The sequence below is a fragment of the Anastrepha ludens genome, chromosome 6 (assembly GCF_028408465.1).
Source record: "Anastrepha ludens isolate Willacy chromosome 6, idAnaLude1.1, whole genome shotgun sequence".
In the NCBI taxonomy this organism is placed as follows: Eukaryota; Metazoa; Arthropoda; class Insecta; order Diptera; family Tephritidae; genus Anastrepha; species Anastrepha ludens.
Genome location: NC_071502.1, coordinates 78,548,034 through 78,692,212, shown reverse-complemented (window position 1 = coordinate 78,692,212; position 144,179 = coordinate 78,548,034). Strand labels below are relative to the sequence as shown.

At 37.2% G+C, this 144,179-nt stretch overlaps 2 protein-coding genes and 1 long non-coding RNA gene across 5 annotated transcripts; 2 read left to right on the top strand and 1 right to left on the bottom strand.

Moving 5' to 3' along the window:
* Positions 1–17,361: 17,361 nt before the first annotated feature.
* On the top strand, positions 17,362–19,266 carry LOC128867125 (neuropeptide Y receptor type 6). Its single transcript, XM_054108225.1, has 3 exons — positions 17,362–17,751; positions 18,327–18,824; positions 19,252–19,266. Exons 1-3 carry the CDS (start codon positions 17,362–17,364, stop codon positions 19,264–19,266), a joined length of 903 nt encoding a protein of 300 aa, XP_053964200.1.
* A 22,073-nt stretch (positions 19,267–41,339) lies between these two features.
* Positions 41,340–107,499, top strand: LOC128865970 (sphingomyelin phosphodiesterase). 3 transcript variants are annotated; one of them, XM_054106418.1, is made up of 7 exons: positions 41,340–41,832; positions 100,078–100,277; positions 100,368–101,616; positions 101,690–101,943; positions 102,002–102,296; positions 105,491–105,676; positions 106,834–107,499. In XM_054106418.1, the coding sequence occupies exons 2-7, from the start codon at positions 100,193–100,195 to the stop codon at positions 106,889–106,891; spliced, it is 2,127 nt and encodes a 708-aa protein (XP_053962393.1). In that variant the 5' UTR covers positions 41,340–41,832; positions 100,078–100,192; the 3' UTR covers positions 106,892–107,499. The 3 variants fall into 3 exon arrangements, with proteins under 3 accessions (XP_053962393.1, XP_053962392.1, XP_053962394.1); XM_054106417.1 differs by lacking the exon at positions 106,834–107,499 and adding an exon at positions 106,476–106,811; XM_054106419.1 differs by lacking the exon at positions 106,834–107,499 and adding an exon at positions 106,040–106,469.
* LOC128865971 (uncharacterized) lies at positions 64,151–89,289 on the bottom strand. Its single transcript, XR_008454909.1, has 3 exons — positions 89,218–89,289; positions 89,039–89,153; positions 64,151–64,263 (listed from the first exon to the last, which is right to left on the bottom strand). It is a non-coding gene; the product is annotated as an uncharacterized LOC128865971 (long non-coding RNA).
* Positions 107,500–144,179: the final 36,680 nt, after the last annotated feature.

Sequence of the window (144,179 nt, the reverse complement as noted above, 5' to 3'; positions counted from 1 at the left end):
GTGTGAGTATACCAGAAAAGGAGCTTAAAAAACCACCCACCAAAAACTGATAACAGATTTTGCAATTATAAAACCAGTAGAAGAACAACAAGGTCCCACAACCGCTTATCCAATAGCGAAAACTATGTTGAAGAAATATCTTCTGATGAAGCTATTGCTCCCCCAAAACGCCCACGTGCAAATATCTTTGAAGACAGTGAAATAGATTAATTACCATAAGAAGTTTAAAGAATAACAATAAAGTTTTTAATAAACCTTTAATTTGTTTTAGTTTGTTTTTAAATTTTTTAATGTGCACATAATTATTTAAATTTTGTTTTTTGAATTTTGAAATATGTATGTACATTTGTATTATTATTCATATCTTGTGTTTTTAATTGTATAAGAAAGTCTGAACTTTAGTATTGAGTTGAAATATATGTGCATCTGTTATTTTGTATGTATTTGATTTAAAAAAAAACCTATTGGAACATAACCCCCAAATTTCTATGAAAACTATGTTTTAGATAACGCGGAATTACATAACGCGCAATTCTTCTGGAACGTAACTATCGCGTTATACGAGGGATACCTGTAGATAAAATTATAGTAGTTTTTCGCGCATTCACAACACAACAACAACTTTCCGTCATTCCGCTAGCATTTCTAAATTAAAGGCGATTGAAGGGGAAGAAATAAATTATTCTAATCACACAACCTTCTATAGATACGCCCAATTGACTTACGAATCGGAGAGCTGCCTGGCCATGGCAAAATAGGCAAATCAAGTTTTGTTTTTTCCACAAATGACGACACATACATATGAAATTTTCATTGCAATTGCAATAGGATAAATTAGATTAGGTAAAAATCTTAGCGATTTTCATTCTCATTTTTATTATACATTATTATGTAAATGAACAATTTTTAAAATCGGGTTGATGGCGCACTACCCTATTAATGGCGCACTACTACTATTTTTGTAGAAATGTATAGCTTATTATTTATCAAAAATTATGAAAATTCAGTTTTTTATAATTTATACAAAAATTAAAAGAAAATCCACAAACTTTTTTTTTAAAGTCCACGGTTTTTAATTCGATTAGAAAGATTCTTCGTATGTAGTTTTATTTTTAAAATTTAGGACAACAAAGTCAAATTTTTTTTTTTATCACATCTTTGCCTGACGGTATTGCACTTTTTCTCACTGCACGCCAGAGCTATGCTTTTATAAAGAAATTATGCATTTTAAAAGAACAATAAAAATGTTGAAATGATATTATTTGTCGCGGGTTGCAAGGACAGTCCATGTGATTAAAAAATTTTCACAACAAACACATATAAATCCACAAAGCCACAGATGCACACATGTGTATGTACTTACAGTTCCTCCCATTTAAAAGCATATTTATGTACGCACTTTCATACTTGTGATCAAAAAATGTTATAATTTTTGATCAATAATTCAAAGTGAGATAGTGAATATTTCAGTTCAAGTGCAGTTTTTCATTCTTAAACACAAACTTATATAGACATTTAAAACCCGAACTCGGAAACTTACACTTTTGACACTCGCAACAAAACACTTTTGTTACCTGTCAAAAATTCACCACACGTCCGAGTTGCATCAAAGCAAACACAACAGCAGCAATATCCGAGTATTTGTTTACGAGCGCAACATCGACTTTTGCAGTAATAACAAAATTCCAATTACCGTCAACTCATTGCGATGGTGTAAAAGATTTGGTGATTAATTCCGTAAATTTTCGCCGGAATCATCAAAACATGCAATTCGAATGTGTTTTAAGCAGTGACGTAGATGGAAATACTTTTGGGGGGATTTCGCACAAATCTAAGTATGCACTTATTGCGATTGATATTTTAAAAAAGTTTTAGTAGTCATATTTGGCACCAATCGGTTGGTATAGTGTAAATGAGACTGGGTGTTGTATTGGTTCTTTCTTACTATGAAAAGTTGCAAAAGTTCTACAAAAACGATTTTATGGTTCATGAGTAAAATAGCTAAAGATATTATATTATGTTTAGAATCCTCGATAGGGTTGGCGGATAGGGAAGGACATGGCTTCTAGTCCAATCCTTGAGTCCACGAACAAATATAGTAGAATGAAATTATGGGATGACCGGTAAAATTGTACAAAGTGACAAGTAAGACTAGTACTCCACCTTTCTCTTGACAACTTCCACTATGCAATTTTTGGCAACTGGCCTCTGGAAGAACGAACGAATTGTAACAATTTCAAGAAAGAAAACAGAGCAACAATATCTTTTATCTTTATTTAACAATGACTGTAACTACGCTACAAATAGGAGGAGAAGCTCGGCCAATTACCCCATTATTATTACTATTATTATTAAGTATTTCGATTTCAAAATAAACAATTCTAATATTTTCATATATTAAATTTTAGCGTTTATTGCATTGTTGACTGTTTTCTGTTTCAAATGCAGAACTCTATGCTAACAAATACAGAACTCTACGAAACAGGTAATGTTACTGATGTAAACATTTGTTACTTAGCTGATAGATATCTCACTCATAGACGCATCCATTCATTATATCTAGTAGTTCAGCCAGGGTAATTTACAGTAACTAGCCGACGGCCCTGGCAGCCAGTGCTTTAGATTTAAGCAGTTATTTATAATTTTTTCTCTTTAAATAAATAAAGTTTACAGTGAACATAATACAATAAACTAAGTTTCTTGTAATATCTCTGATTTATGTATATAGGTATTGAAAAGGTGGAAAAAACCAAGATTAGTAATCAAATTTTGTCCATCATTACAAAGGTCTGAGGCTCGAAATTTGAAGTTTTGAAGAATGTGGCTAGAGGAATTCCCTTTTCTGATGGATTTATCGAAATTGAAGGTTTTATCAGCAAGTTCTTGTATTTCTGGTTACACATATGGAAAAAGTATTTAGTACCAAGGACAATATCAAGCCTGAAACCCCATTCAAAGCGTCGGGTAATTGTTATAAGCCGCTAAGCTATGTACATTGCCGGTTTCACCTTTCTCTACGGAAATTCTTTTCTTAATGTAAGCGGATAAAACTATCCGAAGAAAAACTATCTTAAAATACTAATAGAGGTCAAACTACTGGGATTAGAATTAAATAGGAAATTCATATTTCTTGCGCAATTTTTGATTTCAGGCAGCACTTGTTTGTTTGGCTCATCTGACAAATAACACTGTGCAACAAATTCAGGTTAGCAAAAATTAGGTCCATTCTGAGAGTGGCGGGTGAAAATAGAGGCGAAATTAGAAGACCCGTATCGCGCCGTTTTTTTATGTTAGTTCGAATTTTTTTTTAATCGGCCTTCGAAGTTCGAAATCGGAGCAAAATTGTTTATATGGGTTTTTGGCTATAACTCGTCGACTAATTGATATTTTTTCAATCTGTAAAAGCCAAATTATTGATAGAGACCTGTGCAACAATTACAATTTTTGAAAAAATGATTTCGAAAATTTTTGTGGTACTTATGAAACAATATACCGAAAATCGGCTCCGATTTCGAACTTCGAAGGCCGATTAAAAAAAAATTCGAACTAACATAAAAAAACGGCGCGTTACCGGTCTTCTAATTTCGCCTCTATTTTCACCCGCCACTCTCAGAATGGACCTAATTTTTGCTAACCTGAATTTGTTGCACAGTGTAATGGAAACATGGAAATCTCACCAGACAAAGTCATAAAGAAATCATTAAATTGATGATGACAATAAAAGGTGGCACAAAATTAATCATCCAATCTTCTTTTTGAATAACTTTTTTCTAAATTAAAAAATATTTTTCATCGAAGGAAATCTATATCCTTCTCCATTGCTTGTCTGTTTGTATACCGTAGTTGTCTAGTTTCCAAATATGCAAATATTATAAATTCTTATTAATTATAAGACCCGCAAACGACGGGATGGCATCGCAAAAACAGCGCTAGACAGGAATCCCCAACGAAGCCGTACGTGTGGGAGACCAGCCAACGCACGGAGGCGACAAGTAGCAGCAGGGGTGGACAGAGCAGGCCGTTCCTGGAGTCAAATTATAACTTGTTTATTGACCGCTTACTTATAAGAAATTCTGATAGGGTGATTAATTATGCACCACCGTGTATATTACAAATTCGACCGTCATAGCAGAGTAGGTTTGTGTGCAACTACTACTCGTTGGTCACTGTGGCTCTAAAACATAATGTAATTTTTCTCTTACAGAGGTCGGTTGGCATCGGCATTCAGAAATCTGTTATGCATTATTGACCAAAAATGACATAGTATAAACACTTGGACGACAGTCGAACACTCAGGCACTAAAAAATATCACACTGAACCAGTTGTTTGCTATGTCACTGGCAATTTGAAAATACTTTTGAAGCTGACTATATACAACATTTGCAGACAAGAAAAATTGTCTATAATTACGCCGTCAAGGGTCGTCGTCAATCTGTTTATACGAATACAAAAGAAGATTACGCCCTGAAGCTTGCTCGGACGTCATAAACAAAGCAGTACGAATAGAAGGTATTGAGAAGTGTCTAAGCTCCCTAAAAATGATAAACAAATTTGCGAAAATTTGTGTCAAATTGTTAAATAAACAATAACAGGGGTCTTTGCACCGAGCTGCTTGCTTCGTAATTTGGCTGTTTTACGTATATTTTGTTCTTGAAAATCCATTGAAAGCACCTACAAAAGCGCCAAGTGACGAAGCGCCGCGGTAGCAAACTTGTCATCTCAATCTTGTCTTGGCAAAATAACAATCAGCTGTTTGACAATTAGCATTTGATCATCAGACGCGAAGTTTAAGTTTAAAATATTGTATTAAAAAAGTAAAGCAAAAAGTTAGTTGTTTTTAAAAAAAAAATTGATATTTCAGGGATATTTTCTTCCAGTGGGTGAAGCGAAGCTGATTCGCAAATGGTTCAGCTAGTGCGAAAGAGCTTTATCAAGCTGATAGAAATATTTCAAGAAGGATAGTTTACAGCAAAACACATTGCCGAAGTGCCAAGTATCAAACCGCCAAAGTCACGAAAGTTGTGGGAGTATCCCAAACCAAACTATTTTTGTTGCTGAAAGGACTTGATCGGCGGCAGAAATTAATTTTTTTTTTTTGCCACAGCAATACCAGACGGGAATGAAAAAGAGTTCTTTTATAATGTTATTACAACTCGCTACATTCTTCGTTTCAAAAAACCAAGTTTTTTTATTTAAAAACTCACTTAAGGTAACCGTGCACTTTATAAATACTTAGATCTTACTTTTTTCTAACTTATATTTTGGTGAATGGCATAACATCCACGCAGCTTACTGCCAAATTCAAACAACCTTAACTCATTGTCACATAACCGCCTCACAACCGTCTTCAAGGAAGAGGAGGCATAAAACCACAGGTCTCTCCATTAATAAGGCAGCGTCCACAAATCGAAGGCAAAGCTCCGCCAAACACCATATGCGTATACATAATAGGACTATGAATAAGTTCGTTACGGTTTTACAACAGATGGCGTAACTTGATTATTATTCCATCGATCCACATTTCCAAACATTCATTGGAGAGCTACTGTCGTAAGGCACAAACGTCAGTATAAGTTTTTTATTTGAAGCGTAAACAACAATATTTTTACCACACTTGAAAATGTCGAATTTCGTGCCAAATAATGTGTTTTTGCGGGGAATTCTTCTTCATTATTTTAATATGAAGAAAAAAGCAGCCGAAAGTCATCGTATCTTGGTGGAAGTTTATGGTGAGCATGCTCTATCTGAGCGAACGTGCCAGAAGTGGTTTGCACGCTTTAAAAGTGGTGATTTTGGCTTGGAAGACGAAGAACGCGAGGGTGCGCCGCCAAAGTTCATGGATACCGAATTGGAGGAATTGCTCGATCAAGATCCGGCTCAAACGCAAGAAGAGGTTGCAAAAACTTTGGGAGTTGATCAATCAACCATTTCCAAACGTTTAAAAGCCATGGGAATGATCCGAAAGGTAGGCCATTGGGTGCCGTATGAATTGAAGCCAAGAGACGTTGAACGCCGTTTTATGGCATGCGAACAACTGCTTCAACGGCACAAAAGAAAGGGTTTTTTGCATCGAATTGTGACTGGCGATGAAAAGTGGGTCCATTACGACAATCCAAAACGTCGGGCAACGTATGGATACCCTGGCCATGCTTCAACATCGACGTCGGCGCAGAATATTCATGGCCTGAAGGTTATGCTGTGTATCTGGTGGGACCAGCTGGGTGTTGTGTATTATGAGCTACTGAAACCGAATGAAACGATTACGGGGGATGTCTACCGACGACAATTGATGCGTTTGAGCCGAGCACTGCGAGAAAAACGGCCGCAATACGCCGATAGACACGACAAAGTTATTTTGCAACATGACAATGCTCGGCCACATGTTGCACAAGTGGTCAAAACATACTTAGAAACGCTCAAATGGGATGTCCTACCCCACCCGCCGTATAGTCCAGACCTTGCGCCATCCGATTACTATCTCTTCCGATCGATGCAACATGGCCTGGCTGACCAGCACTTCCGTAATTACGATGAAGTCAAAAAATGGATCGATTCGTGGATTGCGGCAAAACCGACCGAATTTTTCACAAAGGGAATCCGTGAATTGCCAGAAAGATGGGAAAAAGTAGTAGTAAGCGATGGACAATATTTTGAATATTAAATTTGTAACCATTTTACGTCAATAAAGTTTCAAATTTCGAAAAAAAAACCGCACGAACTTATTCATAGTCCTATTATATATCTTTATTAATGTTTTAACAATTTAAACAACCATGTAGAAAATAGCTCACATTTTCGCTATGGCTCAGACTTCCACAAGGGATCATTTCTTTTTATTTTGTACCAAAAATGATTTCTGTTTTTATTGTACATACTAAATCAGTTGCCCCAATTTACTACTATAAATTAAATAAATATATATAAATATAAATTATAACTTGAAATTAATAATTATTCACCTAACAGCCTTACCCTAAAATTAATATGCGACTGAGCCTCTGCCTTTCGAGGCCTGGCAAAATGTTTGATGTGATGAATTAGTGACAGTGATGGCCAGTGATGGCATCAATAACAATTAAAGAGGCCAACTGTAATGACGATGATGATACTAACTGGGTAATTTTGGTTTAGTATGCAGTATAACGGTAACATCACGTAGTCTATTAACTGCTGTACACACTAGCGATCATGTGCAACGGTCAAAAGCCATCAGCTTTGTCTGAGGGTTTGATGCATGTATCTTTTTTTTGATCGGCGTAATAGCTGCTTAAGCGATTTTGGCCGAGTTTAACAAAGCGCGTCAGTCGTTTCTTCCATGCTAATCGGCGCCATTTGGACACACCAAACGAAGGTGTGTTCTTCTCCACTCGATCTGCCCAACGCTGAGGAGGCCATCCTCTTTTTGTGCTATGACCTGCAGGTACAGCATCTAATACTTTCAAAGACGGAGCGCTTGTATCTATACGGACGACATGGCCTAGCCAGGGGAGCCGCTGGATCTTTATTCGCTGCACTATGTAAAGCTCATACAGCTCATTGCTCCATAGACCGCAATCGCCAACGCCCAACGTTTCTGAAATCATCCGAAGAATCTTTCTCTCGAAAACTCGAAAGGCTGCCTCATCGGCTACTACGCATCGTACATTAGAAATATGAGTGTTCACTCACTTCTGTTTCACTAACTATATTAGTTATTGTTTGGATGTAATTTTGGCTATATTCAGTAGACTAATATGCCTGAACACCTGGAATCGATGCTTTTATTGGGGAAGATCAAAAACGGTTAGTGTTTCAAAAACGCGCTTTTTTAATTTGTGTAATCATTTTTTCCAATTTCTTTTTCATAATATCGGTGGTAAATATTTTTTTCTTTCGAAAACTCGGTTTTTATATTCCCAGTTTTACATAATAAATAAATAATAAATATTTTTGATTTCTTCCATATAAGATTGAAATTTTACGGCGCATCAAAAACATGAATGTGCATATTATTTTCCCGGTTTGGTAGCTAAACACCCTCGACTATAAATATTGTATTTAACTGTGAAGAAAAAATTAAATAAAGAAATTAAAAAAAAAAATGTGTATACATACATATGTAAATACAATAGGTCTGTTTATGTAAAAATTATTAAAATTAAAAATAAAAATAAATTAAAATAACAATTTTCAAGTTTCACAAACCGCTGATTAAATTTTTGACGGTAAAAACCACAAAAAGTGAACAAATTTTCAGTTGAGCTACCTCGTAATATATTTAACAAAAAAATAAAGCAAATAAAACGCAAAATAAGGAGTTTAGAATGACATGATTTTTTTTGTCCACAATAGTTTGTTCCATTTCATCATCGCTATCAGAAGAAGAACATTCAATGAGCAATTGTGTTGTTGTGGTAAATACAGCTTTCTTCATATTTTCCTTGCTTCCCTCTATGCATGTACATATGTATATATTATATATACGAATATATTGCCAAATTAGGTAATAACAAATAAGTATAGGCATAAAACTCAAAATATACCTTGGATGCTTTCGATTTGTTTTGCACAAACTACAGCAACGGTGAATGGAGACTGTGGTTAAGAAGTACATACCTCGTATATCATTGGTCGTTTCCTATTTAATACATGACTTCAATAAAACTTTATAAATTTTATCTAACATTACATTTTCCATTTTAAATTAAATTTAGAATTATGACTCAATTCGCAAATTTTTTGGCGCTTTGTGTTTATTTATTTTAAGAAATCGGATTCCGGCGAGCCCGAAAAAACAGTTGGTACGACGAGGAATGTCATGCTGTCGCAGAAAGAAAAGATGCTGCCTGTAGAGCCACGCTGCTATCGGGCGCAACGCGACCAATGTGGGATCGCTACCGAGAGCTAAAAAAGGAAGAGAGATGTATTATCCGAAACAAGAAACGAGAGGCCGAAATACGTGGGTGCGAGGAGCTTGAGATGCTGTCCAACAGGAACAACGCCCGAAAATTCTACCAGAAAGCTCGGCGGCTTACAGAAGGTTTCAAGACCGGGGCGTTTTGCAAGAACAAAGACGAAGATCTGGTGTCTGACATCCAGAGCATACTTCTGGAACACTTCTTGAACCTGCTAAACAGCGATAGCTGGGAAGGATCTCTCCGAGACGTTTGATACCCAACACGGTTTCAGACAGGGTGACTCGCTGTCGTGTAACTTCTTTAACCTGATGTTGGAGAGTATAGTACGAGCCGCAGAACTTAATCGCTCATGCACATTTTTTTATAAGAGCGTACAATTGTTGGCGTATGCCGATGATATTTACATCATCGGCCTCAACAACCGTGCAGTTAGTTCTGCCTTCTTCAGACAGGATAAAGAGGCAAAGCGAATGTGTCTGGTGGTGAACGAGGACAAAACGAAGTACCTGCTGTCATCAAACAAACAGTCAGCGCACTCGCGTATCGACACCCACGTCACTGTTGACAGTTATGATTTCGAGGTTGTAAAAGACTTCGTTTATTTAGGAATCAGCATTAACACCGATAACAATGTCAGCCTTGAAATCCAACGTAGAATCTCTCTTGCCAACAAGTGCTACTTTAGAATAAGTAGGCAATTGAGCAGTAAAGTCCTCTCTCGACGAATAAAACTAACACTCTACAAGGCTCTCATCGTACCCGTCCTAACGTATGGTGCAGAAGCGTGGACGATGACAACATCCGATGAAGCGATGCTTGGAGTGTTTGAGAGTTAGCACGAGAAAGAAACGACTGGCGCGCTTTATTAAACCAGTCGGCCAAAGTCGCGTAAGCGGTTATCGCGCCAATTAAGAAGAGAAAGGAATAACCTTTTTTTTTGAAGCATTCTTTTGGGGTAATTCTCTATGTGCCCAACAACTAAATGGGTTCAGCCAATGTGATTACAATTAGCTTAAATAAGCCTCACAGGTAGTAGAGAATCCTCTTTAAGGACGGCTGTCTAACCTAACCTAATCATGACTTCAGCACAACAGAAGCCTAGACGTTCTACTTCGTTTTTACCAACACTTTAAAAAATTTTGGTTTTTCTACTTTTCACTTCATTGTATTCGTATGCGTAATTTTATTTTCGGCCACGTAAATTTTCGTACTTTCGTTCACAATAATACATACACATGCAGGTAAAGTACTTACTTATATAATAAATCAGTCGCGAGCCTGTCAAAAAATCGATTATAACGCGACGTATTCCAATTGAAGGCAATTGCGCTGATATGGCATTTCGAAAACTCCACTGATAATGTGACGACAGTACTAATGAAAATTACTCGCAAAACGATTGGAGCTGCAACTAAATGGCGCCTAAAACTCTGCAGTGCGATATTTAGGATCTCAGTTAAGTGTTGTCTTTTGGCTGGAGTAGTGCTTGAATATATAGCAAATAGTTTTGTTCGCAGCAACAAATTTCCTCAAAATAATAATCAACTCACTTTCAAACAGAAAAATCTACTTTCATACATAGTACGTGCACGCTAAATTTGCAAACATTACAAAGTTTCGAGGTTAATTGATTGACCCATTTTTTTAATCAAAAGTGTAAAATAGGAAATATATTTACTGAAGAAACTTACCAACAAAATTTACTTATTCCGTGTATATTTATTATAAATGTTCATTTTTTGACTGGAATAATATGTCAGTTAAAATATGAAAATTTTTGGCTTGTGAAATATTATTTTTAGTAATTAATTTGTGCCTTCTTTATACTAAAAGAGGAAGTAAAAATGAATTTGTGTCGAAGTTATTATTAGAAGTTTTTTTTAATTCGTATTATTTACTCAGTCGTACGAGGGTTTCGAATTATATTTCTGGCCTAACAATGGAAAGATGAACATTAGTGGTTGGAAAAGGTTTCATGTTTTTCACAGGGCAATACTGCTGTTTCCGTGGCGCCGCAATTTAATAGCGGATTCTTATGGAACTCGACAAAAGAAAACGAAATGAAGGAGTAAAATTTTTTGATATGTCGCTTAGTTTTCGAGATATTAAATAAAAAATAATAATACAATAATAATAATTTTTTCTCAGTTTCGATAGAATTCGGCGAGATAAGACAAAATATAGGAGTAAAATGTTTCGATATCTCGTTTAGTTTTCGAGATGTGTTTTATCATCGATCGATGTGTTTTATCATCGATTGATGTATTTTATCATCGATTATTGCATTATCTTTCTTTACGATATGGATGGGGAAAAAAGACGACTAGTTTATCATTGTTGTAATGAAGAATAAAAATATTTACCATGAATCCAATGAACAATTCTCAGCTCTTTTGACGCGTGTTAAAACTGTTCTCAGACTTCAATAAAAATCATCTGGCAATGTCTCAGAATGAGATGAGTCTAATTCAAATGTTGCATCAATATCTTCATCATCGTCTTCTTCTACATTAGTTTTCCGGCGAGGCCGTTTTGCTGGGGGAAGCAAAACTTTAACTTCTGGTTGTAATGTAGGAGGATCGATTTCTTTCAAAGTCAATCCATCTTTTAATTCGCCGTCCACAATTCCTGGATACACTTTTTTGATGTCTAAAAGGAATTGCATGATTCGGGAACCTTTATCACCAAATTTGTTTAAAACATTCTTCCTGTACCAATATATGATGAAGAAGTTTTGGTGTTCTACGGCATTTAATACTTTTTTTCAACAATTTGTTTTGGTTCTCCAAATCATTGATCGTATTTGTCTTATCAGATTTGTTCACAAATTCTCCTTTGCTATGGTTTGTCTGCAAATGAACAGTTGAGGAAGAAAACATTTGCTCAATTCTTTGATACTGTTTTGCACTATCTGTACATAGCTTAGAAGTATTGTGATCAACATACTTTTCGAAATACGGCCATAATTCCTTTTTGCTCTTCGCACTTACTTTAAAGAAAATACCAGATTTATCTTCCTTGCAATATAAACCGAGGACATTTATTATCATTTGCTCGGTAATACCAACACGATTGTATTTTCGTTTTGTTAGAAACGTTTCATCAATCTGGGCCGTTTTACCTTCGCCCCCGAGTACAACATCAGTGTGTGATGATATGACTTCAGCTATTTCACGACAATAGCTGATGTAATCGACAATTGTGTGCCAACTGATTTGGGAGTCATCATTCGATTGACGCCAAGACAGTAAGTTCTCGTACACATCACTGATTTTCATCTCGATGACGAAACAAATGATGATTGCGAGGACTTCTCGAAAGAAAATGCGACAGCTAGTACCATGAAAAAAGGTACCAATACTCGGATTTACTATTTACGACATGACTTAGATCCTTTCTTCTTTGAACCTTTTGATGAACATCTCCATATCCAACCAAGTTTCTTTTCAGAGGACATTTCTACGGACGCTGGGAGCCCACAACATGTTGGTGGTGGTGAATTACGTGAAGGTATTAAGGTTATTTCTTCTTCACTGCTAATCAGTTTATGAAAAGATTCAAAGATATTGAAATTCTCTAAGTCAGGGTGTAAAGTGGGGTGTTTACCTGACAAAATTATAAGAAAATTGACGTTGAAAAAATATCGTGTTGACCAATATTGATAACCCCATTTAATGACAGTTTATAGTTTAATTACAATTAATATTTTGCATGACGGTTATAATAAGAAATATTGGCGGTAGTTTCGAAATATTATAAAACACATGAAAATTCGCCTTTTTGATAGTCAGAACTTGAATAGGCGGGAAATTTAAATTTCCAAAATATATAAATATAAAAAAACACATTTTATATTGTATATTTTTGAACTTGTGTAATCTTTCGAAGAATTTTATATTTTTAAATTACTTTTCATATATCAAATCCGAAAAAAATCATTGAAACGAATAAAATTAATTACAGATGTTTCTTTCATTATTATTTTTTTTTTGGGAAAACTTTAGTATAATGTATATCGCTTTGAAAAAAAAGGTTAAAAGGGGGGGATAGAGGGGTGTATCCCCATCTTAAAAGAAACCGAACCTGCCGGAGGCTTATAGTTTTTAAGGGGGTAAGCTAGACCAGCGCAAAAAATGGGCATATTTTATGAATTTATTTTGACTCAACAAAGGAATCAATCGAAAATCTGTGAAATAGGTTTAATAATATAGCTTTCATGGTACAAATACAAAATTTTTCGTCTGAATTAATTTCAAAACGGCCGCTGTCCAGCAGTTCTCCTAAGGCGCCTTTTTTTCTAGTGGGTCCATTGCCGAAGACGTAAACTCCTTAATTTTTGTCCTGGATCAAAAAATAAAATTTGTTTAGTTTCTATATAACAACAGAAAGAGACGTACGTAGGATTTTTTCGATATTTTGTTTTTTCGCGAAATGGTGCACGTTTGAACAAAAAGTTACAATTTTCACTATAAAGAACGGCATAAAATTGTTGATTAAAAAAAAACCTATGTAATATAAATAAAAAATCCTACGTACGTCTCCGGAGAAAGGTATTTCGAATGTATTGTCAAAATTTCGTAAGAATCGGTAAAGATTTGTTCGAGTTATGTCTTCGGCCAGTTTAAAAAAGGTGATTTCGAGAAAAACGCGTTTAAAGTTGTAAGTAGCGTTCGGGGCATACCTGCGAGGCACTGCCGTCGAATGAAAAATTTGGGCATTTAGACATTTTTGCTGGCATCCCTCATTTGGTATATTATTTCTAAGACCCTAAAGCACCTTTTAAGACAAAAAAAAATTTTTCGATTTTTTCAAAATTCTAGACCAGCTTCCCCCCTTAAGTAATTTAATGTTAAAGTTCTCTAATTTAGCGAAAAGTTGGTGTTGCCATACACCTGAAATAAAAACCAAGTTCGTATGCAGGGATGTTCAGTAGAAGGTTCATTGTAAAACTGCAGTATTTTTTGCTGTAATTTTAAGTTAAGAAATAATTTTGAAAATAAAAACATACAACTCATTTAAACTTAAAAACAATGATACTAAGCGTATCACAAAAAATAATAAAGTAATTAAAATTAAATTTAATTAATTAACACAGTATTTTTGCGTAGAACTCCTTTCCGTGTTAAAACCATTGAACCCAAAATTAAAACATCATATGCGTGTATGAAGTAAGGAGGCACAATAACCCCCATCCCCAACTAAACTTAAATACTTTATTTTTGTTCATATTTTTGTTTAATTTGCAGGCATAATAGTTTGCCAAAAATTGCCCAATATACATTATTCTAAATTCCACCCTTTTTTTTATTGAGTTCTAAAAGAATCCGAGTTCTATAAGAATCCGCCATAAGATTGCGGCGTCATGGAAACAGCAGAATCCCCTTTCACAGTATTCTGCATGAAGATCAATACACTTTTGCATTCGTTTCAAACAATTTTCGATACACTTTGTTTTTTTTTTTTACGTGAACTCGTTTTTTAATTGCGTGAGATCCAACATGAACTCCTCTTTTTATCACAAAGTGATCGTACATAATCTTATTGATGCTCCTCATATGAATGTCCAATGATGCCTTAATCTCGCGGTCTGTGACGTGAGAATCTTGTTCAATCCTTCCGCGCACAGCATCAATATTTTCTAGCACATCAAATGATTTTAGACGACCTTCCCAGTATACCAATCTCAATCCTTCCTTGCATTCTGAGCTTGTTAAACCATATCGAAAATTGTGAAAAATAATCGCTCGAAAATGTTCACGTTTCAATTCCATTTTTTTATTGCCGATATGAATTTTCAAAGCCAATGTATGCGTTTATGGTAACATATGGCGTACTTTCTAATGGCAACGTCAGATGCCGCTTGACAACTCTAGAAACCCCAAGTCCAGATATATGAATGGCAACCCTCATAACAATATGTACCGATGTAGTGATAACAAAAAGTCTTAAGGCAACATAAGCTTGAAATATGCAGTTACTACAGTATCAGACAGATGACATGTGACGATAACTTGTAAATTGCACATTATTGCAGAATTTCCAACGTACCATTTACTCTAAAAACACTGAGGAAGAAGTGCATATTATTGAAGGCGTAAGGCCTGGAAGGTACCTGGACGCAGGTACCTGTTCTACCAGCAGACATAAACGAGGCTCCACGCTGAAGGAAATGTCTTTAGGTCCCGGAGTGCAATTTAGCCAAGGCGGAGAATTGTTATATTATTAGTGCGACCGCATTTGATGTTTCTGACAATTTGATTTGAACCTTCTTACCTTCAACTTTTATTGAAATATAATATTTTGTCATTGTTTAGGAGCAGGCAAAAGAAAACTCGCCCTGGCACCGGCTCTGGCACGGACGATGTACCTTCGAAAATTTTATCCAAGTCTATTTATTTATTCAGTCTAAGAAATTACAATCTTACGAAGCACAATTGGCACAAAGCAACTGAAAACTAATTGCATGCGATATTTACAAAAATTAAAATAGGGAACTCGAAAGCGTCAAAAAAGGTTCCTCTGAACCAGAAAAGCCAAGGAGCATTAGATAAATAATTAGTTTGCGCACTTACCCCATACAAAGTTCCGGCGTGGAACCTCCCGAAGCTAGGCAGCAACGAACTACTTCACAAAGACTATGCGAGGTACCTCGGAGTAATACTGGACAGCAAATTGCTGTGGAAGCACAACGTTGAGGAGAGGGTGAAAAAGGCCAGTAATGCGTTGTACGTATGTAAAAGATTGCTGGGCGTTACTTGGGGTCTTTCACCCTCTCTGATGCATTGGTGCTACACATCAGTAGTCAGACCGATATTGCTGTGGAACCTTAGTATGGTGGACTGCGACAAAAAAACTGACATACTTAATGCCGCTAGAAAGGATTCAACGACTCGCTGCTCTGTACATAACAGGAGCGATGAAGACCACTCCAACGGCGGCGCTGGAAATGATACTCATGGCAGAAAACCTGGCAGCGAATTCCGCGAGGAGGCTAATGGCTGCGGGGGTATTCACCTGCAGAACCTTCGGTCACAGCTCAATAGGAAAGTGGAGCTCAGGTGGCACGGACTACATGACTCCGTACTTAAATTGGGAGAGAAGGTTTCGCACTAAAATTGAAAAGGAAGGATGGCTCAAGGGCATGAAGCTGGCCATAGAACCTTTCACATCTATACAGACGGCTCGAAAACTCCAGACGGAGTGGGAGCGGGTATTTACTGCTCAAAACTAGGAATAAGGCAGCCTATCAAGCTGCCTGGAAAATTCCGCCTGGAAAATACTGCTGTGGGGAAGGCCGCGGAGCTAGCCTACACTAGAGCAAGAAAGAACTCTACAATTAATATATACGTGGATAGTCAAGCAGCAATAATAGCAATAAGCTCATATTGTATTAAGTCCAAAAATGTTCGACGGAGCAGGGAGGCCATAGAAAGGCTAGCCGGAAACAATAGGCTGCATATCTACTGGGTACCTGGTCACAAAGGCATTATGGGGAACGAAATAGTAGATGAGATAGCAAAAAGTGCTGTGAGACTACCATTTGAACAAGAGAACGACATACCAAAACCGCTAAACACAATATACAACGAAATGGACGACCACATGAAAAGGCAAGTGGAAGCTAGATGGACTAACCTGACCACATGCGAAACAGCAAAAGTCATGTGTAGAACTAACGACAAAAAACTGACTCAATTCGTACTTACACTCTCGCGAAAGGAATGCAGAAATATCATAGGTATCCTAACAGGTCATTATCTATTGGCTGCACATGCGTACAAGATAGGGATTGCTAACACGGACAAATGCAGAGAGGATGTTGAGGAAACTTTAGAACACCTTCTGTGCGTTTGTCCGGCATTATTAAAAACGCGACTAAGATGCCTGGGAGCCCCACTGTTTGAGGGTCTGGAACTAGACCTCGAACTACTTAGATTCGCCAAAAGTGCTGACATCCTACATGATGTCTACTTCAGGTATTCATAGAGGTCGGTTTCCATCTGGTATCGCTAGGGACCAAAAGGTCTATGCGTGGCTTATTGCCAACCAGGCTAACCTAACCTAATCTACCCCATATAACGGAGTTAAGTAAGGAATAAAACATTCAGGAGTAAGGAACCTTGGGCGAAACGAATTGTGTATTTTCTTTGCTGGCTTCATTCACAGCTGATTCTTTCAAACTCGCCAAGAATACAGAAACGGTACTGGGAATTTCGCCACTTTTATAGTCTATACGTCGTCGTTCTAACAAAAACGGGCAAAGTAAATAAAAGCCTTAGAATAGATCCACGATTCTCAAGATTTAAGGCTTATAAGATCAGAAGAGTGTTAGGATACGAGTTTACTAAATATAAGTTGTCGACATCAATTTTCCACCCATTACAAATATGCAAATTTTAGCAAAATCATTTGTTTAACAGCGAATCATCGATTTCTAAAATTTTCATTGACTAGGAGTAACAAATGGCACTCATTGCGGAAACTCAGAATTTCATCCGGCCTGTGGCTTACCGAACCAGCCTACCATTCAGCGTTAATGGCAGCAGTGGAAGTGATAGTGCTACTCAAGACCACAACAACAACACCACCGAATCGATTTATACAGGAATTTTGAAGAAAGACCTGGTCGTACTCACATACACCGAGCGAATTGCATTAACGATTGTTGTGTCAACTTTGTCTGGGATTTCGCTGTGTGGTAACATTGGCTCGTTGCGTGTGAATTTCCGTAGAAAAATACGCCCCTTCTTCCGTGCTTGTCTCATCTCATTAGCGCTTAGTGATTTGTTTAATACGGTTTTCCTCACAGTGGCGTATTTGAGTAAATTTTCATCGCATTTCGTGCAAATTTGGGTAAGTGAAATTGGTGAGCTCAAAATAAAAATGGATTGCCTCTAAACTAAAGGGTTTTTCAATTGGCGCGGGTCGATTTTGGCGCCCTGTGGCAGCTATTTTGTTTCGGTGACATCTGGCAAATTTTTGTTTATTATTCAGTTGTTTATGCCAAATCATCATGGCAAGTTACACGATTGAACAGCACGTTCAAATGATAAAACTTTATTATCAAAATGAGTGTTCATTAACGCAAACGTTGCGCGCATTGCGCCCATTTTTCGGTAGACGTGGTGGCCCTTCCAATTTCTTATTGCGCATATTGATCCATATGGACCTAGACGACATGTGGTTCCAGCAGGACGGCGCTACGTGCCACACATCAAACGCCACGATTGACATTCTGCATGCATACCCGCCCTTATTGAAAAACCCTTTATAACTAAGATCCGTTAATGCTAAACAATAAATAGAAACTTGACTGCAATATTTAAAAATATTTCAACTATTGCCAAGTATGTTTGTACGCAATAGTAATCACCCATTCAATACTCGCCGCGCTAATCGTATCTCATTTGGCGCCAACTGACTTACAGCTCCTTGGCCCCTGCATGTGTCATTTGGTGCCATTCATCACCACCATCGCTATTTTGGTCAGCTCCATGACACTTGTCGGCATCGCTTTGGATCGTTATTTTGCCGTTATGAAAGCCGTAATTAGTTTTTGGAATCCTGATGCCATTTTCTGTGTGCTCAGCATGCTCATTATTTGGACAGCATCCATTAGTATTTCATACCCAGTGTTTCGCGTTTACGATTTATATCCCATTTACATCCTTACTGTGGAGAATGTGACATCGGCAGCTGGGCAGAGCCCTGTTGCAACAAGCATTGGTATCAACGATAATGGCACATTGGCAAAAGTCATTACAGATTCAGACACAACAATAGCAGCAACAGCAACAGCAACTACAATTGCATCTTTTGCCAAACCAGCTACAAAAACTGCTTGGGAACAACAGGCCATCAATGAAGCGCTGTCATATACGCTGGTGAGCAAGAATGAGCTGGTGATGATGTGCATATCCCAAAAGGTAAGAATAATTTTGAATTGCAAAGCAATGGCTGGTTTGGGGCTGGTGGTGTGGCATTTTTCGGTGATAGGTATGTGATGGTTGATACCGTTGCGCTCGAAATATGCATTTATCTCTTTCACTGTTTGTCCTCATGGCTGAGTTGCAAAGGCAACTGTTATTTTCACAGCAAATTCGATCGATTACTCTAATTCGTATGACTGATGGACACAAAACCGCGCGTCACCAAAAAAATTATCAGCAACGGTGATTTTTGATTTTTACTTACGATGTGTTTATTATGTAGCTTAGGATAGCCAAAAACAAAAAATATTTTTGTTCATTCTACCTCTAAATGTAGTTATTTTTTTCCCTTGACGCCAACACTTTGAATTAATTCTCATGGGGAAAAGTAACTATTCCGTAAATTTGGTATACAATTTTACAGATTGATATTCTTTAATATTCTTCACAAATATTCAAAGAAATTAGAAAAGAAAACGATAAATATATTTTGTCTTTAATTAAAAATGTGTTCTTTTTTTTTAATTTTAGAAGGTTTTCAGGGTAACTTTTTGTTAAATACAGTGAAATTCCTTATAACCGGACACTCACCGTCGCAGTGTTTTTGTCCGGCTATGGGAGATGTCCGCTTATATAAATTGTATTGTACATAGTTTATTTAAGAAATTTTTGGAAGTAAAGAATATTTGCATACTTTAGTATTGCATATAAATACATATATGTACATATATCGATTAAGTACATTGTACAAGTCTTTACATTTCAATACTAGTGTTTTAAAACTAAGCTTCTATACAAAGTTTTAAAATTTTGAATTATACCTTGATCAAGGGGTTGGCTAACTGCCGTTGTATTTGGCGGCAAGAAAATAATTTTTATGTTGGTTAAGTTTAATTCCTTTGATTGAGAAGCCGCGTTATCTAAAAACAAGATAATTTTTCGATTCTGGGCTTTCATTCTTCGATTGAACTGCTGCAGCCATTCACTCATTACTTCTCGAGTCATCCATGCTTTTTTATTAGACTTCCAATCCACTAGCAGTTTTGCGATTGGAACATGTTTAAAAAATCGAGGACGGGCTGCTTTACCTATAACCAAAAGCAGCTCCTTATCTCCAGCCATGTTAGCACAGAACAATATTGTGAGTCTTTCCTTTGATAGTGTACCGCCCACGCATTTTTCGGATTTAAGAGCGAGGGTTTTGTCAGATAAGGCACGAAAAAAAAGCCCACTTTCGTCTGCGTTCTAAATGTCTTGAGGCTTCTAACCGGTCAACAGAGATTGCAGTTTTGTCCTCAACTGTTCGACACCATCCTGGTTTACATCTGCAGCTTCACCAGATACGCATTTGAAAGCAACATTATTCCTTATTCGCCATTTGTTTAACCATCTGATCCATCTAAAGCATTCAAATTAGGTACACCCAGTTTGCCTGCAATTCCATTGCCTTTGCTTTCAAAATGGGACCAGAAATCGGAATGTTTTGACTTCTAGCTTTAGCGAACCAAGTAAAACACATCTTGTCTATTTCAGAGCCGCCTTCCTTAAGAAAGCTTCGCTTTTGATGAACATTAACTCCAGACTCCCATTTAGAACGAATTTTTTCTTTATTTTTATTGATTTCAGCAGCTAGTGTTTTGCCAATATTGAACCTTTCAAAGCAAAAGAAACGTGTACCTACCATTAAATTTTTGGGCTCACTGTACTTTACCTTTTTGCAATTCCACGCGCTGATAATTTATCGTTTTCGAAAACATTAATAATTACCATTTGTTCTTTAAAGAAAGTACCTTCTTTTTCGGCGCCATATTATTACGAACTTTGAACGCAACCATTCGCATGCAACTGACTTAACAAACTGAATGCAAAACTACTCTTAATTTAAAACACAGGGCTTGAATGTGTGCATACATGTTAAAAGGGGAATCACCTATTTCATTTTTATAATGAACAACAGAGCTTGCTTGTGATATTTTTGAATTTTGTCCGTTTATGAGAAATTTTTTTATGAAAATGGTTTGAAATACTTTGTCCGCGTCCGGTTATTAGAGTGTCCGTTTATTAGGATGATATTTGTATGAAAAAATGAATGAAAAACCTGTGTACCCAAAATTTGTCCGGTTATTGGAGCTGTCCGGTTATAAGGACTGCCCGTAATGGGGATTTTCACTGTAATTGTCTTTAAATAATTTTTTTTTCATCTTAGAAAGCTTTCAGGTATAGTGACCCTCTGTTAGTTTATTAGATTTATATTATTTTCTTAAATAAAGCATAGGGTATCACTTTTTGGTCGTTTGAGTTGAGGATATGAAATGAAATCCATCTGTCAAAATAGTGTAGAAAATTTACGGAAATTTACAAAAACAAATACTATAATACAATAAATAAAACCAAAATAAAAAATAGGTGCTTCATTAATTTAGCCATAGAACACATTTACAGGGTAGCACCGCGAAAAAATATGTTTTGGTCAATCTTAAGGGGTTACATGGGTTTCGTCGGGTAAAAAAGGCCTATTTTCAATATTTTTTTTCTATTTAAAAAATTATTTATTTAATTTAAACTTTTTTCTGTCTTATAGATACATATTTAAAGAATAATTTCTGAAATTAAAAAAAAAAAAAATTTAAACTCCTCCATTGTAACGTCATTTCCAGTGACACCTCGAAAAAAAGGTGCGTCCGCGTTGTCAGCATAACTCCTGACAGGCTCATCAAAAATGAAAAAACAGAAATAAGTTTTTAGTTAAGACCATAAACTCGAGCTTGAACGAAGGAAAGAAAAAAAAGTAAAAATTGGAGTTTTGGCAGACATTTTTCCAAAAAAATGAAAATTTCGGTCAAATTTGCTTGACATTTTGCTTTTTTTAAATAGTTGTTAATTGAAAAAAAAAACAAAATCCTTCATTCAAGCACGAGTAAATTGTATTTCGAACACCTGTGTAAAATTTCATCAAGATCGGTTGAGTAGTTTTTGAGAACACCGACTTTGAAAACACAGATCCGAGAAAAACGCGTTTAAAGTTTTGAGTAACAATAAAAGTGGCTTGGAGCGCACACATTCTAAAGGCTGTATGTCCGAATTTATTATTCGGATCGACTTGAAAATTTAGGATAATATTCCTGAGATGTTGCAGAAATTAATAAGCCAAAAAATAAATAAATCGATTTTTTGAACCAACGAAATCCATGTAACCCCTTAATGTAACTCTCACAATTTCTATATGTACATACCTACACCCTGACGTTAATACAATTGTTCTATTTCTAATCCCCTGCATACGCATATATTTTATCGTTTCTACAGCACTCTATCGCCACATACTACTTCATTGTCTTCTGCATCATTTTCCTACCCTCAATAATTGCTTTTGTGTGGATCAATACAATTATTGCCAAGCATTTGTGGAATCGACGTCACACCGCCATCAGCGTTGATAAAGGACAGCGAAAGTATTTTGCGAAATGGGCCGGAAAAATTGGAGAAGTTTATCGAAAATCTGTTAACAAAAAGTGTGCAAAAGAGGCTGAACGACAATGCAGCTTTCCAACCATTTCGGGTAGTGTTGTTACTTTTGAAACACATATTGGAAGATCCAGCCAAAGTGATCCCAGATCTACAAGTGCGGCCAAGCATTCAGACCAAACCAAAAGCAAAAGCAATCGCCAAATCCGCCATATTCGCATGTTAACTATTATTATTATATTAATTTCAACTTTTCTTCTCCTCCGTTTGCCTGCGTGGATCTTAATCATTACGCACATGAATGGCTCTTACCCACAACATTTGAAATATCGGTTGCACTTTAGTTTTGGCATTCTCAATTTAGCCAATTCTATGTTGAATCCTTTCCTCTACACTTACCTTGCAGACACGTTAAAAATTGCCCACATTATTAAGGGAACTGCTCGCAATGTAGTTTTCGAATGCGGGTTACGACTGCGAAAGTAAAATCGCATCATTAAGTGCCCAGCGCCTGCTTAGGGTGGGTGTGATAATGTTGGCGTGCCGTAAAAGCACCACCAAAGCACAACCACACTGTACAACGTCATAGACACAAAAACTATTACACCATGCGACAGTAAAGGTTATCTTTCAGTTGCATGTGAATCTATTGATTTATTTTTTGTGGGTTTCAAAGGCCTAAATTTTCAAAAAATGGTTTTAAATACTTATACTCTCTCTATTACATATATTAAGGTGGGAGCCTGGTTTATGAGGTCTAAAAATTGCATCTCTTTGCGATTTTTTTTAAGGAAAAAATTAATTTGGCACTGCAAAGTTTTTTCTATCTTTTAATGAACATTTAAAAAGTATAAAAAATTTTTGTACTGGTTAAAATAAGTTGAAAAAAAGGTTTAACATAGAAATTAGTAGACCGCTGCAACGCTGGAGTTTCCAACTGGCGTACAAGATACAGTTCGTAATTATTTTCTAAAGCAAAAAATTCAAATGGATTTCTAATTATCATGATTTTTTATTCCAGATGAACTAAGAAAACTGAGAGAAATTCCAAAATTTCAACTTTTTGGAGGTTTTAAAGAAAAAAATGCCTTTCTATAAAAAAAAATTCATTTCAACTTGGTATAAAAATCTTGAAAATTTTTTTTATCTATTTTGTTAGTTCAAATAGAAGAGAATTTAATACTGAAGGGAACAAGCTATGATTCATTTCAAAAGGTTAATGAAATTCATGTAATTCATTAAGAAATCATAAAAATGAAAATTGAGAAAAGAAGATAAAGTTTGTACTATAGCTGTCCGGTCACAGCGTAACTACCTAACGCTCGCCTACCTTTGGCTTTGTATCTACGGAAATATTGAGAATTAGGCTCTGTTCCTTTGTGTGAGTATTTTGAAATATATTAGGAATCGCTTAAAATGAAAAAAAGTTGATTTTTTTGACCTTATAAACCAGGCTCCCCCCCTTAACATGGTTATCAAACGTACGGGAATATATTCAACTATAGAAAAGCAATTTTGGTTTACTTTCCGCCGTGGTAAATATAGTGCAGTGATGTCCTTTAAAAAATGTATCCTTAATTATCAATGATATTTTCTAATGAATTATCATATTTTGAAAAAAAATATACAGTAAAGGTATATATAATATGTACTAATATATACCTCAGCTAGTGTCAACGAAGCAGTTTTATAAAAATGTAAAAAAAAATAGTTCAAGTTTCCTCACTAAAATAAAGTATGCAGTTTTAAAGATCTTTCAAATATTAAATTGGTGAACAAATGAAAAACTGTATGGAGCATTCCTCCACCAAACCTATAGTTTCACGTGCGTATGAATTTTTTCTGGATAACAAGAAAAGTAAATTTGTTTTGCACAGTGTTGTCAATGCCAAAAATATTTGCCTTAATATATTTCTCTAAGAGATAATGCATGATTGTCACTCAAAAAAGTTCATTCGTTGCTCTTTATTTCAATAAATACATATTGTACATACATATATCCAACAGGTACTGCATGGGCATATCGCCTTATCTGGATTCGTTGCGAAAGATAAAAGTATTTATGTCATCAAATGCGTCAAAAATTAATTACAAATTAATAGAAATTAATGTTTAATAACTTTGCCAGCATACGCCGCACTTTACTGTTACAAATAAATATTTAAATAATTGCAGCTGATAATTTCGAAACTTTCTTTGAACAGGTTGATTTTTGAGAGTAGCTGATCGGAGACACAGAATGGCAAAAGTTTTACAAAGCTAAATTAAATGTATACTTAACAGTGTTTCAGTAGTTATCCTAGCATACTTCAGTATTTATATAGGGTTCTAAATTTCTGTACAAATTAGGTTTTTATATCATATAATAACTTCACATTTGTAAACTAGTGCAATGGCTTTATGCAAAATTTAGAATTAATGTTTTCCAGAAAACGGTTGAAAAAAAAGTGCCCTTCTGTAACCCGACTAAAGCCCAAAGTAGAGGTGCTATAACCATAACGCCATAAATTTGCTGATGGCACCAACATACAAGCAACACTGTAATCGATTAGAGGTGAAATGCCAAATTCTGTAGTCTGAATTTTGGTCTTCCGCCGTAACCATAACCAGTTGCATTGTGTTGCATTGTGATTTACTGCATTGGTGTTGTCTTTTCTTTACTTTTTTCATTTCGAAATGCACAAATAAGTGATATATATAAATATATAGGTATATATATAATTGGCGCATACACCCTTTTTGGGTGTTTGGCCGAGCTACTCCTCCTATTTGTGTTGTGCGTCTTGATGTTGTTCCACAAATGGAGGAACCTACAGTTTCAAGCCGACTCCGAACGGCAGATATTTTTATGAGGAGCTTTTTCATGGCAGAAATACACTCGCTTTTAGAAAAATGTTTTTCTTAATTTTGGTGTTTCACCGAGATTCGAACCAATGTTCTCTCTGTGAATTGCGAATGGTAGTGAGGCACCAACCCATTCGGCTACGGCGTATATGTAAATATTAGTTGCTTTTGGCTATGGCGTATGGCTATAATTGATGACATAAATATCGTTATGGTTAATACTGCGGTTAAGGTTATGGCGTTTTTGTGTGGTACCTCTACTTTGAGCTTAAGCTTGTTTATTTCCAACATCTCGCCGCGGGATCACGGTTTCTATCGTCGCTGAGAGGGAAGGCAATTACGCGCCGCTGCAAACGGCTCATCTCTTTCATTGTCTCGGCCACTAAGTCGCATGCCGCATTTCACTTGTCTATCGAGCACAGCATTTTTTTGCCCGAATGTTTCTGGCGAAGGAGCTTCTCCAAAGGCTCTATGGAGCTTTTTATGTATGTACGAGTATGTGCTTACTTTGGTTATGTTGATGCGTTGCCTGCAAATAGTTCTGTGCTGTATACAGGGTTTTGTGGATTAGTGTTATATGTATTTACTGTAGCGGCTATGATAGTATAAAAGTTTGTTGTTGTAATATATAAGATCATTTTCCTTTAAAAGTTTTATCTATACTTTTGTAGTGGTACTACTACTTCACCTTGCTTCGATAAATACATCTTACGCGTTGGTTATGGGCATGGAAATGAAATGTCGAGTAGATTTGATTGGGAAACGGCCAGTTCGTGTGATTTGGCATTCTTGGTACAAATATTGTTTCGAAAAGTATTCAAAAAGTGTTAGAAAAATATTATTTTCCTTAAATTATCTCCGGAATGAGATGATCAGAAATTTCAGCACGGTAAGTAATTCTGTAAGAACAGAGCAGACCACACTATGAAGAGGACTCAAAAGGCACGCTCAATAAAAAAGAAGAAGAGAAAAATTAAGCGTGAAGCTATTTTTTCTTCTCATTGAATTCTCTTTTAAGCTTAACAATGCACTGAGTCCATCTGTTGCACCGGAGCTATTCCCATTACCACCACTTGATGCTTTAGTCCAAGGAGAGGCCTTGAAGGCCATCTGCAAACTGAAACACAATGGGAACTGGTACTGGTAGTGCTGCCAGATGCTCAGTTGTGGTCAAACTCTGAAAATGAGCACAGCAAACACTGTTTTCGCATTTTCACGGATGGCTCCAGGGCCGAGCATGGCTCCGGCTCTGAGGTTTACGTGGAATCCAGCGGTACAAAACTGCACTTTGCTCTTGAAATGCATGCATCTGTATTTCAAGCGGAGATGTATGCTGTTCCAGAAGCGATGAACTTTGCTGTGGAAAACAGATGAAGTGGCAAATCTATATGTGTCTGCAGCGACAGCCAAGCTGCGCTCATGGCCTTAGACAGCCCCGCAACCACATCATGGGTAGTCGAGTCCTGCAAATCCAGGCTGAACTATGTCGTTAGACATAATAGCCTAATGCTAACATGGGTTCCGGGACACGTGGGTATCGTGGGTAACGATAACTCTGTCTCCTCAGCTAGGATGGGCTCTGAGGTCAACTTCCGTGGCTCAGAGCCCGTTTTGCCACTCCCTTCTACAGCCATCAAATCCACGGTTAGCAAATTGGTTACTACAACCTACAAGCGAGCTTGGCTGGCTGAGAGAGGCTGCAGATGGACTAAACTGATGTTACCTGTTATGCCCGACCGACTGTCGCAAGCCCTCTTGTCATTAAGCAGAACAGAACTCCTGATGACGGGCCACTTTCTGTGGGCGAAGCACATGGAAAGGGTGAGCATCTCAGACAGTTTACTCTGCCCGGCTTTTGAAGAGGAGGATGAGACGGTGGACCACTTCCTGTGCGTCTGCCCCGCCTTCACTCGAATCAGGTTTGAGGTCATTGGCACTGATGGGTGAAGAAGCGACCACCTTGGCTCCTTGGTACCACAAGATCTACTCAGATTTCTTCGGAGATCGGGTAGATTTAAAGAAAATTAAAAGGGAATCCAAGTGTAGTACAATGGACTTAATTTATGTCTGAGTGCTGCACAGAAAAAAAAGAACAAAAAAAAGCGTAATGGACTTCTCGCCCGTTCATCAAAAACATTTTTTTCCTATACTTTCAAAATGGGTGTAAATAGTCGACTTCACTTTCTTTTGGTCCACAGATTTTTTCATACGGTTTTTTTTATAGATGTAGATGATCCTTTTTGAGCTCCAGCCCTTTATGAAACCCTTTCGTACTACTACATAAACTTTTTTATCACCTCAAGTTCATGTGCTGAACTTAATTTTCACTTCCGATTCATAAATTCTACGATCAAAAAATTCGCGGAAGAACAACCTGGTGACGCTCTAAGTCAACTGCTTTAAGTTCTGTTCTTTATAGAGATGCCACATTTGTGATTAGCAGTCCTACCAAAATTTTATCGCCATTGCTTAAAATGTGTAAAAGTTATGCCGTTTTGAGTAAATGTACTCCTACAGTTTTAAAAATGGATTTAAAAAGTTAATCAATAACCACAAATTAACCACCAGAGAGCTAGCAGAGGACTTGAGCATTGCTTATGGATTTGTTCAGGACATTGCACTTAATGATTTGGATTTGCGTCGTGTTGCTGCAAAGTTGGTTCTAAATTTCATGCAAAAAAAGGGACATCGTTGATATCGTCAAAGACATAATTTCCTGGAGACGGGAGGTAAGTACGTGGGTTTATGAGTACGACATGCAATCTAGACATAAGGCAAGTGAGTACAGAGCTCCGAATGAACCAATACCAAAAAAACCAGGTCATTTTATGTTAAAAAAGAAAGTGATGCTCACTGTTTTCGTGGACAAAACGGTATTTTGTTGCACACGTTTTTGTGCCCAATAAGTTCTAGTATTTGGGTGTTATAAGACGTTACGAGAAGTAATTCGACCAAAAAGAAAGGATTTGTGGGAAAACAACTCATGCGCTTTGTTCCATGATATCGCACCGTCGCTCTGTCTCATCATTATCCATGAATATTTTTGATCGAGTAAAAAAACAATTCCGGGGAACGCGTCTTAATATCCGAATGGAAGTAATCGAAAAGAAAAATCGAAGATAGTTCTGATGGCTATACCAAAAATACACTTGCAGAAATATTCGAGGAATGTTTTGTACCTAGGCATGGGCCAAACGCTGATCTTAGACATTCCAAGATGATCCTGGAGTATATTTAATACGGTCGTTTCTGATACTTCAACTATTTCTGTGATTTTCTTCTTCTTCAAACCTGCTTCTGCTAATAGTCTTTAATTGATGCCCCCCTTTGTTTATATAGACTGTGCAAATTTTGAATCATTATTCTTCTGCACAAGGATTCCTGTAAATAGGAGACATATTATTTTATTTTTATTTAACTATTTTTAATAAAAAACTAACCTTTTTGCAAAATTAAAAAAAATTATCCATTTTTTCCTTAAAACTTTCGACAGAATTAAAAAAAAATTAGTATAACAAAATGTATGTGTCAAGTGGCTCAAAACTCTCGTGGATTTTTGATAATTTATTTTTGCTGAAGTGTTACGCATTTCCTTCTATACGAATGCCCGAAGCTTTCTTTACGTGAAAGGAAAGTCTAGAAATTTTATAAAAATTCTGACTAAATATAGTAGTTTGAAATTTTGATGAAAATATGTTTTAAACTTGTGCAAACTTTGAAACTTTGAGCTATTTGCTTTTTGTTGAAGAATGAACTTAATTTTTATAAAAAAAAATATAAAAGAATATAAAAAATTAGATAAATATAGGGTGGGCCATGTAAAATTTGCTTTTTGAATCGGCTATAAAAAAAAACTAATCAATATTTTTTCAAACTTTTTTTTTTATTTTGAAGATTGAACATTGTCATTTATGAATAAAAAATATTATCGTTCAAGTGACTGCCACGACTGGCTTTACAGTAGGCCATTCGATCAACCCAATTTTAAACACAGTTTTCGATTGTTGGGCTCCAATTACATGAATGGCAACTTCGGGTTCATGTTTTAAAGCATCAATCGTCTCTGGACGGTTCGCATAGCATTTGTCCTTAACGGCTCGCCACAAAAAATAGTCCAACGGGCTTAAATCACAGCTCCGAGGCGACCAATTGATATCGGAATTCAAAAACGGTAGCCAAAAGTTCGAGTGTAACTTTGGCAGTGTGACAAGTTGCACCGTCCTGTTGAAATCATATGCCGTCCATGTCATCCTCTTAAATTTTTGGAAACAAAAACTCGTTGAGCGTGTAACGATAACGTTCGCCATTTACTGTAACCGCGGAAGAAGAAGAAGACTCACCACTTTGGAAATAGGTTTTCAATATATCCCAATTTCGTTCAAGCGTATAGCGTCTCATTTCGTAAATGTCAAACCTTTAAGTAAATTATGAACTCATTTGACATGCCATTGGTGTTACCATTCTAAAAAAATAGGTGGTTCAAAAAGCAAACGCTATATGGCCCACCCTGTAGAACCAAATTAACGGTCAAAACTAGGCAATATGCATCGCTAATATTACTATGACCGCCGCTGTGTGCATCGGTATACTGGCGCATGCAGCCATTCCCTATTTAGATAAGCTTGTTGTGGACTGAGTTTTAGTGCTGTTCCAGAAGTACAAATGGATATGGAATTGGTTAAAAGTTGGTTCATCCTTTGTAGATCAATTACGAATTGAAAAATTAAAATACTACACATGCATTTGCCCTTATCTATACAGAGGCAAATGGGCACTGTATAAAGAATCCGTGACGATAATTTCCAGATTTGAGGAACATACAACAAATATTGAAATCACATTACACGAAATGTTACTTTTATTCTAGAACCTGACTCAAACGTGTTTATTTTGAAAAATCGTACACATGCATCCTATTTAGCGAAATGGAAAATTTTGGTACATGAGAAAATAAAGAATTTAAGCCTTAAAATTCACATACTTCACTTTCGCCCTGGATTATTCACCAGACACACTTTGCAATAAAAAAAAGAAAACAATGTCAGTTATTTTCATTTATTTAACGTGCACATTTCAGTTAAAGTGAAAAAACCACACACGTGGAGCAATTCATAATAACTTCAAAACTTGCGTTTGTATTAAAAAACAAACCAAAACGTTACAAAAAAATGAGTTTAAGTTTTTGGAATGTGACTTTTGTGTTCGTGTGTAATATAATAAAAACTGTATGGGGCAGTTCAAGGTGAGTTTGCATAAGCTGGTGCTACCAGAACAGCTGATTTCTTTTTCTTCCCTTTGGTAGCTTAAATGTCAAAGTGATTTCTTTTGTTTACATTTTGATGTAATTTCGTGGAGTTTTTGGAAAGTAAACTGCAAATTTTGACATTCATACCCACATTTCGACAAATACAAAATACATTTCATTTTGTTTTTGTATTACTGATAGATTCTTGTATAAATTCGTCTTGGCCCTCCTCAAGTTCATCATTATCACTCTTGGGTGCTATTCGCGTCAAACTTTAGCGAAATTAGTAAAATTTGTTAAATAAAAAGTCCTGACAATAAAGATTTCAATAAAATGGTAAAAATTATAAATTATACATATTATTGAAATTGAAAGTAACGAAAACTCACTAATGAAATGATAAGATTTCTGACCAAAGTGATAGTTTATTTTCTTACATATATGAAATTTTGTTTATTTCCTCATCCGACCTGTCCGACCGAATTCTATCCGACGGCATAACACATATCTGATTATGCTTATTTTACTTTTCTTCCAAGCAATGAAACGTTTTAGGGTTTTTTCCGTTCTGCCTCAAACAAATATAAAAAAACAATCTATGGAGGATGGTTCCATATGTAGAAGTCCACGCACGAAGTGGGGAAAGTTACTGATCGCCATTCACTTCGAAGTGGCCAGGACGATTCTTCTACGTATGGTTCAACGGGAGAGGGCGAAGCATCCCAGACTGGTTGTGCGCTGGGTTTGGGACCCACCACTTTAAAATCGGAGTCGGATTTGTTGTAGGAGAGAGACTTCGTCGCCAAGTACTGTCGTTCACTCCTGTGGAGAAGTGTTTCGCAATAATCCGCATCAAAGCGAGATTTTTGCGCCCACGCCCCAATGGAAGAGAAGGACGATGCGACCAAAGATTGCTTCTATAAGCGCCTGGAACATCAGGGTAGGCAAGGAGAGAATTTTTGGTGCCACAATCGGAAAATTCAGTCTGCACAACGAAACATCCGGTGACGGACAGGGGCTGATCGACTTCGCTGGGGCTCGAAACATGGTAGTGTGCAGCACCACACTCCAGCATAAAAAGATACACCAAGCTATCTGGCTGTCTCCTGATCGAAAAACGCGAAACAAGATAGATGTACGTACGATCCGAGGACCCAACATCCACTCAGATAATTACCTTGTTGCAGCCAAATTGCGCACACGCCTCTGTGCAGCAAAAAACCTACGCAAAGAATGTTCGATATCGAAAAGCTGCAATCACAACATACAGCCAGAAGATTCGCCACTCGACTCTCCCTCCTGCTCTCAGAGAGCACTGCCCAACAAACCGGCATGCACGAACAAAGGAGCAACATTTCTCGTTCCCTATGTACCGCCGCCGAAGAAGAATTAGGATACCGGCGAGCCCGAAAAAACAGTTGGTACGACGAGGAATGTCATGCCGCCGCAGAAAGAAAGGATGCCGCCTATAGAACCACGCTGCAATCGGGCGCAACGCGAGCCATGTGGGATTGCTACAGAGAGTTAAAAAAGGAAGAGAGATGTATTATCGGAAAGAAGAAACGAGAGGCTGAAATACGTAAGTGCGAGGAGCTTGAGATGCTGTCCAACAGGAACAACGACCGAAAATTCTACCAGAAAGTTCGGCGGCTTACAGAAGGTTTTAAGACCGGGGCGTTTTCTTGTAAGAACAAAGACGGCGATCTGGTGACTGACGTACAGAGCAATCTTAAATTATGGAGGGAACACTTCTCGAACCTGTTAAACGGTGACAGCTGCGCATGTCATAGAGAATGTGAAGATCCCGATACCCCAATCGTTGACGACGGAATTGTCGTTCCGTTACCCGACCATGACGAGGTGAGAATAGCAATATCACGGCTAAAAAACAACAAAGCCGCGGGCGCCGACGGACTGCCGGCTGAGCTATTCAAACAGGGCGGCGAGGAGCTGGTAAGGTGCATGCATCAGCTCCTATGCAAAATATGGTCGGATGAAAGCATGCCTGCCGATTGGAATTTAAGTGTGCTCTGCCCAATCCATAAGAAGGGCGATCCTGCAATTTGTGCCAATTACCGCGGGATTAGTCTTCTAAATATCGCCTATAAGGTTCTAGCGAGCGTATTGTGTGAAAGGCCGTCAACCAACTGATTGGACCTTATCAGTGGGGCTTCAGACCTGGCAAGTCTACCATAGACCAAATATTCACAATACGCCTAATCTTGGACAAGACCCATGAAAGGAGAATCAACACACCCTCTTTTCGTCGATTTCAAAGCTGCATTCGACAGTACGGAAAGGAGTTACTTGTATGCCGCGATGTCTGAATTTGGTATCCCCGCAAAACTAATAAGGCTATGCAAGATGACGTTGCTCAACACCAGCAGCGCCGTCAGAATTGGGAAGGACCTCTCCGAGCCGTTTGATACCAAACGAGGTTTCAGACAGGGTGACTCGCTGTCGTGTGACTTCTTTAACCTGATGTTGGAGAGGATCGTACGAGCCGCAGAACTTAATCGCTCAAGCACAATATTTTATAAGAGCGTACAATTGTTGGCGTATGCCGATGATATTGACATCATCGGCCTCAACAACCGCGCAGTTAGTTCTGCCTTCTCCAAACTGGATAAAGAGGCAAAGCGAATGCGTCTGGTGGTGAACGAGGACAAAACGAAGTACCTCCTGTCTTCAAACAAACAGTCGGCGTACTCGCGTATCAGCACCCACGTCACTGTCGACAGTTACAATTTCGAGGATGTAAAAGACTTCGTTTATTTAGGAACCAGCACCGCTCCGGCTTTGAAAGTATTTGTTTCGGTACCAGCTAGTGGTAGCAGAGGAAGAGGAAGGACTCCTCTGCGTTGGAAAGATCAGGTGAAGAAGTACTTGGCTTCATTTGGTGTGTTCAATTGCCGCCGGTTAGCACGAGAAAGAAACGACTGGTGCGCTTTGTTAAACTCGGCCAAAATCGCGTAAGCGGTTATCAGGTCGATTGTGTATTTGCTATTAGATCCACATGCCCGCTATTTAGAGAGATAAGGTCGATTGTGTATTTGCTATTAGATCCACATGCCCGCTATTTAGGAGTGAATTTGGGTCGGTAAAATAAAATGTAATCAAAGTTCCTTCAAACTTATTTTCGATGTTTGATCTGGAAGAAGGGCCGAGCAGATATGATTAAACCTATATTTATCATCTTTCGGAAAACTTTAAAGTTAAAATTGGAACTATATGCAAATAAGGGCAACCCTAATAAGGTATTTGTGCATAAATGCCGATAAAAAACTCATAGAAACAAAACGAATTAGACTCAAAAAATTGTACAGCCAAAATTCCTTTGTTGGCAGCATTTGTTTGCTGCTTGTGCCATTGCCAGTGTTGCAATGTGACATTATCGGCAGTAGAAGCTAACTGCAAACTGTGCGAGTTACCACACGCGAGTACTTACATATATACTATACTATGTACATAAATAAAAGCAAAGAAATGGAGGGAAAGCAAAAACGATTCTGTTTGTGGGAGCAATAGTTCAGCAAGTCACAACAAGTAGAAATAGTTTCAGTTATAAGTAAGCCACGCACAGGACCATGCTTGCGTATGTAGATATATACACTTGCATTATACAAGTGAATATACAAAAGTTGCATGCGATGTTGCGAACATTTGTCACCGGAGTATTACAAAAATATTGGGATATGCAGCCAAGTCATAAATATGTAAATACGTGTGTGTAAGAATTTCGCAAGTGGGGGAACGAAAATAACTTTATTGCCTTAACTGTGTGTCTCATGCACTCTCAACTGCCACTTGTGAGGAAAATATTTTTCAAGTCAATCGCTTCGGCACTTTCTCAAGGGCGTAATTGTACTACTAGCTGATAATAAAGCTACTTGAAGTCTGAAAAGAGGTGGGAAGTTCAATGGGACATTTAAAGCATTTACTGCACCAAAAGAAAAAGTTTTCACATTTGAGAATCGGAAGTTTTTTAACATAATATAGTAATACGAACAGAAAGATATTAGAATTTAAATTTTAGTTACTTGCGTAATATGAATGCTTTGGTGATGTATGGTAAAAATTAATGAAGTGAAGGAATGATGAGTGGTGGATGTTTATAGCTTTTCGAACACAGAAAATTTACTATGATGAAACTAACTTACCTTCGCCCGGGGTTGCTTGGACATATTATATAAAAAATGACGTTTTTTTCTGTCATTAACAGATGTAAAATCGTTGTTTATTCGAACTAATTGTTGAATTTGATACACAAATCAATAATATTTTTCGTTATATTATCTGACGCATAAACAAACAAACCTGATAGTTTTCCAACTCGTGAACACGCAATAAGCCACATAGTTGGTCATGTGAGAAACAAGGATTTTCCTGCTTCAATCTACAAACTTGGAATGATTGCCCTTGCGCTTTTTTGATGGTCATTGCGGGTCGAACGGGAAACCGTAGGCGCTTTAATGCAAATGATCGCTTCAATGCCAATATTCATTAATTTCACACATCATTGATATTATTCATTAATTTTACGCGTTCTTCAGGTTCTTCTTGACTCTCGTTATTTGTCGCAATTCTATTCTGTTTCCGGCGTCCGCCGTAGTCGAAACGGTTGGTGCGTGACTACCATTCGGAATTCACAGAGAGAACGTAGGTTCAAGCCTCGGTGAAAGACCGAAATGAAGAAAAAGTTTTTTCTAATAGCGGTCGCCCCTCGGCAGGCAATGGCAAACCTCCGAGTGTATTTCTGCCATGAAAAAGCTTCTCATAAAAAAATATCTGCCGTTTGGTGGCAGCTTACTCCACAACATCAAGACGCACACCACAAATAGGAGGAGGAGCTCGGCCAAATACGCCAATTATATATAAAGGGTGATTTTTTAAGAGCTATAGGAAAGTTTTTCAAAAAAACACACGTAAAATTCAGAAAAATGCATGCAGTTTTTATTTAAATCGCTAGTACAGTCCATATAATTTAATGTTTGAAGATTATTTCATGCAAATGTTGACCGCGACTGCGCTTCAAATGGTCCATCCGCTTAGTCCAAATTTCGCATACTCTTTCCAATGTTTCGGCCGGTATCTCACATATAAATGCTTTAATGTTGTCTTCCAATGCGTTAATTGAAGCAGGCTTGTCTGAATAGACATGAGTTTTAACATAGCCCCACAAAAAATAATCTAAAGGGGTTATATCGCACGATCTGGGTGGCCAATTGACAGGTCCCGATCGTGAAATAAAATGTTCACCGAACTCGCCTCTCAACAAGTCCATTGTACGCGTGCTGTATGGCATGTGGCACCGTATTGGTGAAACCATGTGTCATGCAAGTCAAGCTCTTGCATTTTGGGCAAAAAAAAGTTGGATATCATTTCACGGTAGCGCTCACCATTCACAGTTACATTACGATTCGCAGCATCTTTGAAGAAGTACGGTCCAATGATACCTCCAGCCCATAAACCACACCGAACTGTGACCTTTTCTGGATTCGTTGGTAGCTCTTGCAATTCTTCTGGCTGATCTTCACTCCAAAACCGACAATTCTGCTTATTTATGTACGTACCCATTGATCCAAAAATGAGCTTCGTCGCTGAACACAATTTTTCGATAAAAAAGTGGATCTTCGGCCAATTTTCAAAGAGCCCATTCACCAAAAATTCCGCGTTGCGGTAAGTCGTTCGGCTTCAATTCTTGCACCAGCTGTATTTTGAAAGGCTTCACACCTAAATCATTTCGCAAAATTTTCCACTTTGTTGAGTAACAGAGTAACAATCATCATACATTAACATTCAATAAATAATATTTTACCTCTCTTGAATAATTTCATTGATGGGTGCCGTTTTTATAAACAGTGTGCACTAAAAACTGAAATTTCAAGTATGAGGCATTATTGCCGATAAATTGCTATACGTTTGGAATACAAATAGTTCAACTGTGGAAATACATACATATATGATATTTTTTAATTTCGTGAATTTATTCGTTTCAGGTTTCTACTTAGATGTGAAAAGAATTAACTTTCATTCCGATAAGACATGTGACATGTCAATTAGAGTCGATTGGAATTAGTAAAGTTGATAAAAACTGATAAGGCATAGCGCCATCTAGCTAGGTAAACTTTCCTAGCACGATACCGAACTTATCATTTCAATTTAAACTAATTTGCTTCAGGCATAGTTAATTCTGTAAGGCTCACACAAACCGATTATATATAAGTACATCTATATTAATTTTTCTTAGCGGGACTTTATGATTTTATGAACATTAAAGCTTATCCTCTCAAATCTGGACAGACGACGATGCCATTAACAACACTGAAAATAAACGAAAGTGAAAGGTCTGTGCTTGTCTTCTCTAGAGATTCTTAATTAATAACCTTTAGCTGAGAATTTTAGGATGGAACAGAGAACGTAATACCTGCCTGAGCGCGCTCTATTCTATTAATCGAAAGTTGGTCGTAAGGTCTCCAAATGATAACAACGAACACTAAGTGAAAACGAACAAAAGAAAAAATTCGGATGCATTGCAATGAATGCAGCCTGGAACCGAATACGATTTTGAAAGAATAAAATTTATGTGACCACTGAAGGAAAATTTCGTATTAAACTTCAAGATCCTTAAACTCTGTTACACTTTGTAGTACATTATTAGAAATGGTGAAATATGTCTTACAAATGTATTGACGCCTCGAAAATGTTAAATGAAAACATTCTTAATATGCAAAGATAGACGTGATCTCATCCAACAACGATGAAGATTGTTCAAGTCGAGTTGAAACTTCTGAGTATTCACTGAGCCCTCAACAAATGAGAAAATTTTCAAATCATCTGCGAAGAGGAAGAAATTAGAAAAAGTAAAACATTTCCTTGTCATTGCTAAAAATGATGAAAAAAGTGGCCCTAAGATGCTCCCTTGGGCGACACCTGAAGTAACAACAAAGTGGTTCGATAAAACTTCTTCAATTTTTATCACGCAGCGTCTGTCCATCAAATATGACTTAAGGTGGAGTGAAAACCCGAGCAAACCAACTTGTTTACTAAAATCGTATGCGCCACTTTGTCAAATGCCGTAGAGAAATAAATGTAAACGCAATCACTTGGAGTCCCTTAGAAAACGATGGCATACAAAATTCGCTAAAATGTGCAAGATTAGTAGCTGTAAAACGGCCATTTACAAATTAAATTAATTAAAGATTTAAAATAAATTTTGTCCTTTACAATGCAATCAATTTAGAGGTGATTGATAGTTTGGAAATCGGCTTATAATTACGAACATCATTTTTTCTTCCTCTTTTAAAGAATATGTGATGATTATAAATTTATATTAAACATTTTTGTGCCAAACCTTGTCAAATGCTTTTTCTGTGTCCAAATAAATGCCAACACAAAATTTCTTTGCGTCTAGCTCATTTAATATTTTATGTGATACTCGGTATATTTCTTGTATTGTCGAGTGTTTTTGTCTGAAACCAAATTGATGGTCAGGGATCACTTTGTGTTGGTTAATAATTGGTCTTATTCTCACAATGAGCAGCTTTTCGAATATCTTACTCATAGTAGGAAGTAGGCTAATTGGTCTATACTCGTATGATGATGCTATTGCTGCATCCTTGTCAGGTTTGGGAATATCAATTATCTCCGCCAAAATTGGTTATTTATTTTTCTTCACAAGAACTTTGGTTATTTGGTTATAATATATTTCTAAAATGGTTACTTTTTGGCGAAATTTTAATATATAAAAATTCTTAATTGAAATTGTGTGACTACATAAAAATATGGCATTTTCATTTCACCCTTTGACAACATTAAAAATTTGGTATCTAATGGTAGGCAGAAGTGAATGGCAAATGCCTTTGAGTCCGAAACGAAATTGACCGCTGCAAATGGATAAGTGCAAAACCAAATTTTTAGGTATTACAAATTTTAATACTAACTGTTAAAAAATCATTTAGTGGAGAATGGGTTAAATTTTGAATTTTGAAACAATATTTCGTTTTTTAATTTCATAATATACAAATAATTCTACTCACCAGTTCAGATTTCGAGCAAAGCACTCAAGTGCATACGATCACAAACTGATAGAAGAACCAATCGAAAAAGAAGAAGGTGTGATCTTCCATATTTCTCGATGTTTCCCAGACTTTCGACAAAGTATGGCATGACGGACTACTCCATAAGCTTAAAATTTTGCTTCCAAGGGAGATTTCGGACATATTTACTTCGTATCTAAACAACAGATATTTCAGGATCAAGTGCGATAGCTTTTATTCAAGGAGATAAAAGCAAAGTTGGATGCTGTCTATGCGAACGCTTCGTCATCTATGACCACAGTTAGATATTGGTTCAACGAACTTAAACGTGGGCGAACAACCGTTTTTGATAAGGAGCGACCAGGACCGGAAAGGTCATAACGACGATTTTTTGGGATTCGAACGGCATCATCTTCATGGATTTTTTAGAAAAAGTAAGAACGATCACTTGGTAATACTACAGTGAGTTATTGGGGCACTTTCACAAAAATTCAAGGAAACACGGCCGCATTTGGCGAAAAAGAAGGTGCTGTTTCACCACGATAACGCACTAACAAATTGCATGAATTGCAGGCACGCAAATTCCTTACTCCAATACTGCGAAGTACTTAGGAATGACGCTTGGTGCCAAACTCTGTTGGAAAAGGTACGTTAAAATAAAACATGTGGAATCAAACATCAAAATGAAAAAATTTAACTAGCTTACTGGAAAAAATTCGCCTCTTTCCTTGTAAAACAAACCTTTAATTTATAGCCAAGTATATAACCAGTGTGGGCTTATGGCATACAGCTGTGGGGCTGTGCCACACAAACTCCTCTTAAAAAAATTCAACAACTTCAAACCAAGTTCATAAAAAGCGCAGTAAACGCACCATGGCATGTGAGGAATTCTGATTTACATCGTGACCTCAAGATGTCATCAGTATCAGACGTTGTGAAACAATCGCTGCAGCTCATACCGAAAGGCTCGAAAACTATACCAATCTGGGGGAAAAAAACAAATGATCTTGTTCGAGAAATTCTAACGACTGGCAAACAAATGTAAATTTCTGTCAGCTGTCTTCCAGTTATATATGGATTTCATGAAAATACTGTCGCATTTAATAGAAAATTATTACTTGATAGTGTAAATTAGATGTAATAGAATGGAATGTATTTAAGGAAACATTTCAATAAAAAATAAATTAAAAATTAAAATGAATTGTTTGTAATAATCTTGTATTTAACAATTTTTTTTTTTTATTTTTTAGCCGACGACTTATTCAGCTTGAATTTGTTTTACAAAATGCATGAAATAATATATAATAAAATTCTGTGACAAATTTTAGAATGCATACGGCGAGAACAAATTCGCAGAAAAAAGTTCTGTTATTTTTGCGTTGTTCGCGTTGTCTACTCATAAATTATACTCGTTTTCATGGCAAATTTTGCTTGTTTACCGCACGATCAATCGTTTCTCACAAACGTGTCAAGTGACAGGCAGAAAAAGAAGTGGTCGTCCTCGCGTGGTTCGAACCAGTGCAGCCGTAAAAGCCGCTCGAGAAAGAATTTGCAGAAATCCCCTTAGAAAAATCGTTGCTAAAACTTCTAAAGATGCAAAAAATGTTATAACAAGGGTTCAACGTGGCCACCATCCAGCATCCGTACTGGATTGGTGGGTGTTAATTGGAATGGATTGCCTTGTAGAGGCGTTACATCTCTTCATTTCTGCGTAAAAGGGGTTAAGACCGGTGCAATAGTGTACCCGGAGTATGTCTTAAAAGGCGTGGTGAAGCAGTTGAGCAGTACTCTCTTCAATGGAGAACGTTAAATCTTCCATCATGATTCCACTCCAGCCCATAAGGCAAAAACCACCCTCTGGGGTGGCTAGAAAACAATATTCCTGGGTTCATAGCCACAGAAGATTGGCTATCTGGAAGCCCAGATCTGAATCTATTGGACTACAGTTTGTGGCCAGAGAACATGGCCTCACAGAAATTTGGGGATAATCGTTGGTTTGAGCAGCGAACCGTGCGTGCTGCAATAGCTGAATGACCTTGTTTGAAGGCTCGTGCAAAAGCAAATGGCGATCATTTCGAATGAAAAATAATTTTTTTTTAATATTTACGTGATTAAATAAGACAAATTTCATTAAAAACGTACTCTAATTTCATATCTATCATTGCCTTAACTTGTAACAGAACTTATGGTAGGACTAAGTATAATCGATATATAAACAATCAGACATAGACAAAAAGATAATTTACAAATTTATGTGAAAAAATATCTCGTATTATATTATAATTTGCACAAAATTTCTTTACCAAAACTACAGTTGCGCCTATCAAAATAAAAATAAGAACAAAAAAACAAGTAACGAACATAAAACGTAAACACCGAATTTTTATTATTAATATTATGACGTACATATAGATATATCGATGAAATTTAACTATTTAATTAAAATACTTCGCTTTCAGAAACAATGCGAATAAAAAAATTTATTTCTATCAACACACATTGAACAGGTGGTACCACTAAAGCAAAAACAACAAAATCAATGTATTATTTTTTTTTTCTTCTGGTCCCTATAATGTCAAAATCTACAATCAAAGGTTTTCAGCTTAAAATAAATTAAAAAAATTCATATAATTATTATCTAAATTGATAATTTAGAGTGATCGGAAAAGTGCAGATCAGCTGCATATTTTAAAATATTCAACTGACTTCCATGTTGTTCGCCCTGTACTAAGCTCAGTGATCTTTCAACTGTTAACCGAACAAAATACGTATCAAACTTAAATCACCCTCATGTAAAGCTCCATCATAAGCTAGAGTCGAAGCTCCAAGTTAAATCTCTACAAAGCTCCCTATTCACTTCTAGCAGCTCAATTGTGTTCCTTGGGTCTTCTACTCGTTCGCAAGAGTGCAAAACGCGTCAAACAGATTTGGTCAGTTGAGTGCGGTACTTTGTAGCAAGCGGACGTGTTTACAGTGGACGGTGGCAGTGGATTTGGACGGGTAGAGACAGCCAGACGTATTTGTTGCCGAGTGCGAGCGTGTAAATTGATACGTTTTGTCTGCTCTCGTGCGAATATATGTAGGAATGAGGAAATAAATTCAGATAACAAAAGAGAAAATCCAATACAAGTGACAATTATTTGAGGTGTTTTGCATAAAATTGTCTTAGAATACAATAACAAAGGCTAGCATAAAGTCTCAAAGAAAGAAATAGTGATTTAAGCAAGTGAGATAATCAAAGTGAAAAGGCACTGGAAAAAATACACAAGAATATAGAAAGTGACCTTTGATGGCGTGTTTATTTGGAAGCGACGGCAATTTCTGAAAGCGAAATTCGAGCCACGGTGCAGTCGACCAAATAGTGGATTCTCCTTTAATGAGCCGAAAATAAACGCAGCTAATCAAATGCAAGGTAAAGTTTTGATAAAAACAACTTGCACGCATGCGCAGTTCGCCATGTCATGCAACACTCGTACCATACAAATTTCAAGCAACTTTTTAAAGTGGCCAAATGCGAAAGAAATGCAAAAGCATCTACAAAATCAAATACAGTAATATTTGCAGCTTTCGCATACGATTCGGTGAATAAATAGTAAAAACTACGAGCTGCATTTGAATCGGCGTGCTTCGTTAATTCCTTTGCAAAACTTACATTTACTTTGAATTTGGCTATTCGGTGATTTTTTAATGTTTTTATTTGTTATTGTCTAGACTAAATGTCCTTGCGCCGCTAACGTGCCTATCTTTCACTTTTACCTGTTGGTTGTCGTGACATGTAAATAGTTGTGGTTTCACCCGCTCAGCAGCACTAATAGTCGACCAGCTGTTCACCACTAAATATATGTATCACTTATTAGACTGCAGTGTTGCCAATGCTGCGAATTTTGATATTGAATTAAATTGAAAAATACTCGTACTTGTGCTGTGCTTTGCTGTTGTTGAGCTTCAATGTGACAAAATTGTCATAAATTATTGTATCGTAAAGTGAAATGTGAAGAGAAGACGCGAACGAAACTGGTAAACAGAAAAAGAAATCGCATTCTTTGGCGTCTACTTAATTGTCTGTCGGGGCTAGCAAACAGCTCGCGATAGTCGATTGCTTAACATAACTTGCACAAGTGTGGGTCTCCGGCGCTTTGTGCTTTTCGTTTCGTTTACCGTTTTATGTTTTGCCTTCTGTTTTTCACACTGTTAATTTTGTTCCATAAGATTTCTTCGCGTTAAATTATATTTTTTGTACCATTATTGCACGAATACGCCAGTTACTTATTTACGTATCATTCATTTGTAAAAGAACGTGTGTGGAATTAATAATTGTCAATGGACATTGAAGCTTTTTCTGCATTGCCGTGTTTTCTTTGCCTTAGTTGTCATAGTTGTTAAGTTTTGTATTGGCCCAATTTGTAAATTCAAATGAATGGCGGTTGAGATTCTATAATACGTACATATGTATATAAACCATAAATTTGAATACCTTCTTGCCTATGCCATTTAATGATAGGAATAGGAAAATATATTTTTAGAATCGCGCTGAACAATTTTTGAAACTTAAATTTGCGTTTTTTTTTTTTTTTTTTCATTTATCCTAAGATGCAATAAGTCAGAAATATGTCAAAACAGAAAATGGGTACTGCAACTTACATAGGTATGTATACACATTAGGCCGGGTCGATTTGTGGGGAGGCAAAAAAATCGCCCATTGCTCTGTGAAAACCATATTCTAGGGAACAAAATAAGAAACTTTGCCGAAGGAACCATAGTACCTCTAAAACGAATTCTGATGTCCCCCAATTAGAGTCGAACTTTTTAGTTTCTTTTCTCATGTAAAGGCCAAAAATGGTGATATTTTGAAATGATTGTATGGGGAACCCCCAGGGAAGTTCCAGGGGGTGTGCCACTGGCATGGGTGGATCGGCCGTCCAAAGTTAGTGGGGTTCGGTCATACATTTGGACTCGATTGGAGCACTCTAAATGGGTCAAAGTGGGATTTTTCGTTCGACCCAAATTGGGGGACATCAGAACTCGTTTTAGAGGTATGGTTCCTTCGGCAAAGTTTCTTATTTTGATCCCTAGAATACGATTTTCACAGAGCAATGAGCGATTTTTAGATCGACCCGCCCTAATACACATTAACCCTGTGGTCATTTTATAGATTAGCATTTATGCCAGAACTCATTTATTACATATTATTCATGATTATATTTAGGTAACTTTAGGCAATTAATATAACAAAAAAAAAATTAAAACATATAAATCGAATCTATAACAAAAAGCAAATTATTAATAATTTTGAAGTGTGTGATATTTTTGAAAGAATTAAAGGATTGCTAAAATGTTCTCATCACATTCATCAAAATCACTACTTTCTTCAAAACTGTCGCTATCACTTTCGTAAAATATATTCTCTATTTCTGCCATCAGGGCGCTGTGTACCTAAAATTAGGTTCACCATAACTCTGTTGCAGCTGAACAAGAATGAGCATGAACAAATAAACAAGAATGAACCTGTTAACTATTGCATTTCAATGACGTATGAGAACGTCATGCATTCATTTGACCAAATCCGCTATCAAATGTACCCTAAGTGTTAAGAATAGTTTTTCCAATGCTCACATGTTCCGTTTTTGACTTATTTCTGGCATTTATGTTGAATTTTGTGCTTTGATGCATTAAGAGACTTATAGCAGAATTTTCTGGAAAATATTTTTATTGTACATTTTAAATCGCTATCTTCCTCTGTTATGAGTATTTTGTGTCCTCTCCCACAAAATAGGCAGAAAGACCGATGAATTGAATAGTTAGAGGGTTAAAATATTCCACAACGCGCTATTTTCCCAATGAACTGGTGAACACAACACATACATACATAACACATGGCCTAAAAAATCCCGGGCCTAACAAAGAAGACATACTTTTTTTGTTCAAAATTAGCTTAACTCATCAACGTACTTTCCATCAAGGACAGCGCAGTCATTCCAGCACCGCTCTAACATTTCAATACGACTTTAGTGGAACAATTTATCTTTTGCCTCAAAATAGGATTCAGTTTAAGCGACAACCTTTTCATTCTCTGTTTTCATTCTGTTTAGGTGCAGTACCCGCTGGGAACTGGGAACCAAATCTGGCGAATACGGTGGAAGTGGGAGCAATTCAAGTTCAATTCATGTAGTTTTGCCATTGTTTTGAATGACTTCTGACACGGTGTGTTGTCTTGATGAAACAAAGCAGTGAGCGAACGCGTCACCCACTTTGAACGGAGCTTTCTCATAGTCAAATGCTTTTGCAATATAAAGCCAACGTCCCTTAGAAAGCTTTACGATGTCAGCTAACTCACGCAACTTCACCTTTCGACCATTCAAAACGGTTTTGTGGATTTTTTTTATGTTTTCTGGTATTACCGCCTCATTTTTGACGTCCTCTGCGTTGTGAATCATCGGTGTCTCTACGTTTGAAGTCAGCAGACCATCGTTTTATTGTTGTTTCTTATGGAGCGGAGTCTCCATAACACTTTTCAAGCCATTGCTTCGACTGAACGGTATTTCTCGCCATCAAGGAACAGTTTAATAAAACGCGAAGTTCTTTGTGATCCATTGTTTTGAAAATAACAAAAGTTGCGTCACTCTTAGCACAATAACTCACGAACTATTGAATAGAATATCATGAAAATTTAGCTAATGCCATTTTAAGATTAGTACTAACTGAAAAAGAGGTGAATTCAATAAGACTAGTGCCATTTATGTGTTAGGAATAATATCTAATATTTAAGGATCACATGCCGATTTACCATAATAAATTGCAAATGGGTGAAAAATTTTAACACCCTCCTGAATTAAATTAACTTTCTAATCGCCGAGACACTAATCCTCCATACTAGAATCCATTGCTTTAACCCTGTTATTCTTTTACTAGTGTCATACTATACACTATAATTATCGCATCTCGACAGGCAATAGCAAACCTCTGAGGGCACTTTTGCATTGAAAATGCTTCTCAAATAAAACTGTCTGCCATTCAGAGGTGGCAAAACGCTGTAGGTCCTCCATTTGTGGAGCAACGCACATCACACATTGAAGGAAGAGCTCGCCTAAACAGTTAGTAGTAGATGTTACGTCAATTATATACATACATATATATATATATTTATAATCAAATTGTGAAAAACTAAAATTTGTACTTACACATACTTAAGGCCCACTGTTTTTGTAAACTATGCTAGTTTTTTGTTAACACAAACATTTTAATTAACATCTCTGAACGAGGTTTTAGCCGTAATTAAAATGCGATTACCCGTGGAAGAACAATATGTGGAAGATCTAAATTTTAGCTTAGAAATAAGTAGCTTTAAACTAAATTTGCTTAAATTTGTTTAGCTAATGCTTAGTCTGCAAGAGCAATCGGAGCAATCAATAAATAAATAAATAAAATGAAAGATTTCATAAATAAGTACACCTTCTATAGTCTGTCCACATTACATAGATTCCCTTGAGTTCAAGTAAATTTCAATATTTCGTCTGATAATTTTAGTCCTACTACTTCTTTCAAACCATCAACAAAGTTTCGTCAGATCTCTTGTGCTGATCCCTTATGCCAAATTATATTAGTGCGCCTATGTACTATAGTTGATATACGACTACAACTTTTACTTTTCACTTCTGAATATCCATAGTACAAACAAATATGTTAGCTCATTCCGGTGCCCGGTGGCAGGTGTGACAATCCAATTTACATGTCAAGGTATAATTTCTGAATTGCAATACGAAATGCTTTAAACGATCATTGTTTGCTGTGTACCAAAATAGTTTCATAAAATATTTAATTCGATTGAGTTAAAACAATATTAGTCATGTGTGGTACTGGTGTGGCGGGTTCGCAACATTGATTCGTAACAGCATTTTTCTGCTAATTATGTCTTTCACTTATTGTTTCAAAATAATTTATTGTATGCTGGAATGATTTATGGTGATTTTGCACACCTACATGCATACATATACTTGTATGTATATCTATATTGGTAATTGTTGTTTTTATATTTAAAATTCAACCGTGATTGGTATGATCAGTCATAGTAAAGTTGAGTAAGCACGAAAAAATAATCAGTTTTATTCTATTGAACGGACTTTTCAGACGAGATCCGGATAGCCATTTTTCTATGATGGTTATATGGTATAGTATATGGTTATAACATCGAAACCAAAGCCCAATCATCCCGATGGAAGAGTCGAGGAGCCAAAAGTCGATAGCAGAAAACGCCGAACACAAACATGATGTATTGCTAAAACCGTGAACAAATCTTTGAGACGACTGAACCAACATATGAGTAAAAAATAATAATAATCAAAAGTCGAATGTACGTAGCCCGCCTTATTTTTTGAACACGCGTATGGCGTAATTTAAAAAACCATAATGCAAATGGAAAATTTAAGTCTGAAGTGAATTTGCCCTGAAATCCTTAATTACTATTTTACTAGCGCCTGCAAAAGCAGCAATAATTCTCCAGCTCTAAATTTTATTAGCACTTTCGTTTAAATTAGAGTTCAGGATATCGGAATCAGAAGTTTTGATATCTGTAAGGGTATCAAGTCGAATTCCATTGGAGACGATGGATATTTGTGAAGCTTGTGCTATCATTTCAAGCACTCTAACCAATATTATGAAGCACTGCTTCACAACTTCATGTTTTCAAATAGAGTGGAAAAGGGCTATCATCATCTCTGTAACCAAAAAGAGCTATGCTACAAGTTCTAGTGATTATAGCTCTGTAAGCATTTCACCAGCCTTTCCAAAGTTGTGCGAGTCGCTGATGGAAAAGCAAATGCCATCATTTATCCAGGAATATAATTTATTTTCCCCATCGCAGTTTGGATTTAGACCTAAGTATAGCTGCTCTACGGATATGATAAAAATTACTTGATAATATAAGGCTGCAGTTGGACAACGGTGATCCATCTTTTCTTTGCCATCGGGATTTCTCTAAGGCGATTGATTTGGTAAATATTATCTTTGTTCCAAAAAGCTTAAGCACTTTTTTGGGTTTTCTGATGATTCTGCCAATCTTATGATCAGCTTTAGTGCACAAAATTCATTTTATGCATACATACATTTGGAAACTTCTTCGTATGTTAAGTTATTTTATTGTTAATGGAACACAGTTTGTTTCGAATTAGGATAAATACAGAGCTCTTATTGCACTCTATGATAAAGTCGAATTTTACACATCACTGCAAATGAATATCTGGCAGACACTGATGTAATGGTGACAGTGCAAAGGGAAGTAAATTTATATACTAGCACAAAAAAATCACATTAAGATTTCTACTTCAGTTTTTTTTATCTAAAATCGAAGACTGATGCCATAGACCAGCCAATATGCAGGGAAATAAGCCCAGTAGCGTATCCAAGGCTATTTGTATCCGCACCATATTTCCTTATTTCAAGATAACCTGCAATAACTGTAAACTGTTAAGAAATATTCCTTTTTACCTTCACTATTGAAAACACGGGTGAAACACCAAAATTAAGAAAACCATTTTTCTAATAGCGGTCGTCCCTCGGCAGCCAATGTCAAACCTCCGATTGTATTTCTGCCATGAAAAAGCTCCTCATAAAAATATTTGCCGTTCGGAGTCGGCTTGAAACTGTAGTCCCTCCATTTGTGGAAGAACATCAAGATGCATATCTCAAATAGGAGGAGGAAGTGCATCCGTCATCGTTCAGGAAGGCCGTTGAGGCCGCAGATCATTTAGCGCTACCCAGGGTGCACCACGCGGAGGCGATCTGCCCTACACCCCGTATAAAAGGAGACTATGCCGAAAAATTAGTCAAGGAGACTATATCGAAAAATAAAAAGGTTTATCCCAAATAATTAAGTAGGTTTTATTTTCGCACAGACTATTCAAACGACCCCCGTACATTAACAGATATGCACGTTTGAAAAACGGAACTATATACGCAAATATGTACATTAACGTGCCAGGGAATCTTTTCGCTCAACCTGATTTTGAACTGAATTAAGAAAATAACAATTTAATTCCAATCTCCCAATGTTATTACTGTCGTCGTTTGCAAATGATTAAGCATCACAATAGCATTTGCTGTGATTGACTATGTCCAAACATACATATGTACATACATACCTACATACAAACGTGCCAGTAAATCAATCTAATGAGTCAAGCTAAGTTGTTGCTTACAAAAAATATTTTACTTATCACAACTGATAAGAAGATCATCCAGTCAGCAAAGCAAATATGTACATTGTATGCAAATACGTTGTAAAAAATCGCTTCATGTAGGGTAAATCAAGCAAACATAATTAAAAGATTATTTTTTTTAGATTCTTGAACATACATACTCTGCAAAGAAATTGTCTTTCGAATCATTATTTCAACATTCTCTCCATGTTCTTATTTTTTTCCCCCCATCAAGTCACAGAACAGCCTTATGGTCATTTGCTTCTACTTCATTTGATGGGGTGTGTACGGTTCATTGTATGGGGTGTGTACGGTTGTGAATAAAGACTACAGTACTGTCAGAAAATTAATTGCAACTGTGAAATAGGTAGGTGGGAAAAGGGTGCAAACAAAAATCGTTATACAACGAAAATGCCATTTGTGGGACTATAAAGTACAGAGTATATTGGATTAAATTCGAATATGATGAAAAGCTGTTTGGGTGCGTATAAGGGGGGACTAACGGCTTTTGTATATACTTACGAATCTACTGCCGCAGAAACAGTAGTCTCCATTACATAAACTTCATAAAGAATTAAAAATTAAGTTTCGAAAATCGTGGAATTGTTCATATATAAGATCGATAACCCAGGATTGGCATCACTAGAATGTACCGAGCAACGAACACTTCTTCTTAATTGGCGCGATAACCGCTTATGCGATTTTGGCCGAGTTTAACAAAGCACGCCAGTCGTTTTTTTCTCGTGCTAACTGAGGCCAGTTGGACACACCAAGTGATGCGAAGTCTTCTTCACCTGATCTTTTCAACGCGAAGGTGGCCTTCCTCTGCTACCACCAGCTGGTACCATTGACCCAATGTGCAAAGACCAAAAAATCTTCCACAAAATCTTTCTCTACGGCACGCCTCATCGGATGTTGTCATCGTTCACGCTTCTGCGCCATATTTAGGGACGGGCATGATGGGAGTCTTGTAGAGTGTTGTTTTCGTTAGTCGAGAGTGGACTTCACTACTCAATTGCCTACTTAGTGCAAAGTAGCATTTATTGGCAAGAGAGATTCTACATTGGATTTCAACGCTGGCATTGTTATCGGTGTTGATGCTGGTTCCTAAATATACGAAGTCTTTTGCAACCTCGAAACCATAACTGTCAACAGTGACGTGGGTGCCGATATGCGAGTGCGCCGACTCATTGTTTGATGACAGGACGTACTTCGTTTTTGCTTCTTTATCCAGTTTGGAGAAGGCAGAACTAACAGCGCGGTTGTTAAGGCTGATGATGTCAATATCATCGGCATGCGCCAACAATTGTACGCTCTTATAAAATGTTGTGCATGAGCGATTAAGTTCTGCGGCTCGTACCATCCTCTCCAACATCAGGTTAAAGAAGTCATACGACAGCGAGTCACCCTATCTGAAACCTCGTTTGGTATCAAACGGCTCGGAGAGGTCCTTCTCAATTCTGACGCCGCTGCTCGTATTGAACAACGTCACCTTGCATAGCAGTATTAGTTTTGCGGGGATACCAAATTCAAACATCGCGACATACAGGTAACTCCTTACCGTACTGTCGAATGCAGCTTTGAAATCATCGAAAAGAGGGCGTGTGTCGATTCTCCTTTCATGGGTCTTTTCCAAGATTTGGTGTATTGTAAATATTTGGTCGATGGTAGACTTTCCAGGTCTAAAGCCACACTGATAAGGTCCAATCAGTTGGTTGACGGTTGGCTTCAGCCTTCCACACAATACACTAGCTAGAACCTTATAGGCGATATTTAGAGGACTAATCCCGCGGTAATTGGCACAGATTGCAGGATTGTCCTTCTTATGGATTGGAGCAACGAATACTACCGATTACGTATTGTGGCTGGTCTAATGAATTGTAAATCATCACAGGTATTTGGTGAATTTTATGATAGTTTAGATAGAGTTTCGACAATCTAGAACTGGGGCTTTAGAATAATTTAATATTTATTATAAATATGGAAAACCATTTTTATTATAAATAAAATAAATTCATGTGTTTTTAGCAAATCAACATTCGGCCCATTAATTTGCAATACGTAACTTGTACTACTAGTGAAATTGCACACCTAAACCTACAACAAGAATGCACTATTTTCAATGTTGTTTTGATAATATATATAATAACTTTAATACTTCAGTTTATGGCGTAAGATAATTACGGCCCTTTCGAATGCGTGCATAAAAATACCGCCTTGAAACGCTTCACCTACTTTTCACTCATTTTTGTTTGGTTGCGTTTACAGGAAAGTTTCGCACGACACTAACCTGAGTTAGCACTGGAGTCGTAGTCCTTGAGTGAGAGTATTATGCAGCAAAGAGCAGAACGAAATATATCTTGAAGTTAAGGGGAAAAACCGGTTCTTTTCTTCTAACACATACTGTATATACTAGATATTTGCACAAATAAACAGGATTTTCATTAATATTGAGAACTACAATACGATAAATGTGAAAATACGAATTTTGCTATACAATTTTGCTATTCAAATAGATTTAAAAAAGTAAGAAATTTTAGCTTGGCGAGTTTTTGCTTTTATTTCAATATCTGGGAGTTGTATTCGAAGATCAGTAACCAATTCAACACCTTCGAGATAGTTGTGATATAAAGGAAAACTTTTACCTTTCTTATAGCTAAATAACACTCTTTATACGAAGTTAACTTGTCAATCTCAAATTATGGTTCATCTTCAGATGAGTTGGCCAGCGATTCTTGAGAAACAATTACGATTTTATTTGAAAAATGTATAAATTATGCAATTATTAATCTGTGAAATACCCAAATAATATCATAATATCTCGATTCGGACTCCTTTTTACTGGAGGAACAGTCTCCAACGTCAATCGTTAGCAAAGCTCTGCAACACACTCCCATTACGCTCCTTACAACGCTTTTGTCCGAAAAATTCGAATTTTTTCACTTTGAGCTTTATTTAAATTTTACTCACTTAATAAAAGAAAATGGAATTAGCTGCGATTTTCAATGTTATTTATTAAATACTAAATTTATTTATTATTTATTAGTACTAAATAACTTACATGTTTAAACAATATTGTTCGCCTCTTAAAACCAAGTGAATGATTATTGTGAAAATGGCCACTATTTGCGCCCGCAATTTACATATGTTGCCGACAAGGGTATTTATGGTTGATAATAGGTCCCTCCATCCATTTGTGGAACAACATCAAGACGCACACCACAAATAGGAGGAGGAGCTCGGCCAAACACCTAACAGAAGTGTACGCGCCAATTATTTATTTTTTTTTTTTAATAAGGCACAAATCAGATGATAAAACAACTGGTGATTCGCCTTGGAACGTGCGATGCGCTAACTGCTGTTTATAAGATAGGGGCGATCTCCTGTTCATGACGAGAAAGTCTTCGGCCTTTTTAAAACAACGAAATTTTTAAGTAAGAATGAAGAATTGGAAATATATGTGTATTCTGGTTTTAATATTACATGGTAATAATTAAATATGTTGTTCTTGGAATTTTTCGCTATTATTTAAAATGCAGAGAAGAAAGATCAAGTCATAAAATGTTTACACTCCATCCTAATGTACATACATAGTTGACCATGGAAACAGCTAGAACGTTTGTTCTACAAGAGTAGCAAGTTACTGGCAAGCGTTTTCACATATTGCTAGATTTGTTTTTGATGCAGTCGATGTTTATTTGGAAGTTTGACTTCTTTTTATAGCCATTTTTGTTATAGTTGTTTTGCATAAATGCAAATAAGAAACAATTATTAATGAATACTTGCGTACTTTGCTCAGCGTAATATAGCAGGCGAAGCTGTCACCGCTGTTACGAATGTGAATTTTTCTAGCATCGTCTTTATCCAAGAATGTTATGCAGGATATAAATTTATATATATAGATAATTGGCGCGTACACCCTTTTTGGGTGTTTGGCCGAGCACCTCCTCCTATTTGTGGTATGCGTCTTGATGTTGTTCTATAAATGGAGGGACCTACAGTTTCAAGCCGACTCCGATCGGCAGATATTTTTTATGAAGAGCTTTTTCATGGCAGAAATACACTCGGAGGTTTGCCATTGCCTGTCGAGTGGCGACCGCTATTAGAAAAATCTTATTCTTAAATTTGGTGTTTCCCCAAGATTCGAACCTACGTTCTCTCTGTGAATTCCGAATGGTAGTCAGGCACCAACCCATTCGGCTACGGCGGCCGAATATAAATTTACCCAGACTTATTTGGATTTTTAAGAGTAATTTTGCTCTGATGTAATTTTAGATGCACTGTGAGAGAAAACTAAGGACAACGTGTGAAAATTGCGAACTTTTGTAAAGCAAACAGATTAAAAGTTAGCTTTTGTCAATGTAGCCACTTTTTAAATAACACCTGGTTCTATATAGCCTTACCACGTTAAGCGCACCATTCTGTATTCTCTCAACCGTGATATTTATTCGCCAAATTAGAAGTGTTGAAAATACAATGAAAGTAATTATTGAATTTAGATTAGTCACAATACACACACGTACAAAACGAGGTGTGTTCAAAAAGTATCGAGAATTTTGTGTTTTTCAAAAATTATTTATTAATTCATTAATATCTATTTTGTCCCCTTCAAATTAATCCCCATGAGATATTATGCACTTGTGCCAACGTTTTTTCCAATCTTCGAAGCACTTCAAAAATAATTTTTTTTTTATCTTGTTCAGCTCCTCCTTCGATGCCGACTTTATCTCGTCAATCGTAGCTTAGCCTCGACCTTTCATGGGTCTCTTCAGTTTCGGGAACAAGAAAAAGTCACAGGGGGCCAGATCTGGGGAATACGGTGGCTGCGGCATCATTAGTGTGTTGTTTTTGGCCAAAAAGTCGCGCGTTATCGTGATGCAAGAGCCAATTTTTGTTCTTCCAAAAATCCGGGCGTTTAACTTGCAGGTATTATTCCTTAGTGATCGTTTTTTCCTGTGCCAAGAACTCATGATGTACAACGCCCCTGCAATCGAAGAAAACGGTAAGCAAAACTTTTATATTCGACCGAACTTGGCGCGCTTTTTTGGTCTTGACTGAGATGACTGAGCTTTGGTTTCCACGTCATTACCATAAACCCACGTCACCAGTTAAGACCCTCTGGAGCAAATTTGGGTCGTCGCGGACATGCGATGTTGCTTTTGGTTGAAATTGAGCAGTTTTGGTACGAATTTTGCGGCGACCCGTCTCATTCCCAAACCATTGAAAAAATTCGAATGGCACGAGCCTATCGATATGTCTAGGTCCTCAGTAACTTCTCTAACGGTGATTCGATGATTGCGCAATACCATTTTCTTCACTTCATTAATTTTTTCGTCTGTTGAAGTGCTCGGGCGTCTGGCACGCTTTTCGTCGTTCACATCTTCTCGACCTTCTGAGAACATTTTGTGGCACCGATAAACGTTGCTTGGTCCACAGGAGCTTCTCCGTATGACACAGTCAACATTCGGAATGCATCCGCGCACTTAATCTCGTTTTTCACACAAAATTTGATATAGGTTCTTGATCTATTTTTTTGAATAGGTAAAAATCGAAGACGAGCAAGCAAAGCAGCTGTCAGCAATTAACTGTACATTCAAAATGGCCGAACTCGTCGGCATGAGTGAAAGACATGAGTACCAACATATTGCCACAAAAAAATCGAAATTCGAATATACGTAACCCGCGAAAATTCAAAATTTGCGGTACTTTTTGAACACACCTCTTATGGATAAACGAATAGACAATAGATTTTTTGAGTAATTTGTTTAAAATAACTTTTCAATGGTCTAGAACCCAGATAAGCTACGTGTAAAATTATTCTAATGAACTAAGCAAAAGTAAAAGGATCCGGTTATGCAATCCAGTAGCATAAATTGGACAAAAGTGAGAGCAAATATTGAGTGGTTACCGAGAAAAATAGATTTTCAAAATTTTGATTTTTTTTTTGTACGAGTATTTTTTTCTTCGAATTGTAACTAAGTAAAATTTAAATTTTTTTCAATTACGAAATGTTTTACTTTTTTAATTATTCTCAGTTGAAAGCTTGATTTTTTTCTTTTATTGATTTTTAAAAGCATTCTTACACCACTTTGCGGTGTAATGGATCAACGTACAATTGTTAGAACTTAGTTGCTTCTCTGAATTGTTAGTTCAATAATTATCGGCCTAAGAAAAAAGAAAATGCATTTTTCATTACTACTTTTTCCGTGCTTTCCGGTGTAATTTTTTTTCCTCAAACTTTACTGTCTTTGAATAATTAAATTTATAGAGTTTTAAAAAGTAAAATTTGCTATTTTATGGTCAAATAAGAATGTGTATATAACCTTGATTTTGTCATACCATTAACAAAATCCATTCGACTTCAGCTCATTATTAAAATTTAAAAATTTAGTGTAGTTTTGGAGGTATAGAACTTTTTTCAAAGATCACATAAAAAATCTATGAATCGTTTTCAATATTTTTCCTTATTAGCTTCCAGCGTCATACAAAAACCATCCGATCAAATTTTTGTATAAAGCCTTAAATGTTAGCTTCCAAATCGTTAATCTTAATTTGTTTATCGGAAAAGACCTGCATTATGAAGTATTTTTAGGAAAAGTACAATTCATAGGCCACCTGCTGCAGATTTGATTTAATTTCCAGTATACAAACAACACCCAACCCTGACTTTGTCAATAGGTAAAAGCCTCGTGACGATTGTCGGCAATTTTGCTACTCCACGCACCCATTATCCAAAAATGGATTTGACTGTAGCGCTATAAAAATAGTCCATTATCTTTTAAGGTTTAACAATTCCAATTTCTGTTGACCAGTGAACCCGATTTGCTCCATATTCATTAATTTACATAATTACATATTCACTCAAAGAAATTTTTTGTTTTTGTCTTTGATTAATGCACAATTTATGTAAATACCTATGGCATTCAATAGATATTTATACGCCTAGGTAAATAATTACATACATATATACACGTATAAAGGGTACTTTTAGAGAAACTTAAGCACAGGAGCTTAAATGAAAATAAAACACAGATACATTTTTTTAATACCCACGGAATCGGCTCTATTTGTCAAATAATTGTATGGCATTAATGTTTGAATAATATTTTGAGCATTTGGTAATCTGGAGGACCAATTCTCACACGTTTTTCGCAGTATACATCAAATACTAACTTCCGAGTACTCAATGATTTGAACAATGAAACAAACAATTTGCTTCAATACTCGTGTAACAATAAGTAAACTGAAAATATTTTGAAATTTGTTATGTGAAATATCTTTGATTCTTTTTATCCATTAAACATTTTAGCTTACTAAGATATATGTAGCGCAAGACAGATGGAGGTCTGTCTCATCGTGTGCCATTTCAAAAGCACTGTGGCCTCAATACGACATAAACAGAACGCTTAAGGTGATGGGAACCCCCCGCCATTCAATTTCCAAACTCATCGCGGTGATCACTGGCCACTGGGTGATCGGCACTCACGCGGAGAAGCTTGGAATTCCGTACAACCCCCAATTGCAGAAGCTGTGGGGATCCTACAGAGAAAGAGACTGTGGTACACTTTCTCTGCAGATGTCCGGCTTTGGCGGCTAGGCGCTTGAGATTCCTCAGCGTTCCCTTTGGGGATGACTTGACGAAATTCTCCAGCCTAGATCCCTTTTCTCTCCTCCGCTACATCAACAACACTGGATGGCTGTAGACGGTCTTATCTCCTCCATTAATCCTTTCACAGGTAGTGGCCCACTCTATGGTATCAAAACGGCACGTAAGTGCTACTTGTAGCATACCTGGGGTACTCTTGCCATCTTACCTACCTACCTAAGATATATGTTTGTAATTAAAAACAATTTTTTTGGGGAAAACTTTTTTTCATAATTTTTTATTCGAGGGGTAATGGTTTTCATTCTATCAAACTAAAATAAATATAGAGAAATGTTAATGTAATTTTAAATTTAAATATTTATCCAGTTTACTTCTTAAATGTACACAAATAAATCTATTTTCAGAAAAATGTAGGTTAATGTCTAAAATATCTATCTCACTTAACATTTAATCGCTCAAATGTTGCTCCGTGGGGGTCAATTCATGACGAATCGCCAAGTCCACTAAAACATCTAAAAGCATTCAAATCGGCTGCCACTAAAAACAATTTTGCAAATTTTAATTTATAGTAACCGCCTCTAAGAAAGCACCCTTTATATGTATGTACCCATTTATTTACCGTTTTGTACACTTTTGGCATTGTCACAGATTCTAATTTAAAACCCAGTAGCTTGCATTTCATCTTTTGTTTATAGGTACAAGTCTGAATAGAAGCACTGAAACATATACATACGCACATTCATATGGTAGTTCGCAAACTATTATTTAGACATACTAACAAGCCCATACATCAATTGAATTGAGGAATTTTTCAAAGGTATTTGAAACAATGCGCCTGAACTCGTTGCTATCTTTATGGCCAAGGAAGGTCTAGAGTTTTTTTTTTTCAAATGGTGCTTATTAAGAGCTCAGCTAGTTTAGATGTAATTTAAGTAACTTAACTTAACTTAACATTTAACCCAAGCTGTTATACTTAAGGAACTCTATGTTAGCGGTTAGTTAATACTTAACTTTGAGAGAAGCGGCCTTGCCCTACCTTCGATTGTATAATTCTTCAAATAGAAATTTTCCTTTAAATAATTTATTTGATGTCCAACTGTTGAACAGATGTAACAAACAGGTGAAAAAATGTGATGATAAAAATAAATAATTGCCTTGTTGAGTAATCGATTCCAATTTCATAAGTTAAATTAAATTTAGTTAAGTTAAGATAAGTTTAGTTGAATGGGGTCTGACCTAACCGAAGTAGTATTTAAATCTACTATTTCTATTAATTCAATCATATTGACAAATAAGGAATTCTTATAAAAATGATTCAGTTTAATAAAGATCGAACAAGTTATGGTATTGTAGATACTCGTACACAAATATGTGATCTCTAATTTTCATAGCAAGATTTTGCAGTACATCCTTATGATTTAACTTTTTTTTTGCCTGATGAGGCAGTTTAAATTGCCTGATGCATCATCAAAGCTCCGGTTGCAGCAATGCTATGCCCAGAGAGTAAAAAATTCCACCTCGCATTACTTCAGAGTAACGTTCCATCTTCCTTCCTGCCTTCGTCCAGGTCCTGCCTTTTCATCAGGAGAATTTTTCCCGCGAAATCACTGATGATCTCCCACGTTTCCTCGCTGCTTAGCATCTTGTCGATTACATTTTCAGGGGTTATATGACCAACTGGATTCTCTAACGTTCGAAGTTCTTGTTCCGAACGTATGCATTGGAAGAATTTGTGCTCAGCGTAATCTTCGGTAGCATCCCCGTATATGCCTGTGGGGTGTTCACTTTTCCGAATTTTGAACAGGTATTTCTGAAAATATCCGTTCCCCGAAAACATTTGGTTGTATAAAAATTGGCCTCACCAAAGTTCCTGCTGTATCATGTGGCGACGTCTTTTATTAGCCTAGCCGCCCATCTGCCGCGTGTTTCGTTAATATAGCGGTCTTGCCATAGCCTTAGAGTTCCATCCCTTATTTCGGGCACTGCAGTTTTGTTTCTTTCATTCCCTTCTTCTTTAATGCCCATATCTTTTTCCTCTCAAAAGCTTGTAGTCTATCGGTATTGAACCGCTGGCCCTGATACTAGGCGATAGGTGGGCACAACTCTCGTTGCAACAATGTAAGAGCTAAGAGCGTATAAGGGAACGGAGAGCGTGATAGCCATCATTATTTCCCGCTTCGTTTGGGTTGGACCCCCTATGTTTACCATCATCTACTGAGTAGGGATGCCATCTTAGCGGCTTTCTGTTATGCTAGGGTACTTTAAAACCTTTTTTGTGGTTAGCGTATTTGAGCATATTTGCATGCTAACTTCTAACGGGCTGTGCTTTTTAGTTAAAAGTATTAGCTCCATTTTCTCAATGACTAATTTGAGGCCACGTGAATCTAGCCATATTTGTGTTCGTATCATTACTTGGTTAAGTTTTCCACGATGGCAGTAGTCATCTGTGTATCCGATTAGAAAGGTACTATGGGGCACTTCTATATTGAGTATCTCGTCATAACTAATGTTCCACAAGTCGGACCGATAATTGATCCTTGTGCCGTTCCGGATGTGACGTATATACAACGAGAACCCTCTGCGCTTTGATAAACGAGTTTGCGGTCTCGTAAGTAATTCCGCATTATGCTCTATAGGTATGCCGGAATTTTGAACCGGAAAGCGTTCCTTACATCTAAAGTAGCAAGGAGGACTATGCTTCTGGATTGAATACTGCCCTGTTGAGCTGTTCCTTCACTGAGTTTGGACTACCCTTATTGTAGACTGTCCTGGTAACCCTGTATGTTTTTCTTTTACCTAGAAATCAGCTATACAACATATTATTAAAATTCTCTTGCTTTATTAAACTGACATCGCCAAACAGCTGATTTTATGATTTTATTTGCAGGTGAAAAAGGATGCAACAGCAGGCATACATATACGAATATAATTTATTCCTTTTTTCATTTGAATATCCATTAATTTGATAATGCGATAATGACGAATTTATAATATTCCATTTTAAACTACTAACGTAACCAAGTAAAGCAAGATTCAGAGGTAGAACAGGTCGAATGGCATTAGAATACAATCGATTTATTTAAAGAGGCCTGTTCATGCCAAATCAATATTCTATAAGACCATGGCAATAAAAATAGTTTATCCAAATCTAAACGCTTTCATGAGGAAATAAATATCAACCACTATTTCAGATTTGGTTCATTGAAAAAATAAAATTTGTCTACTTCCGTGATTACCTGATTAATTATTGAGCCGATTAATTATAAATAAAACTGTAAAGTATTAATTAAAGTGATGAAAGATTAATTCATTTCTTATATTGGATTTACTCGGGAATTGAATATTTATACGGCTCATTGATGGTGAATATTGACACATACATACTTACGAGTTAATGTACAGGCTATTCGCTGCCGTTCAACTTGGCATTTGCTCTCGAATGTTTTACTGTTACTTTATTGTGCGTGTGCGCGACTATGCGCAAAGGTGAATGTGCTCATAAAATAAAAATCTCGCATTTTCTTATCAACTCATTTTCTTCGTAACTTACAAAATGTATACAAACGTTCATATGTATGAAAATAGTTTTTGCGTAAGTTTTTCTTTGTACAGTCCAAATTTATTTGTGGTCAGAGAATGGAATTTATGAATATTTTTATAATGGCTTATCAATTTTAAATACAAAGTTTTTTTTTCTTTAATAGATATTTCTAATGGGTCTATGCGTCACTACCTTTCGGTAGCGTCCGATATCGAAACTCACTATGGCCATGAAACACCAAAGCATAAAAAAGTTGTTTCTAAAAGCGGCCACCCCTCGAGAAGCAATGGCAAACTTTCGATTTATTTCTGCCATGGGAAAACTGTTCTACTGGTGGAAAACACCACAAATTGGAGAAGAGCTTGGCCAAATAACTAATATATACATATGCTTGTATTTTTTTGAATTGGTATTTGAAGTTCTTTTCTGTGTGACTGTTTTGAATTTATATATATTTGAAATACAGGCACAACTCTACACTTTATGCGATTTTTATTAAAAAACCGGAACTTCCGTGTAACATTATCTGCAACTCTGCGATAGTTTCGGCAAAAGTTTATACATTTTAACCACTTGGAATCCAAAACTATAAAAATGTGAAAAAAATTAATTATTTTGTAATTTGAGGGGTGCCTTTTATATTTCGGGATTTGGCAACCCTGGTGTTGCAATCTGGCAACTGACAGCTGTATTGCAAAGTTTGACATAGTTTGGCTTTTACGTACTCAGAACGTTTTGAAATACCAGCGCTATTTGTGTCCAAAAATGGAATTAAATCGTGAACATTTTCGCGCGATTATTTTTTACAACTTTCGACGTGGATTAACTCAGCAACATTGCATGGATAAACTTAATTCATTTTTTGGCGATGAAGCTCCATCAAGGACCAGTGCTTATCGATGGTATGGTGAATTCAATCGTGGTCGTAGTTCACTCCAAGACGAATTTCGTGAAGGTCGTCCAAAATCAGTTGTTGTTCCGAAAACCATTGATGCTGTGCGCGAACTGATATTGCAAGATCGTAATCTGACCTATCGTGAGATTGAGACAATCTTAGGCATTAGTGGGACCAGCATACATTCAATATTGCATAAAGATTTGACTGTCAAAAAAATTTGTTCGCGTTGGATCCCACACAATTTGTCAATCGCTCAAAAAAAGGCTCGTGTCGATTGGTCGAAGGAAATGCTCAAAAAATACGATCGCGGGGCTTCGAAACACGTCTACGACATCGTGGCAGGTAATGAATCATGGATTTACGCGTATGAGCCCGAAAGTAAACAGCAGTCGACTGTATGGGTGTTTCAAGATGAGCCAAATCCAACAAAAGTTGTTCGCGCACGAAGCACTTCCAAGCAAATGGTCGCCTGTTTTTTCGGAAAAACTGGACATGTCGCAACCGTACCACTAGAACAACGCAGAACAGTAAATTCTGAGTGGTACTTGTACACAACCATTTGTTTGCCAGTTGTCTTCCAAGAAATTAGGAAAACCAATCGCCAAAGACGGATCACTCTTCACCAGGACAATGCGAGCTCTCACACATCGGCTCAAACAACTGCATTTTTGAGCACCCAAAACATTGAATTAATGGGTCATCCGCCGTGTAGTCCTGACTTGGCACCGAATGACTTCTTTTTATTCCCGTACGTAAAAAACAAACTGAGAGGTCAACGTTTTTCGACACCTGAAGAAGCGGTTGCGGTATTTAGAATGCATGTTTTGGAGGTACCTCATTCAGAGTGGCAAAAGTGCTTCGACAATTGGTTCAAACGCATGCAAAAGTGTATAGATCTTCATGGAGAATATTTTGAAAAACAGTAAAGTGAGTTTCGATGATTAAAATTTGTTTTTGTTCTCTAATCCAGACATATAAAAGGCACCCCTCGTATAACTCATATTTTGGTGTGGCATTACCGTCAAAATGAGTTAAAACATCAAATGTGATGAGGATTATAAAGCTTTAAAACAATGATTTTATTTAGTGTAACATAATAATACACCACACAAAATATTATCACAATACACATTGCACATTCACATTTAATTGCGCATTCTCAAACTTGCGCCTATTGGCGATCTGCATACTAATTCTACCAATAGTGTGTCACAGAAATGCTAATTTTGTATAAAGTAACTAAAATATTTTATTACATTAAAAAAAAGAATTACTTAGAAGTTTTCTTGAGGGATTTTTTAAGGTTTGTTACAGAAGTGTTACACGGGTCTACCAAGTATTAAAATTAAACCCACTATAAGTTCTTTGTACAATTCGTTCAACTGCCATTATTATATTACCTTTTAAAAAGATCCACCCTTCCAAGGCATTTAATGGCAAATAGATAGCAATACTAAAAATACTCATTTTTAGAAGTCGTTTTTATTTTTTAGCATAACTATGCATATTTTAGCTAATTTTCGCAAAATTAGCACCTTCTCAGATCATGTTTGTATAATTTCTACATAATACCTTCCAATTGCCTTTCACTTGAGTACACCACCCGCCATTTTTTGTGGCACCTTTTTTTTCAACGAATTTTTTGCTTCTTTCCCACATTTAGAAATGCACGGAGCACAAACATAGCGTGCGCGTGTCTCGCTATATCTCCACATAATACCAAAATTCTTTCAACGCTTATCGCACCAAAAACTTTCATTTTCATTTCGTGTTATTTTTCCACTTAATCATGGTCTTGGTAATTACTTTCCTATGTAAATTTCATAACTTTACTATGATTTACGGCAACATCCGATGTAATATACAAAAGCTAATAAAAATTCTCCTTGTGTAATCGGACACCAATTTGTTACATTCAATAGCCACAACAACGACTTGTCTGAGTCTGGCTTAACGCTTAACACCAACATGAAAACTTCATTTTCTTCTTCGCCTCTCCGCCACCATCTGCGCTCTGTTGTTGCTTTTATAGCACTAAGTAGCCTAGTGGCTTTATCACTGTCTGCTGTGACTCCAGTCAGTTATATTTAGTATTTCATACCATTAAATACATTTAGCACATTTTCCCTTTTCATTGCCTATTCCCGCCCTTTTTCCTCTTCGATTTTTTCATTTCCATCTTTGATTCAAATTATCTGTAAGTAACTGAAAGAAAGAGTTGAGAAACATACTCTCCGATAAAGCGACTTTTTGGTATGTATGTGAGTGTTGTTGCTGTTTGTGTTATCGTAAATTATGAACACGTTGCCAGTGACGCACCGCATAAAGCGAAGGTGAAAGTGTATCCATACGAGCGAGTCTCTTTTTTGCTGTTCGATTGTGAGTTTGAATGGCATTTTTGATTATTTTTTTTACACGTTATCAATTAAGTGAATTTGTGCTAAAATATGATTAAAATTTATGAAAATACTGTTATTGTGGAGAATACTTCGAACCGGAGGCTTCATGCGCTAATAGTTGAAATGAAATTTAATGTTTTATTATATCATATTTTGGAAGCAAAGTCAATGGAGCTGACGAACAAAAATCATACTTCATAAGTCTCTCACCACACTCACCCTATTGTAGGTCGCAGCAGCTTGGACGCTGGCGCAAAAAATGAGGCGACCCTTGGATTATCCGAAAGTAAGATGCGGTCGAGAACTTGAACTTTATTATGTTAAATTGATCAACTTTCGCGATTTTTTATAGACCTTCTACAAAGTTTGAAACTTTGGCTTTGATATTTGTTGTAAAATAAGCTATATTTTTAGAGAAAAATATGTAAATTAAAAAAAAGAAATGAAATAAATGTAGTCAGAAACTATTCAAAATATAGCGATTCTATTATTTTGCCCGCAAGTGTATGTATGTAATTTCCAAATGTTTTCACTAGTCTTAAGTCTTTATTAAATACTCATTTTTTCATTAAAAGCACAACATACATTTTTGTCTTTACACTACTTTAAAAAAATACAGGATAGGGGCGAAATAAATTTACATACAGAATTTTAATACTCGTACACAGAATCCTTACCCAAAATCTTTTTACAATTTATTTCACATTTTTTCCCGAACAAAAATAATATTTTTCAAAAGAATATTGTAATGCAGAAATTAAGGGCGCTTCCCATTATAAAAAAATTACATTTTCTAACATCAACTTGAAGTACTTGCACGCAAGTTAGTTGACCTATCTAGAACCTTGTTTAGTTTCGAATAGCGCTGAAGCGCCTTTCACATATTTGATATTACGAAGTCTTATAGCGCGCGCGTAATGGCGCTAACATCGTAATTACATTTCTTATGAATGGGGTAAAACATTGTTAGTTTTTCCAGATGTACCTATTGCTTTTTATTATTGGCTTCACTCTAGTAATGAGAACTTAGTTCATTAAATAGCTCAGAAGAACTAAAAGCCGCCCGTACGAGTAAGGTTTTCGATTTGTAAGTATCAGCAATTTAACGGCGCTTGTAACGGTCTTGTGTGATAGAATTTCTGTGAGATGTAAATCCAAATCCAGGCGAAAAGGGCGTTCGTCATCTGCTTTCACCATATCCTTGTCTTTCTGGAAATAAAGTTTGTTTATAAATTGGATTAAATTGACCACTAATTGTTAACAAACGCGAATATATGTATGTAAATGTGTGTAACCAAAGTATATGAACCAATTTTATGAAAATAAAATTTTTTTTTCCAGCTGAAAACATTGCATGAGGCACTTATGAAGAAAGAATAAGTTAAGTGAGCATTTGTTGCTCAGTGGCATGCCTCACTGATGAAAAGAAAGTTTCAATGGCGGCCACAATAAACAGCGCACCCTTCTTTAATTTTTGTTTGTTTTACAAACAATTTGGTTGGAAGAGATAAGAAATACAACAATTGTAATATACGAACTGCAACGTGCTTTTGGTATGAGGAAACAATAAAAATGCGAATAATATACGTTTTTTTCGAATTAAGAAAACAAAAAAATAAAGTAATTCGTTGAAATGTATGAGTGCAACATCTGATTCAACCACTTCTCGTTGCTGCAGTAACAGTTAAAATGGCAAGAATGACAATACGTGTCGTTTTTGTTGAACATTTTTAAATTTGCTTCGTTAAGCTTCGAATTTCTTTTATCGTTTTTCGGTTTTTGTCTTTTACATTTTTATTGCTAAACTAAACCGAAAGTTACACGCCTCAAAAATTATTTTATATAGGTCATTTCCGAATGTTGTACAGGGGGACTCTGTTGGGTGTAAAAAGTTTAATTGGAAATAAAAAATTGCAGAAACTATACTTTTTAATATTTGCAACAGCAAAATCATAGAAAAAGTTGTTTCTAATAGCGGTTGCTCCTCGACAGGCAATGCAAGCCACCGAGTGTATTTCTGCCATGAAAAAGCTCCTTATAAGAAAGGAAATTAAGAAGCTTGACGTTTGGAGTGGCTTAAAATTGTAGGTCTCTCCATTTGTGAAACAACATCAAGACGCACACCACAAATAGGAGGAGGAGCTCGGTCAAACACCTAACAGAAGTGTACACACCAATTATTATTATTATGTTTTTTTTTTAATATTTGTTATTGGAAAACTAAGCGGATAGCCTCCAGTCCCTTCTGAAGTCTCCCCATGAGAAGTGGTCAAGGAATCCATCTGTTTTTCACTCAATAATGTACCAACTTCCTAGCATACTTATTTGACAATATTTCTTCAAGAAAAAACCTGACTCCAAAATGAAATGTTTGGAATTTGCGGAGGTGTTTCGTGTGGCTGAAATTGTCCGATTATGGCTATCGCTTTGAAACACAATGTATTTGCATAGCAGTGTACCGGACAGTTATTTATTATTGTAGATTTACGTCACCATTGACTACTGAAATGCCTTGGTCATTAACGCATTTTTTTTTATAAAATCCCCACCTTAAAATCCATAACGTTGCTATCAATCAATGCTGATGGTGGACTGGTTTTGAATTCTTACAATTATTGCTTTTGAATTGAATGGATGGTGGATAGATAAACTCAATAATAAATTTATTAGAGCACAACAATAATTTCTCTCTTAATTCTCATTCAGTATTCGAGTGAAATAGGAGACCTTTATGAATAACAACGTAGAGAGAACTTTATGAATAGTAAAATTGCATTAGTGATCAATTTACAAATTAATGAATACCGCGACAAAAACAAAAACGTAGAACTAGCCAGAAATGTGAAAGAACTAGCCAGAAATTGGAAAGAAGAAAATATTTTTTTTTTTTCAAGAAGAAAATAAATGTATAAATTATATAGTTTTCTAGTAACATCAATCAGACCAATAATTTTTTATAGTAAACTGGCTGGTGCCCGCGGGAAGTGGAAAATGAAATAAAATTAAATACTAAATGTTTTTAGGAAGGAAAACAATTTTTGTTTTTAATTCCCACTTTTTTACTTTTAAAGCGTGCAGGTACTAAAATTTATTCAAGTGTTTCTCTGTACGCAATAACTCTTGATTTATAATTGGAAAGCTAAATGTATACGTCTAAATCGATTGAGCTACTTGGGAACAGCCAACATGAAACCTCTGCTCTTTCAAAACCCAGGAGGTTTTAAATTTCTAAAATTAATTGTGGTTTTCGTCTAAAGCAGCTTCGGGAATTTACATAACAAGGCATTTCCAATGCTTTTTGAGTTAAAAATTAATTGGCAACGCCATTTAAATTGCGTATTTTAATTCATTTATACTATTACTTACTCTTTTCGCCTGAAACGCCATACTCGAATAATGTTAATTAAGGACTTGTTCATTCTTTTCAACACATTTTGCTCAAACCTCAATAACTTTCTTATTAATATGCATTTTTCTGTATATATTATTTAATATTTTGTAATCAATTCATTAATTTCCAAAGAAATAGATGGCAACACCAATAAAAACCAAAATACGTTTTCATTGAAGCTGGTTTCGTATAATAACTTTATCTTAATATTCCACTGAGAAATGTGGCAACGCCAGCAAACAAATTTTTTCTCAAAAACATTTGCCTTGACACCCATTGTGTAATACTTATGACTATATTTTAATAAACTACTTAGTTTTTTAATGAAAAAAAAGGGCGGCAACGGCCATCTGAAATGTTTACCCATTAAACCCATCTACTAGGCATGGACTTTCCAAAGGCGCAAATGTTATGATCAGGGCAGTTCTTCAATGATAATCTTTAGAAGAAATTTCCTAGATAGAGATCTAAGTGGGACTGATATGACGTCAGTACTTTTTTCTCTTAACTAGAAGGTCTGCCGTATTCGGTTACATTCATATCTATATTCATTTAAGGTAGAAAAGTAATAGTGCCTCTCTTAAACATATATTTATATTTTATACTTCATGCCTAAGCTCGAATATTAACTTACAAAATTACAACCCACATGGAGTTTTTTGTATATAAAGAGTTTGACAAATTTACTATGTACCTTAGTTGTATAGGACTTAAGAAATTATTTATTTGCGCATTTTCGGATAGCTTGGGAATAACAAAAAAGATGTGCAAAAAATCTCGCCAAACGTAGTGGGGAAACCCATTTAGTTTGGACTTAAAGCACAAGAATTGGACAAAAACTTGGTGTATGGCTTTATCACCTAATATCACTTAAATTAATGATTTAGTACAAACAATTTGATATAAAAAAAGAAACCAGCAAGTTTCTTTCATACAGACCTACAAGTGTCCGTTCCTGGCTCTTAAGAGATCAAGGTAAAGTTTTAAAAACTAATTTCTTTTAATAGCTTGAATATCACTTAGTACTTTTGAGGCCTTAGTATCGATACTTTTGAAAATCGGGTGCTGCCGATTACTTTGAGCATCGATTAGTTAATACTTTCTGCATTGATTCTACTCAATACTAATTTTTAGTATCTTTTTGGTATTTAGTCGGCAGTGCGTATCGAACACTAGATCTACTGCCGCACTAAAACGCACTCGGCTACGCCCACCGCTGAGCGGAGAAGTATTGATATTTTAAACATACCAAGTTATTTTGAGAAATATTATCTCGGCTCTAAAGTTAATTTTAATTTCATATCCAAGTCTCAGGAGACCATCAGTATAATCAAGCCAATTATTTATGTTAAAACTTTGCTAAAAATGTGTCCAAGCTTCAGTTGGGCACAAAAAATGCAGTCCAGGTCAATTTAACTAGCTAAATTAAAAATATACAACCTGTTTTCATATTGTTTTTCCACAGGCATTGTTTAAGCGCCGCGTTGTTATGTCAACAAAACATTAATTGTTCATGTAATAGTACTTAAAATACATACAAACATATGTACGTATGCGATACGATGCACAAATAGTAAGTTTCTGGGTCTTTCTATAAACTTCAGCTCTTCGTGCAAATTTTATAAGTGTATTTATTGCCTCCAACCGGCGGAGCTAGTTAGTTGGTGGCACAGTAGCATTTGCAGCGACAACGCCAACATTATATCGAGTGAATTTCGGTGAAAGAAATAGCCGTCATAAACGTCAGGCACACAACGAAAACGAAGTGAGCATTTTTTCTTCGCTTTGGAATACCATAAGCTCTGCAATTTTTTTGTGGCCAAAGTGTATGCCTGATTCATTGTACTTTACCACGGAACTTTTTACAATATATTTTTAAGTGAATACAAGCATACCTGTGTTCGTACCTACATTCATATAGTAAATACCAGCCAACTTATGGTCATGTATTAATATACATAGTAGAATTGCTATTGAATTAAATTATGTGGAAAGTTTTACATTCCCTGATGTATGGATTATTAAGGTTGTACATTTGTAAAGGAGCTTAGTGAAAAAGCTTTATATGATTTCCTTTGAACAAAAAACAAAACACACCAATGATTTTTATACAATGTGAATCAAAATCGATACAATTAAGTCTTTAATATAACTCATTTAAATGGCCTCCACGGTTCCTATTGTAGGAGCGCATCTGATGAACCCAATTTTTGAGCACTTTTCCCACTAGATGAGGTCGTTTGTTCTCAATAGCGCGTTGAATATTGGCTTTCAAAGCGTGAAGAGTGCCTGGTTTATTCTGAGACCAAATTGACTTAAAATAGTCCCATAAAAAGTGACCGAATTCTGATATATCACCACCTCTCAGATACCGTTCACAAGTCACAATTTCTGGCCGAATGGCCAAGCTCTTTCCTCGTTAATTCGATTATTTCACGTGGTAGGTGGCAACTTGCCTTCTTCAAACCTGCCAAGTTTTCTTACAGACAGTCCCAATTATTTGGAACGTCTTGGAATTCCAGTCTTCATCAGTACCTGCCTGAACAGCAACAATATTATCATAACTTCGGATCACTGTCTTATTAACACTTAAAAATTATGCAAAGAAAACGTACGCTTGAAATTTTACTTTATTTTACTTCGACTATGATGCTATTCACCAGAAAATACAAGCCTCCACCTTTTAAGCTTCCTAGACTTAACAACCAGTGTCTTACACTTTCATCGGAAGTCAAGTATCTTGGTGTAAAATGTGACGCGAAGCTCCACTGGAAGTTGCACATAGAAAATCGAGTTAAGAAGGCCAATATAGCCTTCTATGCCTGTAAATCTATGTTCGGCAAAAAATGGGGTCTCAAGCCACGTGTCGTACTTTGGATATACAACTTAGTGGTTCTGCCAATTTTGACATACGGTTGCCTAGTTTGGTGGGTAGCTCTTCAGAAGGGCTACAACACCACTAAATTAGAGAGAGTGCAGAGAGCTGCATGTGTGGGCATCACTGGTGCCTGTAGAACATGTCCCACCGCTGCGCTCAACGTTATTCCCCACTTAATTCCAGTGGATCTGCAGGTTAAATCCATTGCTGCCCAGAGTGCTATTAGGCTGAAGGAGATTGACCTTTGGAGACAACTTCCTGTAGGACATAGTAGCATCTTGAAGCAGATCTCCCCTTCCTTCTCTGATATTCACACCGATCTCTCCATCCGCAAACTGTGCTTTGAGGGCTGTGCTAGGGCTATCTTTCCGAGCAGGCAAGATTGACTGATTATTCGGTTTTCAAAAACGGTAGCCAAAAGTCCGAGTGTAACTTTGGCACCATCCTGTTGAAACCAAATGTCGTCCATGTCATCCTCTTCAATTTTTGGAAACAACTCGTTGAGAATGGCACGGTAACGCTCGCCATTTACTGTAACAGCGGTTCCTCGCTCATTTTCGAAAAAAAATGGCCCGATGATGCCGCCAGACCAAAAACCGCACCAAACAGTGACTCGTTGTGGATGCATTTGCTTCTCTACAGTAACGTGTGGATTTTCTGAGCCCCAAATCCGACAATTTTGTACGAGCACATTATTTCGTATGTCTGTAGGCAAAATTGCTCTGTAAATAAGGTTTTTAAAATTTCGATTCCAAAGCCAACTTTCGTATACAAAAAAACTTATGGCTCACCAAAATTTCATCATAATCGGATAAACGATTTAGGAGTGCATATAGGACAAACAGATTTTAATTGTTTTACACTTGCGCTCACATAATTACTCATGTTAATATAATATATTTAAATATTCGTAAAAATTTCATGCTAGATTTTCCCTAACTTTTTTGTTTTTAATAAATAACAAAAAACATATGAATAAAAGCTTTGAGTTTTGTATCAAATTCAAAATATTTAACAAATTACAAAAAGTTTTCGTAAAAATTTAAAAAAAACTTTTCTTCCATCACAAATTTTTCTGATGCGCGCATAACATTTAAAAAAGTCTTTCAAACCCACTTGCTTTGCGTTGTTTGCAAACCCACAAATGATATCAGAAAAATCGATTCCGTGTTAGACACCTGTTAAGTTGTACTTAAGTACCGTAAATTAAAAAAATAGTAGTTAGCTGCTTAACTATGGTTAATTAGCTAAATTAATTAGCTAAACATCGGCGACATTTGGTTCCAACGCGCTTAACATTGATTTATTGGACTGATCGAATGGACCATACCGCTCGTTGCAACAACATTTCAGTTTGAGTTCTCAAGCCTTAATAGAACAACCTACATTTATCAGACGATTTTTTACATTTAAATCTTAAATTTCTTCTGCAAATATTAGTTTTAATAACATCGAAAATTATTTTCGTACATAAATATATTTATTAAATATTACTTGAAAGATTTTATATTTCTACAAAAATAAAAATATTTTTTTAAGTAGTTTTGAGGGATTTAGGATATGTAGGGGAGAATGGGGAATTGTGAGACATAGAGAGTTGTGAGACATTGTTACCGTTCGGCATTATTCATTTGTTTACATTCGATTTTAAGTGTCAACAAGTGTTCTCGATGCGATCTCACTTTTCAGCTAGCATTGGTCATATTTACACGCATTCGACGCGTCTCTCCAGTTACTGTGTTTTGGAACTTCTCTGTAAGTTTTTTTCATCATTTGCTTTGCGATACATTCGATCAGTTGTTGAAGCAAATTGCAAATGTTAATATATAGAAGTTATTAATTGTCCTATTAGCTTTGAATTTACACATTCACTTGGGTATGAACGTTCGATGTGTTTATGACTACGCGGCCATTTATAAAAAACCGATTTGGGGAGTTGTGAGACACCGTTTTTTTCGACGTTTTAACGCATCTTTCATAAGTACCTCGCAATATTCATGCATTGTTTGTACATATATCATAAATTTTTGGTTAAATTTGAGTTTTTATTGTTTTAAGTTAAGCAGAAACAACTCTATTCATTGCAATGTATGCGATCGAGCTGTGTACCTAAAGTGTGCCAATTTACGAACTGGTTATTATACATGTTCTCACTGCGAATCATCAGATTGATGGCATTGAATTTTTTATACACTTCTTTATAACAATTGTCTTTTCTTTTTTATTTTTCATCTTAATAAAGAACTAACAACTAAAATAAGTCATTTTTATTGATTTAAACCATGGTGTCTCACAACTCCCCACATTTTTGTATTTTGTATTATATTTTATATTATTATATACAATTTTAATTTTAAGGAAAATTGTAGTTTTGTTAAATAGGCCATACCAATAGCTTCCAGTATTCATTGACTAAAGATTCCATCGTTGACATATGCAGAATATTAAGATTTTGAGTAATACGGGTCCAAAAACAAAACCCGTCTCACAACTCCCCATTCTCCCTTATATAAAAGAATTACAAACAATAATTTCATAGAAAATAATTTTTTATTAATAACCATAATATTACAATACCCGGCATCCGTTGCTATGCCTCATTGAATAAAATCAAAACAACCAATCAGAAAAATATCAAGCAAAATTATTTTTATTAATTTTCTATCTCAAACCGTTTTTGAACTTTGCATTTTGGGTCATAGTTGAACAGCTTATGCGGATCATGAAGTTTAGAGTGTGCTATAAATAGTGGAAAATAGGAAAAACGAAGATTTTTTAGATTAAATTAAAGCAAATATTCGATTACACTGGTCGACAAAAAATGATTTTTTTTCTGATTCAAGCATCGGACCCGGCCTATCTTATAGATTTTTCATCGCTGAATACGAATCTGACCTTAAAAAGTTTGCATCACGTCAAGATTTTGAAAAAAATTAGTTCAAAAAGTCAAAAAACGTGTTTTTGACCATTTTTGACCAAATGTAGTGGATGAACCTGAGGTGATGGAAGTTTCTACCTAGCCTTAAACTGAAGCCTGAACCTTCAGTTATAAGATCCAAATCGAAAATACCCTGAATCAATTGTAAATTTTGATGTAGCACAATTTTTTTAACTGCTCGCGCACGATTTTCATAGGTGCAGCCATGCAGGCTAGTTAGCCTTATCATAGTGGTGCGCTGACTTGTACCTTTTACCTATCATGTTTTTAGTTATTGGGTTTGCTTAGCACGATTCGGAAGTTGTAATTTCAAAATTGAGAGTGGTGGCGCGGCCTGGGGGCTGTGGGAAGGGACTTCCATCATAAAAACATGTCTATAACCTTCATTGGGTGAAAATATGAATGTATACAAATTTTTACGTCGTTTGTTGTTGTCGTTTCGTAGTGATGCGCGGACAACGTACAGACATTCACCTTTATAGTAGATATAGAAGATTTAAGCCGCTTTAATTTGAAATAATCAATTAATTTATTTGATCGGTTAACCGATACCCTAGATACCTTCCATATTTTTGCCCAGATATTCATGATCTACCTTTATTTCTTTAATCCAAAACCGTTATTTGCCGATATCTCGAAAAGAATATGACAGAAAAAAAGTGAATTTTCGAACTCAGGGACTCAATTTACATAGGAGTTGGATGGTCTGATTGTTGGGTTTTTTTTTGGCTGTAAACTAGCGTAGACGAAAGGGTCGCCAATCAACTATTTGATTTAGCTGCCTCCGTTAAACTTACCAGGAATCAAAACAATTCCATTTTCTTATTTACAAATTTTGTTTACACTGGTAAGTACGCTAATCTACCAACAAAAACTAGTCCAGCCAACAAGAAGTAAGTATGTCGCTTCTCGTAAATAAAAACACCTCCCGTTAAATTACACGTATGCTTGTTCTTGTGATTGTATTGATTTCCCTGACACTCCCACCTGCCGCATCGAGAGCAAAAGCTAAACTACAATAACAAAACACAGTGCCTCTAGCACGTTTCAGCTGCAGTAACAGCCCACATGACACACACCCCCGCCTCTGTCGCTACTGCATCAACTGTTTATAACTACATACAAATACAATGCTTAAGTACGAGTACTGTGCCGCTGGCATTGCTGCCAATTACGTTTATTCGATTAAATGCAGCTCAGAAGATATTGGCGTTGTTATTGTTCAGCGTGAACTGACTTTGTATAAACAGACACAATTGACAATATTGTAATGGCAACCAGCGGTGCAATTTGCTAGTGCGCAAAATAACAACAACGAAAAACAACATGTCGGCGGCAATAGCAGCAGCCACGATATACAACGACAACAATTGCAATAATTAGATTTAAATTAAAGCCATCCGCAATTTGCAATTCTCTCAGAGCTGGGCTGATTATCGCGCTCCGATCGAATATCAAGCAATTAGCGCGAAAAATATAATAAAAATGAGTGGGGCAAAGGAAATTTAATTGCAATTAAGATCTGCACATTTGGAGATAACACTTTCATTGGGTAGTGGTAGTTTCACTTTCCTTTGTCTCTGCTCTATTAAGGTTAAGGGGAAGATTTTTAGTTCTTTTTCGCGGAAGTTATAATTTGAGTTTATCGAAATTTCGCTGCTGTAAACTGTGCATTATTAACATGTTTTTGTTTTTTGGAAACAATCGAATATTGCTTGCCGGATGAAATCATTAAATTCCCCATTAACATGTTTTAATTATCTGATCTGTTTCTAATTTCAATGAATATTTGAGTGAATGATTTCTAAAGATAATTATTGGTAGTCGATTACGCTCAAGCAGAAAACTGCACAAATGCGGAATACGAAGTGGAAACAATGCATATTTAATATAGCGTAAAAAAAGTAATTTAATTCACTTTTTCTTTGCTTAATAAATTATAATCAACTGAAGTAAGTGCTTAGTTTTATAAATTAATTTATATAAGTTAAGCAGAAATAACTGCTGACCACCTTCATACATGGATATGCTCTCTGATGTGTTCCTACCAGCGAAGCATACGACTTTACAGCGCTTCTACAGTTGCAATGCAAGTGTGAGTCGACTGCTGTGAAAGCGAGTTCAGTTAACAGCGAACAGCACACGCAACTTGCAGTTACAATGAAAGTGTGAGGCGACTGTTATGAGAGCGACCAGAGCAATTAACAGCGATGAGTAATAAAGTGTGAAACTCACTATTTGTCCAATTAGAATTTGTAAATGGGAGTTCTGTTGAAAATGGATCTTTTTTTTAGCAGAGGACTCCGGTGGTAAAGGTTGTGTTGAATAAAGTTAATAATTTTTATATTATAAAAAACTTATACTTCTATAATTTATATGCCTGTACAACATAATTTTTGTCCAGTTCGATTTCTTTGAAATGTTTAATCAAAATATGATATTTTACTAATGCGATTTTACCAAATTCGATACATTTTTTAAATTATTGGTATGTAGTATTGACTCAATTCATTAAACTAATCCTTACAATTCTATTACAACTTTGTGTTTTTATTTTTTTGAATAAAATTGTAGACGTTTAAGCAAAAATGCAGCATTAATTCCCTTTGAACATACATTAACTTTTCTCGTTTTTTGTGCCTGGGACGACGACTGATGATTTTACTGCTCTAAGCAGCTCACTGCTATAAAAGACACTTCCACTAAAATACTTCTTGCACATCTTCGGAGGAATGATTTGCTGTGGATTCACCTTCGCTAAACAATTCTAACAATGATAACGTTCAATTGTTTGTTTTGGGTATTTCACTTATAATTTCGCTGAAGGAAAATAAGGAATTTCGCTCAGCCTAAAGTTTTCCAGTACTGCGCTTGTAGTTGAAATAATTTAAGGAAGTGAACTAGAAAGTCGAAAAGTTACAATAAATAAAAAATAAAAATGTTGACAGTTGTTTTAATAGGCCAATTACACTGTGGAACAAATACAGGTTAGCAAAAATTAGGTCCATTCTGAGAGTGGCGGGTGAAAATAGAGGCGAAATTAGAAGACCCGTATCGCGCCGTTTTTTTATGTTAGTTCGAATTTTTTTTTAATCGGCCTTCGAAGTTCGAAATCGGAGCAAAATTGTTTATATGGTTTTTTGGCTATAACTCGTCGACTAATTGATATTTTTTCAATCCGTAAAAGCCAAATTATTGCTAGAGACCTGTGCAACAATTACAATTTTTGAAAAAATTTATTTCGAAAATTTTTGTGGTACTTATGAAACAATATACTGAAAATCGGCATTTGACTGCAAACTTCGAAGGCCGATTAAAAAAAAATTCTCTCTATTTTCACCCGCCACTCTCAGAATGGACCTATTTTTTGCTAACCTGAATTTGTTCCACAGTGTTATTCAACAAAAAAAAATGTATTCATTCAATAGACATCCATCATTGCCAGTTGTCTTTGGCCGAAAGTCTTTGGTACTCATACGCGACCGAATGTGGAATGGTGTGGAGAATGTGTAGTTTCTTCGAGTCGAACAGACGAGGATGCTTGTCTTTGAGCTAGGTCGGTATGCTAAGCAGGTACACTTCAAGTAGCACTTACGTACCGTTTTGATACCATAATGTGGACCACTACCTGTGAAAAGATTTAGGGAAGAGAAAAACCATCTATATCCATCCAGTGCCGTTGATGGAGGAGAGAAAAGGGATCTAGGCTGGAGAATTTCTTAATAATCTTAAGCGCCTAGCCGCCAGAGCCGGACATTTGCAGAGAAAATGTTCCACAGTCTCTTTCTATGCAGGATCCCTCCCCTCTTCTGCAATAGGGGTTGTACGGAATTCCAAGCTTCTCCGCATGAGTACCGACCACCCAGCGACCAGTGAACACCGCAATGAGTTTGGATATTGAATGGTGGGGGATTCCCATCACCTTAAGCATACTGTTTCTATCATATTGAGGACATAGTGTTTTCGAAATAGCACACGATGAGACAGACCTCCATCTGTCTTGCGCTTTTTTTTTTAGAAAGAAACTGTGTAGTTTTCCTTTAACAATGGTCAAGGGGACACCGATGTCTGAGAAGGGACAGTTGAAACCGGTTCTGTCGACCCCTCCCTGGCAAGCTCATCGGCAATTTCATTTCCCTCTATCTTCCTGTGTCCAGGAACCCAGATAAGGGAAATGCTTCCTGCACGTTCGAGACGTTTGAGTTCATCTCTACAGGAGTTCACCAGAAGAGAGCTGCAATACGACGACGACAGAGCCTTGATCGCAGCTTGACTATCAGAAAAAATATTAGTGTCTCCCTCCCAACAGCGATCCCGAAGCATTTCGCATGCTTGCAGGATCGCGAAGACCTCTGCTTGAAAAGCGTTGCTTGTTTCCGGTAGTTTAAAGGAGACCGAAATGCTGGCTGATTTAGAGTAAACCCCCGCTCCCACTTCAGACTCCATTTTGGATCCGTCAGTGAAAACAGAGGTATCTATATCCGTACCGACTCTCCCCTCTTTCCAATCTTGCCTGCTTGGAAAGATCGCCCTAGCACAACCCTCAAAGCACAGTTTGCGGATGGAGATGCTTCAAGATGCTACTATGTCCTACAGGAATTTGTCTCCAAGGGCCAATCTCCTTCAACCTAATAGCGCTCTGAGCAGCAATGGATTTAGCCTTCAGATCCACAGGAAGTAAGTGCAGAATAACGTTGAGCGCAGCAGTAGGACTTGCTCTACAAGCACCAGTGATGCCCACACACGTAGTTCTCTGCACTCTCTCTAGTTTTGTGGTGTTGTAGCCCTTCAGCTTCCAGTGGAGCTTCGCGTCTCATATTACACCAAGATACTTTACTTCCGACGAAAGAGTAAAGTACTGGTTGTTTAATCTTGCAAGCTTAAGAGGTGGAGGCTTGTATTTTCTGGTGAATAGCATCAACTCCGTTTTGTCAGCGTTGACTCTGAGACCGCAACTGGCAGCCCAACTACTACTGAGTGTAGCCAAGCTAATTAGCACTGAATCTTTAAAAGGATAAAACTAATCTGATTTAAATTCACAAGCATTCGAATAAGCTTATTTTTTTGTTAACAAATTTTGATGAATTGAGTAAATTTTTTGCTATAAGAAAGACAGATACACAGAGTTTCGCTTTTTGGTAGTCCCAGTTACATCTTTGAATGCAAATCAATTCTTCTTTTTGTAATGTTCCATTGCGTGCACTTGGGTCAAAACTGGAAACGTTTCGATTGCTGTATCGTATAATGCTCCCAATAATTTGAAGGTAACGCGTGCGAGATCTTTACAACTCTACTTTGTTGAATCCCTTTTTAAACCCCCTCTACTACGTCGAAGCTGTCTTCATATTTGAGCTCTTCACCAATGGCTCTTTTCTCATTTGCCCGTGCTGCTCACCATATAATTTGAAATACTAATGCATGTAAGAGGCGGCCAGTAAGATATATGCATTTATTTTCATCAACCTAAAATACATAAGAAACGACATATTTGGATACAAAGCAAATAAGATTGTGAATAAGATTTTTGGAAGTAGTTTCAAATACTTCCTGGATAAAAGGTAGCCAAGTCTATAAACTGCTCTGAAAACCGCTTCACCTGTCAGTGAAAACCCGTAAAATTCGGTTCATCTTTCCTGGAGATTACTGAATTTAAACTATCTAACAGACAAAGTTTTTAAAACTGGTTCTATAATTTTTTTTATTATAAAATTCTTATATCATCCACCATTATTTTTTGAAGTGAAAACTTCTTTAGAATCGTTGGGAGTGATTTGAGACTCGATGAAGCGAAAAAGCGACACTCTTGGCTACGTGTGGCTGCGTACTGCTGAGCCACGCTTGTATAGTGAGTATTGTAGTATGTATACTACACTGCCTATTAATTGCTTTGTTGTTTAGTTCAAGCGTCATACGTATGTATGTTTGTATGTATGTTAGTACGTATGTGTGCGCGGCTGCGTATTATGAAGCCACGGTGAGCGAGAAAGCATTATGTATACCTATACTACACTACCTAATACTTTCTTAGACCAAGCGTCCTACGAATGTTTGTGTGTATGTTAGTACGTCTGTGTAATATACGCGTTACGACGCTCATAATAGCAACCGCGTGTGTTGTATTGCGTCCGTATTTTTATATTCGTAAATATTTTCATTTTTAAATATTTACTGCAATTGCAGGCGGTGTTGCAATATACCACAATCAAAATGACGGTGCTCGTATTGTAACTCCACAGATAGATCTGAATGCAGAGCAACTAGAATCACTGTCTGTTCAGCTCTCTAAAGTGGGAGAAATATGTGCATGCGAAACCAGATTGAGCAATGGAAAAACAGTTTTAATTGTGGCAATTTATATTTCACCGAATCAATCAATAAATAGCATCACGGAATTCATTCACGAAAATTTAATAAAGTATACACCAGAAGTATCGCTGGTACTTAGAAAAGGTTACGATAAAGTTCCAATGATTTTAAGTGGCGATTTTAACGTAAATTTTGCATTGGACACAGCGGTTCCTTTAATTGACTTTCTCAATACAACATTCAATTTAAAAATGTGTAACAATCGCACTGAATCGACAACACGAACAACAATTGACGCGGTATTTCAAAGATATGTTGACAACATCGAAACCAAAGCATTTGTATCATATTTTAGTATCATTTGTTGAAATTGAAAACATTGAGGATGAATAATAATAAAATAAAAAAAATAAAATATGAACTTTATAGCAATATTATAATGAACCTATAATTATCCCGCTCCTAATGCTGCTTTCGTCTCATTCTCTCTCAGTTTGTTTTACGGACGGTTTCACTTCTATCGCGTCTAAACGTTAGACTGGTATTTTTTTATAATATTTTCTATGTACAGACACGAAGAGCCTGCAGGTATGTAAACAAATAAGAAAACTAGTAAATACAGAAACTATAAAATATAAATATGGGCAACTTAGTAATTAATACGTTTTTATTTGCGGTTGTGATTATTGAGTATTCACAATAAGCTAAATTTTTATACTATCCTCATAAACATTTAATTCGAAGCACTGTTTTAAGCAAGTTGTCTACGAGCTGAGCAGTTATAGCTATAATTTGTTGTTTCTTTGCCTTAAAGGCTTTTCATTAACCGAGCAGAGTAGCTAATAGCTCCCACACGCACTGAAAGAAAATTGATTTTCTACCGTGGACTTATCTTTCAAACGAAAACTTCCTTACGAATCCCGTGTATCTACTAACCTACAATGCACGAAGTCATATTAGTTTACTTGCACACACAACAATAGCTAACAAATTGGTAGATACTCGTACGAGTATAATCCCGCATAAGTTGCGTATTTCTGCTGTGTTTCTGCTGATGCTGTTTATGCGGTTTATTCAGTTTGTAATTGCGGTGTGTTTTGCATGTCTACCTGATGTCGATTGTGATAATAATATGTTTAAATTGGTTAAATACAATCCAATTGAATGAGCCGATTTCCAAGCCATGAGTGAATAAACTTAATTTCATTAGTTTGTAATTTGTGTAGTAAATACTCAAAGGTGCGGTAACTGAAAGAAGGTGGCAAATCCCATAATAACTTTTACTAATTGCATTAAAGTGGCTGCATATAACATTTTAATCGCAGCTATAAGAAACGCGTTAAGAAGCGAAACAGATTAGGTGGGGTTAGGCTATGATGGTTTTCCGCTATAAAATACACTCTGATACATGGCCCTTTGTAATGCCCCATGGGGAGCTTGCGCCGAATCAAAGCAACACCGCACCTATGTCGATTACAGTGCAAGTATTTATAACAGTAATCGCAATCATTCTGAATTTAAAAATATGAATTGAAACTTAATAGTTTTTGATCGCAACTTTTTTTATCAATAATACTTTTTTTAGTTTTAAATTATTTTTTATTATTTTTTTTTCTTAGTTCAATTTATTTGACATGTTTGCACTCAAAAAATACTAGTATTCTATTTTCTTAATTTCCATTTGTTTGATCAAGAATATGGATAGACTGGTGCTTATTATTTATTTATTTAACAGTAAACATTTTTTCGTTTTTGTTTTTGTTCAAAACTAATGATTTCCCCGAGATTTTTTAACGAAAAATCTCTGGAAAGTGAAACAGTTTAAGCTAAAAGTCGAAGAAGTTTTAAATTTTCTTCAGTTTTATCTTTTATTATGCCGATCAGTACTAAGATTAAATGAATGGAAAATTCTTGTCTTATTTATGGAGTTTTCAGTCATGAAATATTAAATTTTATTTCCAAACAAACATAATCGATATTTTTTCTCAAGAAAAAAAAAACAAATAATAATTATTGCTTATGAGCACAAACCAGAGAATCGAAGAATGGCTTGTCTGTCGACTTTAAACTAACTTTCCGATCAGTTCAATGGTAATTGAGAGGACTTCTTTAAGTATTGCGAAAAATTTGTATGGTGGGTGAATTGCGGAGAAGAACGAAAGAATTTTCGCAAACGGATCAAAGCAAATAATACCTCAAGTTAAAGGCTTATAAATAAAAGCAACATACAAAGTAAAATGATTTTTGGAAACCATTTTTTTATCATTATATATATAATTGGCGCGTATACCTTTTTTGGGTGTTTAGCCAAGCTCCTTCTTTTATTTGTGGCATGTGTCTTGATGTTGTTCCACAAATGTAGGGACCTACAGTTTCAAGCTGACTTCGAACGGCAGATATTTTTTATAAGCAGCTTTTTCATGGAAGAAATAGAAAAAACTTTATCTTAATTTTGGTGTTTCACCGCGTCACCATTCGGCTACGGCGGCTTAACATACCTACAAAAAATTTAAGATGTAAATGAAAAGCAAAAAAAATCGTCCAATGAATACAAAAGTTATTCACATAAGAATTAAAATATAATTTTTGGCAATGGCGATACTTAGTAAAGTTTTAAGTGGTGAACGCAGAATAGATTTTTGTGTATCATCAGTTGGTTTTCGACTAACAAGTTACTTATCATAAAAACATTTAATTATAAAACTACTTATTAGTAATATTTTTAAAACCAAATTTGCCAGTACAGCAAGAATGAAGGTACCAAAATTTAAATGACAATAGGATTTCGCGACGGATTTTACATGGAAATTGGTTGGTCATGTTCTTTCGCTTTTTGTTGCTGTAAACTGTTGATATTATTAAATAATTTTTCTTGGGCCCATATATGTAGATTCCGGACAGCCTCTATATCACGCAGAATTGTTAAATTTAAAAGACTAAATCAATGTAATCGAATCGATCGTCGTCCTCACCGCTGCAATACTCAACTGCCCGTGAATCTTCTGGGAAATTTTCTTTTCGAACATTGTGTTCCTTCCTGGGATATTGATAATAGGATAGCAAATCTAAAACCACTTAAAATCGAGGCATTATAGAGGCCTTATCTTAACCTGATTGCTGCATGTGAATGGACTTTGCTATGCCAATATTGTTTGCTGATTTTTACTGGCTCCATGTGATCGACTTTCCCAATTACCTTATCTGATTCACTTCACTTTATATCATACAGGCAGGGCCGTGGAGAGAGTATTCGGGCCCCGGGAGAAACTTGAGATGCGGGCCCCTTCAAATTTTTTTTATTTATCAAAATGCGTATTATGTTATAGTGATACAACATTTAAACATTGAAAAACTCATTGATAAAATGTTTGATAGAATTAATTATGAAATATTGATTAAAATGAATTTTAGAAAACTCTTCAGCAGATCTGAAATAAAAAACGCAGCTGAAAAAAGTTAAAATTTTTTATTCATTTTGTGAGCCTTACAAATATTTGAAAATGACTGCCACGATGCTTAGAATTTTGCTTTTCTTGCTTTAGCTGAGGCAAAAGCTCTTATAATATCATCGAAGTTGAGTTTCCTTGCTAACTCAGATTCCAAATACAAAGTTGCCAATCCTGTTACTCGACTCTGAGTTGAACAAGAACGATGATAACGATTGATAAAGCGCTGAACGATCTTTCGGCGCCGGCAACCGATACTGGCAGGGTGCAGAATATTCGCAAAGCAATGCAGATGTTCGGGAACAGAGTATCCAAGTTTTTAGCTGTGATGGCATTCAACAAGTCGAACGGAGACATACAACATTCCGAAATTCCAGTAAAATTCGCCTTGTACACACTCTTCAAGTGACACATCTCAATTGAGATTTCTTCCGACACATCAGAAGGGTATTTTCTAGCAAAATTAAGAGCTGCTGTCTGAAGTTCTGCCTTTTCAATTTTAGGAAATAGCCACAGGAATGAGGAAATGTTGTTTATGTTTTTAATTGCAGTAAACCGATTTTCAATACCAGTGATAACTGAGTCCATGATGACGAGAAATGTGTTCCTCTGGAAATCAATTTCTTCGGCGGTCATATTTTCCGCTGAATTCTCAGGTTCTTCATCATTACGTTTCTTCTTTCGGCTTGATGGCAATGTTGACGATATGTTTATGTACACTGGATTGTCATAAATATTCAAAATAACTTGTTTTATGAAGTATCTAAAATGCGAAAAGTGTTCACTTGTTCAGAACGTATTTGTTTTAAACTCAAAATAATTGACAAGATTACCAGAATGTAACGTTATTTCATACAGCAAACTTTTCTTGAAAGGGGCCACGCATTAGTTGCCGAAACATAAAAAAATAAAATAAAAGTGTGAAATTGACTGGGGAAACGAATTTAAACAATTATTTATAGGTATAATAACATACCCAGTGAAAAATCAAAAATTTCTAGTCTATAAAAAGTATTATTGCTATCTCTACATTTAATTCCCTATCAACGTAAGGACAAATTGCTTTCAAGAATAGCTACGTTTCAAAATTGGTCTTCATTTAAAATACAACTATCTAAATTTAATCTAATCATCACTATAATTATTAATTATCTTATAAATCAGTAGCATAAAATGTTTCATTTTAATAAGAGCTCAATAATATACACTTTTGTATCACCATATTAAATTTATTCTTCGTAATCGTGATCATAACATTCGATATGGTGACACCGAAAAAAGTCTGTGACGGAACTCTGGTAGAAGTATTATTTACTATATTTTTTCAAGCAGGAAATTTCTTGGAATTACCCTCGAGTCCGGGCCCCTCTGAAAACTCCGGGCCCGGGGGAAAAAGTACCTGATCGCCCCTCCCCTCTCGTCAGGCCTGCATACAGGTATGGATTTCTACTGCTAAGGCCCCGCGTAGCTTTTAGGTTTCACAAAATATTGTAATTATAAATTTTGAGTTATTCTCCTATCAGAAAATGCAACTCTAAAGAAGTGTCTATGGTATCTTTTGTGCTAGTTTACACCGAAAGTAAAAATATTGAAAGCATTTGCAATTGCGTTCGGAAGAAAAGTGTGTGCGCATTATTTTTCCACATCTAACTCTTTTAAGGTAGTCACAAATAAATTGCTATTATTTTTCTGGGTGTTTGGGTTTTAGGACCTCAATAAAAAATGATAATGGTAGTAATTTAAGAGTAGTTATATCGGTAAATAAAAGTAAATGTCTAGAACCAAAATATAAAGGTGAATTTTGTCAGTTTATTCATGTTTTTCTGGAAATTCTTTAAAAAAGTTACCATTATTCAGCTAACATTTATTAATGGAGGCGTGGCGAAAAGTTAACTTCAAGCAGTTGAATTTCATCCGGAAGTTATAACTATCTCCATTCACGCTATCTTCTTACCGAAAGTAACTACTGTTTTGTTTTATTTTTAGCTTTTTTTTTAAATTGCAAATACATATGAACACATATTTATTTTTTTTTAATTTTTATGAATGTCCGTTCATTTTTTATAGCTTTTTCATGCAGATATGTATTCAGTGGTTTGAAAGCGGTTCAGAAAGACCTTTTCTATCATGATGTGTCGCATACCTATAGAGGGGTTTGAACCCGACCCTACCGAAAGGGGGTCATACCCAAACTCCTTCGACTACCGCGTCTTAATTGTAGTATTCTAATATTCAGTAATTTTTTCGTGCGTTTTGAATTTTGTTCCCACAAAGACAAATTGTCTTCTCTATGCTCGTTCAAAAAATAAGTATGCGATAGTAGTGGAATTTATGAATTTATAAAATATCTACGAATCTTCCAACTAACGTTTAGAAGTGCCTCAGATGTTACTTCCTTAAGATAGACGAACAAACACTCTTTGTTTGTTAGGAAAAAGCGACCAAATGTGTGCGACGTAGGACTTTTTTCAAAAACCTTTGTTTGGCAAATCGTAATGCTACGCCCTGCTGATTATGAATGTGTGTGATAAAGAGGGCATTGGTGTGACCTATTTGCCACTGTGGTAATTAAGTATTCACTGATTTTTAATTGTTCGCTTATGACTAACTGCAGTAAATGAATTCTGGCATGCAAATGTGTTATATGCACATAAATACACACAAGTGTGGGAAATACCGCAAGGCAAGCCAAATGTCAATATCTAATTATTACATATAACAAGTTGCAATAAATTTGTGTGAGCTTTGGTTGATATTTTAATTCAGAGACCAAAGATACGAAGGCAAAGTATTCTATTGCATGGAGGTGATTTTTTTGTTTTAATAAATTAATGATTGCTCAAATATTTCGGCAAGCTACACTCTTAATATTAAAAGTAAACTTCATTGTAAGGAGAAAAATTAATTATTTCACATTTAATCATTTCAAATTAGACAGCATAGACGAGAAGTCTTAAAACCTAAACAATTTTTTAACTCCGGAATTTTTTTGTTAAATGTGAACACCCTAATATACACACATACGTTTTGTATATGCATACATACATGCATCAATATGTGCGTACTTATTTAAGTTCATAAAAACCTGTTTTAGTTAAATCCCATTGCATTAAATAACTCAAGAGGCTAAGTGTTAATTTTTCAAGGGTGCAATATACATAAATATTTACATATAAATATATTTACACACCATAATACGCCAGCGAAAAGCAATCATATGTTTGCATTAATACGCACAGATATATGTAGGTATGCTGGTGAGTCTAATAGGCTAGAAAAGTTAGCACTACACAACAAATCCCACAACAGCTTGCTGTTAAATCACAGCTCGGACATTAAAAGCTTATAAAGCTGTGAGATTCGAAAGATGCGAGAATACAAATAAAATGATAGAATGTAAATGCACATACATATACATATGTACAATGCGTATGTAGGTAGCAATTTGCACAAGTATAAGTTTTCCATAAATTGCATATCATATATGTGCATACATATGCATTAGGCCGGGCCGATTCGTGGGGAGGCAAAAAAATCGCCCACTGCTCTGTGAAAATCATATTCTAGGGATCAAAATAAGAAACTTTGCCGAAGGAACCATACCTCTAAAACGAATTCTGATGTCCCCCAATTTGGGTCAAACTTTTTAGTTTCTTTTCTATAACTCACTTAAATTAATTTTGTCATTTACATATGTTCTGACTAAATAAATTTCTTAAGAGAAAAAATAGATATTATTATAAATAAATAATAAATATTATTATAAATAAATAAAAATAAAGAAAAAACATAGCCATTTAGCTGATTTTTTCATGTACTCGTAAAGGCCAAAAATGGTGATATTTTGAAATGATTGTATGGGGAACCCCTCAGGGGAGTTCCACGGGGTGTGCCACTGGCATGGGTGGATTGGCCGTCCAAAGTTAGTGGGGGTCGGTCATACATTTGGACTCGATTGGAGCACTCTAAATGGGTCAAAGTGGGATTTTTCAAAATTTGCCCCTACCCAAAAGTTCGACCCAAATTGGGGGACATCAGAATTCGTTTTAGAGGTATGGTTCCTTCGGCAAAGTTTCTTATTTTAATCCTTAGAATACGATTTTGACAGAGCAATGGGTGATTTTTAAATCGACCCGCCCTAATAGGCATATACTTGTACACATCGATTTTTTAATGAGGTTTTAAACTTTTTGCCCCAGCAACCGAAATCGCATTTTTTCTGTTTTTTTTTTGAGTAAAAGCCCATTGCTATCATTTCCATTTTTTGATGTCGTTAAAGTTAAAGAAAATTACAATTTTATTTCTTTTTATTGCCAATTAATTTTGTTTTTATTTATTAATATTTACATAGAGTTTTCAGATATTTTTGTTTGTTTATATACATCGGCACCTGAAATCAAAGGCCGTAACAAAAAAAAAAAATGCAAAACAGACTTTTTGATTGATTATGACGCATTTCATCGAATTACAAGTCACCACATCGTTTTCATTATTAGAAGCTAGTACGGTTTTGCTATTTTATGAAAAATTACCAAACACGTTTTTAGTTTCCACAGCAAAAAATAATTTTATTAGTAATGGTATTTTGCATTTCGATAGGGCGGGTCAATTTGATCTTAAAAGATATAACCGACATTGTTTCGTTAACCAAAGTATTCTACTGACAATTCTGGATAAAAAAGTCCATGGAAGCTCTAAAACGGATTTCGAACCTCCTTAATCTTAATTTTGGTTATTAATATTTTTGTTTGGGAGAAAATCTTTGTTTAAAGTTTTTAGGTACGAGAAATTCATTTTCGATATTTATTTTGCTTAAAACTATCCGTATAATATTGCAAAGTTTACTCAATGGGAAAATTAAAAAAAAAACCTCAATAAAGAAATATTTATTTCAACTATTTTATTTTAAATTAAAAGAAATATATATATAAAAAATCTGAAATGTTAAATGCTCTAAAAAAAAGTACCAGCAGTTGAATGTTTCACGAAGAATCAAATTTACTCTTATTCACTATATTGCACTGCGCGACAAAAATGTGTTTACATCTGTTTTTTGTGCATACTTATATTGAATCTTGGCTATATATGTAAGTATGCAATTATAATTGACAAAAGTCACGTGTTTTCACGAATACGAAAAGAATTTGCAAAGGCCGTGACCCTTGGTCACTGCTATTTTTGTCTCAGTACTTATTCGATCTTCCGCCATATAACTTTATAAAGGTCAAATAATCCCATTTCATACTTTAACTATTTATAAATAACATTGCTTTTGATTTTCATCATTGCAAGTCTACTGACATTTCATTTTTTTTCATAGGATATCAAAAACTGTCACCATATACAGCAAAGTTTCTCATTTCTATATTAAAATTGAAATAGATAGTTATGAAACTGCGCACCCAGAATTTTTCTAACGATTCTGATTAAAAAATTGAAAATTTGTATGGCTGCCTTTTTGAAACTTTGGTGAATTTCATACGAAGTTTGAAACTTTGATTTATAATCCATATTTTCATAAAAGATTAACGAAAAACAGATTAATAAAAACTATTGCGAAAATTGTAAAAAAATAAAGTGACTTAATTGTGTGAGCACAAGTGTACATTTCGGTTCCGGATCACTCAGATGTTAAGCCATTTTTCACAAGGAAATGTATACAAATAAAAATGTATATCTTAATTCCACGCACTAACGGCTTAAAATTCAGGATTTGCAAATACAGATTTATCGATTTTTGTGAAAAGCATGATCCAACTTGAAAACAACGATATTTCGGAGTGAGTCACATCCCTAGCACATACTTTACACACCATGTGAATATATTTACATACATATACATACATAAAGTATCATATTATCAGGCTCTTACAAAAGACAACTCAGATGGCCGTTGGCGAAATATGAAAACGAATTTAAAAGAGTTTAACAAAACGAATGAAGAAATACACTTTTGGTAGACAATGAATAAGCCATTAAGAAATAAGCTTATTCATTCGCTGAAACTAAAACTGGATTCGTTGGTTTTAATTTTGGTTGTATTTTTTACCGTGGAGGCAGAATTCACATCAAAATTCGCGGAGAGCACTCACATCATACGACGCTGCGCTATATGTGTGTGTGTATGTTAGCTTCTCGGAACCAACTTTGTTAGTTTTTATTTTCAACAAACGCCTATACATTTTTAAAAAAAATAAATCACAAGTCGATTTTCGCAGTTTGATCAGGTAGAGAGTATTTTAAGAAAATTAACATTAAATTCAATGTTTGGAAACCAGAAATTACATTCGCATGATTGCTCCTGCAATTATTTTGCAGAATTTTTATTTTGAAAAAGCTTTTTTTAAAGCTCTTTACTTGCTAAATATGTATGTATGTATGCCTACAACATACCACAAAAATCGTTATACAAATATACTTATAGATGTATATACCTATATTATACATGATTGCGATATTATTTTCAGGAATATATTACAAAAAAAAAAGTATATATATACATACATACATTAGGGCGGGTCGATTTAAAAATCGCTCATTGCTCTGTGAAAATCGTATTCTAGGGATCAAAATAAGAAGCTTTGCCGAAGGAACTATACCCCTAAAATGAATTCTGATGTCCCCCAACTTGGGTCGAACGAAAAATCCCACTTTGACCCATTTAGAGTGCTCCAATCGAGTCCAAATGTATGACCGACCCCCACTAACTTTAGACGGCCGATCCACCCATGCCAGTGGCACACCCCCTGGAACCCCCTGGGGGGTTCCCCATACAATCATTTCAAAATATCAGCATTTTTAGCCTTTACATGAGAAAAGAAACTAAAAAGTTCGACCCATATTGGGGGACATCAGAATTCGTTTTAGAGGTATGGTTCCTTCGGCAAAGTTTCTTATTTTGATCCCTAGAATATGATTTTCACAGAGAAATGGGCGATTTTTTTGCTTCCCTACAAATCGACCCGGCCTAATATACATATATAAATCGTATCGATGTTTTCAGTTGTAAAATTGCTTTGAAATACCTGTCTATCTCCTCTTCATCGAGTTTGTCGAGTGGGCGATTGTTCAGTGTTGCAGGTCAGATCTGCTCGTATGTATGCCGATAGACGGTGTGGCTTGCAAGGTGAAAATGCATTTCTACATTACGATATAAATATTCAATTATGAGTATTAAATAATTATTATATGCATAATTTATTACCTGGTCTCTTGAAAATGTTCGGTTCGGTTCGGCCTTAAAAATTGTATCAGATTTGTTGTGCCTTCTCAGTTAATCTGCAAATGTTGAACGAATTTTCTCAAAAGTGAATTTAAACAAATCTAAAAACAGAAATACGCTGTAGAGTGGAACTTTAGAGGGTATAATATAGGGTGGGCCATGTAAAATTTGCTTTTTGTATCGGATATAAAAAAAAATTTTCGAAAAAAAAATGACCCAATGATGCCGCCAGACCAAAAACCGTACCAAACAGTGACTCGTTGTGGATGCATTTGCTTCTCTACAGTAACATGTGGATTTTCTGAGCTCCAAATCTGACAATTTTGCTTGTTGACCTATCCAACGATGTGAAAATGAGCTTCATCAGAAAAGATGATTTTTCGGTAAAAATGCTCATCTTCGATCAAACGATTTTCCGCCCATTGAGCGAACCGAAAACGCATTGGATGGTCATTAGGCTTCAGTTCTTGCATCAATTGAACTTTATAAGCCTTCATACCGAGGTCTTTATGCAAAATTCTCCTCAAAGAAGTGCGTGAAATTTTCAATTCTTGAGAACGATGATGGGTTGAGGTTGTTGGATGTTCACGCACATTTTCGGCTACAGCAGTTATGTTTTCGGGTGTACGCACTGTAGGAGCACGTTCACGTGTTGTTTTATCCATTAATAATCCACTTTCACGAAGATTAACAAATTGATCCACAAACTGTCTTGGCAAATCTTTTTTTTGGAATTTTTTTTTTCAAATTTCTCACAGTTTGAGTAGAAGACTCACCACTTTGGAAATAGGTTTTCAATATTTCCCAATTTTGTTCAAGCATATAGCGTCCCATTTCGTAAATGTCAAACCTTTAAGTAAATTATGAACACATTTGACATGTCATTTGTGTTACCATTCTCAAAAAATAGGTGGTTCAAAAAGAAAACGCTATATGGCCCACCCTGTATTTACACAAGGCTTCCTATAGGTAAATAAGTGTTTCTGTTGTAAACTGAATTGGATCGATTCGCAGAAAATATGAAACCATCTAAGTATAAGAATTAAGATTTATAATTGAAATTTGTATATGTAGTTTTATACACACCTTACTTAATTTATTATAAATACATGTGTATGTATATAGTAGTAATACTATTTAGTACATAATAAAATTTGTAGTTATATACTTTTACAATAAAAAAAAAAGGAAAGGGACAATTTTTTATAAAACTACGACTTTATCCCCCAATCGCCAAAATGTTTTGGCAACGCTGTTTATAGTTACACCTCTCTCTTCCATCAAGTCTTCACTGTTTGATACAATTCTAAATACGTGTTAATTCAGTCTATTTAATAGATGTGTTATCTTCGCTCGACAATAGGTTTGCTGAGCCTATCTTGTTAATTTACACTTTGTATGTCTAACCAGCTCCTTCTCACTGGATTAGAGTGGCTGTCATATAGTCCGCGTGCTCGTCTGTTCCCAGTATATTATTTCAGATTGATTCACACGCTTGGCGCCCTGTTCTTTACTGCCGAGTACACCGCCACTTTTTTCAGATGCAAATCAATAGTAGCCAGGTGAGGGATAACATTTAGTGCCTGTGTCGTGCAAGCCTTATTGCGCTCAGTAACCTCACACCCTTAACAGAAGTTTAGTGATCAGAAAAAAAGTGTAAAAGCTCGCAACTCAATTGAAACGTTTTGCACCCAATTTACTTTTTTGGACTTCTATTGGCCAAAAATTTAAAATCTGTTAGAGACAACGAAAAAATTATATAAAAAATAGCAACAACTCCGCTTCAGACGATATTATTCAATACCTCGCCATTCCTTTTATTTTCACATCAATAACTTCGATTCAGCTGCTTAACATTGTTTTATTTATCACCTCCCGATAAACATTACAAATGCAAATAAGTAAACAAGCCATCAAAATATAATTCAATCAGATAACATTGCCTGTCAAATGCAACATAAATGCATATTTTAATTACGGTCTGTCTGTCGTTGGTCAGCTTATCGATTCATTTGTTACATTAATTTTGTTCATTCACTCATTCTGGCTTCTAATAATGCAAAATTGATTGTTTATGTATGCAACTCCTGTTGTAAATTTTTTGTTATTGAAATATTTCTTATTGTGACTTCTTTATTAGAAACATTTATTATTTACTTAACAATGTGACCTGCACATATGTAGAAACATACCTGTAGATGGCGGCCGCCGTAGCTGTTGTTGTTGTTGTTGTTGTAGCAGTATCTTCACCCTGTCAGTGTAGTGTAATTACCGGTCGTCTTCGTCTAGCTCATCTAACGGTAGGCCCAGGAAACTGGCAGTTTCGACGGGTTGGGTCCAGAGGGAGAGAGGTGTTAGATGAGTGGGTTTGATGGGGCATGTGAAGAGGTGGTTAGTGTCGTGTGGGATACCTTCACATGCTGGACATATGTTTAGTATGTCGGGGTCGATTCTGGATAGGTAGGAGTTTAGCCTGCTACAGTATCCAGAACGTAATTGTGCCAAGATTACGCGGGACTCTCGGGGAAGCTGGAGCTCTTCGTCTGCGATAGGTGGTGGTTGGACTCCGATAACGGTAAGGGTCTCCCGATGAATGTCGTTAATTGCCTGTCTGTACACTGTCTGATCCTGGAGTGGTCTGTCCGTTTTGTCCTGGCCGCCGTAGCCGAATGGGTTGGTGCGTGACTACCATTCGGAATTCACAGAGAGAACGTTGGTTCGAATCTCGGTGAAACACCAAATTTAAGAAAAACATTTTTCTAATAGCGGTCGCCTCTCGGCAGGCAATGGCAAACCTTCGAGTGTATTTCTGCCATGAAAAAGCTCTTCATAAAAATATCTGCCGTTCGGAGTCGGCTTGAAACTGTAGGTCCCTCCATTTGTGGAACAACATCACACCACAAATAGGAGGAGGAGCTCGGCCAAACACCCAAAAAGGGTGAACGCGCCAATTATATATATATAGTTCTTACTATCATTTAAAGTTCCGTGTCACCCCGGCCACGCAAGTTAGACTGTGTTACTGGTTCTGCAGATACGAGATGAAAGCAGTGCCTGTTTTTTCCAGGAACAATTAACTAATGCGACCAAGCGAATAGTATACGCAACCTTCTCTAGGTCGATCAAAATTGCACGGAAGTGCTTAGTCTATCCTACCTTCGGCAAGCAGCTAAACAGTTTATTCTAAATATTTAGAACAAAAATTTGCCAATTCCAAAAAAGTTATCACCGATAGTTTTTTAAAATGCATCAGGCAGGAATTTACTTATTCTTATAAAAAAAAAACTAATTTCACAAGATCGATCCTCTCCCTTAGAGCTTACGTTTGGGCATTTCGTCGTACTTCACCACACCCCACAAAGAAATCGAATGGCGTCAAATCGCACCGCCGGGATGACCAATTAACATTGCCGATATGGCTGATGTGACTTGAGCTGTGTGACATTCCGCCTTATCCAAAGATCGTCCCAGTCCATGTATTTAATTTCCGGCCACAAAAAATCATTTGGCATGCCTCTGTAGCACTCAACGCTGACCGAAATGTCGTGTCCAGCAGCATTTTCAAAGGAAATAGGATGGCATCATTGGTTCTCAGATCCACACCAAACTGTCGCTCTTTGAAGATGCATTGTCTTCTCGATGATTACATGCGGGTTTTCCGATGCCCAGATGCAGCAGTTTTGTTTGCTGACTTAGCCGCCGAGATGAAAATGTGCTTCGTTATAAAAGATGATTTTTGACTTATTATCAATAAACGGACTACTTGAGCTACATAGCATTGAGTTTTAAAATAAATTTAGAATATTTCCCAATATTGTTAAAACGTTAAGCGATTAATTTCGTACCGCGAAAAAGAACCACCATCCTGTATAATCGACCGCTCATAGATAGAATATCCGCCCACATTATATTACATGTCTTAGTTTTGGCAGAAAATATTATATGTCCAAACGACTGGTTTATGCCCATTTCTATAACGTGCGCTGAAATTGCATGTCGACTATTGACCATATTCTTAATATTTTCGAGCAGAGCCTTATACTTTTCGAATAGATGCATATTTTAATTAAGAAGCATATCCTTCAAAAAAGCGGAATTATGTATGTCAGTAGTAGTCAAAGGTTGTATTAACCGATTCTCAGTGCAATAGCAGATGTTGTGCTTGTGAGGGACACTAAACTTTGCAAGCCCTGCTGAACCTTCAATTTTTCGTGATTTTAAAGTGTTATACCATTTTGGAAAGCTTGATGTACAGTGGCTCTTCTTCTCTTCTTAATTGGCGCTATAACCGCTTACGCGATTTTGGCCGAGTTTAACAAAGCGCGCCAGTCGTTTCTTTCTCGTGCTAACCGGCGCCAGTTGGACACACCAAGTGAAGCCAAGTCCTTCTCCACCTGATCTTTCCAACGCAGAGGAGGCCGCCCTCTTCCTCTGCTACCACCAGCTGGTACCGCATCGAATACTTTCAAATCCGCTGGATCTTTATTCGCTGCGCTATGTCTATGTCGTCGTAAAGCTCATACAGCTCATCGTTCCATCGTCTGCGATATTCGCTGTTGCCAACGTGCAAAGGTCCAAAAATCTTACGCAGAATCTTTCTCTCGAACACTCCAAGCGTCGCTTCATCGGATGTTGTCATCGTCCAAGCTTCTGCGCCATACGTTAGGACGGGCATGATGAGAGTCTTGTAGAGTGTTAATAGGACTAAGAATAAGTTCGTGCGGTTTTTTTTCGAAATTTGAAACTTTATTGATTTATTAATATTCAAAATATTGTCCATCGCTTACTACTACTTTTTCCCATCTTTCTGGCAATTCACGGATTCCCTTTGTGAAAAATTCGGTCGGTTTTGCCGCAATCCACGAATCGATCCATTTTTTGACTTCATCGTAATTACGGAAGTGCTGGTCAGCCAGGCCATGTTGCATCGATCGGAAGAGATAGTAATCGGATGGCGCAAGGTCTGGACTATACGGCGGGTGGGGTAGGACATCCCATTTGAGCGTTTCTAAGTATGTTTTGACCACTTGTGCAACATGTGGCCGAGCATTGTCATGTTGCAAAATAACTTTGTCGTGTCTATCGGCGTATTGCGGCCGTTTTTCTCGCAGTGCTCGGCTCAAACGCATCAATTGTCGTCGGTAGACATCCCCCGTAATCGTTTCATTCGGTTTCAGTAGCTCATAATACACAACACCCAGCTGGTCCCACCAGATACACAGCATAACCTTCAGGCCATGAATATTCTGCGCCGACGTCGATGTTGAAGCATGGCCAGGGTATCCATACGTTGCCCGACGTTTTGGATTGTCGTAATGGACCCACTTTTCATCGCCAGTCACAATTCGATGCAAAAAACCCTTTCTTTTGTGCCGTTGAAGCAGTTGTTCGCATGCCATAAAACGGCGTTCAACGTCTCTTGGCTTCAATTCATACGGCACCCAATGGCCTACCTTTCGGATCATTCCCATGGCTTTTAAACGTTTGGAAATGGTTGATTGATCAACTCCCAAAGTTTTTGCAACCTCTTCTTGCGTTTGAGCCGGATCTTGATCGAGCAATTCCTCCAATTCGGTATCCATGAACTTTGGCGGCGCACCCTCGCGTTCTTCGTCTTCCAAGCCAAAATCACCACTTTTAAAGCGTTCAAACCACTTCTGGCACGTTCGCTCAGATAGAGCATGCTCACCATAAACTTCCACCAAGATACGATGACTTTCGGCTGCTTTTTTCTTCATATTAAAATAATGAAGAAGAATTCCCCGCAAAAACACATTATTTGGCACGAAATTCGACATTTTCAAGTGTGGTAAAAATATTGTTGTTTACGCTTCAAATAAAAAACTTATACTGACGTTTGTGCCTTACGACAGTAGCTCTCCAATGAATGTTTGGAAATGTGGATCGATGGAATAATAATCAAGTTACGCCATCTGTTGTAAAACCGCACGAACTTGTTCATAGTTCTATTAGTTTTGTTCGTCGAGAGAGGACTTTACTACTCAATTGCCTACTTAGTCCAAAGTAGCACTTGTTGGCAAGAGAGATTCTACGTTGGATTTCAAGGCTGACATTGTTATCGGTGTTAATGCTGGTTCCTAAATAGACGAAGTCTTTTACAACCTCAAAATTATAACTGTCAACAGTGACGTGGGTGCCGATACGCGAGTGCGCCGACTGTTTGTTTGAAGACAGGAGGTACTTCGTTTTGTCCTCGTTCACCACCAGACCCATTCGCTTTGCCTCTTTATCCAGTTTGGAGAAGGCAGAACTAACAGCGCGGTTGTTAAGGCCGATGATGTCAATATCATCGGCATACGCCAGCAATTATACGCTCTTATAAAAAATTGTGCCTGAGCGATTAAGTTCTGCGGCTCGCACGATGCTCTCCAACATCAGGTTAAAGAAGTCACACGACAGGGAGTCACCCTGTCTGAAACCTCGTTTGGTATCAAACGGCTCGGAGAGGTCCTTTCCAATTCTGACGGCACTGTTGGTGTTGAGCAACGTTATCTTACATAGCCGTATTAGTTTTGCGGGGATACCAAATTCAGACATCGCGGCATACAGGTAACTCCTTTCCGTACTGTCGAATGCAGCTTTGAAGTCGACGAAAAGATGGTGTGTGTCGATTCTCCTTTCATGGGTCTTTTCCAAGATTTGGCGTATTGAGAATATTTGGTCGATGGTAGACTTTCCAGGTCTGAAGCCACACTGATAAGGTCCAATCAGTTGGTTGACGGTGGGCTTCAGCCTTTCACACAATACGCTCGCTAGAACCTTATAGGCGATATTTAGAAGACTAATCCCGCGGTAATTGGCACAAATTGCAGGATCGCCCTTCTTATGGATTGGGCAGAGCACACTTAAATTCCAATCAGCAGGCATGCTTTCATCCGACCATATTTTGCATAGGAGCTGATGCATGCACCTTACCAGCTCCTCGCCGCCATGTTTGAATAGCTCAGCCGGCAGTCCGTCGGCGCCCGCAGCTTTGTTGTTCTTTAGCCGCGTTATCGCTATTCTCACCTCGTCATGATCGGGTAGCGGAACGACAATTCCGTCGTCAACGATTGGGGTATCGGGATCTTCACTTTCTCGGTGACATGCGCAGCTGTCACTGTTTAATAGGTTCGAGAAGTGTTCCCTCCATAATTTAAGATTGCTCTGTACGTCGGTCACCAGTTCGCCGTCTTTGTTCTTACAGGAAAACGCCCCGGTGTTAAAACCTTCTGTAAGCCGCCGAACTTTCTGGTAGAATTTTCGGGCGTTGTTCCTGTTGGCCAGCATCTCAAGCTCTTCGCACTCACGTATTTCGGCCTCTCGTTTCTTCTGTCGGATAATACGTCTCTCTTCCTTTTTCAGCTCTCTGTAGCGATCCCACATGGCTCGCGTTGCGCCCGATCGCAGCGTGGCTCTATAGGCGGCATCCTTTCTTTCTGCGGCAGCATGACATTCCTCGTCGTACCAATTGTTTTTTCGGGCTCGCCGGAATCCGATTTCTTCTTCGGCGGCGGTACGTAGAGAACGAGAAATGTTGCTCCATTGTTCGTGGATGCCGGTTTGTTGGGCAGTACTCTCTGAGAGCAGGAGTGAGAGTCGAGTGGCGAATCTTCTGGCTGTCTGTTGTGATTGCAGCTTTTCGATGTCGAACATTCTTTGCGTAGGTAGATGCACGTTTTTTGCTGCACAGAGGCGCGTGCGCAGTTTGGCTGCAACAAGGTAGTGATCCGAGTCAATGTTGGGTCCTCGGATCGTACGTGCATCTAATACACTAGAAGCGTGTCTTCCATCTATCACAACATGATCGATCTGGTTTCGCGTTTTTCGATCAGGGGACAGCCAGGTAGCTTGGTGTATCTTTTTATGCTGGAATCTGGTGCTGCAGACTACCATGTTTCGGGCCCCGGCGAAGTCGATCAGCCTCTGTCCGTTACCGGATGTTTCGTTGTGTAGGCTGAATTTTCCGACTGTGGGACCAAAAATTCCCTCCTTGCCCACCCTGGCGTTGAAGTCGCCAAGCACGATTTTTATGTCGTGGCGGGGGCAGCGCTCATAGGAACGTTCCAGGCGCTCATAGAAAGAATCTTTGGTCGCATCGTCCTTCTCTTCCGTCGGGGCGTGGGCGCAAATTAGCGATATGTTAAAAAAACGGGCTTTGATGCGGATTGTTGCGAGACGCTCGTCCACCGGAGTGAACGACAGTACTTGGCGACGAAGTCTCTCTCCCACAACAAATCCGACACCGAATTTGCGCTCCTTTACATGGCAGCTGTAGTAGACGTCGCAAGGTCCTATGGTTTTCTTTCCTTGCCCCGTCCATCGCATCTCTTGGATGGCAGTGATGTCAGCCTTTACTCTCACGAGGACATCAACCAGCCGGGCAGAGGCACCCTCCCCATTAAGGGACCGGACATTCCAGGTGCATGCCCTCAAATCATAGTCCTTAGTTCGTTTGCAGGGGTCGTCATCAGTATAGGGAGGTCTCATCCGAGGCTTTTTTAAAGTTTTCATTGGGGGCGATTTTTAAGTGGTGGGTCCCAAACCCAACGCACAACCAGCTATCCTGGAATGTTTCGCCTTCTCACTTTAGCTCACTCCCGAACGGGTGTTCGAAAGCTACCCAGAGGATACGTGGGCTAATCCCGGCCGTTGTGAGCTGCTTGAACCATATGCAGAAGAATCGTCCTGGCCACTCCCAAGTGAATGGCGATCAGTAACTTTCCCCACTTGCGTGGACTTCTACACATGGAACCATCTGTACAGTGGCTCGAGGGCAGATATTTAAGCGATTGCATCCAGCTGGGGATTCTGAAACCAAAACTCTATAGAGATGGGTATATAGTATTAATCGAAAAAGTAAACCTACTTTGTAAGGCACTGATGGCAAAGAAATGTTCAAAAGTGCTGACGTTAAAAAAAAGAGTAACGATTGACGATGTGGACAGCTAAAATGCCGATTTCCTATCTCGCGGTACGTTTAACGCGAGAAGTGGCAAAGTTTTCGCTTGTTCTTGGAGAATATCAGTAAGTTTGAATATCCTAAAAATTTCGGCAAACCTTAAAGTGTGTCCAACCTGATTGTACTCAACATGGCATTACTTAAATCCAATTCTCTAGTTCAATTGTGGTACGGTTTGACACCGTTTTACTTTTTTAAAATCAACATTAAATTACCTATCTTTTTATTACAATACTATCTGGAAAATCCTATCAAACAAATTTGAAAATATGTAAAAAAAGTGTCAAATAGTCACTATAGGTCATGTAAGTAACTTTCGGGTTAGTTGTATTAAAAAACTGAGTAGTTAGCTCTATTTTTTTTGTTCTACAAGAAGGGCTTATACCTACAGTAGAACTTTATTTTAAACCGTAGTTTCCGGAGTAGCTCATTCAGTTTTTGCAATACACGTTTTATCCATCTTATTTAATTTTTCGCGTATTATTTTCATATTCAGCTGTCCGAGGGAGTATCTTAAATACAATACTTTAGCGAAAAACCGCATCTGCATGGGAACTATCGATATCAATAAATATGGTTTGACAGCTGATAATGGCTAAAGGTGTTGACATTTCTGTTCAGTGCGCTTTGGCAAGTCGTCATGAATCGTTTAACGCCAGAACGATGCTTCGAAATTGCGGCAATTTACTTAGAAAAAAAATCTGTTCTCGAAGTTCATAGTGCACTGACGGAATCATCGGTCCTTATTTCTTTCGGGGAGTAGAAGCTGCCGTTAAGATGAACGGCGAGCGCTATTGAGGCATACCATTGAGTTTCAACAAGACGGCATTACTTGCCATACATAGCGCTTAACAATCGACTCCTAGCCGCTGCGGACATTCCGGATATCATTTTCAAAAAAAAAAAAAAAATGCTCATAATAAAAAGAACATCATTCCAGGAATTCTTCTGTTTAGTGTTATCATTTTAAGTTCTTAAGCTCTTTAAAAAACACCCTATATATGCTCATTGGGATGCCTCATCACCAAAAGTTGCGGTGCTTTCACAAATTAAAAAATTGGTTATGTCACATAAGATATTCAAGTCAAAGCACACGTAAATACACAACTCAATATTCTTTAAAAAACATTATTTGCCTTCAAAACAACTTTTCACACCCACAAAGTTTACACAACCAACCATTTTATTCAGGTCAACTATTCTCAAATAAATTTTTACCGTTTAAGTACTTTTCGCTTGCCACCAGAATTATGCAATTCATTGCTGACAAGCAGCTCAAAAAGTAGTTTGGAAAATATTCCGAAACTTTAAGGAAATCTCACCTTAGCATCTCCGCTCCAGCAGCTGAGGTGGCATCGCCGCTTATCTGGTGCATAATCGCTATTTACCTGCCTCTTCCGTTGCTTGGTCAACTACAATTGATGACGGGGCAGAAACTACTATGTACGAGTACTCGTATAAGTAGTAGCCCAATAGTTTGGATGGCTTATGCAATAGCGTGGCTCGAGTGCAGATAGGAAGGAAGAGGTTAGAAGAAAGGCGAAGCGTCGTTACTTGAGTAATAACTGCAACTGATTTTCAAGTGTAACGGCAGTCAACACCCGTTTGGTGCTTGATTAGTTTTATGTACGTATGTATGTATGTATATTATCTTCTTCTTCTTCTTGCTTTAGCAAGTTTCGTTTGAACTTTAATTGCTCTTTGCTTCGCGTTTTCAATTAAACTTTCGTAATTACATTGAATGAGCGGCAAAATTACATTTTTATGTATAAATTTTTGCTTTGCTGTAAAGTTATCAGTTCTAAAAATATTAAAATTGTATTTATTATTAAAACGAATTCCCTTTAACAGAGATCTATTTCTGTTTCTTCGTATTACAGGTCGCACATACGCAGCGTTATAGAACAATTAGTTCCTTGAAATTTGGTTTGAGATTAGCGACAGATTGGTGCGAAAACTTGGCCTAGTCGCTTTAGTCAGAAGAGTTCTTTCATTATGACACAACGCTGGCACGCTTCCCGATGGCGTGTCCTCATCTCGGTCATATTGGTGAGTGTGAGTCTCACGCACATGGCACAAGGTAACTATCTCTAGAAAGGAGTGAAGCAGAAGTTTAAATATTTATTTAGTGATTGAAACTGATATTTATTCTCATTTTTTTTGAATGTAGGCTTTCCCTTTGTCTTCAACACAAACCGTAAGGTAATCAATTGGACTGTGCCCGAAGACAACTGGGAAATACATTTGGCACCACGAAGCATTACACCACATGTAGAACTGCAAAAGTTCCCTAACCGCACCAACCCTGACTCGGGTCAGAGCGATGAGGTGTTCTTGGAGCGATTGCGACAGCTCAAGCGCAATGACACAATGGCTCGCATGCTTTGGTACGACACCACTCCGGATGGACTCAATTTCCCGCCCTTCGTGGACAAGGCGCTGAAACTTTTCAACCTTAAGCAAGTGGCATTCGAGATCGAGAATAGCGTAATGTCAAAAGTGTCTTGTACTGCATGTAAGGCTGGTGCTGGCCTCTTGCAGCACTACATCCGTGCTGGCAAGACGAAAACGGAGATTATCAAATTGATTTACGAGTTTTGTGTTAATCTCAATATACAAAGTCCACGTGTTTGTGAAGGCGTCTCCACACTTTTCGGCAGCGAAGTGATTTACGTTCTGCAGCGTGTCAATCTTGGGCCTGATGAGATTTGCAGTTTTGTGATAGGAGATGCTTGCGGTGACGTGTACAATCCATACCACGAGTGGGAGGTGATATTTCCACCGGTACCAAAACCACCAGTCACAGAGTTGGAGATGCCAAAGGAAGCGGCCCCGTTCTTCAAGGTGCTACACATCTCAGACACCCATTACGATCCACATTATGTTGAAGGCTCTAATGCCAATTGCAACGAGCCACTATGTTGTCGCCTGAGTAGTGGTCGGCCGTCCAATCCAAACGATGCGGCTGGCAAATGGGGTGATTACCGTAAATGTGATACTCCGAAACGCACGGTGGACAACTTGTTGGAACACATTGCAGATACGCACAAGGACATTGATTACATACTGTGGACGGGTGATCTGCCACCACACGATGTTTGGAATCAAACCAAAGAAGAGAATTTGGAAATCATTAAAGAAACAGTGCGTCAAATGACTGAGAAGTTTCCCGGTGTGCCTATCTTCCCAGCGCTGGGCAATCACGAAAGTGCGCCGGTGAATAGTTTTCCGCCACCATATGTGAACCAAGTGGATATCTCCATATCGTGGCTATATGACGAGTTGGATGTGCAATGGCGTCGATGGCTGCCGCAGAGCGTTTCTCATACTGTGCGACGTGGCGCTTTCTATTCAGTGCTGGTACGACCTGGTTTCCGTATTATTTCTCTCAATATGAATTATTGCAATAATAAGAATTGGTGAGTGCTAATAGGAATTTACTCGTTCGTTTCGGGTTTGCTTTAATTGCTTATTCTCTTCACCCTTTTCCAGGTGGCTGCTACTAAACTCCACAGATCCTGCAACCGAACTGCAATGGTTCATTTATGAGCTACAAAGTGCTGAGTTCTCAAACGAAAAAGTGCATGTGATAGGTCACATACCACCAGGTCATCCAGATTGTTTGAAGGTATGGTCGCGCAACTTCTATCGCATCATTTCACGATACGAGAGCACTATTACCGCTCAGTTCTATGGACACACCCACTTTGATGAGTTTGAAATGTTCTACGATCCACATGACCTCAGTGAGTAAAATGTTTTTCTACCACTTTGGGAATCTAATATATGTATTTGCTCTTATAGGTCATCCCACTAGTATCGCGTATATTGGGCCATCGGTTTCTCCTTACTATGACCTGAATCCGGGTTATCGCATATACTATGTGGATGGTGATCATGACACTACCACTCGTCTGGTAATAGATCACGAGTCATGGATCATGAATTTGAAGGAGGCAAACCTGTACGATTATCCTATATGGTATAAATTGTATACCACACGTGCGACGTATAATATGAAGGCACTCCGGCCGATGGACTGGAGCAATTTAATTGACGAGATGGCGAATAATCAAGAATTGTTTGATTTGTATTATAAGTAAGTTTGAGAGGTGATTATCTTGCTTCTATTTTGTGATAGATTTGTGACTAGCCTTTTTGACAGAATAGGTCAACCAAAGAACGTCACTACATATACTAGATAGGTTGGGGGTAGAAGTATAAGCCGGCTCACTTAAGTCTCAACAAGCTATTCTAAAAAAGATTCGCCATCTGATTTAATCTAAGTGAAATGGCCTCTAAATTTCCAAACTAGCTTTTAATTTTAAGCAAAACGGATACCGAGTGACGACAGTCGATCCCTCATTCTTAAAGGCATATGGTGTGTTATTGTTTCCGATCTCATTTCGGTCACGTTTATCTGGAGATTCAATGAGCCGTGCGTTGGTTCCATTTTTCTCCAGCTTTAGATGCAAATTCTCTTTCCAGTAGCTTATGACACATTACACATGAATGAATTATTTTACAGAAAAAATTATAGTTCCTTAGCCTTGGATTCAAGCGGAGTGTTCTTTGTTTTTTAAGGTTTTAGCCATTTCCAGCCGAATTCGGCGGCGGAGAGCAGCACATGTCAATGAGAGCACCAACATTCTTTTTGCAACTTGGTTATCACTAAAGATAAAGAGATTTCTTACTATTTGGCTCAGAACTGGCTTCCAGCTCCCATGAACTACAGTTATATATAGTTTTTTTTGAAAATAATAGTTTCTTTTCTTTTTTTGTGCTGGAAAAGACATGCAGGGTTTGCTATAAAGATGGCTAATATCAGAAGGAGTGTTCGAACCTAAGTTCTTCATAATCAAGCCGATATGACACTCAAAACCACATTATGCTTTAATTATATATCGATTGAGGCATCATCCTGTTCATGTCCAGTAGGCACACTTCTACAATTCCGCTTTCTTTCTACTTAATGGCGCAAATATTGTATGCTGTCATTCTTGATGAAATTAGCTAATTTATTGCAATTAGATTCTAAATTTCTAATTGAAATTGAAATTTGGATAGTCGAGCCAAAAAGCACCGAGACATTTGGTAACTCTCAAACACTCAGGTAAAAAACGCCGAAAGGAGGAAAGGAGACAAGTAACAGAAGCAAAAGGATAGTATTAGAATAGAGATATAGAGGTAGCTAGACCTGTGTGGTAAATTTAAACATATACCCCATTTTGAGAGAACGAATTTTACTCGTTCTCATGACATCGGAACCAAAAATGCAGGCTAGAGCCTTGCTAAGCAAAACAGTTAAATCGGGTATTTAATGATTCCAATGGTGGTCATATGCTGAACCCATGGATTGTGTCCTGTAATAATGCCGACCATCAATCGAATGTCGTTTTAGAAGAAACTTCGACAGTTTTCTGTTTGGGCGCGTCATAAAACACTTTGCAGTTCTGCAGCGTTCTTGACCGGGCCAACCCTCTTTATGTAAATTGTATACATAATCGTTTATCCAATTCATGATTTCTGCAGAACTGATTCCGATTATTGGCTCTGGTCCCTGTGGGGTTAACGCTGATCCACAGTTGGCCAATTCATCGGCAATTTCATTTCCCTGAACACCGCAGTGTCTTGGTACAAGCTTGTCTAGTGACAGAATTAATTACATTCTCGAACAATCTTTATGGTTTGCTTTGCGTTCTGCAGTCTGACTGTCACTAAAGACTCTAATCTGTTTACCGTTCTCTCTCCTCTAATTATCCATTCTGCTACTTTCAGAATGGCAAAAGTTTTCGTTTGGAAAACAGTTGCCATTCCTCCCATAGCGTAACGATACTTATTACTATCGTTTAAGCGCCATCCGGCTCCAGAACCCATTTCATATTTGAACCCATCGATAAAGAAAATATCTGTCAAACTTCCTTGAATGCACTCGGGATTGCTCCACTGCTCACGCAATGGAAATTTGGCATCAGGGTGGGCCATATAGCGTTTGCTTTTTGAACCACCTATTTTTTTGAGAATGGTAACACAAATCACATGTCACATGTGTTCATAATTTACTTAAAGGTTTGACATTCACGAAATGGGACGCTATACGCTTGAACAAAATTGGGAAATATTGAAAACCTATTTCCAACGTGGTGAGCCTTTTACTCAAACTGTGAGAAATTTGAAAAAAAAATTCCAAAAAAAAGGTTTGCCAACAAGACAGTTGAAAATGTGCGTGAACATCCAACAACCTCAACTCGTCATCGTTCTCAAGAATGTAACATTTCACGCACTTCTTTGAGGAGAATTTTGCATAACGACCTCGGTATGGAGGCTTACAAAGTTCAATTGGTGCAAGAACTGAAGCCTAATGACCATCCAATGCGTTTTCGGTTCGCTCAATGGACAGAAAATCGTTTGACCGAAGATGAGCATTTTTACCGAAAAATCATCTTTTCTGATTAAGCTCATTTTCACATCGGTGGCTTCGTCAATAAGCAAAATTGTCGGATTTGGGGCTCAGAAAATCCACACGTTACTGTAGGGAAGCAAATGCATCCACAACAAGTCACTGTTTGGTGCGGGTTCTGGTCTGGCGGTACCATCGGGCCATTTTTTTTCGAAAATGAGCGAGGAGCCGCGGTTACAGTAAATGGCGAGCGTTATCGTTACATGCTCAACGAGTTGTTTCCAAAAATTGAAGAGGATGACAGGGCAATTTGTCACACTGCCAAAGTTACACTCGAACTTTTGGCTACCGTTTCTGAAAACCGAATAATCAGCCGAAATTCCGCTATCAATTGGCTGCCTCGGAGCTGTGATTTAAGCCCGTTGGACTATTTTTTGTGGGGAGCCGTTAAGGCAAATGCTATGCGAACCATCCAGAGACGATTGCTGCTTTAAAACACGAAATCGAAGTTGCCATTCATGAAATTGGAGCCCAAACAATCGAAAATGTGCTTAAAAATTGGGTTGATCGAATGGCCTACAATGTTCAATCTTCAAAATAAAAAACAAAGTTTGAAAAAATATTGATTAGGTTTTTTTTATAGCCGATACAAAAAGCAAATTTTACATGGCCCACCCTATACATATACATCTATGTATGTATGCACATATATTTTGTAATAAGTTGAAAGATTTGAGATGTTTGACGTAAATTTTTAAGCTCTAAAAGCCAATGATCTGAGGCTGAATACTTGAAAATTATAACTAGGACCGCAGCGAAACTTGCATTTGCTATTTATATTATTTTAGAATATTTACATTTTTGCCATTCCAATATCTTCTGATACTTTGCAGAAATTACTGGAAAAACTCACCTATACGGCCGGTTTGCGATGCGGAATGCCGGAAACGAATGTTGTGCGATTGCAAGAGTGGGCGTTCGCATGACCGACGGCACTTTTGCCAAGACGTCGAGGCGAAGGTCGATGACGGGTCGTCGAAATCATGGAAGTCATGGCTGTATCGTGGTTTAACAAGCTCGTACGTACATATATTTGTGTGAACACACAACTTTTTCAAGAATCGAAAATTGTTTCGTCTGTTGTCAGTTTTTTGTAATTGGGATTGGCTCTTAAAAGTTTGTGTATTGGAAAAAAAAGTTTTAGATATTGGCAAATAAGTAAAATTTTATGTTTCTAGAATACATCCAAGTAGTCGTACTCGTATATAGCATCGTTTTTGAATATTCATACTAACTCTGCTTATCTGTCACTTAGGAAACCTTTCAAAAAACTTTGGCTTGTGTCCTCAGTCTGCCACTAACCAATGCTTGTCTTTCATACATACACACACGTACACATATACAATATTATTTGCAACTCTCGATCTTTGATTATTTTATAGTGTTTCAGCAGCTACTTCAACATATGCAGCTATTTCCAATGTAGTAAATTGAACGAATGCTTAAGTACCTACATACATACGTACATACATATAGATTATGTAATAATCAGCTCATGTAGTAACTAATTTATAATATTTCCTCCATCACCTACACCTTAAATATTTGCTCATCCAAATCGTAGCTTATCTGTTTTGTAGCGCAAGAAAGTCCATTTAAAAAGTAAAAATATTAAATATTTTAGTAAAAATTAACACATTTCACTTATTAATTATAATGCTTTAATATCCTACAAATGGTGTTTGGACCGACAAAATACACACGACACATCACACAATATGGAACTGCTATTATTGCTCGTGTAACGGCAATTGGCACACAAAATGCACGAATAACACCAATAACGAAAATGAAAACGAAAACGAAACACCCCTCCAGTGAGGAGAACACAGCAGAGGAAGTCACAACCACTGAGAAGTGGACGGTGCCAGATGCACTTTACATATTTACGCGCTAAGGGGCGTGGTGAGGATGCTTTGCTTAAACATATCTACTATGTTTGTTTACTCGATTTATAGATGTAAAAGTATATTCAATTACCGGATATCGGATGAATTAATGCGTTTTAAACGGGTTTGTGGTTGCTTGAAAATAAGACGAACACAAGTGTGAATACAAAAATGTACATATACATACATATATACTCTTGAATTATATACATTTGAAATTATCGTAAATAAAAAACAAATTCAAATAAATATTCCCACACAAATATTCTTGCATCCTCAACGTCTAGTTATAGCCTCATATCGTCCATCACGTACCTGCCCAAATACCTGATGGGCTTCGGCTGAATTGAAGCTGGTTCCAGTAACGTATACGCATACACATTTTCACGTCCGATGTAAAAATAACCCTGCTTTATATCCTAAAATAGGCCAAGTCGAACAATTAGCGCAAATGGAGAGCGTAGCGCTGGAGAATTGTCTCCTGTAAAAGTGCAAATCGGAACTCATTCGCAATCTGCAATTACGAGTAGTTAAGTCGTTTAGCTTATAGATCGTAAATATACATACATGTGTATATGTATGTATAGTAAGTGTATGTCCATTAATTATGTGATCATTAGTATTTAATTATTTACTTTTAAGTAGAGCATTAATAATAAGAACTTAAAATTTCCAAAAAGAAAAATATCATCTGTATCAGTTATAAGCGTATCCATGCCCTTCATGCGAGCATATGATTTTTAAATTTTATTTTTTAATCTCTAGTTAAATGTAATATTAATGAGCAAACGTACACACACAGTCATAAAATAAGCAAGGCGACCCATGCTAACCATGCATGTCCGCACACCTGCAAATACACTCATACCGTTAGTTTCAAGTGAATGAATGTTGATGTACTCGTACTTATTATTAAGTTATATTTCTACAAAGAAAATAAATAAAATAATATAATATATAAAATGTGGAAACCTTGATGTTATTAATTTATGTGGAAACGCCTGTTTTAGCGTTTTTCTTCGTACTGTACCAAAACTTCGAAATCAAAGTAGTAGTTTATGATTAGCAAAGACACACTCCCCGGAAATAGTTTGGAAGCCACTGTGCCAGTTCTAGAGCATTGCCAGTTTCATATTTCTTTTTGCTAGCAGAGCATTTTTCCCCAACCAAATATTTATGCGCGTACGTCCTCTGATTCCATCGATCATTAAAATAGAAAAAATAACGTTACAAATTTTGTGATTGTGTGTAACTTTACAAGTGTGATTGACTCTCAAAATGCTAACAGTCCTTTGCAACTAATTCAACTTATTGTGCTCTCATATCTTACCACAATATTGGTCCCTATTAGTTGATGACTTGGGGCAGCACCTAAACAATAAGGGATTTATAACCATTGGTTATGCAGATGACATATCTGTTATAATAAAAGGCAACCATGAAAGGACACTAACAGACTTAATGCAAAATGCCTTGAACGCAACATGGGAATGGTGTAAAAAGGAGGGGCTGTCGATCAACCCTAACAAAACCACAATTATCCCCTTCACAAGAAAAAAACTAAATTGGAGTTTCCTATATTGAAAATAAATGAAACAGTGATAGAACTAAAGGAAGAGGTCAAGTATCTAGGTTTAACCTTAGGTAAAAAACTCACTTGGGAATCACATATAAATAATATAACAAAAAAAGCCACGAAATCCTTGTGGACAACCAAACAATTACTAGGGAGATCCTGGGGCCTCAGCCCTAGTATGGCCCTCTTGATATACACCCAAATGGTTAGACCAATCATACTGTACGAGGCACTAGTATGGTGGAGCAAATTAATCCAACAAACAGCGATAACCAAACTGGGAAAAGTAAAAAGGCTTGCTTGCCTATGCATCACAGGGGCTATGAGAACTACCCAGCAGCTGGCATAGAAGCACCTCTTAATCTCCCACCACTTCATATAGCAATCCAAGAGGAAGCAGCTTCGCAAGCACTCATGCTACACATGAAAGAAAATTTCAAATTAGGCAACCTCACCGGTCACCTAAGTATCCTAAATAAAATCAAAAACACCATAAACATGGCTCAAGTCTCTGACCACATTGACCCAACCCTCTGTTTCACAAAAGGATACACAGTTACCTTTCCTGAGAGGATCGAGTGGAAAACAAACCCAAAATGGATGTATGATGATTCACAAAAATGGTACACTGATGGATCAAAAACACCTTATGGTGTAGGAGCAGGAGTAGTGGGGCCCAGAATCCACAAATTATTCACTCTCACCAGAGACACCACCATCTTCCAAGCGGAACTATATGAAATAATGAAAACAGTAAACATCATGCAACGTAGAAACCACAAGAGAGTAAAGATCAAAATACTCTCGGACAGCCAATCAGTTCTAAAAGCCTTAGATAGCTATACATACAACTCAAAAACCCTCTTAGAATGCCACAAGGCACTCAATAATCTGGCATCCAAAAACAATGTTTCTTTAATTTAGGTACCGGGACATGAGGGACCTAGTCCCATGCTTAGATTTAACAAAAACAGCCTAAACCAAAAAGTAAAATACTGGGCCAAAACTCTATTAAATCAGCATTGGAACAACGTAGAGGGTCTTAGACACTCCAAAAAGTTCCTAAGTTTCAACGCTAAAAGAGCTAACATGGCCCTCACGTTAAACAAAAAGAGCATTCGCACTCTCACAGGCGCCCCCACGGGTCACTTCACCTGCAACAAACACCTATGTACATAAATTACGCATAACTAACACCAGCACCTGCAGATTTTGCTGCGAAGATGAGGAGTCTATGAGATGTTCTCATCATCGAATGTCCGGGGTTGACACATAGAAGGAAAAGGTTTTTAAACAAGTTCATGCTTACAGATGAAGACCTTCAATCACTCCCTCAGAAGGAGCTGGTACAATTCATAAGCATACTTAACAGTCAATAGACAGCATAGGGTGCACAATAGATCAATATGGTCGCAGTGCTAAAGGGGCATACCTTAACCCTTTACTACCATTAACCATTAACTATTACCACAATATTAAATTTTTCATTAGTATTAGTTTTTATTTATTAGCTTTGATTTAAAAACAAAAATTAAATTGGGAAGCAAATGCCAGCTGTCAGGGCCTACTACAACAACAACACAAAATTTCAATTATTTGTAGGAGCAACGAAGAAATATTTCCGTATTGCAAATCCTATGATTTTAATACTTTTGTGAAAGGAAGCGATTTCCATATGCAAAAAGAAACTTATTTGCCTAAACCTATTTAAATTTCTATGATAATAAATTTGTGGGGCTGTATTTACATTCTGTAAGTTAAGAGCGGAAATATGAAAGAAGTAGAAGAGAATTTAATTTTGAAAATTTCTAATACGAATTATGAACGCAACTGGTACCGCAAATATCATCGTCGTAGCCTAATTCGTGTGGTGTAAACATTTTGTTTTAATATTTTTGGGCATTTAGCGAAAAGAGGATCCTTTTTCCTTTGAAATCACGTTCACTATTTTCAAAACGAAATATTTTTTTGGTTTAAAGTATTCAGACAAAAAAAGCAGTGTGCTAGCTTTTTTAAAACCGGGTTTTGTTTTTAATATACAGAGTTTTTTAAAAGAGACACTTACCAGGTTGGGCCATATCGTTCCCTTAGTATAACAATAGCCTATGTGCTCTCCATCGTCGATTTTATATGTGGTCAAAATTTTGTCAAATTCTAGTTCCACAAAGTGGGTCAAAACGTCAGTCAAAAATAATAAATATTTACAGACATAACGAGATTTGAGTGAGAGCTACTTTCGACAAAAAGTTTGAAATTCATTTTCTCAAAACATCAAAAAATTTATAGGCTATTTTAATACTAAGGGGACGATATAGCGTTTGCTTTTTGAACCACCTATTTTTTTGAGAATGGTAACACAAATGACATGTCAAATGTGTTCATAATTTACTTAAACGTTTGACATTTACGAAATGGGACGCTGTACGCTTGAATAAAATTGGGAAAATGGGCAGAAAATCGTTTGACGAAGATGAGCATTTTTACCAAAAAATCGTCTTTCCTGATTAAGCTCATTTTCACATCGGTGGCTACGCCAATAAGCAAAATTGTCGGATTTGGGGCTCAAAAAATTCACACGTTACTGTAGAGAAGCAAATGCATCCACAACGAGTCATTATTTGGTGCGGTTTTTGGTCTGGCGGCATCATCGAGCCATTTTTATTCGAAAATGAGCGAGGAGCCGCGGTTACAGTAAATGGCGAGCGTTACCGTGACATGCTCAACGAGTTGTTTCCAAAAATTGAAGAGGATGACATGGACGACATTTGGTTTCAATAGGACGGTGCAACTTGTCACACTGCCAAAGTTACACTCGAACTTTTGGCTACCGTTTCTGAAAACCGAATAATCAGCCGAAATTCCGCTATCAATTGGCTGCCTCGGAGCTGTGATTTAAGCCCGTTGGACTATTTTTTGTGGGGAGCCGTTAAGGCAAATGCTATGCGGAGCATCCAGAGACGATTGCTGCTCTAAAACACGAAATCGAAGTTGCCATTCATGAAATTGGAGCCCAAACAATCGAAAATGTGCTTAAAAATTGGGTTGACCGAATGGCCTACTGTAAAGCCAGTCGTGGCAGTCATTTGAACGATATTATATTATGTTTCATTCATAAATGACAATGTTCAATCTTCAAAATAAAAAAAAAAGTTTGAAAAAATATTGATTAGTTTTTTTTTTATAGCCGATTCAAAAATCAAATTTTACATGGCCCACCCTATAGATGGCAGTAGTGAATAATTCCTACACCTTTTTTATATCAACTTTGACATTTGCCAAATAGACAGATATACAATTTTACAACATAGAACAACGCATTAAAATAATTGAAACTTCTTATGAAAATGGTCGATCTTTAAGAACAACATATCGAAAAAATTCGTGATTTTTTTGCTGGAAATAATCATCCGCATGAGTCGGCAATACGAAGGTTGGTGAGAAAACTTGAATAAAAGGGTTCCTTCGAGAATAGAAAAGGATGGGAGACCAAAAACTACACGTTCTGTTGAGAATATTCCTACTGTTTTGCTGCAAAGTGTTGCATTGATATCTCGACATTCCCCATAATTAAGCGTTCATTAAATGGCTGTTCGGCGGATTTTACTTGTATAAGTGTTCAGGATGAGCATTGAAATGATGCAATTTTTCGCATATAATTGAGCCATAAAGCCATATTTTGAGCAAAAGTAGTGAAACCTCAAATAATATAAATCTTTACATGTTTTATTTTAAACAACAATTAGGCGCGTCTTTTGAAAGACCCCCATAAACTGTTCAGTATAAAGCTCCAGATTTCCTTAAAATGGTTTTCTATAACTTCATGGGGTTTTAATTATGCATGGAAGTTCATGTACATACAGTGCACTCGCGGTAACTCGAATAGCCGCTAAGTCGAACGACGTGCTAACTCGAACACATTTTTTCCCCTATTGACTTCTTTGTAACTCGAACAATAAAAAAGCGCTATAACTCGAACAAAAAAACCAATTTATTTGTACACACATTCTTTTCAAACATGTACATTTTGTACATAGATACATATGTAATAGTATATGTATATAAATTATATGTATACTAGTGTATTGTCCATATGAATATTTCGGCGTTAATATCCCGTTAGTTTTCTGGGAACAACATCTTGCATTGACCAAATTGCTTTAAATTTGTCATTTGTAGTATATCAGTGCACGTGAGTAATGGATCGTAAAAGGTTGAAGTGTTTAACATTAAAAGAGAGGGCTGAAGTCCTTAACAAAATTAAACGTGGACGTAGTGTTACTTCTCTAGCGAAGGAATATGGGGTAGCCAAGTCCACCATAAGTCTTATAAAAAAGAAAGATAAGGCAATTTATGGCTTGCACTAACGCTACCGGCAACCATAAGCTTAAACTTCTCGTTATTGACAAAGCAAGAAATCCTCGTGTTTTCAAAAATTTTAACTGTCCGGTGGAGTACAAAAATTCCAAATCAGCCTGGATGACTTCGGCGATTTTCAAAGACTGGTTTCATAATTCGTTCGTGCCGTAGGTAAAATCCAGATTCATTAAAACAATTTTTTTAACCAAGTTAAATGACTCTAATATTTAGGTAAGAAAATATTTGAAAGAGGAAGGACTACCTGAGAAGGCTCTTCTTCTAATTGATAATGCCCCATCACATCCCAACGAAATCGAATTAAAGTCCGAGGATGGTTTAATTTTAACTATGTTTATGCCGCCGAATGTGACACCATTGATCCAGCCAATGGACCAAAATGTAATTCGTATAACGAAACTATACTACAGAAATTTTCTACTGGCTTCCATTTTCAACAATCGATCGAAAAATCGATATCGATGACTGTTTTTTTAACATAGCACACTCAATTGATAAGTCGAACAAATTCGATAAATCGAACAGCGCCTGTTTTAATTAGTTCGAGTTATCGCGAGTGCACTGTATTTTTAAAATTCAGCTACACAGATAAAAAACAGTTGAAACTCTGATTATGCGGAATGATATGGCAACGCTTACACTGTGCACCGAGCAACAATATCCGTGATAAAAGGCGCAAACAAGTAGAATCTATGCGACCTCCAAGACAAATTCCCTAAGGCGTTTTGCGAGTATAGCTCGTCTAAAGATATTGAAAAAATATTATTCTCAGTCAGTATTATTAGTCCTCTCAAACGTGATTATTTTTTACATCTTTATTTATTTCAAGTCAATGGAGTATTACATGCCTACTAAGATAGTTTTGATTAAAGTATTTTTTGTCAATCCGTAAAAGGCATTTCAATGAAAGTGCCGTGAACCTGGTCATTGCTAAAAGTTCGTATGTCTGCCATAAGAATCTGTGCTATTTTTTTCAATGTGTATATAACACATGGGCTGAAAAGTAACGGACCTATCTTATAGATGGTATTTTTTGTATTGCATTAACCTCTTTTTCAGTAAGTACTACTTCTGTTATTTTCAAAACTATGGATCAAAAAGAACGTATTGGCTTTATATTGCATGAGCATTTGACTATGAGAAAGCTCTGTTCAAAGTGGGTGGGATGTCGAACAATAAAGCAAAAGTCAAAAAATTCGTGCCGCGCTGCGACACAATACCCTCCTCCGAGGAGGATAACCTGCTGGCTTCCAGCCAAGATACGGCTGAGGCAGTAAAGAGTAAAGGAAGTGCCAGTCATAGTACTCCCTTACCAAACATGCGACAACAAACAATTCTACTAACAACATCAAAAAAGGCAGTAGACTGCACTCAGAGAGAGAGCCAGACCGCGAAAAACCCCAAGTCAGAGTGTGTTCTCATGAAGTCTCTCTCTATGAAGGCGAGGTTCATTCTAAGCAAGATTGCTAAAAATGAGCTCGTTGCAGCAACTAATGAGCGGGACGCGGCTGACAAAATAAAATACCAAAAGGTGGTCAAGGAGAATGAAGACTTCATATCCAAAAAACCCAAAACAGACAACAACAAAAAACGCGATGCGGCGAAATGAAATAGATCACAGGACGTAATCGATCAGACAACGAAGATACTTGGTGTCCAACAGCATCGAGGAAACAGCAAAACAACGACCATTCGTGATGGTTAAGGATAACCTCCTTTATGCACTGATTGATGAGAACACCAACAGCGGCGGAGTAGTCTTGCAGAATTGGGAGCAGATGGAGGCCAAACTGTTCAAGCTCGTGTTAGATTCGGCAGGAGTACTTCGAGGCTGTAGGGTGATCAGGTGCGACGACGACTGGTCAGGAGTTGTCTTAAAGAAGTGCGTTGCTGAGATCAGCAATCTGGGCAATCGTGAAAGCAGAAAAGCCGCAAAAAAACAGCATGTCATTCATTTCGCAGATTAACGAAGAGTGCTTACCAGTACTCAGAAAATCCGACAGCAGAATGCGGTTTGGTATGAGAAAGGCTAAACTGAAAATATTCAAGGCTGACTGCAAGAAAAATGAAGACAATCGACTCGTAGAAGAGGTCAACAATAACATATAGTTAGAAATGCTCTACCTAGCTGAAGATGACAACCAACCCGATGCCTAAAGCCTTACAGGTTAATCTGCAACACTCGAAATGTGCTACAAAGAACTTGGCTGTTTTCCTCAGGGAGTGAGACATCGACACCGGATTCATACAGGAACCCTGGGTTAGGGGCACTGAGATTAAAGAGTTCCAAGTACACAACAACATCAACATATTCTACACGAAATCAGACCGTAAACCCAACCCCATCATGCATAGTCACTAAAAACACTTAAAAGTTTTTCTGTGTTCTAATTTAGTACTCCTGATTTTACAGTGGTGAAGGTGGAGTTGTAGAAATCGGCAATATACCTGGCATCAGTATTCATGCCACATGATAAATCAGTGCCGGCAGCCGAAGTGGCTCGGTTCTAATCATCACTTAACAACACAAACAAACTGTTGATGGGCTGCGACGCAAACACTAGAAACGAGCTTTGGCGCAGTTCGGAGCCGAATGATAGAGGTGAGTAATATTTTGATTTCTTATTAAGCACCAACCTCGGCATATGTAATGTAGGGACCACCCCAATCTTCACTTTTCCGAGTTCGGGAAACTTTCCAGGCTGGGAAGAGGTCTTAGACGTTACTTTATGCACAAATAACAACTCCCAAATAGTCACAAATTGAAGGGTATCCGACAAGAAATCCTTTTCGGAACATAGTTGGATTCTTTTCGATATCAACCTGAAGCTTGAGGAGCCGACCCCCTAGAACAAAGTGGTACGTATTCCGTAGAGTAACCCAATCTAAACTTCAACACATAAATAAAACCATAACGTCAAGTAAAGATTTACATAAGAAAGTAAAAGTCTTTGAAGCTTCGGTGACGAAAGGGCTTGAAGCTTCATGAGTGAAGATTTAAGTCAACTTAGAAAAATGACAAGAGAAATCCTCAACATCTGCTACACACACAAGTACCTCAAACCCTACAAAGATTGCCTTAGGGAATACAAGAAAGCAATCAAAGAAGCTCAGACAGAAGGTTGGAGATCTGTTTATAGTTCCATTGAATCAACAGAAGAAACAGCCAGTAGTAAACCATCCAGTAGAAACAGCCATAAGTAAGCTTTTTTCCTTCCTTCCTGAGATAACGGGGAATAGACAAAATCCTCGGCCGATACATTAGAAAACCTTATAAATACTCAGGTAACAAAGAAAATATACTGATGTAACACAGTGTTCTGAGAACAATAGTAACAGTGTTTAAACGTCCAACTTGTCATCCAATACAATCAACTACATGGTATAGGGCTTTATGGGCGATGAAGAACTTTGAACCATACAAAGCAGCCGGCCCAGATGGGATATTCTCTGCCATGCTGTGGAATACTCAAGAAACGAGGCTGGAGGTCTTTTTCAAAAAAAGTCTAGGGTGCTAGGGTATATTCCCAAAAGCTGGAGGAGGGTTAAGGTGCTTTTTATCCCTAAAGCTGGTAGACGCGGTCATGATACAGCAAAAAATTTCAGACCCATCAGTTTATCCTCCTTTATTCTTAAAACTCTTGAGCGGTTGTTGGATGTAAATTTCAGAGAGCAGATTACAAACACAACAAGTTCATCATCCCAACATACCTACCTCAAAGAAAAATCTACAGAGACAGTTTGTAAGTTGTAAGGTTGTAGAGGGTGTAAGTACGATTAAGAGGAGCATAGAATATACTCACTAGTCGCTTTTCTCGACATAGAGGGGCTTTTAACAACGTTAACGCAAGATCCATAATAGAGGCTCTTAATATGTTAGGCACATACGTACATAGGTCTCAACGAATGATGGAGTTCATGCTTTAAACTAGAATAATCATCGGTGAGGTAGGCAGCAGCACGGTAAAATGCTCTGTCAACAGGGGAACCCATCTGGGAGGGGTCTTATCTCCTTTGCTGTGGTTATTACTTGCCAGCAATACAAATTCAACCGAAATGGATTAAAGCAGTGGCGTATGCGGATGACATAGTACATATGGTTTCAGGACTGTTTCCAAACGCAATCTGGGATTACTCAGCAATTGGGCCACAGACTGTGGTTTAAGTGTAAATCGGAGGAAAACTGAACTGAACCAAACTTTAATCTCCCAAAATTAAACGGCGTTAGCCTTATGCTAACCCAACAGGCAAAATAATTAGATGTCATATTAGATCCCAAGCTCAGCTGGAGGCTCAACGTAGAGTACAGGGTATAGAAAGCGAATATATCACTTTACACGTGGAAGAGAATGTTGGGTAAAAAATGGGGTATCCAACCAAAATTACCCAATTGGTTCTGCACAGCTATTGTTAGAGTAAAACTAACATATGCGGCACTAGTCTGGTGGCCCGCAATAGAAAACAAATACAACCAAACCAAGCTGAACAAGATACAAAAAACAGCGTGCATTTAAGAAGCGCTTAGCACCAGTCCTACTGAAGCGCATAATGTGCAAACACATCTATTACCAGTAGACTTACATATAAAAACAATCGCTACTTGCAGCGCGGTGACACTCAGACAACAACATCGTACGGTAACAGCAAGGTCCCCTTACAGGGACCCTCACTGGTTATTGGAAGATGCGATATTGAAATCTCCACTGACGGTTCAAAAATGAACTGTGGCGTGGGAGCTGGCTTCCATTCGGTGCCGCTCAAACTATCTCAGCCGATTCGTCTTCCTGACTATGCCAGCGTGTTCCAGGCAGAAGAATTAGCGATCATAGAAGCAAGTAAATCACTAAAATTTTACGAGGAAGTTGGAGCAAGAGTAGCTATCTTTTCAGACAGTCAAGCAGTTATTAAGGCCCTTGATTCCAATTCCACCTCATTCGACTAGTTTGGAGAGAAGAACTAGAATGCTTAGTCATTGGCTAATCTGCAACCCTTACAAATCATTGGATGGTAGGAGATCATGCAGCCAGAATCAACCTTCCTTTCAATCCCATCCGCAGAAGCTGTCGAGCGGAAGGGGTGAAGGAAAGTCTTTTCCACTACTTACGTGAATGTCCAGGGCTAGCTAAGGCAAGACTTCCCTCTTTCGCTAAGCCTTTCTTGCAGCAAATTAATGAGATCTCAGACATCGAGATAAAGAATTTGCTGCTATACTTGGATCTCACAAAATGGGTCTGACTTGAAAAAAAGAAGATATCATCACACGAGAACAGTGATAGTAAAACGGTGCTGTTATTTCAGTAGAAATACTCAACCACTTCAACAACAACTACAAGATCAAAAAACAAAACAGTTTTGAAGATCCGATACCATTTAGATTACTTTGAAGGGAACAAAATAAATATCAATTAAAGTGTTCTGGATTTATTACAAATTCCGGATATATGTACATACAAAGGGCATGCAAATGTAGTGAAATTTCAGTACTTTAGTAATTTTAATAACACAGAATACTCTCACATAAGCAGGCGTGTATGTATGTATGTGCATAGGCAAATCTCTTGAACGTTTTTTAATGAAGCTCAATTCTATGCATATTTTTTTGTTTTGGCCAAAGAAGAATTAACTGTGAATGAACTGCCCGCCTGCCACTACAGCGATCGCTTACTGCTGATATCCCCACCGAGTGCATTAAAGTGGCGTAATTAATGCCAATACTCAATTACATAGATCGAATTTAGATACGTGCAACAGAAAATTGAGCTACTAGTAGAAGTGAATTTGCAAATCGACTCTCGATCAAATTGCCAGTACAGAGGAAATGAGTTACAACGTACCCGTACCACAAGCAATCAGATCACCGATTACAAAAAGGAAAAAGATCCAAAGTGTCACTGCAAACTTGAGAATGAAATTTTAGTTCGGTAAAAACGGGAGGCAGAGCACTGAGTTGATATGCGGCAGAGTGGGCTGGCATGAAATTGATCACTTGCAGAAGCTACACTTCCATTTAAGTATTATTTGTTGTTCCTTAACTGTTGTTTGTTCACATTTAATCATTCAACTTTGTGCTAACTATCGGGTCTCCGTCCCTATTGTGTTGCAACTCCTTTGCTAGCCAAGTAGGCGGCATTAACTGTATTCGTTTATGTAGTTTTGAAAATAAAATAGAAAATCTAATTGTATTGAAGTACTGAGGAAATCATTTTAACAACATGAATAGACTAGTGTCTATAAATATTGACAATGAGTTGTCATTAATTTTTCTCTATGGACTACTTTGATTTGCTGAGGTGTGGAATTCAAACAGCGAGTTTAGAAAGACATTCATATTTTCTCTCCTCACTTTTGTTTAGTTCAGCACGTTTCGCCTTATTATTTGAACTGGACACTTGAATATGGACGAGCGCATGTATGACGAATGACAGGCGGCGAACGAATATTAAAAACAATACCCGGTCCAAAACTTATGAATATATTAAGGTCATAGAACTCTTGTGAACTTTACGCTGAGTTCTACTAAAGAAAGAGGTGTGAACGTTGCTGATTCAAGCAAATTGCTTATTGGTGCTTGGACAAGATATTCGTGCCCGCTACGAGTACTACATACAAACATACATACTTACAATGAAGCATACACACATACATATGTATATGATCGGAAACATTTTATTGTCAGCAAGTACAGCATAAATAATGTAAATACGAGTGCAAATATTGCATTATGGTGATCTATCTGGCTGGCTTTTTCTGAGTTTTGTAAATAATTAGTTTCTCATTGTAAACAAAAAATTCAAGTAAAAAGTAAAAGTATTTAATACATATTTTTTTTTTTGGAAATTCATGGCCAAACAGTAAGTTCTTAAAAAATTATTCTTTAGGATTTTCGAAAGACTGTGACATTCAGGCAACTGAATACCTTCGTTTGAATTTTTGTGGTATGATAAAAAATGTTAAAGGAAGAATTGAGTGTGTTTCCTTTTCCCCGAAACTATTTAAGGGGTTACATGGGTTTCGTCGGGTAAAAAAGGCTTATTTTCAATATTTTTTTTTTCTTTGGAAAAAATTATTTATTTAATTCAAACTTTTTTCTGTCTTATAGATACATATTTAAAGAATAATTTCTGAAATTTTCAAAAAAAAAAAAAGTAAAACTCTTCCATTGTGACGTCATTTCCGGTGACACCTCGAAAAAAAGGTGCGTCCGCGTTGTCAGCATAACTCCTGACAGGCTCATCAAAAATGAAAAAACAAAAATAAGTGCTTTAGTTAAGACCATAAACTCGTGCTTGAACGAAGGAAAGAAAAAAGGTAAAAATTGGAATTTTGGCAGACATTTTTGCAAAAAAATGAAAAATTCGGTCAAATTTGCTTTACATTTTGTTTTTTTAAAATAGTTGTAATTGAAAAAAAAATCCTTCGTCCAAGCACGAGTAGGTAAATTGTATCTCGAACACCTGTTTAAAATTTCATCAAGATCGGTTGAGTAGTTTTCGAAACATTTGACAACCGACTTTAAAAACACGGTTCCGAGAAAAGCGCGTTTAAAGTTTTGAGTAACAATAAAAGTGGCTTGGAGCGTACACCTTCCAAAGGCTGTATCTCCGAAACTATTATTCGGATCGACTTGAAAATTTAGGATAAAATTCCTGAGATGTTGTAGAAATAAGTTAATAAGAAAAAAAAATCGATTTTTTGAACCAACGAAACCCATGTAACCCTTTAAGATGAGTAGGGGATTGGCTTTCAGGTTATATGCCTTGGCTCGGTCAACAGAGACTCGTTAAAGAAACACAGGATACCAAGTCCAGAACAGCAAGTCTAGGACAGTGGGTGAAGGTTGCCGTTAAGATAGGAGTGGCTGTGTTATTCGTACCCTTACCGAACTAATTGAAGTATACCGGTTTTGTTATCTTGACATCCTCATTACAAAAAAGGTGGGTCAGCACTAGGCATACACAATCGCAATTGGAGATGACAGGTGGAAGCAGAAGCGCAGAAATCAGTACCTATGTTCCACCTGGAAACCTCATGAAAATATATATTATGTATATGTTACATATATAATCTTGCTGAACATTTTGCATTTGCTCAACAATTACTTATTTATGTATTTTTATTTTCAAATGTAAAATTGGGGTGTTGAAAAAATTCAGTAAGACATTTGAGGAAAGTTATATAATGTTTTACTTTCTGTCGAGTAGAAGAACTATTATTCTCATTTAGAAGAACTATTATTCAATCAGTATAAACCGTCTGATTTTTTTTAAGTGTATGCCGGATTATTCGTTTGAAAATGTCTCGATTTCGTTTGTTTTCAAAAGGATTTTAAATATAGAAATTCGGTTCATTGAAGTATTTTCTGCTCATCACGCGCCACACACCCATCAACCTTTCTTTGTATCCAACTTCTTTCAAATAGTTGAGAAATTTTTGGTAAACGTTTTAGATCGCCATCTAGCACCATTATTATATCGCTCTCTCTTTTCAACTTTAAGAGAACTGTAGCCTTACAGTTTTAGATATCGATTCTTAACAAATTCTTGTACAGCGCCAAAATAAAAACAGACCTGTTCGTCATATCTCATGTCGGCTGAGCTTAAGGGTCTAGAGCACGAAAATTTCACCTATTTTCACGATTTTTGTTTGCCATTAAAAATTTAAAAAACGATGTTTCAACTTTTCGGGCTTATTAGTACGTTTATTGAGCATACAAAAACATTTTTTGTCTACTTTGGAAACAATATTTATTGTTATAAAAATGCTGCTGAAGATGACCCTCTCAAAAAATCGAACCCGGACGGCGTAGATGATTTCGAGACTTCTACTCATCTGAAACACAAAATTCAAAAAGATTCTTAATCAGAAAGAGTGCAGTTATGTTCGGAACTAGAACAAATCGAAAAATTGACAAAATGGCGCACTTTTGAAAAAAAAGCTAGTAAAATCTGGTTATTTTCAGTACTTTTTTTGTTTAAAAAATAGGAAACTATTTAAATACAATTATGATTTTAGTTTCGACGATAGCGATACATGTTGTGAACAACATATCCAAATTTCAAGTGATTCGGTTGAATAGTTTTTTTGTTTTCATTCCCGCCGTGCCGAAAAAAGTCGTTTCGAGATAAATGAGTTTAAAGTTTAAGGTACAGGAGCGCGCGGACCGCTCTCTACCTAGTTAATGGGCTGTAGAAGCTATAATATTATGAATTTCCACATCAAAATTTCACAGTATATTCTTAAGATACTATACTTTCGAAGTATCGAAAAAATAAAAAATCAATTTTTTGAAATTTCTAGACCACAGGGTCCCCTTAAGGTAGGTAACCGTTGGGTTTATATATACAATAATATAAGTAATTATTGTTTCTACTATTGTTTCATTGATTTTTTATCAGTTATTAATTGAACAGAAAAAATAAAACAAGGCTATTTCGCTGCCATTTGTTTAGTCATTGAATTTTAGCAGCCTGTGTCGCCTTTTTTTTTTAAATTGGTAGTGTCTGCAAAATGTCTGCCAACACAGCCACAGAGTGATTGCCCCTAGAGGTGAGGTGCATGCAAATTCTATTAGTTTAGGTATAGATATAATCACGGTGATTTAAGGATTTTTAGTTAGTTCTTGGAAGTATCTTTATGATCTTATTGAAAACAACAAGTTGCACACACATCCCAGAGTTTAAAGATTTTTGCAAGGCAATTTAAAAAAAAACCTCTTTTTGTGGCCGAATGCAGCGGACGCGTTTTTACTTATTCGTCATATCTTTGGCATTTATAGTAGAATTTCAAGCTATAATACATTTATTTATGTTTTTGGTTGCGGAGATCATTGACCTCAAGTACTTCATTTTAGCGTTTGCCTACCGGAAACTTCTACAATTCCACAATTTCACTAAAAAAAATATAAGCGAAATCAAGGAAAGATTATTTCTTAATGGAAACTTTAGTCGATCAATCTTTGGCTTTAATGAAATCTTCATCAGCAAATTTTTATCAAAACTTTCTTTCTTACTTAAGTATTTTTTTAGTGATACGTCAAGGGTCTTTCAAAAGACGCGCCTAGCCGTTGTTTTAAAATAAAACATGTAAAAACTTGATTTTCACTACTTCGCTCAAAATACGGCTCTTAACAATTATTTGTGAAAAAGGCATCATTAAAAGAGCACGTCTTAAGGTAAAATCGGCCAAACCGTCGATTCATGGATGCTTAAGAACGGCGAGATATCGGTGTTGAAGGTTGTTCAGCAACAGTTTGCGCTACAGCAGCAATATTCCCAACCGACCGTCCAAGTTTTGATATCTGCAGACCATTTTTCTATTCTCGAAGGAACCCTTTTATTCAAGTTTTTTCACCAACCTTCGAATTGCCGACTCATACGGATGATTATTTCCAGCAAAATAATCACGATTTTTTTCGATATGTTGTTCTTAAAGATCGACCAGTTTCATAAAAAGTTTCAAGTATTTTAATGCGTTGTTCTATGGTGTAAAATTGTATATCTGTCTACTAAATGTCAAAGTTGATATAAAAAAAGTCTAGGAATTATTCACTACTCACATCTAGGTGACTCTTTTGAAAGACCTTGTATATTAAGAGCTCTTTGTTCGAAATTCGTTAACATTTCTGTTAAAAAAACTGGTCAAATTTAACTTTATTTTCAAAATTTGTAAGCCGATTTTTAAAGAAAAATCGATTGGCCTAGTGTGCACGTACATATGTAGTTGCCAAAACATGACGTAGCATGTATGTACATATGTACAAATTTTTTAACGTGCATGCAAGAATGTAATTAGTGCATAGTTTTTAAATTATTTAACTACAGGAAATTCTCCGTTTTAGAAAGCTTTTTATGCAAATATTTGCATATCTCCCTTTTTCGAGGGAGAGCGCATGTACATATACAAATACATACACACATATATATACATATGTGTGCATGCATTTGCATAATTGCATTTATATACGTGGGCAGGTATATACTCGCACTCACTCATGGAGCTACTGCATTTCATTGATTCTTCCGGGAAATCTGTTCTCGCTGCAAGTGACGGGTGGCGCCTATGTTGTCATTTCTTACAAAAATGTCAGCAAATCGACTATTCTCGACTTCGAGCGAATTGGCGCATTGCAGCTATCTTCGTTGTATTCTTCTCAAGAAACTCAGTTTAATTCGATGCTAACTACATACATTCTGTTTTCTGCTATGGCCAAGTTTCAAGGGAAAGACTGAAATGACTACAAAAAAACAAATTCACTGTGGCTTCGAGTTTATTGAACTCAATCAAAGGGTGACTGCATTGCCGCCTGTGAAAATTTCAACTGGTAATATTTTATTTTTAATAATCAATTACGTTTATATGTATGTTTGCAAAAATTCGATAATTTTTCTCTGAATTCAATTCTTTTGCGAATTTTTATCTAATAATGTTGTGAGCTGGTCGCCAATAACCGATAACGAATTATGGTTTTTGGAAGCGGCTAATGGGGGTTAGCGGCGGGACTGTCTCGCACGTTTCTGCATAAATGCGAATATCCCCTAATTACATGAGTACATACATATGTACGTATACTTGCACTGGGCGTGCGACCATTTGCAGATTAGATTATTTTACCTATCGCGGCTTTGTTTTTTAGCTGGCTAATATGTCAGAAAGGTTCGCTTCGACGCCCCCTGGTTCATTCAACGCATGGTTCATTGATCAAAATCGTGAAATGTAAGCTGTTTTTTTGTTTGTTTTATTTATTTTTTGTTCATTTCTGCGTTTTAGCGATTTTAGCCACCTACGCTTATCAGTCATTTGCCAAGTTTGCGTATGCCACTTGTTCATGGAGGCTGTTGCACTCTGCTGCTCAGTTTTGCATTCAGCTCGGTGAGAATATTCAAGTTGAGGTTGTTGTGTATTGGTATCAGAGTTTTGGCACACGACTGTCACTATGAATCTATGTATGTATGCATGTATTAGTAAGAGAAACCGAATTTCAATGAATTACCACGGCATTTCGTTTATCTGGTGGTTGCATATGATAACTACTACGTAGATAACTTTGTTGCTTTGTTGTTTTTATTCTTTACACTTAACTACGTATGGCTGCATTTATGATTGTACATTTTTTGTTCCTCTTTATTGTTGTTCCTTACTGTTCTATACTCTGAAATATAAACATTATTCGCAGTACTCGTTTGTGTTTATTTCTCAAGAGATGTTACCCGCCTCTGTACCTGCAAAGAGTTGTTCAACCAGAGCCAACAAATTCTTTTATTTAAAAGTGTTTATTATTTCTCTAAACAATATGAATTCGATCTTTACTTAATCATCTAGGGTTCTTGCTAAGCTTTTTAGCTTACTTTTTTGCTAAACCCAGTGCTGCATCTCTTAACAGCACTTGCTAGATGCTCCCCAGACATAACCCATTTCGACTCCTTGAGCTCCTTGCAGCAGAAGGTTACGCAAGCCAACACGTTTTCACTCTATTCTATTCTATAATTTAAATTTTGAAGTCCAAATTATTGTAGTTCTAAATTGAAAAAATATATGTTTTGTAATTTATATTTGGCAAAGATGTATTTGCGATTAGCGATAGAGAGGATCTGATATCTTATAAGTGTCGATGCTTTTACTCGTCAGCACTTTTCTTATTGGTATCGGCTCATCTCCAATTATTGTCAAAAAATCGCACTCATTAGAAGGTTCGGTACTGCGCAATTTAAACTGGAATTATATTGGTTATATATAAGTAAACTGGTATTTTGATCCAATTTTTATTGTATTTATTTTTTAATTAATAGTAATTTAAACGTATGTACATAATTTCTTGCAGACCATAAAAAGTGCCAGAAAATACAAAACAAAAAAAAAACAAGTTCTTCTTCTTTACTTATTCTTTAATTATTTTAGTAACATTTTGAAATAGTATTTTAGTGGAAGAGCAATCAAAGGCAATAGGCAATTGAAAGCGAAATAGATTCTCTCAACATTCTAGAAATCGGAGCGTCGGTAGCATAATTACTTAGTTCTGCCATAAGTTCTGTTACAAGTTCGTTTTGGTTTTAAGTTTATAACACTTTTCTTAATCCCTTCCGGTATGATTTAATAATGCAAAAAAGTGCATGAAATAACCATTTTATTGTTATTTAAAAAAACTTGTTTCATTTCTTACATATTCTTAATTAGTATTCAGTTTTACGTATTTTTAAATGACATTAAAAACGGTAAAATTAAGAAAAACTCAGAGCAAAACTTTAATAAGGTATATACAGGGTGGACCATATAGCGTTTGCTTTTTGCACCACCTATTTTTTTGAGAATGGTAACACAAATGACATGTCAAATGTGTTCATAATTTACTTAAAGGTTTGACATTTACGAAATGGGACGCTATACGCTTGAACAAAACTGGGAAATATTGAAAATCTATTTCCAAAGAGGTGAGTCTTCTTCTTCTTTTCTGATGAAGCTCATTTTAACATCGGTGGCTACGTCAATCAGCAAAATTGTCGGATTTGGGGCTCAGAAAATCCGCACGTTACTGTAGAGAAGCAAATGCATCCACAACGAGTCACTGTATGGTGCGGGTTCTGGTCTGGCGGTATCATCGGGTCATTTTTTTTCGAAAATGAGCGAGGAGCCGCGGTTACAGTAAATGGCGAGCGTTACCGTTACATGCTCAACGAGTTGTTTCCTAAAACTGAAGAGGATGACATGGACGACATTTGGTTTTAACAGGACGGTGCAACTTGTCACACTGCCAAAGTTACATTCGAACTTTTAGCTACCGTTTTTGGAAACCCAATAATCAGCCGAAATTCCGTTATCAATTGGCCGCCTCGGAGCTGTGATTTAACCCCGTTGGACTACTTTTTGTGGGGAATCGTTAAGGACAAATGCTATGCGAACCATCCAGAGTCGATTGATGCTTTAAACCACGAAATCGAAGTTGCCATTCATGAAATTGGAGCCCAAACAATCGAAAATGTGCGTAAAAATTGGGTTGATCGAATGGCCTACTATAAAGCCAGTCGTGGCAGTCATTTGAACGATATTATTTTTCATTCATAAATGACAATGTTCAATCTTCAAAATAAAAAAAAAAATTTGAAAAAATATTGATTAGTTTTTTTTTATAGCCGATTCAAAAAGCAAATTTTACATGGCCCACCCTATAGTTAATAGTCTTCAAGCGTATGGTACTTTTCACAACGCTCTGGTTATCATATTCAACAGTAGGTATGACGAGTGTAGCTCGTCATTGTGCGATATGACGTGAAAAACCAATGAGGAGTCTAGGTCGTACCGAAAGGGGATAATGAAGTTAATTTTATGTAATCATGTATATATGGCGAACCAAAATTTTTAATTTTCATTCGAAATGGGATCGATGCTGTAGGGCCAGTTTTGCAGCACGCACGGTTTCCATTCATATTGACGTCGCTGCTCGAACCAAAGATTGTTTGAGACTATCCAAATTTTTGTGAGGTATTCGGCAGGCCATTTTCTCCAATTATGAATAACAAACTGTAGTCTAATGGGTTCAGATCTGGACTACCAGACGGCCAATCTTCTGCCGCTATGAAACCAGGAATATTGTTTTCTAGCTACTGCTGTGTGGTTTTTGCCCTATGCGCTAGAGCGGAATCGTGGTGGAAGATCCAACGTTCTCCATTGAAGACAGTACTGCTCAACTGCTTCACCACGCCTTCTAAGACATCCTCCTGGTACACATTTGCCCCGTCTTAACCCCTTTTTCGCAGAAATGAAGAGATGTAACACCTTTATATTGGACACTCCCCACCAAACCATTACGGAGGCTAGGTGCCTATCGACCTTCTCGCGGTTGAGATGTATAGGTTACATAATACCATTGGGCAGAAACCGTCGAACGTGGCTAGAAAGGCTGCGAACAATTGAAGAATGGCAGATACGATGGGAGCAATCCGAAAAAGGTAGGTGGACCTTTGAACTGATTCCAAACATTGCGAGGTGGATTGAGCAAAAACACGGAGAAATTGATTTTTGTATCACACTGTTGCTGACTGGACACGGTTGCTTTAAAGCATACCTACACAGGTTCCATCTTGAGAACGACCCGTACTGCCCGCAGTGCCCCGAAGAACACGAAACGGCGAGGCATATCTTGTTCCAATGCCCGCGATTTATTAATGAGCGAAATATACTTGAGGGAGCGTTTGGCGAAAGCATAAGTGAGACAAATCTCATCCCACATATGTGCGGTTAAAGTCCCACCCCACGGCTTCGGTCAAAGGCTTTTGATGCTTCCCCTCCTCCACAAAAAAAAAGGCTAGGTGGTGGCCACGCTGAACCCTTGGCACAATATTTTTTGCGTTTTTAGAAGTTGTAGCATAGATTTTGTCGTTTTGCTGCCGCAGGCAGACGGCTGTATATCATTGGCTGTACCGTGGACATAAGAGCATTGAAGGAAAAATGATATTGTAGATGTAATTGTCAAGAGACGACATATTAAAACCCTTAAAGACGATTCACATCGTTAGGGACATAAAAGGATGGATAGATAGAAGGTGGAACAACCTAGTCTCTTCCAAAACCGCCAAAATCATGTGTAAACAGAATGCAGATAAATACGCCTGACTCATACTAGCTATACCTAGAACAGAAAGCAGAACTATTATATTTGTAAGTATACTGAACCTTGTCATGTCGGTCTCCTTGCCGCGGGGATGAGGCTTAAGTGGTGAGTTAACCCCATTCTATGGAGATTAACTTACCACGAACTAAGAGGGCAGCTTCATATAGGAATTGGGTATCCACTCATCCGCGGAACGGCGGAATTGGTGGCCACCCAAGTACTATGTGGAGAGTACCGTACCGACAACCTGGCAGGAGGGATAAAATGCATTTCTTTTCTTATGTGGAGGCTAAATAAAGATATTTCTGCACGAGGTAACCCACTTTTGGGAAATCCTCCCGTCGAGCAATCGACGGCTCGGGCATCGGATGTGCAGGCCCGAACCCCACATTCCCCTATGACCGGAACTGACACCCAGGGTTCCGGAGGAAGCGCATTACTAGTGGTGAAACATGGCACATTGGCTATGCCAATGGAGAGCCGAGTGAGTGTGAGCGATACACCGCCATCGAAACGATCTGAAGCAACTGAACAAGTTGTGGAGGATGTGGAGATGGCGGACAATCTCTCAGTAGACTCAGACGGATCTCTGGTACCGAGTAAGTCTTTGACAACGGTTAAACCTGGTGTGAATCAGGTAAGTACCGGTAAAAAGACCGAAGTTATTGGAGAGTCGAACGCAGGTGTTGGTCTAACCGCAAGGCAGATCAAACGAAGAAGACAGAAGGCGAGGCAAGCCGAAGCACTAGCTAAGGCAAGGACTCAAGCTCCGTCAACTTCGACACCTGTAACGGAAACGGGAAAGCGTGGCAGAACAGAGGATTCCTCTGTAGCGCTGCGCTCTTCCGGAAACGAAACGGGGTCTGTGCCAACGACCGGGAAGAGGAGGAAGGCAAAGAAGAGGAAAGTTGAAAAACGCAATTCGGAAATGCCTGCATCCTCGACCCCATCCAAGGCAGACAAACCTTTGCCTGACAAGGCAGAGGCTAAGGGACCTCAAATGTCGAATGACACTCTTTCGTCAACGTCTGGCGAATCATTCGCGAGAATGGCAGCAAAGGCAATGACGGTGGAGATACATACCGACAAACAAGATGGTCTACTGTCCAAAGGGCAACAAGACTATCTTGACAGCTATCTGTGGAAAGCTATCGGTGAGTCGAAAGACGCGCCGACTTTCGAGGGGAAAAGCGTGGTGGACGGCATCGTAAAGGTGCACTGTTCCAATGCTTTTTCCCGAGAATGGCTAGAAAAAGCGATAGCAAAAATCCCAGCCTGCGAAAACAGCAAGTTTATTCTTGTTGAGAGTAGCAAAGAAAGGCTGGTACGAGCGAGTGTCTGGATTCCGGGTCCTTCCTGTAATTCAGCAGAACTCCTCAAACGCATCCGTGTTCAGAATAAGGATCTTGACACGACTCTCTGGAGAGTATACTCGTGCACCAGGCAGAAATCCGCTACCACTTCGGAGGCAGGTTCCCATCTGGTACTGGGTATCGATCTTGGGTCCCTCAAGGTTCTTAAGTCGAAGTACGGGTGCCGTCCCCACCTACATCTGGGGCGGATCCAGTTCCGCGTCCAGGATAAGGTGGAGGACAAAGCGTAAATATACTCAGTCTCATGACTGAAGTAATATTTACACAGATAAATCTGCAGCATAGCAAAGCGTCTACGGCTCTCTTGTGCCGTAGGCATGCAAAACTGCAAACAAACCCACACATAATACTTATACAAGAACCATGGGTATGTCACAAGCGTATCTGTGGTCTAAGTGCTATGTCGTGGGGACAAATACTTCATTGTGAAGGGAATGTGAGACCGCGAGCATGTATTATCATGCCGAGGTTGATCGAACACACGATGTTAAAAGAGCTATGCTCCGGAGATATCGTTGCTGCAAAAATAAAGTACTTGAAAAGTGGGAACAGTGTCGAAGCTATTATAGTTTCGGCCTACCTACCCTACGACTCTTTACAGCCACCTCCTTCGAGGGAGCTAAGAGAAGTGGTCAAGTACGCAGAATCCAATAATCTGGGGCTAATAGTGGGCTGTGACGCAAATTCACAGAACATTGTGTGGGGAAGCAGCAAATGCAACCCCAGAGGTCTCAAGCTACTGGATTTTATCCTGTCATCCGATTTGGTCATTCAAAACACTGGTAACAAACCAACTTTTGTGACCAGAAGGAGACAAGAGGTGATTGATTTAACACTTACCAATAGGTCAGTTGGAAATCAAATCAACCGATGGCGAGTTTTGGGGGAGGACTCTCTTTCTGATCATCGTCTTATCGAATTCCGACTGGGAATTGACACAATATCAATACCTTCCGGTAGGAATCCTCGAAATGTGGACTGGGACAGGTATGGTGAGCTTGTAACAGAGCGATTACCAAACCTGAAAAAACTCAAATCAGCAGAAATGATTGAAGATGCGACTAAGAAATTAGAAGGTACTTTAATCAATTGCTTTGAGGAACTGTGTCCACTCAGGCAAAGCAGACAGGGGAAAGCGGTTCCTTGGTGGAACCCTGAACTGTCGAAGCTTCGTGTACGGTCCAGGAAACTTCTTAATAAGGCCTTGAAGACCAAAACAGAAGAGGACTGGGCCAATCATCGACTTACACAGAGAGAATATAAGAAAAAAGTACGGCAAGCCAAACTTGAATCCTATAGAAATTTCTGCAGTAACGTCGAAGAAATGAGGGAAACAGCGAGACTTTGTAAGGTCCTTCATTTAGACCGCTCAGTAAGGCTGGATTCCATTCGAAAACCTGATGGTTCATACACCATTTCCAAATCGGAAACGTTTAATGCTCTACTCGAAACTCACTTTCCGGGTAGTAGAACTATCTCTGAAGTTGAGAGTGGCATGAACAACAACGGTGGCAACGGTGGAACCTCTAGGTACAGCTGGTATATTGCTAGTCGGATAGTGACAAGGGAATCGATAAGGTTTTCCTTATCTTCCTTTGAGAACTTTAAGTCCCCTGGACCTGACGGAATATATCCAGCAATGCTTAAAAAAGGAGGAGACAGGCTGATTGAGGCCCTGAAAAGGATCTTCACAGCCTGTCTTGCATTTGGTTATATACCATCCCAATGGCGACGCGTAAGAGTAGTATTTATTCCGAAACCAGGAAAAGATGACTATTCCCTAGCAAAAAGTTTCAGACCAATCAGTTTGACATCTTTCATGTTGAAAAGTCTGGAACGAGTGGTGGAGAAACATATTCGAGTGGGGGTATTGCCGAGAAGTCCACTTAGTAGAAATCAACACGCTTACCAGAGTGGAAAATCATGTGAATCAGCCTTACACGATCTTGTTAGCAAGATTGAAGCTGGGCTGGAAGCTGACGAATACACAATGGGCGTGTTCGTGGACATTGAGGGGGCTTTTGATAATGCCACTTTCGACTCGATATGTTCTTCTGCCGAACGACACGGAGTTAATCAAGCCATTATAAAATGGATATACTCCATGCTCTCTGAGAGGCTGTTAACCGCTGGTGGGAGCGATGACGAGCAAATCACAGTCAGGGCCAAGCAAGGATGTCCCCAAGGGGGTGTTCTTTCTCCGCTGCTGTGGTGCTTCGTCGTAGACTCCCTATTAGTGGAGATGCAGGAACTCGGCTTTCACGTCCAAGCATATGCGGACGACGTCTGTGCGCTAACATCGGATAAATCCTTAAGGAGGCTTTGCACGAAAGTGCAGAGGATTCTTGACAAAATCGATGATTGGTGCATGAGACAAGGTCTTTCCGTTAATCCGAACAAAACAACTATAGTCTTGTTTACGAGAAAACGGAAATTGGAGGGACTCAGTCTTCCAACACTGAAAGGTGTGACACTTGGTCTTTCCAACGAAGTTAAATATCTAGGAGTAATCTTGGATAAGAAGCTGACTTGGGAGACACACGTTTCACTGAAGGTGAATCGTGCATTGAAGATTTTTCAGCAATGCCGTAGAGCCTTTGGCAAAACTTGGGGTCTGAAACCTGCTGTGGTCCTATGGATATACACGGCACTTATCAGACCAATCATCACTTACGCTTCTGTGGTCTGGTGGCGACGGAGCATGGTTAAGTCCACAATCCGGGAACTATACACGCTGCAAAGAAGTGTATGTTTATGCATCACGGGTGCCATGAGTACAACCTCTGGAGATGCCCTAAATGCTATGCTTGATTTGCTCCCCCTGGATCTTAAGATACAACAGGAAGCAATAAAAGCTATGTGTAGACTCCATAAATATGGTTTCTGGCACGAAGATGGAGCTTCGGGACACAGAGAAATCTTTAAGTTGCTGTCGGAGCAGTATCCACTGTTTTTGGCACCTAAAGATGACCTGATACCCACAGTTTCATTCGGAAGGAAATTTGATGTCAGATTTCCATTGCGTGAGCAATGGAGCAATCCAGGAGGCATGCAGGGAGGTTTGACGGATATTTTCTTTACCGATGGGTCCAAGACTGAAATAGGGTCTGGAGCCGGATGGTACTTAAACGATAGTAATAAGTATCACTACGCTATGGGGGGAATGGCAACTGTCTTCCAAACAGAAGTTTTTGCCATCCTAAAAGTAGCCGAATGGATAATCGAGAGGAGATGGAGCGTGAAACAGATTGGAGTCTTCAGTGACAGTCAGGCTGCATTGAAGGCCTTGGAGAACGCGAAGCAAACCTCAAAGATTGTTCAAGAATGTAAGAAGAAGCTTAATTCTGTCGCAAAACAGAACAGGCTTGTACTTATATGGGTTCCAGGACACTCCGGTGTTCAAGGAAACGAAATTGCCGACGAATTGGCCAACCGTGGATCAGCGGTGCCTCCACAGGGGCCAGAGCCAATAATCGGAATCAGTCCCGCAGGAATCAAGAACTGGATCAACGATTATGTAGGCAATCTACATAAAGAGCGATGGTCCGGTCTAGAACGCTGCAGAACTGCAAAGTGTTTTGTGACGAGTCCGAACAGAAAACTGTCAAACTTTCTACTAAAACTTAGAAGGAAAGACATTCGGTTGATGGTCGGCATCATTACAGGACACAACCCATGGGGTCAGCATATGGCCACCATTGGAATCATCGAGGACCCGGTATGCCTGTCGTGCTTGGAGGAGGCGGATAGCACTGAGCACTTTCTCTGTGAGTGTCCTGCCTTTGCTAGAGCGCGACTACGAGTATTGGGTTCCGATGTCATGAGAATGAGTATTATTCGTTCTCTAAAACTGGAGGATATTTACAAATTTGTCAAAGAATCTGGAAAATTCTCACAGGACTAACTATCTCTATCTCTGTCTCTATTCTTTCCTATCTCTTTCTATGATACTTTTCTCCCTCCCTCCTTGACTATCTACCCCCTTTCCAGAGCTTTAAATACAATGGGCTTTTTTAGCCTGAGTGTTTTAGGAGCCACCAAATCTCCTGGTGCTCCTTGGCTCGACCTTTTCAAATTCATTCAAATTCAAGTATACTGAAAGTTTACAACTGCAGATTGGGCAATGAACTGAAAGAGGGGGAAACTTTAGCACACCTTCGAAGTTCATGCCCTTCATTAGCAAGATCACGAATGAAATGTTTAGGAGCTCTAACTTACCTGCCGGAGCCGAAATTCGCAAAGTTTCAATAAAACGCCAACTTTTTCTAACTACGCCAGTGTAAGTAAATTAATTATATTTTTTCTTGAACTCATTTTGGTTTTTATAAATATCTCGATCATAAGTGCGATTCTATGGAACATTTGGACTTTTCGACTTTAATTAGCTCAACTCTTCTTTTTGCGTCAGCTCTTTGAGTTGAATGGCTGAAGGCTTAGGTGCACCGACAGCACTAAAACACCCTTCAGAGCCAATTTTCGCTTAGAATCACCAGTGGGTACCAAACCCCTTCAGTAGACGCGCCTGTGGGGGTCGCTGGTACGATGCCGTTCACTATACTAGCCGCAGAATCTGCGCCAATTATGCAAAGAAGGAAGTGTTGCGCTTCAAGCAACGCTACCACTACTAAATATAAAAAAACTACTTCACTATGGTAATTACAAACAATAGGGAATTAGATTTTCCATTGTCTCAGTTCCTGATAGTTGGTGGTAATTATAGAAGCCAACTGCACTGCATTGCACATGATTATTCGCCACTTTGCCCTATTTGCAACGCCCCTTGAGATGTATTTTTCATGATTCCATGTTTTAGCACTCGGAAAGCCAGAGTATCTGAACTGACTAATGCAATGCTATGTCTGGTCCGAAACAAACGTCGAAGCTGAAGTAATTTACGATGTAGGGTGCTAAGAGGTTTAGTGCGAATAAAATTCCACACTGATGGAATTAAGGATTCCGATACTTCCTTCTCGGGATGAAAAACTTCGTAAATTATCATTTCCGTGCAATGAAAAATCATTTCTTGGAGCAAGTAGCTTAAAAGAATTACAGAAACAAAATTTATTCAGTCGTGTTGCGTCTATTTGTATAATACGAAAAGGTGTTTATATTAAAAAAATTCATAAATAACCCCACTCTTCGCTAAACTTGGCATACTATATTATCTACACTGAATAATTTTTTTTTTCCTAAACTAAAACTAACAAAAACTAAAATTCTTTCTCAGGCTGAACAAAAAATACAATTTTAAACTGGCAATGCCCTTCTTTGCAGAACTATAAAATGACAGTACGTCATTAGCCAAGCCCAAGTCGTCATTTAGCGAGGGCGACACATTTACAGGCTTATAATATTAATTGTACGCAATATATTCAATAAAATGTGTATTCACCACCATTAGCTACAATGACTTCACATTTTCCGGCAATACTTTGTGTTAATTTCTGAGAAATCTATTGACTGTATTTTTTGTTTTTTTTTTTTTACTTTCAGCTCGACTCTTGCCCAAACATTTTCAATGGTGTTGGCTTCACTCAAATGTGAAGGGCAATCCAACAATTATATCCCATTTTTTTGTTCCCAGTTTACACACCTTCGGCTTCGTTGCTTGGGATTCTTGTAACCCAAAATCTAAAGTTGGCTAGTTCTTCGAAAAATCTTTTGAGCGGACGATAATAATGTTTTTGGTAAAATTTTTTCATTAATTCGATGCTTAATAGCTCGTTCAAACTGTTGATTATGAGCAGTGAAACGATGTATGCAAGTATTCACCCAAAAGAAAGATTCATCCGTGAATACTACGTTTACCCAATTCGGTTTTGTGTGCAATGTGCTCCAGAATTTGAGGTCTTCTGCACGTAAACATCCTCAAATCGTGTCTTTGAAAACATTAAAACCACTTTTCCTTAAAACTGCTTCAGGCGCATGCAACTATAAGTTCGGCTTTGTCACAAACAAATCAATGATCTTCTGATTATGCTTCGAAGAAGTTTTTTTTTGGCCTCGTCCGGGAATAGGTAGGTGAAATGGTTGAAGCGCCATTTTGACACCATAATGAGACCTATCAGATATCTACAGCCAGCCAAAGCTGATATAATGGAGAAGATTGATGGGATTTAGGTTGGCGCACTGCCCCAGGCTGTCGAAGAAAAAAGCACCCAGTGATCTTACTCGTCTACTTGCCAAGCCCGGACATTTACAGAGAAAGTGCTCAACAGTTTCCTTCTCTGAAAGGTCCCCACAGCTTCTGCAATGGGGGTTAAATGGTAACCCTAGCTTTGCCGCGTGTGTGCCGATCGTCCAGTGACCGGCTACGAGTTTGGAAATTCAATGGCGAGGAGTCTAAAGGACTTTCCGAGTCCTGCGTATATTGTACTGGGGCCAAAGGGTTTTCGAAATAGCACATGAAGAAGTGGAACTCCATCTTTTCTGCGCTTTCTTGGGAAATAATATGAGTTCCCCTTTAACAACTGTCAAGGGGATGCCGATGCCCGGATAGGAAGTCTTTGGGGCCAATACATTAACAATTTCATTTCCCTCTATGTTTCTATGTCCTGGAACACAGACTAGAGAAATGTTACCTGCACACCCAAGATATTTGATCTCCTCTTTACAGGAGCTTACTAGTTTCGTTCTGCACCATGGCGTCGTCAGAGGATCGCAAAGTTCGGAGAAATACGGTATTAACTGCTCGAAAATGCTACCATGTCCTTTGGGAGATTGCCTCCAGAGGCCAACCTCTTTTAACTTGATTGCACTTTGAGCTGCGATGGAAATACATAAAAGTCGATGGGAAGTAAGTGCAAAAGGACATTCAGGGCAGCACTGGGCAAGTTTTACATGTTCCGGTGGTGCCAATGCAAGCTCCCTCCCCAGTTTCGTGATATTATAGCCCTTCCAAAGATCTTCCCACCAAACCAGGCATCCATACGTTAAAATTGTCAAAACCACTGCGTTGTACATCCACAGCACGACCTGTGGCTTGAGTCCCCATTTTTTACCGAACATAGGTTGGCAGTATTTCAATGTGTGGTCTCCAATGTGTAGCTTCCAATGGAGTTTGCAGTCAAGTATCACTCCAAGATACCTAACATCGGATGAGAGCGAGAGAACGTGATTGTTTAATTTGGAAAGTCGAAAGGGTGGAGGTTTATATTTTCTGATCCGGGGATATCGTCAACGTTTTTAATTTTGGTATACCGTTGTACCCATTAATTTATAATTCAAACAGTGTTTTTGACAGATCACGCACGACTACTGTCAAGCTAAATACCTTTTTTTCAGTATTCATTGTATTATGAAAATCGACGCTCTTTAAAAAGTGTTCATCGCGCGCTCAGGCCAACCTATGGTGAACATAACCGTTCAGCCAAGAGGCCCATGTTACAGTGAATGCTGAACGCCATGATAAATGACTTTTTGATACCGGAAACTGAAAATCGTGATCTCAACAACATATGGTTCTAACAAGACGGTGCTGCTTGTCATACAGCCCACGAAGCAATGGATTTACTACATCGTCGTTTCGGTCAGCAATTTATCTCTCGTCTCGAACCAGTTAATTGGCACCAAAATCGTGTGATATCACACCTTTGGACTTTAACTTGTGGGGGTATGTAAAGACTAATTGCTTAGTGAATAAACCAGCTTCGTTGAGGCATTGAAAGCCAATATTACTAAAGTTATTCGCGAGATACGGACCGAAGTCCTCCAGCGGGTCATTCCAAATTGGTGTTTACGGATGGCCGAATTACGACGCAGTTTCGGCTAACATTTAAAAAATAAATGCCATGAGCGGTTCAACACAAAAATAATAAAGATTGCCAAATCAATTTGAATTTTCGTTGTTTTATTTCAATTTAAAATCTGATAACTCTAATTGATCACCCTTTACATATTCAACACTTTTCAATCCGTCTGACAGTGTGATGACTAAAAGAAGGTAGCTGAACAAAATTATTTTATTAGCTTTTTGGATAGATAAGGTCGAAACTGTAAAATAATTGTTCTGGGGTTAGGGTCGGTGCCCGATTAAGTCAATAAGTGTTCATTTATTTGATTTACTTTTTTTTTTAATTTATTTTTTAAATTTCACAAATCTCGAGTTCTTCTGTAAAATACAGGTTCAAATCATATTTATTTCCGGTTTAGGGCTTACGGAAGAAAATAAGTTGTATATCTCAAAAATCGTATTTCGTTAACTTTACTTCACTTAAAAACTGTACCTCTCCTTATCAGTTTTCTTTGTTTCAACCTAATTAAGTGGATACCAGCCTTTTCCAGGGAATAATGCAATCCTCAATATGAAATCATCACATCAGAATTACAAAATATTTGTGCCATCAGGCAATATTTTATCAATACCGTTGCAAAATTGCACCGCAAGTTCCTGAGTACGTGGTTGCGGCAAGGCAATCCCCTTATTGCAAATACTAATGTAACAAAGAAAAATATATGAACCAATGATGAAATATGTTGTTGTACATTTTTTACGCATAAGTGTAGGTACATTGGTGTATTTGTGCATTAACGTGAGGAAAGCAATCCTTATGCAATAGTATTTGACCTTTTCGCTCGATAATTGACCGATAGCTGGTACACTGCAGAAATATTATTTACATGTATCAATCAAATACAAAGTATCATATAACTTTCGAGAAAAGTATAGTAGCTATGTAAATTTTAAAAATTATTTTTACTTATTCGGGGTTTAAATGCAAGATAAAGAAGCGAATATGTCCACTTTTCATATAAATGCGTCGGCAATAAAAAAAATAGTAGGAAAAGCTAAAGGTGCACATCAGAAATTAGAGAAGCAACTTGTCGTGTGCCACAATACGAGGGGTGCCTTTTATATTTCGGGATTTGGCAACCCTGGTGTTGCAATCTGGCAACTGACAGCTGTATCGCAAAGTTTCACATTTTTTGGCTTTTACGTACTCAGAACGTTTTGAAATACCAGCGTCCAGGTCGTAAAATCAGTTGTTGTTCCGAAAACTATTCATGCTGTGCGCGAACTGATATTGCAAGATCGTCATGTAACCTATCGTGAGATTGAGACAATCTTAGGCGTTAGTGGGACCAGCATACATTTAATATTGCATAAACATTTGACTGTCAAACAAATTTGTTCGCGTTGGATCCCACACAATTTGTCAATCGCTCAAAAAAAGGCTTGTGTCGATTGGTCGAAGGAAATGCTCAAAAAATACGATCGCGGGGCTTCGAAACACGTCTATGACATCGTGACGGGTGATGAATCATGGATTTACGCGTATGAGCCCGAAAGTAAACAGCAGTCGACTGTATGGGTGCTTCAAGATGAGCCAAATCCAACAAAAGTTGTTCGCGCACGAAGCACTTCCAAGCAAATGGTCGCCTGTTTTTTCGGAAAAACTGGACATGTCACAACCGTACCACTAGAACAACGCAGAACAGTAAATTCTGAGTGGTACACAACCATTTGTTTGCCAGTTGTCTTCCAAGAAATTAGGAAAACCAATCGCCAAAGACGGATCACTCTTCACCAGGACAATGCGGGCTCTCACACATCGGCTCAAACAACTGTATTTTTGAGCACCCAAAACATCGAATTAATGGGTCATCCGCCGTATAGTCCGCCGTAACTTTGATGTTGTAGGAGTTAAGAGAAAATGACAGTAGTTACTTCAATTAAAAGTGATAAAAAACTGAGATCTGACAGACTAATTTCGAAGCTCACTCATTTGAAAATTGTTACAGGAGATGCATTCTGTAACTTTTCACCACAACTGCATGGTTTTGGTACTGGTAGAACCACAGTTTCCAATCTAGTCGTTTTCACTAAATACTGTATTACAGTTTTTGCAGCAGGGTCGACTGTATCTATACTGACTTTTGAAGAACCTTCGATAAACTATCACATACAATTCTATTTAATAAACTTCTATATCTGCGCTTTGACTCTGTTTTCCTAGAATGGCTGCGATCTTAATTAAGTAATAGACGTTGTTTAGTGCCTTTACTGCATCTTTTTCTGCGTCCTCTGGTACAATTCAGGGAAGTGTCCTAGTTTTTGTTTTATTTATCAATGAAAAAAGTAGTTGTTTTTCTTTTGCTGATGTTAGCAGGTGATGTTAATAAATAGTTTAGGTAATTGGTGAAGTGTCTCTCGACTATCGCTTAATATTAAAAATGTTTAAGTCTTTCTTAAGTATTTTTTCTCTTGCCTGAATTTCTCCGATCCTCTCACAACATATATGTATGTAAATACCGCTTACTTCCAATTAACTTAAACAACAAAATGCTCTATTTTGTCGCTGCCTCAAGGGTGAATTTACTTACTATTTTGGAAAGGATCTTCTTTTCAGTTCGTAGCAGGGCTTTACATAATAAATATCTGTTCCATTTGAATAAGTTCGGAACAGAGTATGCGTGCAATGCTGCTATTACTCGCTCTTTTCATGAACGCAATAAGTTCGCAAATTCTATTGAACTAGATTTTACATTATATAAGCTTCGGAATTCGGAGTACGTTGGTTCGAGTCTCCGTGAAACACCAAAATGAAAAAGAAGTTTTTTTCTAATAGCGGTTGCCCCTCGATAGGCAATAGCAAACCTCCGAGTGTATTTCCGTCATGAAAAAGCTCCTCATAAAAACCATCTGCCGTTCGGAGTCGACTTGAAACTGTAGGCCCCTCCCTTTATGGAACAACATCAAGACGCATTCCACAAGTGTGAAGTTTGGAGCTGGGCCAAACACCCAAAAAGGGTGTAAGCGCCAATTATATATATATGTTTATAAATATATTTTTAACTCCGGTAAGAAGTATACTCTTATCTTCTTTATTTTTGGCGTCACTGAGTCTGAAAAACATTAAGGGGTTACATGGGTTTCGGCGGGTAAAAAAAGGCCTATTTTCAATATTTTTTTTCTATGTAAAAAATTATTTATTTAATTCAAACTCTTTTCTGTCTTTTAGATACATATTTGAAGAATAATTTCTGAAATTTTCAAAAAAAAAATTAAAATACCTCCATTGTGACGTAATTTCCGGTGACCCCTCGAAAAAAAGGTGCGTCCGCGTTGTCAACATAACTCCTGACAGGATCATCAAAAATGAAGAAACAAAAATAATTGTTTTAGTTAAGACCATAAACTCGTGCTTGAACGAAGGAAAAAAAAGTAAAAATTGGAATTTTGGCAGACATTTTTGCAAAAAAATTTAAATTTCGGTCAAATTTGCTTGACATTTTGTTTTTTTTAAATAGTTGTAATTGAAAAAAAACAAAATCCTTCGTTTAAGCACTAGTAAATTGTATTTCGAGCACCTGTGTGAAATTTCATCAAGATCGGTTGAGTTGTTTTCGAGAACATTTGACAACCGACTTTGAAAACACGGTTCCGAGAAAAACGCGTTTAAAGTTTTGAGTAACAATAAAAGTGGCTTGGAGCGCCCTCCTCCCAGAGGCTGTATCTCCGAAACTATTATTCGGATCAACTTGAAAATTTAGGATGATATTCTTGAGATATTGTAGAAATAAGTTAATAAGCAAAAAAAAAAAATCGATTTTTTTAACCCACGAAACCCATGTAACCCCTTAATTTAAATTATATAAATGTCTCTCTTTCTGTGCCTACTCCTTTGACGAGCTTTCCCATATACCTAGGTTTCAGGTGTAAAAGTGACAAAATGCCTTTCCAGACTCCACTAATGGTGTATTGATAATATTGACTTCCTGGAAGTAGGCTTATTAAAAGGATGACTTTTATCTGCAAATAATCCACAGACAAAACATTACTGATTACGGTCATTACACACTAAGTATTTGTTCGAATGAAATTCTTTAAAGAAATAGCTTAAATATAAATATTTTCTATAAAATTAAATTAAATACCAAAACTAAAGTTACCAAAACTGAAAATATATTAAAAAAAATTTTGTAAATTTCAGACTGATTGCAAATTTGTTCCAAATACTCAAACCATTTTCATGAAGCCACTATTGGCCTAAAGAATATTAAAACGAGGAATTGGTAAGTAAATTGGGTTTTTATGACCAAGTTGAGAATTTGAAGGTGTTTGAAAATTGCCAAATATATTTTTGTGACCTCACTTAAAAAGTTCAATACACGGAATACGCGGTGATTAATAGCAAATATTACACATTGAAGTTTAGGTATCAGGTTATTTTGATATAAAGGGTGGTTAAATTTCAAGGGCCGATGTTGAATGTGAACCACACCTAAACGTCAACGGCACCGTTGGACTTCTTTCTGTGGAGTTATTTGAAAGAATAGGTGGACGTCGATAAGCCAGCAACAATTCAAGAGTTAAAGGGTGAAATAATTCGGCACATTAACAGCATAGAACCTCAATTATGCCTCAGCGTCAACGAAAATTTGGACCATCGGATGTAGGTGTGCCGCCGAGGCCGCGACAGCCATTTTGCCGATGTTTTGTTTCATGCGTAATTGAGCCATACCAGTATTATCATAATGAAGAGAAATGGTAATAATTTCCAAAAAATATTGTATTTTATTCAAAATCAACACCGGCCCTTAAAACTTAACCACCCTTTAGATAAGGAACTATTTGCATTTGGTGGCTTTTGGAGGTGTGCAGCCGATAGGGAAATGACAATAATTTCCGAAAAAAATTGTATTTTATTCAAAATCAACACCAGCCCTTGAAACTTAACCACCCTTTATATTATTTATTGAAGATCCATATATTTTTGTATTAGACTTACAACTTACATATTTACCAACTTGTTCAAGAAGTTCCCGGTACAACCACCAGGTGACAACAGTCATCGAATTCACCTGATATGTAATGAAAACATCGAAGACGGTTGAGTGAGAGTTCCCGAAATGATCCGAAAGCTAGATGAAACGTTGGCATAAGTGCCTTGCAGTTGATGGGGAGTACTTTGAAGGCGATAATATCACTTTTGAGGAATAAACTTGTTTTGAATTTTCTGAATATATACCGGAAGCTTTTTTATCAAGGTTGGATGTGCATATATGTTATTTTTAAGCACTTAAAAATAATCTTATCATAATAAATAAATTAATAATAATTTAGTCAAGGTACGGTTAACAATGGACAATTTTTCTAACTGTTGCCTAAATGAGAGTGGAAGTGAATATCCAAATATAATAAAAATATACTCAACCAAAATGTTAGTTGGGTAATAAATTTGCTGATGTTTTATTATCTTAATATATTATGCTGCACAATTATCTATACATTTGTAGTATTTACCTGTACAAGGGGATGTATGGTATGGCTGACTCGATTTGGCTGTAGAGGTGCGTGTAAAAACGAAGTTATCGGTCATTGTTTGAACATTGCATAATTTCGATTTAAAATAAGTGATTCGAACCACAATAAAATATAATTATTTGATTTTTGTAAATTCACTTAGCATATGAGTAATGTCGATGTTGGGAAATATTTTACGTGTATTATAGGATAAGCACGGCGTATGAGTAATTTTCTAAGGATCCCATAGTGAAAGTATCATACATTACATTCCCTTTTTACGACAAATGCACGTAAAATAGTTTTGTAACAATGGCGTTAAACAAAAGATTGCGAAAAAAATGCTAATCTAACATGTATACTAAAAAAATTTATTTATTTATTCATTCATTAATGTCTAACACAATTCAGAGCACATATTTAAGATATTAATTAAAAACTAAAATACAAATTTTACAATATTTCAGATTAAAAAGTGTAGTAGAAATAGATTGTCAACATAAGAAACCATTAAATTGCTAAAAATACATAAAAGTTACAATTTAACGAAATTAATAATTATGAAACTGAAAATCTTGAAACGACGAAAATGTCTACAGGAACATTAACAGTCAATTACGCCATTAACGAGATCAAAGATAAATGATACTACCTAAAGAGTGCTTCTGGCATTTAATGAGAAAAGACTAATCAATCGACAGCGAGATTCGTATGATGGTTTCTGGTCTGAGATGTAGTGCAAATCGCACAATAACTTTTTGAACTGTCCACACTCGATTTATATGGTGGACTGCATGATAAGATCTCCGAACTAACGCAGAGTATATATTAAGAGTGTATGGGTCAGTGAACAAAAACGAGCATAGCAAGTGAATTAGAAACGGCATAATTTAAGTGTGTGCTAAAATTGAGCTTTTGCCAAATAAAGCCCTTAAATCTTTTATCACATCAGACGAAGCGAAATATGTATAATTAATATGATAAGAAGTTTCAGGGGGTTTTGAAGCTTAGAAAATGTGATTTTATGACTTTTTCCATTATCAAAAAGTAGACGATTTATAAGGCACCAGGAAAATTAATTGTTCAGCTAAGACTGAACACTTTAGAGAAGTCCCTGTATATCGCGTCTCTTTGGAAACCATTCTGGAAGCCTGTGTGGCAAACTTCAGAAAATACAGATAAGCCAGATAACGTAGATCTTGCAACTACAATATCATGCTGTCTAAGACTAATCAGACGTTTTACGCTAAGTATAACTTGTCTTTGACAACACATTCAAAAAGTTTAGATACAACAGGCAATTTCGAAATTGGTCTGTAATTCGTAATATCGCGCTTACTACTATTTGTTCTGCTTCATTTCTAATAGAATCTTATTTATTTTAAGCATAAGTAGTTGCCTGTTTTACAGCGTGGGAAAAATTTAACTATCTATAAGTTATTAACTTTTCGTAAAGCCTTGCA

What these genes read in the sequence shown, in the direction of transcription:
- LOC128865970 (XM_054106417.1), top strand. Translation starts at nt 100,193, where the DNA reads ATGACACAACGCTGGCACGCTTCCCGATGGCGTGTCCTCATCTCGGTC. An exon ending in TCTCACGCACATGGCACAAG is followed by an intron (nt 100,278 to 100,367) that starts GTAACTATCTCT and finishes TTTTGAATGTAG; the next exon opens with GCTTTCCCTTTGTCTTCAAC. An exon ending in TTGTTTGATTTGTATTATAA is followed by an intron (nt 102,297 to 105,490) that starts GTAAGTTTGAGA and finishes GATACTTTGCAG; the next exon opens with AAATTACTGGAAAAACTCAC.
- LOC128867125 (XM_054108225.1), top strand. Translation starts at nt 17,362, where the DNA reads ATGGCACTCATTGCGGAAACTCAGAATTTCATCCGGCCTGTGGCTTAC. An exon ending in CGCATTTCGTGCAAATTTGG is followed by an intron (nt 17,752 to 18,326) that starts GTAAGTGAAATT and finishes ACTGACTTACAG; the next exon opens with CTCCTTGGCCCCTGCATGTG.